The sequence below is a fragment of the Dreissena polymorpha genome, chromosome 12, assembly GCF_020536995.1.
Source record: "Dreissena polymorpha isolate Duluth1 chromosome 12, UMN_Dpol_1.0, whole genome shotgun sequence".
NCBI lineage: Eukaryota > Metazoa > Mollusca > Bivalvia > Myida > Dreissenidae > Dreissena > Dreissena polymorpha.
Genome location: NC_068366.1, coordinates 1520773 through 1664951, shown reverse-complemented (window position 1 = coordinate 1664951; position 144179 = coordinate 1520773). Strand labels below are relative to the sequence as shown.

General features: G+C 36.3%; 2 protein-coding genes, 2 long non-coding RNA genes and 1 pseudogene across 4 annotated transcripts; 2 read left to right on the top strand and 3 right to left on the bottom strand.

Annotated features, from left to right (window-relative positions):
- Positions 1 to 20775: 20775 nt before the first annotated feature.
- LOC127853767 (uncharacterized) lies at positions 20776 to 29308 on the bottom strand (annotated as a pseudogene).
- A 20073-nt stretch (positions 29309 to 49381) lies between these two features.
- LOC127854216 (uncharacterized) lies at positions 49382 to 125258 on the top strand. The gene is made up of 6 exons (XM_052389246.1): positions 49382 to 49494; positions 79151 to 79211; positions 82256 to 82882; positions 84854 to 85012; positions 115837 to 116434; positions 122125 to 125258. Exons 3-6 carry the CDS (start codon positions 82280 to 82282, stop codon positions 124572 to 124574), a joined length of 3810 nt encoding a protein of 1269 aa, XP_052245206.1. The 5' UTR covers positions 49382 to 49494; positions 79151 to 79211; positions 82256 to 82279; the 3' UTR covers positions 124575 to 125258.
- On the bottom strand, positions 64846 to 65695 carry LOC127854219 (uncharacterized). The gene is made up of 2 exons (XR_008036970.1): positions 65209 to 65695; positions 64846 to 64907 (listed from the first exon to the last, which is right to left on the bottom strand). It is a non-coding gene; the product is annotated as an uncharacterized LOC127854219 (long non-coding RNA).
- On the bottom strand, positions 71687 to 76815 carry LOC127853766 (uncharacterized). Its single transcript, XM_052388534.1, has 4 exons — positions 76731 to 76815; positions 73488 to 74729; positions 72198 to 72382; positions 71687 to 71692 (listed from the first exon to the last, which is right to left on the bottom strand). Exons 1-4 carry the CDS (start codon positions 76813 to 76815, stop codon positions 71687 to 71689), a joined length of 1518 nt encoding a protein of 505 aa, XP_052244494.1.
- LOC127854218 (uncharacterized) lies at positions 117214 to 119100 on the top strand. Its single transcript, XR_008036969.1, has 3 exons — positions 117214 to 117652; positions 118274 to 118418; positions 118581 to 119100. It is a non-coding gene; the product is annotated as an uncharacterized LOC127854218 (long non-coding RNA).
- Positions 125259 to 144179: the final 18921 nt, after the last annotated feature.

Genomic DNA, 144179 nt, shown 5'->3' with positions numbered 1-144179 from the left:
TCTCTTGTTAAAAGTTTAAATACATTCGCAAGAGAATGACTTTATTGTATATCGGTGAATTAGACGACCATTAACGTACATTTAATTCTGCTGTTGCAATAACAGTGATTTTAAAAGAAGTTAAAACCAATTCAAAAAACATTTAAAATCTTAAAGTAATATTAATAACACGTACTTTGATACGAACTAGAAGACTAATTGGAAAGGTGTTCTTTGATGTACATGCTGATATAGAACTGACCTACCTTAAATAAGTAAACTGCCTTCAATACTTCAATAGCACGTGAGCGAGAAACCTGGTGGCTTGAAAGTCCGATGTCAATTTAATCAGCTTAAAGCGAGCTAGTATAATCGATGTTCGTAATATTTGTTGAAAACAGATAAACGGTTGATGAATATCAAACTAGAAAAGAAATTCAGAAGAAGATATACTCGAAAGTCAACGAAATTTTTTTTTTGCAATTGCAAACAATGTTCTGCCGGTCAGTCTAAAACTCGTTCATGTACCAATTACATGCGCACTGTTTGGAAATCTCCACTGTTCTGTACAGCTTTGTTTATATGCGCACTGCACATAGGCACGATACTTGGTTTTGCATCAAATACCGACTGTCTGTATCAGGATGAACCTCGATCTTTTAAATTGAGCATCGCTATTGGAAAACAGGGCTTAATGCATATGCGTAAAGTGTCGCCCCACACTAGCATGTGCAGTCCATGATTTCGTTTGAAGGAAATTTCTTCATAGCGAAAATCCACTTCAGGCGGAAAGTGTTGTCTCTGTGCACAGGCTTATCTGGTCAACTCTTTAAGCTAATGCATTAAATTCCGTTTTCCCAGAGCGATGTTCAATTTAGTTCAAGTCAACAACATTCGATTAATGTTACAATTATAAGTTAGTTAATTTGTTATTTGAAATTTTTGTTCATGTTAGAAAATCAAATGCTGATATAACACCGTTTATTCTCTTCTTAAACCGATCCATTCATTACGCAAAACGTTGCATACATTTCTCTCATCATTAAAATAGAAATCCCCACATAACCGTGATAATGTTGAGATAAATATAATGGTCGTGTCAGTTTTGGAAGGAAAACTATTTGGCAAAAAATATGATAATACAACGCCTTTGCAGCAACATTTACGACAATGATTTTTTCCTTCTATTTTCATTTGATTTTAAAAGTATTAAATCAAATTTGTTACTTCTTTATATTGCATTGCACAACAGTTTGATGTGTGCTGCGTGGATGCAGTAGCGTGTATCCCCGTACATATCTTCGATGTTGTTATATTTTCAGCCTTCAGAGGCTGGTGGCGGTATTGTGTTTTTATTATTTTTTAATTGTTTTTAATGAAAATTCAATACTGCTCCAGCAGCTGGAGTTTCACTTCTTTATATTTGATAATGATAAGTAGTTATATCTCTATTTATAGTGAAAATATTGTGAATAAACATATAAAATTTGAAATACAGATTTATAGTGCTGATTGTGCACTACGTGAGCGAGGTGTTTATTTTGCGGATCGGCTAGTATGAATAAGGCGTGACATGTCCGAAAAGTGGTTGACAAAGCCTTCAAAATCACTTTAATCGTGGGGCTTCCGGGAGGGGGGGGCTTCTGTAGAGTGTGCTTTAATGCTATTAATTGCATCAAATAACTAAGTTAATTAGATTGATGTACGTGCATGAAATCTCCGCGTGTTTTATTTATTTTTTTTACCATTGTACAATTAATACCCCCACCCCCTCCAAAAAAGCATCCAGACAACGTCCACTTCGTGCTTATACGGTACAATTCGGGTGAAACCAGGGATGGATGCCTATTTATCTGCGCCCAGTTAACGTTCACATGCGAATATATGGTCTTAATTGCATTATAGTGTAATAAAACCCAATAAATCTGCATCGTATGGCCTAATAAAACCCAATCAATCAGCATCGAGTGAATAAATTGAGTTTGACTCGACGATTATGCACGTCTGCACATAACATCAACCTAACATTAGCTCTGTTGACAATGAAGGGATTATTGGTCAACAATTGGTTATTTGTTATTCACATTTACATTCTATGATTAAATCTTTAACGACTTACTTGGATAAACCATAAACAACACGTTATCTCCATATCTCCATATATTTTGATAATATGCATTTAAAGGGAATTTTATTTAAATAGGTAATAGGATAAAACTTTTGTTGAGTCGAGTGGTCGAAAGAAAAATGTACTTCGTGCTTAAAGCAGCCGGCATTTGACAGATTTCAACGGTGGGTTTAAATAAGTTGGCAGTGCAAGTTCCGAGACCTCCGAAAAGGTCTATTTTACCCCAGATATCAGTTTAAAGTGCATTTTCTGCATTGTTGTGTGCTTTTTTGCAAGCTGTTGATGAGCTGCACTGAATATTGTCTTAATCTATTTTCAGGTTGTGACTGAAGGCCTTGTTTTGAGGGTGTTTTGCAGACCAGTGGTTGTCGGCCTGGGGATTTTCAAGAAAAACTGTAGACTGCCCCCTAAAGATGAATGCTAATTGATAACACTTTCCAACTTTGTTAACAAGATATATATTATATGAAATGATATTTTAATCCCCATAAAGACATAGAATCCAGTTACTACTATTAGAGAGGGCTAATCATGTAAATGGTAATTCAAGTTTTTTGTCCAAATTTTATTGAAATAAAGGTGCTAAATACATAGTTAAAGACAGCTGCCTTCTTTTGAAATAAATTATTAGTATAAAATAACAAAACGTTTTAATATTTAACAATATTATGCTAAATTGTTTTGTTTTTTCTTCGTGGTCATTTTTGTGTAAAGGTGTCTGTCCCTGTGTATTTCCGGCATTTATGGTCCAACTCGCTTCTTTTTTCTAATTGATAAAACTCTTGGGCTGTCAATAGCTTTTAAATTGGTTGTTGCACATCACTTTCACCTTGAAATATTAATATTACAGCTGTCACAGTGCTAACCTCTCCAAGGCTGAGAGAGACCAGTTTGAGAGTAGCTCTTACTCCGTAAATAGTATGTGCAGTTTGTCAAAGTAACTCACTATCGATGTATAAACACTATTGTTATTGTCACTGTGATGTTTTCATGATACCTATGTTTGAAGACAATTAATATGTTATCTTAATATGCCATGTGTATGTTAATATGTTAATATGTTGATTGGAACCACCACACAGCATACCATTATGTTTTAAAGATGAATATGAGTTTGATGTGTATTTATAATTATTGAGTATGGTTACCACGGTAACCATCCATAATTTGTAACCTTATCACCGGTATTAAATATGCGTATTGATAATTTGTATATTTTCAGGACGGTCAGTTACAGATCAGTTTCGACGCTCATATATTTATTGTATTTCCACTCAATAAACTTGTAATTGTCAGTGCCTTTGTTGGGATTCTGCCCCCACATTCTGGAGCTGCCAGGGTAACAATTATATGTAGTAATATCATTGTATTTTTGGTGATATTGGTTGCTTGGTTGCTTCAATACAGTTAAAGGGTTATAGCTACCTTTTGATTAAGATTTGAGCTGGTGCAGTGGTAATATTTCAGTAGCCTATATTGATGTGTTTCTGAAGTTCAACATATCCAGAATACGTATAATACGGTTCTGTCTTGTTATCTTAATAAGGATCCTAGCCTAACTGTTTTTATAACTTGACCTTGTGACTGGTAATGTCTTGTAATTAATTTTGTGTATTTACTATTTAGTCCCATATTTTTGTGATTGGGCGCATTTAAGTATTTAAAAAGGGTCCAATTTCTAATGATATTCTGTAAGTTATCATACATGATTTCAATCATCGAATCAAAGGTTTGATTGTCAGATAGTTTAATGTTGATACTTCTGGTCATGGTGCGAAGCACTGGAAGAAAATACTTTTTACATTAAAATAAAATCATCGTTGCTGATTCTTTCATTTTGTTACATAGACTGTTCAAAGATAAAAATGCTACATTTCGGGATAGTCTGATAATGTGGGCCACTGATAATGTGTATCATATTCCAGACATGTCAACGCGCCTCTTTTGGGTTGTCGTGCTCCCGAATCAAGCACCGCTCCGACAGCGTGGGCCTGTCCTCAACGAACGTGGTACCAACCTCGCCGCTCTCCGGAAACCTGGTCCAGCCGCCAACCTGGTCCTTCCGTCGCACGTCTGCCCCACGTTGGGCGCCATTTGTAGTGGGTGTGGTGGTGGGCCTATATAGCCATGACGGACAAGACCAGGTTGGAATAAAACAACGACTATGGACTTGCGTCCACTAGACGGTCTTGGCAAATGCCAGCGTGGTCAGTAATTTCATAATGAAATCAACAGGTACATTTGAATGACCAATGAAAATCTTATATCGGATCAATTATAAATAACGATTGGACATGACCACAATTGCACGAGTGGGTGAACGAACACTGGCGATCGGACGAAATTCCCACAAAGAAGTAAATGAATGATATTTAAAAAGGGAGATAAGAAATTTACCTTACTACACATGGACTTTTTGACCAAAATACAGGCTTATTTTAAATAAACTAATTCTGATGTATTTCACATTTCCATCAGCAGCATACATATCTGTCGTTAATGCACTAGTTGAAAATTCTTAAGACAACTGTTTTAAAAAGTTATTTGGAAAAAAGCAGCACTTACCGGTGTGTTACATCCAATAACGTTTAATTGGGAAACAAATTCACGTGATCCTTCACCCTGGTGTTAATGCATGTGTGAAAAAATGTCGTCCGAGATTAGCAAGTTAAGTCAGCACAGGCTAATCATTATCAGGGACGACGCTTTCACTCTAGACTGGATTTGGGCTAAGACGAGACTTTCTTCAAACGACAAATATCATACAGGTGGATAGTGTCGTCCTTGATTAGCGGACGGCACAGGCTCATATGGTACGATGGAAAGTGTCGTCCTTGATTAGCGGACGGCACAGGCGAATATGGTACGATGGAAAATGTCGTCCTTGATTAGCGGACGGCACAGGCTGATATGGTACGACACTTTTAGCACATGCATAAAGCCCCTTCTTTGTGGTCGCGTGTGCTAAACCTATACTAGTACCCGTATTTTTATTCAGAATGTGCTATTGTTCTTAAAATAATAATAAACAATTAATGGTAAAGCAAATGAAAGCGCCCTTAAATATACACGTATTAATTTATACAGATAGTTATGTTACGTGTATGCATTGTTTTGAAATGAAAAGTACACATCATATTAGATTGACCTAATACATTTGTATATAACGGTTTATTAAATAACAATGGTAAGCAATGTTCGTAAAAGAAAAGTTATAACTAAATGTTGAAGCCGGGAGTTTTAAGAAATTGCAAACACTTTTTCGCTGTACAGTACATGCACTGAAGAGAGGTGAAATTCCCATTAAAATGCGGTATTGGTTTTATTAAGTATTATTTCAAATATTATCGGGCTCGTTTTTGGACCAATAGTTTTGTTAACGCTATTTTATATATTCAGTTTTTAACTGAGTTTGTTTTGTTGCTCTTATATGCATATGTGTTAAGTTGCATGATGTTAATAAATTCGTATTATTCCGGTAAATACCGAAAGGATGATCAAGGCGCGCGTATTCTACATATGAATCTAACGTTCTTTAAACACAGTCCTCGTTTACATTTTGTTTTGTTTTGTTTAGGAAGATAATTATATTGATATGCAAGAGTCTTTTCGAGTCTAGTACGCCTATAAAGTTAGTTTTTGAACTTTAAACTCTTTATTTACTGACGCGAAAAAAATAAAATAAGAAGCATAAAAAACGGCAGGTTAAGAACATATCTTTTTAAAAAAACTATTTATTTAAGCTCGATTGCATAACAAGCCTAAGACTTATATGGAACGCTCTCGAGTCCGTTTCCTTTGTGTCTGTAGGGGAGATCTAAAAAACGGGGATCGAACCCGTGACCTCCCGATCGCTAGGCGGACACCATATCCTCTACACCGCGGCAACCTCAAACATCTTGTTGACAGCGGTTATGATGAAACTGTCCCGTATGCAGCGAGGAATTAATTGTACATATTATGTTTCAAAGCAAACAATCAAAATATTAGCGTTTCCAACGCGTATATTTTATTTTGATCCGGATTACGTCTGTCATATAGTCGCCTGTGTCATCTAGGCGCGTGTGCCATCTAGTCGCGAGTGCCATATAGTCACGTGTGTCATATAGTCGCGTGTGCCATATAGTCGTGTGCCATATAGTCGCGTGTGCCATATAGTCGCGTGTGCTATATAGTCGCGTGTGTCATATAGTCGCGTGTGCCATCTAGTCGTGTGTGCCATATAGTCGCGTGAGTCATATAGTCGCGTGTGCCATATAGTCGCGAGTGTCATACAGTCGCGTGTGCCATATAGTATTGTGTGCCATATAGTCGCGTGTGCCATACAGTCGCGGTTGCCATACAATCTCGTGTGCCATATAGTCGCGTGTGCCATATAGTCGCGTTTGCCATAGTATCTCGTCAGTCATATAGTCGCGTGTGCCATATAGTCGCGAGTGCCATATAGTCGCGTGGACGATACAGTCGCGTGTGCCATATAGTCGCGTGTGCCATACAGTCGCGTCTGTCATATAGTCGCCTTAAAATAAAAACAAAGATTATGCTATGGTTTATGACCAAAGTCATATGTGAGGAAGGATGACTAGTGTCCACCGTTGGAAAAAAAAGCGTTCCAATACGATCCTTTGTGCTGTTTTACCGTGTCGTTATATCCAGGTCTATATTATGCTCGTATCCTGCAGATCGGTTTCCAAATTGCGAGTGATGACGTCCATGTTGGGTTTGACATTCTCTAACTGCACGAGGACACATTCCGCATGAACCGATGAATCAAGTTCTATTTTAGTCATAATACTGCACTGAACATAATGTTCTAAGACAGTTTCATGACGATTAGGAAAACAGAGCGACTTCTGAGTTTTTGTTTACATAATTGTCGCCTTTTGACGTTTTTCGTTACCCCGCGTGTGCCCAGTTTAAAGTCAGCGGAAATTTTATTGGTACAAATGTTCCCACGAAAATCTATAAAGATTGGGCAATACATGTTGACTCTAAAATGTTCACCATATAAATGAGCCTCGCTCTGTGAAAAAGGGGTTTAATGCATGTGCGTAAAGTGTCTAATCAGGCACTACACTGTTCGCTTTCGTCGATTTTTTTTTTTGTTTATAGGAAGTCTCTCCTAATACAAAAATCGAGTCTTAACGGAACTGCACAGTCTCATTTTGGAGGACACTTTACGCCGATGCGTTAAAGCCCCCTTTTCTCAGGGCGCGAATCAAAAGTTGACGACGGACGACGGACGACGCACACTGTGGTCGGTTGTACTAAAACCATACTCGCATTTTTGCAGCGAACTTGCTATTGTTCTTCAAACATAATAATACAAAATGAATGTTTAGTAAAATAAAAGCGCCCTAAAATACACACCTATTCATTTAGATTTGTTACGTTGGTGCATACCTATTTCAAAATGAAAAGCATACATTATCAAACAGATATGTATATAGCGGTTAAGTAAATAATAATGATTAGCAATATACGAAAACAGTCATGTCATTTGTAAACATTAAAGCCAGACAATTTGGAAGTGAAATTTTTCAATATTATAATGAGGTGGATTATATAACTACGATTGCGAAGGTTGTAAAAATGTAAATATGCAAAAGTAAAACTGTATAGACATCGACAGGTGAAACACTTTTATCTCCCTTTTTGTGAATCCATTTGTAAAAACTTTGATTTAAATGTGGTCGTAAAATGTGTCCAGTAAAGTGTTCTCTTGTTAAAAGTTTAAATACATTCGCAAGAGAATGACTTTATTGTATATCTTCTTTCATGAACGGTGAATTAGACGACCATTAACGTACATTGAATTCTGCTGTTGCAATAACAGTGATTTTAAAAGAAGTTAAAACCAATTCAAAAACCATTTAAAATCTTAAAGTATTATTAATAACACGTACTTTGATACGAACTAGAAGACTAATTGGAAAGGTGTTCTTTGATGTACATGCTGATATAGAACTGACCTACCTTAAATAAGTAAACTGCCTTTAATACTTCAATAGCACGTGAGCGAGAAACCTGGTGGCTTGAAAGTCCGATGTCAAGTAAATCAGCTTAAAGCGAGCTAGTATAATCGATGTTCGTAATATTTGTTGAAAACAGATAAACGGTTGATGAATATCAAACTAGAAAAGAAATTCAGAAGAAGATATACTCGAAAGTCAACGAAATTTTTTTTTTTTGCAATTGCAAACAATGTTCTGCCGGTCAGTCTAAAACTCGTTCATGTACCAATTACATGCGCACTGTTTGGAAATCTCCACTGTTCTGTACAGCTTTGTTTATATGCGCACTGCACATAGGCATGATACTTGGTTTTGCATCAAATACCGACTGTCTGTATCAGGATGAACCTCGATCTTTTAAATTGAGCATCGCTATTGGAAAACAGGGCTTAATGCATATGCGTAAAGTGTCGCCCCACACTAGCATGTGCAGTCCATGATTTCGTTTAAAGGAAATTTCTTCATAGCGAAAATCCACTTCAGGCGGACAGTGTTGTCTCTGTGCACAGGCTTATCTGGTCAACTCTTTAAGCTAATGCACTCAATTCCGTTTTCCCAGAGCGATGTTCAATTTAGTTCAAGTCAACAACATTCGATTAATGGTACAATTATAAGTTAGTTAATTTGTTATTTGAAATTTGTGTTCATGTTAGAAAATCAAATGCTGACATTAACATCGTTTATTCTCTTCTTAAACCGATCCATTCATTACGCGAGACTTCATGGATCAATGTTATTGTTTTAATTACTTATTTTTAGTTGTATTTTAGTTTAGTGTAGCAATCTTTTTATTCCAGATATGCAAAAACACAGATGTTGTGGCAACAGACATTGCTAGTAAATGACATACGTTTTCCAAAATCCGCATTGACTGCCATTCTTTGATATAAAGGGGAATTACTAATACGGTTATTTCTATATTTTTCCAAAGAAAGAAAATCTTAAGAAATCATTAAATGTTTGTTTGACAGAAATATAGCTTTGTTATGACTATTCAGATAAAAAAAATCAAGCATAATACAACCATTGCCACGGGCGTCCCAGTTATAACATTTGCGGGCGTTGGGAATCAAATTAATATCTCTGTGCTTTTGCAATGCAATAACAAAGGTACATAAGTGGTGTAAATTTCACATAGAAATGCGCTATTTTTTAAGTATTGTTTCGAATAGCATCGGGATCGTGTTTGGAACAATAGTTTTGCTTTCTAAATATTTCATCTTCAGACTTTAACTTACTTTATGTTTTTGTTGTTGATATAAAATGTATGTGTTATAAGTTGCATTATTTTCATAAATTTATATTGTCTCGGTAAATACCGTTGATGATAAATGCGCACGTATTCTACACAAGCAAAATGCTTATCATGGCCTACATTGGTGTCTTGTTCTAAGAAAACTGGGCTTTATTCATCTGCGTAAAGTGTCGTCCCAGATTAGCCTGTGCAGTCCGCACAGGCTAATCAGGGACGACACTTTCCACTTTTATGGTATGTTTAGTTTGAAGGAAGTCCCTTCTTACCGAAAATCAAGTTTAGGCGGAAAGTGTCGTCACTGATTAGCCTGTGCGGACTGCACAGGCTAATCTGGGACGACACTTTACGCACATACATTATGACCAGCTTTCACAGAACAAGACACATTGGATTTTCGTTTAGAATACATTTCCTTTAAACGAAAATTCGATACAAGCGGATGGTGTCGTCCCTGATAAGTCCGCACAGGCTAATCTGGAATGACACATAACGCAAATGAATCAAGCCCAGTTTTCCGAGAACGAGGATAAAATAATGGTGTAAATGGGCACTATCTCAGTGCGATGCTGCAATAATTGACACTATCTCAGTGTGGTGCTGCAATAATTGACACTATCTCAGTGTGGTGCTGCAATAATGGCACTATCTCAGTGTGGTGCTGCAATAATTTTACTTTATAGAATATTCCAAACCTGTTGAAATGTCCGCTGTTTTGTTGAGGAATATAATTATGTTAAAAGAAAAACATACAGGAGCTTTTCTAAAAATAAGCAATGTCTTTTCGAAGTATAACGCCTATAACATTATTGTCTGCGCTTTAAAGTCTTTATTAACTTATGAGTAAACAAAATTCAAGAACATCGAATACGGCAGGCTTGGAAAATATATTGTTACATCTAGACATCTTGAAACTGCCCCTTATGCAGCGAAGTTTGACATTCTCTAACTGCATGAGGACTCATTCCGCATGAAAAGATGATGAACTGCTATATGTAAAGAGTTTATTAACTATAACACTGTATCGGTGGTATAGCTTGCATGGTTGCGCCAATATCCGCATGATCCATGGCAACAAACAAACATGCAGAAAACGTCTAGATTTTTTTGTGAATAAAAATATGAAAAGGGGGTTTAATGCATGTGCATAAAGTGGCGTCCCAGACTAGCCTGTGTAGTCCAAACAGTTAAATCAGGGACGACGCTTTCCGCGTTCATGCTGTTTTTCTATTTCTAAGAATATCCGCGTTCATGCTGTTTTTCTATTTCTAAGAAGTCTCCTACGACGCTTTCCGCGTTCATGCTGTTTTTCTATTTCTAAGAAGTCTTCTCTGAACTAAAATCCAGTCTAAGCGGAAACTCTTCCCTGAAAGGCTGTACGAAGTGCATAAGCTAGTCTAAGCGGAAACCGTCTTCCCTGATAGGCTGTACAAAGTGCATAAGCTAGAGACCAGTCTAAGCGGAAACCGTCTTCCCTGATAGGCTGTACAAAGTGCATAAGCTAGAGACCAGTCTAAGCGGAAACCGTCTTCCCTGATAGGCTGTACGAAGTGCATAAGCTAGAGACCAGTCTAAGCAGAAACCATCTTCCCTGATAGGCTGTACGAAGTGCATAAGTTAGCCTGGGACGATACGGCGGAAACCGTCTTCCCTGATAGGCTGTACAGAGTGCATAAGCTAGTCTGGGACGATACGGCGGAAACTGTCTTCCCTGATAGGCTGTACGAAGTGCAAAAGCTAGTCTGGGACGATACGGCGGAAACTGTCTTCCCTGATGGGCTGTACGAAGTGCATAAGCTAGTCTGGGACGATATCCAGTCTAAGTTGAAACCGTCTTCCCTGATAGGCTGTACGAAGTGCATAAGCTAGTCTGGGACGATATCCAGTCTAAGCAGAAACCGTCTTCCCTGATAGGCTGTTCGAAGTGCATAAGCTAGTCTGGGACGATATCCAGTCTAAGCGGAAACTGTCTTCCCTGATGGGCTGTACGAAGTGCATAAGCTAGTCTGGGACGATATCCAGTCTAAGCGGAAACTGTCTTCCCTGATGGGCTGTACGAAGTGCATAAGCTAGTCTGGGACGATATCCAGTCTAAGCGGAAACTGTCTTCCCTGATGGGCTGTACGAAGTGCATAAGCAAGTCTGGGACGATATCCAGTCTAAGCGGAAACTGTCTTCACTGATAGGCTGTACGAAGCGCATAAGCTAGTCTGGGACGATACGGCGGAAACCGTCTTCCCTGACAGGCTGTACGAAGTGCATAAGCTAGTCTGGGACGATATCCAGTCTAAGCGGAAACCGCCTTCCCTGATAGGCTGTTCGAAGTGCATAAGCTAGTCTGGGACGATATCCAGTCTAAGCGGAAACCGTCTTCCCTGGAAGGCTGTACGCAGTGCATAAGCTAGACTGGGACGATATCCAGTCTAAGCGGAAACCGTCTTCCCTGATAGGCTGTACGAAGTGCATAAGCTAGTCTGGGACGATATCCAGTCTAAGCGGAAACCGTCTTCCCTGGTAGGCTGTACGAAGTGCAAAAGCTAGTCTGGGACGATATCCAGTCTAAGCGAAAACTGTCTTCCCTGATAGGCTGTACGAAGCGCATAAGCTAGTCTGGGACGATACGGCGGAAACCGTCTTCCCTGACAGGCTGTACGAAGTGCATAAGCTAGTCTGGGACGATATCCAGTCTAAGCGGAAACCGCCTTCCCTGATAGGCTGATCAAAGTGCATAAGCTAGTCTGGGACGATATCCAGTCTAAGCGGAAACCGTCTTCCCTGGTAGGCTGTACGCAGTGCATAAGCTAGACTGGGACGATATCCAGTCTAAGCGGAAACCGTCTTCCCTGATAGGCTGTACGAAGTGCATAAGCTAGTCTGGGACGATATCCAGTCTAAGCGGAAACTGTCTTCCCTGATAGGCTGTACGAAGTGCAAAAGCTAATCTGGGACGATATCCAGTCTAAGCGGAAACTGTCTTCCCTGATAGGCTGTACAAAGTGCATAAGCTAGTCTGGGACGATATCCAGCCTAAGCGGAAACCGTCATCCCTGATGGGCTGTACGAAGTGCATAAGCTAGTCTGGGACGATATCCAGTCTAAGCTGAAACCGTCTTCCCTGATGGGCTGTACGAAAAGCATTAGCTAGTCTAGGACGATATCCAGTCTAAGCGGAAACCGTCTTCCCTGATAGGCTGTTCGAAGTGCATAAGCTAGTCTGGGACGATATCCAGTCTAAGCGGAAACCGTCTTCCCTGATAGGCTGTACGAAGTGCATAAGCTAGTCTGGGACGATATCCAGTGTAAGTGGAAACCGTCTTCCCTGATTGGCTGTACGAATGCATAAGCTAGTCTGGGACGATACAGCGGAAACTGTCTTCCCTGATAGGCTGTTCGAAGTGCATAAGCTAGTCTGGGACGATATCCAGTCTAAGCGGAAACCGTCTTCCCTGGTAGGCTGTACGCAGTGCATAAGCTAGACTGGGACGATATCCAGTCTAAGCGGAGACCGTCTTCCCTGACAGGCTGTACGAAGTGCATAAGCTAGTCTGGGACGATATCCAGTCTAAGCGGAAACTGTCTTCCCTGATAGGCTGTACGAAGTGCAAAAGCTAGTCTGGGACGATATCCAGTCTAAGCGGAAACTGTCTTCCCTGATAGGCTGTACAAAGTGCATAAGCTAGTCTGGGACGATATCCAGTCTAAGCGGAAACCGCCTTCCCTGATAGGCTGATCAAAGTGCATAAGCTAGTCTGGGACGATATCCAGTCTAAGCGGAAACCGTCTTCCCTGGTAGGCTGTACGCAGTGCATAAGCTAGACTGGGACGATATCCAGTCTAAGCGGAAACCGTCTTCCCTGATAGGCTGTACGAAGTGCATAAGCTAGTCTGGGACGATATCCAGTCTAAGCGGAAACTGTCTTCCCTGATAGGCTGTGCGAAGTGCAAAAGCTAGTCTGGGACGATATCCAGTCTAAGCGGAAACTGTCTTCCCTGATAGGCTGTACAAAGTGCATAAGCTAGTCTGGGACGATATCCAGCCTAAGCGGAAACCGTCTTCCCTGATGGGCTGTACGAAGTGCATAAGCTAGTCTGGGACGATATCCAGTCTAAGCTGAAACCGTCTTCCCTGATGGGCTGTACGAAAAGCATTAGCTAGTCTAGGACGATATCCAGTCTAAGCGGAAACCGTCTTCCCTGATAGGCTGTTCGAAGTACATAAGCTAGTCTAAGACGATATCCAGTCTAAGCGGAAACCGTCTTCCCTGATAGGCTGTTCGAAGTACATAAGCTAGTCTAAGACGATATCCAGTCTAAGCGGAACACGTCTTCCCTGGTAGGCTGTACGCAGTGCATAAGCTAGACTGGGACGATATCCAGTCTAAGCGGAAACCGTCTTCCCTGATAGGCTGTACGAAGTGCATAAGCTAGTCTGGGACGATATCCAGTCTAAGCGGAAACTGTCTTCCCTGATAGGCTGTACGAAGTGCAAAAGCTAGTCTGGGACGATATCCAGTCTAAGCGGAAACTGTCTTCCCTGATAGGCTGTACAAAGTGCATAAGCTAGTCTGGGACGATATCCAGTCTAAGCGGAAACCGCCTTCCCTGATAGGCTGATCGAAGTGCATAAGCTAGTCTGGGACGATATCCAGTCTAAGCGGAAACCGTCTTCCCTGGTAGGCTGTACGCAGTGCATAAGCTAGACTGGGACGATATCCAGTCTAAGCGGAAACCGTCTTCCCTGATAGGCTGTACGAAGTGCATAAGCTAGTCTGGGACGATATCCAGTCTAAGCGGAAACTGTCTTCCCTGATAGGCTGTACGAAGTGCAAAAGCTAGTCTGGGACGATATCCAGTCTAAGCGGAAACTGTCTTCCCTGATAGGCTGTACAAAGTGCATAAGCTAGTCTGGGACGATATCCAGCCTAAGCGGAAACCGTCTTCCCTGATGGGCTGTACGAAGTGCATAAGCTAGTCTGGGACGATATCCAGTCTAAGCTTAAACCGTCTTCCCTGATGGGCTGTACGAAAAGCATTAGCTAGTCTAGGACGATATCCAGTCTAAGCGGAAACCGTCTTCCCTGATAGGCTGTTCGAAGTACATAAGCTAGTCTAAGACGATATCCAGTCTAAGCGGAAACCGTCTTCCCTGATAGGCTGTACGAAGTGCATAAGCTAGTCTGGGACGATATCCAGTCTAAGTGGAAACCGTCTTCCCTGATAGGCTGTACGAATGCATAAGCTAGTCTGGGACGATACAGCGGAAACTGTCATCCCTGATGGGCTGTTCGAAGTGCATAAGCTAGTCTGGGACGATATCCAGTCTAAGCGGAAACCGTCTTCCCTGGTAGGCTGTACGCAGTGCATAAGCTAGACTGGGACGATATCCAGTCTAAGCGGAAACCGTCTTCCCTGATAGGCTGTACGAAGTGCATAAGCTAGTCTGGGACGATATCCAGTTTAAGCGGAAACTGTCTTCCCTGATAGGCTGTACGAAGTGCAAAAGCTAGTCTGGGACGATATCCAGTCTAAGCGGAAACTGTCTTCCCTGATAGGCTGTACAAAGTGCATAAGCTAGTCTGGGACGATATCCAGTCTAAGCGGAAACTGTCTTCACTGATAGGCTGTACGAAGCGCATAAGCTAGTCTGGGACGATACGGCGGAAACCGTCTTCCCTGGCAGGCTGTACCAAGTGCATAAGCTAGTCTGGGACGATATCCAGTCTAAGCGGAAACTGTCTTCCCTGATAGGCTGTACGAAGTGCAAAAGCTAGTCTGGGACGATATCCAGTCTAAGCGGAAACTGTCTTCCCTGATAGGCTGTACAAAGTGCATAAGCTAGTCTGGGACGATATCCAGTCTAAGCGGAAACCGCCTTCCCTGATAGGCTGATCGAAGTGCATAAGCTAGACTGGGACGATATCCAGTCTAAGCGGAAACCGTCTTCCCTGATAGGCTGTACGAAGTGCATAAGCTAGTCTGGGACGATATCCAGTCTAAGCGGAAACTGTCTTCCCTGATAGGCTGTACGAAGTGCAAAAGCTAGTCTGGGACGATATCCAGTCTAAGCGGAAACTGTCTTCCCTGATAGGCTGTACAAAGTGCATAAGCTAGTCTGGGACGATATCCAGCCTAAGCGGAAACCGTCTTCCCTGATGGGCTGTACGAAGTGCATAAGCTAGTCTGGGACGATATCCAGTCTAAGCTGAAACCGTCTTCCCTGATGGGCTGTACGAAAAGCATTAGCTAGTCTAGGACGATATCCAGTCTAAGCGGAAACCGTCTTCCCTGATAGGCTGTTCGAAGTACATAAGCTAGTCTAAGACGATATCCGGTCTAAGCGGAAACCGTCTTCCCTGATAGGCTGTACGAAGTGCATAAGCTAGTCTGGGACGATATCCAGTCTAAGTGGAAACCGTCTTCCCTGATAGGCTGTACGAATGCATAAGCTAGTCTGGGACGATACAGCGGAAACTGTCATCCCTGATGGGCTTTTCGAAGTGCATAAGCTAGTCTGGGACGATATCCAGTCTAAGCGGAAACCGTCTTCCCTGGTAGGCTGTACGCAGTGCATAAGCTAGACTGGGACGATATCCAGTCTAAGCGGAAACCGTCTTCCCTGATAGGCTGTACGAAGTGCATAAGCTAGTCTGGGACGATATCCAGTTTAAGCGGAAACTGTCTTCCCTGATAGGCTGTACGAAGTGCAAAAGCTAGTCTGGGACGATATCCAGTCTAAGCGGAAACTGTCTTCCCTGATAGGCTGTACAAAGTGCATAAGCTAGTCTGGGACGATATCCAGTCTAAGCGGAAACTGTCTTCACTGATAGGCTGTACGAAGCGCATAAGCTAGTCTGGGACGATACGGCGGAAACCGTCTTCCCTGACAGGCTGTACGAAGTGCATAAGCTAGTCTGGGACGATATCCAGTCTAAGCGGAAACCGCCTTCCCTGATAGGCTGTTCGAAGTGCATAAGCTAGTCTGGGACGATATCCAGTCTAAGCGGAAACCGTCTTCCCTGGTAGGCTGTACGCAGTGCATAAGCTAGACTGGGACGATATCCAGTCTAAGCGGAAACCGTCTTCCCTGATAGGCTGTACGAAGTGCATAAGCTATTCTGGGACGATATCCAGTCTAAGCGGAAACTGTCTTCCCTGATAGGCTGTACGAAGTGCAAAAGCTAGTCTGGGACGATATCCAGTCTAAGCGGAAACTGTCTTCCCTGATAGGCTGTACAAAGTGCATAAGCTAGTCTGGGACGATATCCAGTTTAAGCGGAAACTGTCTTCACTGATAGGCTGTACGAAGCGCATAAACTAGTCTGGGACGATACGGCGGAAACCGTCTTCCCTGACAGGCTGTACGAAGTGCATAAGCTAGTCTGGGACGATATCCAGTCTAAGCGGAAACCGCCTTCCCTGATAGGCTGTTCGAAGTGCATAAGCTAGTCTGGGACGATATCCAGTCTAAGCGGAAACCATCTTCCCTGGTAGTCTGTACGCAGTGCATAAGCTAGACTGGGACGATATCCAGTCTAAGCGGAAACCGTCTTCCCTGATAGGCTGTACGAAGTGCATAAGCTAGTCTGGGACGATATCCAGTCTATGCGGAAACTGTCTTCCCTGATAGGTTGTACGAAGTGCAAAAGCCAGTCTGGGACGATATCCAGTCTAAGCGGAAACTGTCTTCCCTGATAGGCTGTACAAAGTGCATAAGCTAGTCTGGGACGATATCCAGCCTAAGCGGAAATCGTCTTCCCTGATGGGCTGTACGAAGTGCATAAGCTAGTCTGGGACGATATCCAGTCTAAGCAGAAACCGTCTTCCCTGATGGGCTGTACGAAAAGCATGAGCTAGTCTAGGACGATATCCAGTCTCAGCGGAAACCGTCTTCCCTGATAGGCTGTTCGAAGTGCATAAGCTAGTCTGGGTAGATATCCAGTCTAAGCGGAAACCGTCTTCCCTGATAGGCTGTACGAAGTGCATAAGCTAGTCTGGGACGATATCCAGTCTAAGTGGAAACCGTCTTCCCTGAAAGGCTGTACGAATGCATAAGCTAGTCTGGGACGATACAGCGGAAACTGTCTTCCCTGATAGGCTGTTCGAAGTGCATAAGCTAGTCTGGGACGATATCCAGTCTAAGCGGAAACCGTCTTCCCTGGTAGGCTGTACGCAGTGCATAAGCTAGACTGGGACGATATCCAGTCTAAGCGGAAACCGTCTTCCCTGATAGGCTGTACGAAGTGCATAAGCTAGTCTGGGACGATATCCAGTCTAAGCGGAAACTGTCTTCCCTGATAGGCTGTACGAAGTGCAAAAGCTAGTCTGGGACGATATCCAGTCTAAGCGGAAACTGTCTTCCCTGATAGGCTGTACAAAGTGCATAAGCTAGTCTGGGACGATATCCAGTCTAAGCGGAAACTGTCTTCACTGATAGGCTGTACGAAGCGCATAAGCTAGTCTGGGACGATACGGCGGAAACCGTCTTCCCTGACAGGCTGTACGAAGTGCATAAGCTAGTCTGGGACGATATCCAGTCTAAGCGGAAACCGCCTTCCCTGGTAGGCTGTACGCAGTGCATAAGCTAGACTGGGACGATATCCAGTCTAAGCGGAAACCGTCTTCCCTGATAGGCTGTACGAAGTGCATAAGCTAGTCTGGGACGATATCCAGTATAAGCGGAAACTGTCTTCCCTTATAGGCTGTACGAAGTGCAAAAGCTAGTCTGGGACGATATCCAGTCTAAGCGGAAACTGTCTTCCCTGATAGGCTGTACAAAGTGCATAAGCTAGTCTGGGACGATATCCAGCCTAAGCGGAAACCGTCTTCCCTGATGGGCTGTACAAAGTGCATAAGCTAGTCTGGGACGATTTCCAGTCTAAGCTGAAACCGTCTTCCCTGATGGGCTGTACGAAAAGCATTAGCTAGTCTAGGACGATATCCAGTCTAAGCGGAAACCGTCTTCCCTGATAGGCTGTTCGAAGTGCATAAGCTAGTCTGGGACGATATCCAGTCTAAGCGGAAACCGTCTTCCCTGATAGGCTGTACGAAGTGCATAAGCTAGTCTGGGACGATATCCAGTCTAAGTGGAAACCGTCTTCCCTGATAGGCTGTACGAATGCATAAGCTAGTCTGGGACGATACAGCGGAAACTGTCTTCCCTGATAGGCTGTACGAAGTGCATAAGCTAGTCTGGGATGATATCAAGTCTAAGCGGAAACTGTCTTCCCTGATGGGCTGTACGAAGTGCATAAGCTAGTCTGGGACGATATCCAGTCTAAGCGGAAACTGTCTTCCCTGATGAGCTGTACAAAGTGCATAAGCTAGTCTGGGACGATATCCAGTCTAAGCGGAAACCGTCTTCCCTGATAGGCTGTACGAAGTGCATAAGCTAGTCTGGGACGATACGGTGGAAACCGTCAACCCTGATAGGCTGTACGAAAAGCATTAGCTAGTCTAGGACGATATCCAGTCTAAGCGGAAACCGTCTTCCCTGATAGGCTGTTCGAAGTGCATAAGCTAGTCTGGGACGATATCCAGTCTAAGCGGAAACCGTCTTCCCTGATAGGCTGTACGAAGTGCATAAGCTAGTCTGGGACGATACGGCTTGCACAAGCATTAAATCCCCCTTTTCCAGAGCGAGGCACATTTATTAAAAATTATTTTTTGAGCTTATATATAATTATGTTTTTATTTGATAATTTATGTTTCAAGTAAGTATTCAAGTTTGTTTTCGTCTTATTACAGCACGTGCGATATAGTTAACACTACGAAATTATTGTTGAATTCCTCTGAAATTCGGTTTTGTTTTTCTAGACGAGGAATCGCTTTCCACTTTTATATGATAGATGTTTCCATTGCATGTATTTGTCATAACACATGCGACATTATAGTATTGTTTCAATATCCCTATAATTATTCGTTAACAATAAGGAATTTGCATCGACTATATTTAAGCGAAGAACCGAATATTTGCCTCTTCATGACTTGCTGGTAATGCGATCGTTCAGCGTTAAGTTATCAGCATATAATTTGTGTTTGTTTTCACTCCGAAGTAGAGTGTCCATGCGTCCTGCCTGCGCCTCCGCATGTTGAACACGAAAGGTAATAAGCAATCACTACGAACGTTAAATTTCGCAAATCAACATACAGTGCAAGTCAAACAAAGCAACTTGTTCACACAACATCGGACACTTTTAATTTATGCAACATATTAAATTGTTATTGTTCATGTCCAGCTGTATACACATTATAGTCAAGTTTAAACAGCACTGAGAGTATTTGAATCTGTCACATATATAAATGTTAAAACATGAATTCTGAACACGATACAATTTCAATATCCAAAATAGTGTTGTTGTTATATTTCAATTCAGTTCTGTAATCAGAATATACATGTGTATATCTGATTTATTGCAAGAATAAAGTTACATAAATAAACGTACCTGGTAAGCAAATTCGTTTAATTGGTGTCCCTGCCGAATTAAAACATCTTTTAGTTTCAATCAGGTACTCTTTCAAAGGGTACTCTGAATTGACCGAATCACCCTGACAAAACTTAAGCAAGAACCTACGAAGAACAAGAGGGCCATCAGGCCCTAAGGCGCTCACCTGAAAGCCAAAGGAACTAGACTATTCTGAAAAAAATGCAAGCTGATTAATGAAGATTATTTTGGACCAAAAAAGTGACTTTTAACATGTTTTTTATATTTGACCTTGTGACCTAGTTTTTAAGCTCATATGACACAGCTTCAATCTCTGGCAAAATTTCATTGGGACATTGGGACAAATGTTCTGACCAAGTTTCATGAAGATTGGCCAATAAATGTGGCTAATATAGTGTCAACAAGTTTTCACTTAAGCCATATAAGGTCCGAGATATTATCGGGACACATGTTTTGACTAAGTTTCATGAAGATTGGACTAAAAATGTGACTTCCAGAGTGTTAACAAGGTTTTACTATAGCCATATAAGGAAAACTACCACGCCCCCTGGCGCCCATGTTTTTCAACCAACCGAAACCATTTTCGAACCCGTCCAAGATATTATAGGGACACATGTTCTGACAAAGTTTCATGAAGATCGGACAATAAATGTGACTTGTAGAGTGTTAACAAGGTTTTACTATAGCAAACTGCCACGCCCCCTGGCGGCCATGTTTTTCAATCAACCGGAACCATGTTCGAACCCGTCCAAGATATTATAAGGACACATGTTCTGAGTAAGTTTCATGAAGATTGGACAATAAATGTGGCCTCTAGAGTGTTAACAGGGTAAATGTTGACGACGCACGACGGACAAAAGGTGATCACAACAGCTCACCATGAGCACGTTGTGCTCAGGTGAGCTAATAAAAAAACACATTCAATTTGAATTTCATCACATTTCATACAGCAGTGCAGACATATTTTTTTTCAAGTTCATTCAATTAAGGTGCCATTACTAACAGAACTGAACCTAACAACACTTGCATGGGTGCCCCCAAAATATAATAATACTAAACTTATATTTTAAATTTCATGACAGTTCAGTCAATAATGTTATTTAGAAACAGCTCATGGCAGAAAATATTTCAATCAATTCAGGGGACATTACTCTTGAAACCAGAAACCATTTTACTTTTTCTGGTCACCATGACCTTTGGCCTTGTGACCTGAGTTATCATCCGGAAACCATTTTACTATTTTGAGTCACTGTGACCTTGACCTTTGACCTAGTGACCTGAAAATCAATAGGGGTCATCCTAGGCATAAGTGTTTACGAGTTATCATCAGGAAACCATTTTACTATGTTGGGTCACCGTGATCTTGGCTTTTGACCTTGTGACCTGAAAATCAATAGGAGTCATCTGCGAGTAATGATCAATGTACAATGTACTATGACCTAGTGACGTCAAACCATGCTTGTAGATCTCAATGAGATTTATGCACATTTTAAGTTTAAAGAACATAGACACAAGAATTTTTATTTTATAAGCAAGGTTCAACTTTCGGACAGACACACACACACACAATAACAGACAGACAGGCCAAAACAATACACCCCTTGATCATTCAATTTGAGGGCATAAAAACCACTGCAAGAATACTACTAGTGACACATATCTTAAATGTCATCTTCACTGTCACTGTCTTCCTGCTCAACTGGTACATGCAGTTCACGTTTTAACCTTGTAATTATCTGGTTCAGTCTGTCCTTCATCATTGGGAGTTGGTCCTCATTCATAGGAAACGGTTTAATATTTTTAAAGCCAGGGCACTTTCGCCCAGGAGTATACTTGAAAGGTTTGATGTTGCGTAGAATCTTTGCAACTGACTCTTTGTCGGATTCATTAAGAGGTTTGCTATGGTGCCCACTTTTGGGTTTAATGTTAACACATTCATCCAACTTTGAGCATATTTCAGATATTGTGTCAGCTGCCCCTGTTACACGCTGAATTGACTTTTCACTCTTGTTAGCACCAAGTGATTTTATAAGAGTCTTTTGATTGCAAACTGAATGTTCTTGAGTCAAGCCACTTTCCACATTTTGCCCTTTTCCACCTTTAACATTAACATATGCACCTTCAAGTACTCTCATACGCTGCAGAGGTGACAACAAGTAGTTACATTTAAGCACAAAGGCGATATTTTCTACTAAGTATTTACTCAGCTTGGAATGTGAATAAAAGAATGTCAACGAGTACTGGCAATTCAGAACAGTCCTGTTTAAATCACCTTTTTTTGCTGTATCAAGTAGCTCGGCAAGATGTAAATACCAATGGCATAATTGAGATGCATAGTTGAAAAGCTCATCTGGTTCAGAGTTGGCAGCAGCTACTGGGTTTAGCAAAACACGCTCTCCATTTGGTTTTACTATGTATACGGATGGCTGTACTGCTGTTGTTTGTCTGTTGATTGGCTCTGGACAGTCCACTTTTCCATAGCCATAATGATTTATTAAAATCTCCAATCAGCGACTTCAAGCCTTGTTTTTGCTCATCATCGGATTGTTCTGTCAAACCGGTTAGCAGAGGATGCTGAACGTTGCTGTCAACAGAATCCATTTGCAGAAATGCCAGGAATTGCTCTGTTACCATGCATTCACCAACTAACATTAAAAGTTCAAAATGTGGTTGGAACCTACCCTTCACCTTGCCATTTACATCTGTATGGTGCAAAATGGTCTTTAAGTGATTTAAAGTCCCAGGAGTGTGCACTTGCCTGAAGAGCGCCTTGTAACACTTCTGATAATATATGTAAACACACCTTATTAGAATAATTTTCCTACATATAATGCAACTACTCAATATCACTTAATGGGTTAATTCCAAATTCTTTGCAATAAACCTATGTTTCATTTACAGTGTGTTTCCTCTATATAAACACTGTACACTAACAAGACACCTGTCCCTCATCATTTTCACATGGAAGATATACAAATCTTCAAATAGGTTTCTCATTTTCATTTTGGACAGTTTGGCTTGATGTTTTGTAACAGAACATTGCAAATCATACATGTACATTACAATCTTAAAAAAACTGTCAACATATTTGTAACAATAGGGCCATGATGGCCCTATATCGCTCATGTGACTTATGTTTCTTCTACAGACTGAAACTCTATTCCTTGCTATATCAGAAGGATATTGGATAAAGTTTTGACTATAAACGTTTAAGGATACGTTTGCTCCTGAGTTGTGCCAAATTTGGACATTAGGTATTGGTGTTTCATGGATGTTTAAAGTTTACGCCATACATGTATTATATACAACTAACTAAATATTTTTTTAATTACTAATAAGGAAAACATATTTGCCCTCAGGGTGGGGCAAAGTTTGGTCCCAATGGCATACTTTGAAAAAACATGGATCACTAGATGAAATTTCATGCCTAATATGTATGCTATAGGCTCTTTTGTTTTGGAGAACAAAATTTTTGAGGTTTTTACTATAACCATACAAGAAAAATAAATTATGCCAAGGGTGGGGCTAAGTTTGCCCCAGAGACATAATTGTTTTCCCTTTGGTTGCCATGGTAACCAGTTATGCAAGGAATGCAGAGCTTCATAAAAGGAACATTCCTGCCAAGTTACATAAAGACTAGCCCAGTGCTTAAGGAAGGAATGCATTTTAAGTTAAAATGTTGAAACTAAACAACAGACAATGACCAGTCGAAATTGCTTACCCATAGCAGTTTGTGCTGGGTGAGCTAAAATACACAACAATATTAATGTCAATTTGCAATGCAGATTTTGCAACTGAAACACACCTCAAGAAAGTCCTGCTTGATGTGCCACATCTCGCATACAATTGGTTGAAGGTCGTCAAATCTCTTTTCTGAAACAACTGACAAGCTTCTCAACGATTTTGCTTCTTGCAGTCTTACTCTGGTCAGTTGGTCACCCCCGACAGGTACTCCAAACTTCCGAAGAGCATCAGCATTTCCTAAAGTTGAATGACATATCGAATAAAGATAAAGAATTAGGTCTTAAAATAACAATGTATTAAACAAGAGCGGTCACCATAGGATGACATATGCGGCGTATGCCCCCTATAAACGCTTTGATAGAAGTTATGAGCATTGTTCGAAACCTAAACGCAGATTTCGAAACCTTACTCACATGCGGTCTGGATAGGCTAATCTGAGACGACACTTTACTCACATGCAGACTGGACAGGCTAATCTGGGACGACACTTTACTCACATGCGGACTGGACATGCTAATCTGGGACGACACTTTACTCACATGCGGTCTGGACAGGCTAATCTGGGACGACACTTTACTCACATGCGGACTGGACAGGCTAATCTGGGACGACACTTTACTCACATGCGGACTGGACAGGCTAATCTGGGACGACACTTTACTCACATGCGGTCTGGACAGGCTAATCTGGGACGACACTTTACTCACATGCGGACTGGACAGGCTGATCTAGGACGACACTTTACTCACATGCGGTCTGGACAGGCTAATCTGGGACGACACTTTACTCAATTGCATTAAGCCCAAGTTTCTTAGAACCAGGCTCAGTTAATGGTTTTGCTTCACATTTTCTGCGCTATTAAACAGGACCCATGATGACTCTTAGAGTCAGCTGTCGCTCGGGCCGGAAATAGAGGGGGTCTCGCTCAAGTTTGGGGTCTTCATCACCGCGTACTTGCTGTTGATATAAAATGTCGGCTCCCTCGCTACCGATAAACAGACGAGAAACACGCATGCGCAGAGCAGACAGAAGGAGACTATGGGGAGAGCGATGATGATGTTTTCAGCCGAGACTAAGTTTACTTTAATCTTGTGACCGATTTCTTAAGGGCACACAAGCGGAGAAGTCGCGTTCTGCGAGGTCGCAGTGAGCAGTTCCGGTACCACGCTCGTCCGGAAGGTCATGAATGGCTCCCGGAAGTGGTGTTTGGGGGTCACGTGCGCTGCGGAGATGTCTCGGTACGTCATACTCGTGGCGTCATATTCAGGACACTGAGGGTCGCCGCTGGCGTTGAGCGGATTGGGATTTCTGAAACGACACCTTTGACCTAAGGCCGCATTCATCATGGTTTCCAATAACCAATTCTTATACTTAATACTTTAAACTATTACTATTAGTGGGACATCACATTTCGTTGATGACCGATCCACGCTCTTGGAAAAAAAGCTGGGCTTATGCGCGTAAAGTGTTGTACCAAGTTAGCCTGTTTAGTCCGCACAGGCTAATCAGGGACGACGCGTAAAGTGTTGTACCAAGTTAGCCTGTTTAGTCCGCACAGGCTAATCAGGGACGACGCGTAAAGTGCTGTACCAAGTTAGCCTGTTTAGTCCGCACAGGCTAATCAGGGACGACACTTTCCGCCTCACATGGATTTTCGCTAAAAAGTAGACTTCCTTTAAACGAAAAGTACCATACAGTCGGAAAGCTGCGTCCCTGGTTAGCCTGTGCGAAGTGTACATGCTAGTCTGGGACGACACTTTACGCAGATGCTGTAAGCCCCGTTTTCCCAGATCGCCGTCATTCTAAGACACGCTTAATTATGAATTTAAAAACACGTCAAATACTAACTTAATTATTTAATTTAAGTTATGGCTTGAAACGTGTTTCATTAGATTATATTTACCTAAAGATTAATCCATTCGTAAATACTATCTCCACGTGTCTTAAAGATAAAATTGAACAGTTCGTTGCAACCAAATATAGAAACTGATTTTAATATTGACGTGAATTGTATCACAGCGTTTATCTATACGCATGTTTGTCAGAAATTTCCTTACCGAAATCTGTTTAATGCATGTCATTTAAAACCTATGTTGAACATTTGTTTCGAGTCTACTTAATATCTCGAGTATATCTGCTTCGAAAATACCGTCAATAACTCGTGAACCCGTGCTAATGTTTGAAATGTCATTAGATGCACTATTTATACCAGATTAGGACCAAATAGCTTGCCTTATACACTAGACAAATTGAATTAGTGGGACTGAATTCCACTGAATTCCACACTTAAAAATACAGTAATAGAAACCAATACATAAAATATTTCACTTTAAAATAGCTATACATGTAAATTGGCGCCATCTCCTTGGCACTGGCTCCATCTTTTTTTTAAAAGGAAGTTTATCTTTTAGATCGGCTAGAAGCCGTTGTTTTTGTGAACGCATTCACTCGTACAGGTTCAAAAAAATATTTTATATAATGAGCGATGTAATTGGCTGCGTTTCCAAATGGGTTGTGATTGAATGTTTCTGTACATCTTTGGATGAATTTATAATCGCTGAATCGCACTACATTGGACGATTTTTAAAAACAATGCGAAATATGCAGAAAAAAACATATACGATATAATCACCATGTAAAATAATCAGAAAAATTTCAAAACATCCGGGCCTTAGCGCCACCTCGGAAGTAGCATTGGCTCATTTATAAACGCATCTCAAAATAGATGTGGCGCGCGTGATGAACGGCCGTGCATAAGCCCTATTTTAGAATACATGGCGTTAGTAATTTATATTATCGATTCATACTATTTTAAAGATGATGGCGTTGCATAAAATAATAGTACACAATTAATTTTCAATTACCGGAAAACCTTGTGATACTTTACCAAATGAAATGCGTGTACTGTATATGACAATAAGGAGCATGGATTATTCTGTTAAAACTTATTTTTTTCTCAAGAAATTGTGGCCTATCTTAAAAATTCCAATCTTAAACGATAATTATACGATTCAAGAGCATCCTATTATTCGGTATATACAGGAACTCAATACTCGTGGAAATAAATGATTGAAGGTTGAAAACCAGGTTAAAACTGAATCTAATATCAGAATTATGCATACTGTGTCTGTAATCATCGTCATGCAAGAACGGGACTTGAAGCAATACATGTAATTTTGGAACATGTCAAACCGGTTTACATGTACACATGACTACTATATTACCTTATTTATTACCATAAATTCGGTTTATTGTATTACGATACAATCTGCCATCCGGTAATTGTGCTTCGCTCTGGGAAAACGGGGTTTAATCCCTGTGCGTAACGTCTCGTCCCAGATTAACCTGTGCAATCCGTATAGGCTAATCAGGGACAACACTTTCCCCTCAACTCGATGTTTGCGAAGAAGAGACTTCCTTTAAAGCCTGTGCGGGCTGCACAGGCTAATCTGGGACGACACTTTAAGCGCTAAGTCCGGTTTTCTCAGAGCGTGACTCAAATTGTTAGTCATGCTTTACTACTGTATCGACATATTAGCCTCAATGAATGGCCCAAATAGCATGGGGCGAACGTATTTTGGGTACTTATTCTCATTTATCCAAAGCAGTTGGTTGAAAAGATAAACATATATATTCATGTATTGGCATATCATGATTTTTCAAAAATAAATAAATATTGAGATTCCTTTACCTATTTGTAATACATGTATACGAATTCGTCTTTGTTTTGTCAGTAAATCAGAGTTTGATAAAGACTTAATTTATATCTTTTTTTTTGTTTTCTGTAATTGAACTATGTATATTTCATTGTATTTTACAATTTAATAAAAAAAACTCACTTTTGATTTCAACCCCCTCAGTTTTCCGAGCTAGCGGGTGTAAATGTGTACAAGTAAATGAACCTCATTCTTCATAAAAGCTATTTGTAATTACCAAAAACCATGATTTTACATCTAAGAGAACGTCCCCGCCCCCTTAAAAAATTACACAATTACCTGTTAGTCATGGCGGGGGGGGGGGGGGGGCATGCGTATACAGGAGCTTACCGCGTTTAAGTGAGGTTAGTAGGAACTTACTTCCAAGATGGCGTCACTTTGGTGTTATTTGTGAGAGAGTTACGGGTATTTTTAACCGGTTAGCCACTGTATATTTATAACGGAGGATGAAGACATTAATCCTGATAACGTATAATAAGAAATATATTTATAAAGATATTCGCCGTATATCCTGACTTTAGAGGAATACAGTAAGAAAACATACGTTTTTATTTGAAACTGTAGTAGAAACAATGATGAACCATTCTTTTTAAAGTAAAACAACTTTTATAATTACATTTGTATAATAACTTGCCAGGACAGAATTATGGGCCTTGGTTTTTGACATCTGATAAAGTGTGAAGCTAATGATGGTGCCCTAATACTTTCGATACTTGACATGAAGTAAAACTAAACAAAATAACTGCGTATGCGAGTTTGATAAGAGAAAATTTTCAAAAAATAATATATATTTTTAAGTTCATATTAAATACCACACACTATGAAAACACATAATATTGCTTGTGTAATGTACATTACGTAAGTTGCTGCTCATATGGGATCCCCACCAGGATTTGAACCTGGATTTCCTCTCCATATGGAAAGGTGTGTTTGCTTACACTATAAGGATGTTCCCATAAATAGCAATAATATTGGCTACAATTATTTCTGTCAACTATATGAACTTGTACAATAAGTTTTGACACAAACATATCTAAATACATGTTTTGAAGCTTTTCAAACACAATTAATCCTCCATCTGCTTTTTAAGGCAGATGTCACTTTACTTATGACATGTACCATAAGGGCTTGCCTTTGAAGCTGCTCTGGATCAGGATCTGGTGTAGGTCTGATAATCCTATCTCCAGCCCTTCTGTCCTTTTTGTGGTTGATGGCAGTGACTATGGCTCTAATTATCGAGTCAACTGAAGGGTCAGTCTCAGTTCAAGCAAGAACCACTCCATCTTCTTTCCACCAGCACTGAACCTGAAATCACACAAAGATACTTTAAACCACATTTTGTTATAGAAGCAATTACCTTTTAATGCCTTTATGTCTGTTTATTAACATGTGTTAGTACATGTGTTGGAACATTTACATTTAATAAGATGTACACAGAATATGTGCTTATAAAGTTCTGGAATTATTTCCCAAAATTTCACCAAGAAAGTTTAATGTACAGAAAACTTTAGCTTATTAAAAAAACTAAACAATAATGTAACAGATATGCACACTTACTTTAGTCTTTTCCAAGGTTCCATTATAACCATGAATACATCAAATTGTCTGTTGCATAAACATTGTTACTGATGACTCAACATACAACAATTCAAAAGTTTTAATGACTTAACACAACGCTGTTAAAAACTAGGAGCGCTTTCCATATTGGTAACAACAATTATAATCATAAAAGAAGTTGCTTTCCTCAATTAATGTTAATATAATTCTTTCAAAACAATGATAATATTTACATTTGCATATACTCGTCAATAAATATCTCAAATGCAGTAAAGGTGTGCTGATTTATACGCGCCAGCTGAATACATGTGTCTTGCATCACACGATGGCCCTTGACTATCATCTCTTGTATATAGTTGTACTTTGTCAGTACTGTTCTCCACCGTGCCTTGGGAACAAAACTCATCCAGCAGGGCCCTCAGATACCTGTTACAGTCAAACCAAGTGCTGGAACATGGTGCAGGGATATTGCACATTTGTAATTGTTAAAGATGATGGTTTATATTATATGAGTGTTATCGCCACAATAACAACTTAATACATGTATTAACACCACAATATTAACTGAAATCTAAAACAATTTTAATTGGCTGTAAGTATATATGGTGGCATATTAGCTATAAAATCATGATACAATTGTTGAACCAAACCTTTTTAAATGGAAAATGAAGTTGAACTAATGTCATGTGATGTTGTTCAGTTTTATTTTTTACACTCTGGCCTCCATGAATCCTCTGTACCTGAAATATTTTCTGCGCCATCATCAAACAAATGTTATTAATTACAGATAAATTTTAGCAATACATGTACCTTATAAAATTACAGTACATGAAATTACTGCAAAACAAGGCTTTTTTCCTTCTTAGAGAATGGTCGTAGCAGGCCATTTCACAATTTCAACATGGGCAGTTCACAAATCTAGCAAGGCCACAATACTTGACAAAAACAGCCATTTTTAACTGTGAAAATCTGACTGTTTGGGCTTTAAATTGGCAATTTCACCATTAAAAATTACAACTTGATTAAATATTTTACATAAGTGAGACAAGATATTGACAATGGTTAGGCTTTTCTATGGTTTAATATAGAGTACATGTCCCTGCAGTCAGAATATTGTTGATCTAAATGTAAGTGGTTATTTGTTGAAAGAAAGTGTCAAGACAATGAAAATATGACTTTAATGTATTATTTTAAGGAAATTTAATATGATGCAAGTATTAAACATGCTTTTACTATTCTTATTCTTAACAAACTGAATTTCACATTTTTAACAAGTTCGCGACTTGTTTTTTCACAATTTTGAAAAGTTCGCAACTCAGTTTTTCACAAACTCAGAGGGGGCCAGGGCTGCTTCACAAAGTCAGGAAAAAAAGCCCTGCAAGAAGAAAACGAACAATCTAAAACAGAATAAACTACTGACTACCAAAAATGTAAATACATAGTAACAAACTCAAAATTGGAGTGTTTCACACAAATTTTTCTTTGGATATAATTAGGAACGTGAACAGAGCTCCAGATAATTTTTTCAGCCGAGGGGTATTCCACTCATGAAATTTTTAATTGATGAGTACAAATCAAAATCCAATAATTTTAAGGAGTATTTATATCCAAAGGATCAGAATTAATAATAAATTGTACATGTAGTGTTAACTCGCTATAACAAGCAGTCTTGTACACAATAAAACAATCACTTTTTTTTATTTAACAGTTGTTCTGGGGTTTATTGCGCTTGGCTTATAAGCAGCCATTAATCTATTTTTCCATCTTGATTTGACACGCCACTGTTTAGCACACACTGTACAGCCATGATCAAAATCTTCTAAGCTTGGCCCATAAAACTTGTTTATTATATGTGTATTTCGGCTGCCATTTAAAAAGTGCATGAAGGAAAAAGTTTTTTTATAGTGCCACACAAGAGATAACTGATAGTAAAAATTAAATGCTTGAAGTTGGGCGATTCAGATTTTATCGAACGTGATGTCAAATGTTTCACCATAAGCGTTTATTGATTCTCAACAATGCAGCGGGGAGCCCGTTGTGTCAAAATCGGTCTTTATCGTGGGCCAAAATGAAATGATACTGTTCTGACTGAGGAGTAAATTAGGTCGGGAACCACATTCTATACATAGATCGTCATGTCACTACGTTTTTACCGGTGTGGACACAATAACGGGAACCAGTCATGTTTACATGAATTTATATGCATGTATAAACGGCTAATACGCATTGAAATTGCACACAATGAGTAATCAGAATTTAGCCAGGAGTTTTTTTACTCAACAAAATTTTAAGTCATGCGTATTTTCTTTTTTTTCATGCGTATTTTACGCAAAAACGCATCTTATCTGGCCCTCTGAACGTGAACAATATGCATTTTTTTCTAAAATATTGAACTAATTACGCTTAATATATAGGAGGTTTTTGTGTGACGTCACAAGAGGGGTTTTCCGTTACTAAAAATAGATTGGCCGTCAACTTCTTGATCGCGGCCAATTACATTGTATCAGAGTAAAGGTCGTCGGAAGACTTAATACTTACAATTTCACAAAACAAAACTATAAATACCCGTATTCTTTTTTAAAATAAGAATTTAATAAATGAAATTTCAAAAATAATAAAACATATGATAATTTGAATATTATTATAAGTGGTGTGGATGCGATAGTGTTATTTTTCATCCGCGATTGAAATTTAGTGTAAGGGGTGCATTGAATCAGTTATAAAACAAAGCCCTGCAATAGCTCAATACATTTAAATCTTGAAATGTATTTTTAATTTTCTTTTACATTGAATGAATTTTCGTTTCGTTAACATTGAATGAAAATATTAATAAATTTAAGCATTCAAATTGAAAAAACACCTGCATATTTTGCAAATTTAACAGTCTTTGCATGTACACATATATTGAAGACTCGTCTGTAGTGATAATGAGCGATACAAATCTATCATTTTATGATTCCATTAATATACACATTTAATTTATTTAACGCAAGTATTTTATATCCCTATAATGACCAAACGCGATTGCTTGTTTTCATGATGATGTTTCGAACACTGCAGTAACGCACGATCTTTACACATTATAGCAGAATTTACATTTTCAGGTTACGTTAAATACGTTAATTCTGTACAGTTAATGTGTAAAATCTTTTAAATGTATAGTTATTAAACACTTTATTATCATGTTTAAACTGGCCAATATATATACTTTATCGTTCCTAGCTGTTAATCCATTTCGGAAAAATGTCTATTTTTAAATATGTTCAAATATTTTATTAAAGCAACTGTTAAGTTTTTTACTTAATATGTCAAGAGATAACATGGAGGTACCATAAATTGTGTTTAATGACCAGACACATGTGGTTTATGCAGAGACCCCATACAGAGTCATACAAGTATAGGTCCCTGTGTTTATGACACACTGTTTTCTTAGTAATTGTCTGGACAGTATCCGATCATATCGAGATAATTGGTTTGTGATAACGAAAGGGGCAATTAAACACTGGGTTAAAATGCTGAAACAAAGAGTGTCAAAATTGGTGTGAACAATTAAATAAAAAAAATTAACATTTATCAAGAGGATTTAGTTAATATGTAACAAGGTAAGTTTTTACAGACAAATAGGTTCAAATCAGTTTCTATATGTTGATAACATAAAATCAATCAATTTGTTGTTTGTTTTCGTCCTTATTTGTGTTCGTTCATTGGATTCAATTTAATGTGAAATAAATCCAATTTCTGAGTATTTTTTGTTCTTCAAAAGGGTCGCGATTATGTTTGTAACCTTATCACGATGCGCTTCATCAATGCAAACAATAGCAGAATGGCCGCAGTTTTGACGGCCAAAATTTGAGAATGCGCAAACTTGACGTCATTATCGGAATCCCCAAAACCTCCTATTATTAAAACAAAGAATGCTTTCCTGTGTCTCCAATTAAAAGAAAACATTAAAACACATTTTCTGGTACAAACACATGTTCCAGATAGGTGGAGTACAATAGAAGAATGAAGTGACACTTCACTTTTATTAAATTACATGTAGAAGTACATTACAAACAGCTCAATTGAAAATTGGTCTCACAATAGCACATTAAGGCCTTTTTCTGTCTATTTTGGGAAAAAGTACCTAGCAAAATTGGGATTTTTTGAGTCTCGAAATCTTCCAAATTGGGAAGAATTTTCATCGACAAAAGCATTATTTGGGAAATTATGTTCATGATTTTTACCATGCAATAGTCATTGTCAGCTAACGTAAGTATGTGTATGATAAAACAAGATGTGTTTGTGAAACACAATGTCCCCCTATATGATTTTTGACCTTGAAGGATGACCTTGACCTTGTGAAGGATAACCTTGACCTTGACCTTTCACCACTCAAAATGTGCAGCTCCATGAGATACACATGCATGCCAAATATCAAGTTGCTATCTTCAATATTGCAAAAGTATTCATAAAATAAGCGATTTGGGCCACATATATTTGACCTCTGACCTTGAAGGATGACCTTGACCTTTAACCACTCAAAATGTGCAGCTCCATGAGATGCACATGCATGCCAAATATGAAGTTGCTATCTTCAATATAGCAAAAGTTATTGCAAAATGTTAAAGTTGGCGCTAACAGACCAACGTACAGACCAACAGACCAACAGACAGGGCAAAAACAATATGTCCCCCACTACTATAGTGGGGGACATAAAAACGCAGACTTTGATATGCTTGAAGTTCAAATTAAATACATAGCTCGATATGTTATTAAGGATTTTTTATGAATATTCACAGTCAAACGACCAGCATCCTATTTTTATTCAATTCAATATTCAAGTTGCTAAAAGTCTGAAGGCAACCATGCTTTGAAACACAAAAGTAAAGCTGAACATCATAAATGTACAGTATTGAAATATTAAGAAGCTACAAAGGGCAGTGACTCTGAATATGGCAATGGCAAATGTTCATCACTTGCTTGCTAATGTGGGGCCCGTCTAATGTGTGAGTCAGATTCTGGGTTAACCATAGACTGACTGGCGGTAGTATTTCCCCACAAAACATTCAGTTTGTGTGTGCCTTTCGAGTCAATTTTTCGTATTTTACTTCGATAGTACTTCGAAATTATGCGGCATTTTTTAGACTGTGTCCAATTTTCTTTTTTTTCCCCCAAATTTACTCTTTCGAACCACAGCAACGTTGAAACTGAAACTAGTCGGCACATTTATTTACATCGGACCATCGATATCGATTCTCAACCAATTTACAATAATTAATGCGTACACATGTTTATCACGTGTTGTATACATACCTGATAATTCTGAATAATCCAACACTTCAATATTTAAAAGCTAATTCTGACCGAAAATGCCTGTAAATGTGTCTTAAGAAATGCATCGACACAAGCGGCTGCCATTTTGTCTGAAGTCTCAAGTTCGCAAAATTGCATTATGGAACACTCGATACGATGATGTTCTATGCATTGGCACGTTTAAACACGGCGCCAGATTATTTAAAGCACAGTATCTACCTGGAAACGCATTTTTCTGCTTCGATTATTTTGGTCGGAAATTGGGATTTTCTTTTGATAATTGGGAAAAAACATCCATATTTGGCATTGGTAATGGGTCCAACTATCGGACCCGTGAAATAGGTCTTCAATTTCCATATTAAATGTACATTATGGGAATGATATGATGTACTCTTTAAAGGCAAACTTGTTGGTGACTTGTCACATCACCTAATCTTCACACAGCAGCTACTGCCTGATTTTCAACAATATCTGGAGTCTAACAAAGTGCTTGAAGGCTACATGGGTTGACCATAGCAAGATTACGTCAAATCATGTGTGGCTCCCTTAGCAGGTAATCCATCAAACTTTGCTTGCAGACTAATGGCTGTACGTGTAACAACATTATAGGAATAAAACAGATTGAATTTGAAACACATTTATTTTGTCAATGTAAACATAGTGACTGTTATTTGTGCAAATTAACTTATAAACTAATGGGGTTAAATGATTTAAACGATTATACGCTTAAATTATGCATATGAACACATAAACAGCAGTATTTTTATCTGGAAAATTGGTTAAATGCTGAAATCTCACGAACCCACAATAAGAACACTAAATTACTGAGTCGTCCGAAATCCGAAAAATATGTACACTACCAACACAATACGACTATAGATACAAAATGAACACGTTCTCATAAAAAAGACTTACCAAAATCTTCACAAATCTACCAAAACATTAAAAAATCTACCCACATCTAATAATAATGTTACGTCATGTTTGTATTTCATCTATTCGTGACATTTCCCCCCAAAAAATACCAATCTCTTGCACGACGGTTACATTACTTACATTACATTCACCTCTGTGTTGGGCTCAGAACGGACTTTTGTTATTAAAGCTTCTCATTCATGTCATGATCATACCAAGCGTTCATCATTGAGGAGAGTCAGGTGACAGTATACTAAACAATCTCTTGCACGACGGTTACATTGCATTCATTGCATTAAAGAAAACCATATCATACCATGATATCTTATATCAGTCTTAATTCATTATTATAAAATTGATATGGTTTTTTTATGTTAAAAAACCAACATACATACACACGTCGAAGCAATTCCTAACGTCACTCAATAAACATTATGTTCAATTGTTTACATTTGTAAAGTGCGTGGAATGATTCCATCTGCGTAAATGGGCAATAAAATAGTTCCAAAGATTTGCATTAAAACTCGCAAGTTTTTGCACGATTTATCGTACATTTAAAAGTCATATTTCTTAATTTAATACATGCGATCTTAAATATCCAATCAATTAGACATTAAATGCGTTTGTTCGGTTTTAGCTATTTGGTACACAAAATGGCACCCTGAGCCTTTCGCAGAGGTGTATGTGAGAGCAAGGAACGACAACTCTGCGTGAAGATTGAAAAAATACCTCAAATATAGGCTACGCACCACTTACTAATGATTTATTTTCGGGCTGCTCTGGTACCCAATACATTTTAGCAGGGACCTATACTTAAATGTTATCGTTGTAGTAGATGTTATTGACCTTTAGATAACACTTGTTTGACATTATTATGTTTATATATGTGTTGCCGTACTAAACAGTTTTCACAATCAACTCGAAAGGCCTGCCTATTCAACAGGTAGCTTCAATGACATTAAAGAATTTCAGGGAAAGTCCTTATTCAAATGCGCTTGACAATCCTTTCTCTAAAACAAAGCCCACGATACCAAAGGCTAACTATCTGCACTTTTTGCTAGGAATAAAGAACATAATGTAAAAGTTAAACATTGCATGTTCAAAATAAACGCAATCATACGGTTCGTTCTTTATTTTTCTTATATTGAAAAAAAAAACACACACAATAACTATATGTACGAACATGTGATACATGTACATAAAGTTATTGTGCGTTTTAACAATAATAAAATGTACCGGTAGTTTCACACTGGAAATATGTTGTTATTCTTGAATAAATATAATTTTGTTTCAAGTTGTTAATTTTAAATGTACACAACAATTTAGCAGCAAATGCAATCAGTCATTTGGGCAGTAATCCTATGTTCCAGTACAGTGCCAAATTGCCTGTGTATTAAGCTAAAGGTAAGGATAATACAGCAGATTGCAAATACACTTTGTAGAATATTGATTACAATTTTGAAATACAAATAAAGTAAAGTATACGGAAACTAGCGCAAATGCCGGTTTAATTGAATACATTACTCATTTTTTTTCTGGAAAAAAATTCACATTGAGTTGAACGGACAATTAAGATAATACGATTTAGTAAATAATTTAGCACTGAATAAGCATCACTTGGAGACACTTACTTGAGAAAACGTAAGAAATAGCGAAATAATATAAAAGGGTTTAAATTAAAAATTGAAAAGGCGCGTCACCACTGTCCCTGTTGATAACCCACGTGTCAAACCCATCACAAACATAGCGATCTTTGGGTATCGGCAATTGTGTACCACAAAAAATGTGCTTTTCACAGTTTATGTATGGAACGATTGAAGGTGCATTTATTATTTCAGACGGTTAAAAATTCAGATATCATGTACCGGTAGTTATCGACGGCATAAGAAACCATTTTCTTTGAAGCTTTAAACCGTCAGTTATTTTGAGTTTACGTATTTATTTTAGAGACGTGAATAGACACTTTATGATCAATCAAATATGCATTTTCAAGTTCTATATCGGGAAATACAAAATTACATCCAAAAGGGATAATAATTTACTTCTAAGATACTTTGAACAATACGAAATGACGTGTAATTAATTTGGCTACATGTTACGAATAGACGGATATGTTTTATATGTGTATTCCATTTAAGTCTGAAGTAACAGGCCATATATATGCATATTCCAATAATTACTTTAAAGTGCATTGCAATTATATATTTGATTGCCACTAGCAAGTATCACGCCATATTACTATTATTTAAATGAACCTAACTCTTGGAAAACTGGGCTTAATGCATCTTGGTAAAGTGTCGTCCCAGATTAGTATGTGCTGTCCGGACAGGTTAATTTGGGACGACTTTCCGCCTTTATGAAATGTGCATAATTTATTACTAGTATCATTATAGAGATGTACATTCATGATACTTCTTTTGTAAACAATTTTCTTTAAAGTGTTTTCTTTTCAGCATAAATATAAGTGATTTTTTTAATTACTTATGGTCACGAGGCAAACTATACCTTTAAATATTGTATATGCCTTACCATAGAAAGCACATCACATTAACAACAGCTGAACCTTACTGTTGTAATAATTAGTTTACCCCACATTTCCATACGCCGGTGTTTCGATCCCACATTAGCCATACGTCTGTGTTTTCCCTCCACACATTAACCATACACCAGTGTTTCCCTCCACTATATTATCCATACGCCAGTGTTTCCCTCCCCCACATTTCTTATACTCCCGTGTTTGCCATTACCCATACGCTAGTGTTCCTAATACTACCATGTTTTCCGCCCCTATGTTTGCGACGAGAAGAGAACGCCCCCATGCGGTGCATCGACTGCGAGCAGAACTTCGGTGGCTTCTGTAGACGGGCATGCCTGCGCCTCTATGTTGCTCAAACCCACGTGCTGCTCAGCCTGGAAGGGCTGGAGGGAAGGAGCTTCCTAATAACGACTGATGGACAGTCGGCTTCACAATTGAAGGTCTTTGCTCCCATGATTGCTTTAATGCTCAGGGGCCTAAAACAGTGGTTGGGTGCACATGTGCGCGGGGGTAGTACCATCTAACGTATGAATGATAATGTGTACATACCTCTCCTCTAAATAATAGCCGACGGTCTTTCAGACCTAACATAAGAACACAAATAAACGCTATGACGTTGGATATTTACTCCACCTTCAGTCATAATGAACTTCATTCGGAGAAAACTATGCGTATTCCACCAGATTGTGCTGTGCAGCTATGCGGTCCGCACAGGCTAATAAGGAACAACACTTTTCACCTTCTTTTTACCGAAAAATACCATAGAAGTCAAACGTGTCGTCCCTGGGAAGATACTTTATGCACACGCATGAATCATCGTCCCTGGGAAGATACTTTACACACACGCATGAATCGTCGTCCCTGGGAAGATACTTTACGCACACGCATGAATCGTCGTCCCTGTGAAGATACTTTATGCACACGCATGAATCGTCGTCCCTGGGAAGATACTTTATGCACACGCATGAATCGTCGTCCCTGGGAAGATACTTTACACACACGCATGAATCGTCGTCCCTGTGAAGATACTTTATGCACACGCATGAATCGTCGTCCCTGGGAAGATACTTTATGCACACGCATGAATCGTCGTCCCTGGGAAGATACTTTATGCACACGCATGCATCGCCGCTTTTCCAGGGCGTGGATCATGATAACTGGAACGTATATACAAATGTAGTTAGTATTATAGTTAGCTAAGCAAGTAAACTTTACGTATGAATTGCTGGATGGCATATCTGACAGTGATTTAAGAAAGTGTTTCAGATGTGTATGCTTATTATATTGATGGAACACGCTTAAATTCGTCATCAACTCCATCTGTACCTCGATGGATGATAAGTGCTGGGCGGCGTGCGGTTGGACGTCCGAGGTGCTCCTATTCGGCAGGTTCGGGCATTCCAACCGAACCAAGTCTCTTGGCCGTGACGTGGATTGCCTGGCGATAGACTCGGACGGAAACGCGTATGTGTCTTGTGGTTAGAAGCACTCCGTCAAGAGAAGTGATAGGAACTTATGGCGTCGAATGGCGACGTTGAACATAGAATACCTGCGCGGGATAGCAACGACTCACGAAATCAAGTTGGTGATCTGCGTCAACAAGACAACTACGTACTTCGACTATGATCTTAGCCGGTCCTGTGATTCTTGTACCCCATCTGGATGGCGGTGAACACCAACGACGAACTCTGTGTTTCGGACAATTCTCAATGGTATCGAATACAAATGGGTATGCACGAAGCGACACGCGATATTTATCACGATATATCGCCTTTGGGCTACCTACACAAGGGCGATATTTCGTGGTACATTCTCGCGCGTCGCTTCGTATATCGCGCAAAATATCGTGTGTCGCTTCGTGTATCGCGCAAAATATCGTGTGTCGATTCGTGTGTCGCGCACAATATCCTGTATCGCTTCGTGTGTCGTGTGTCGCCCTTGATGAAAGAAGGGCGAGATTATAGATGGCACTATCCGGATTCCGTATCTATGTGATAATTAAACGTTTAACTTGTTAATTTATTTGAATGGGCGAGTTCTATACAGTGTCAATTATTTTCCGTCGCACCGCGACAAAACACATATGAATTATCCATTGTCCGTAAATTCCAAATAGTACAATCTTGAAAGAAAGCCGCAACCGATATAGATCGAAAGTTAGCTCGTTATAAGAGTTTTGCCATAATTATCGCTATTATTTTAAAGTTATTTACTGCAATGTGAACAATATACGTGAATTAATGGGTGCAATACAGCTTGCTTCAATAAATTATGGCTTTGTTTGTCTACTGTATTTAAATGTATATTCCTATTTGAAATGCAATGCTTGTAAGTTCATTCTGCGCTTCTGTCATTGACCATATCAACATCTATGTTTATGTTGTTTGAAAGTTGAACATGTAATTGTGTGTATCTGTGAATCTCATTTCTCTCAACTAAATGTTGCCGGATGTACGTTTAGGGTTCTTTCGACCAGCACGTTGAAGTTTCTGAATATATTATTTTTACGATTTAATATCATAAATATATATGTTGATAGCATGAATCACATGCAAAGAATGACATTTGAAATAGACATTCATGTACACGGATGCGGTTGAGTGAATTAACTCATGCGTGACAAGCCAATTTACATATAAAAGTGCTAGTAAAAAGAGTTAAATTTCAACTCAGACGCTACATACTGGAAACTAATCAAATACTACAAAAGAACGCTACTAATCCAATTTACTGTAACAATCTACTCTGTCCAACCTTTGAACAACGAGAGCATTGTTTCCTTTAAAAATAATTTACTTTCACGCCTGTTCAATATAATTCAGAATAAATATAGTTATGAAATAAATATATTTAAAGCAACAACAATTTAAATACGTCTATAATATGTCTGTAAATCTCATTTCTCTCAATTAAATCTCAATAATATCACACATCGCGTTTTGTTAACAAATGTAGTTATTATATCATTTCCCAGTTCATTTAAGATAATTTACCTTTTATACCAGATTTGTAAATTTTTAACCATAACGCATTACGATATATACTATCAAAACATTTAAGTTAATCGACGTAAACAACATACAAACGTTTATTTTCATATAAAACATGTTGCACAACAGACATCAATATATAAATGGCATCAACAGTTGAACATCCTTTTCGAATTCCGAATTGTGCATCCGAAATTTTAGCATTATCGTCACAGAACAATTCAATATGTTTGTTTAAAATGGTTGTAAACAACTTAGCAAAACAACTAACAAGTGTTATCCCTCTATAATTACTGACATCGTCGACAGAACCTTTTTAGCTCATCTATTTTTTGATAAAAAATTATGAGCTATTGTCATCACCTTGGCGTCGGCGTCGGCGTCGGCGTCTGCGTCGGCGTCGGCGTCCGGTTAAGTTTTGCGTTTAGGTCCACTTTTCTCAGAAAGTATCAATGCTATTGCATTCAAACTTGGTACACTTACTTACTATCATGAGGGGACTGGGCAGGCAAAGTTAGAAAACTCTGGCGTGCATTTTGACTGAATTATGTGCCCTTTTTATACTTAGAAAATTGAAAATTTTGGTTAAGTTTTGCGTTTAGGTCCTTTTTTTCAGAAAGTATCAATGCTATTGCATTCAAACTTGGTACACTTACTTACTATCATGAGGGGACTGGGCAGGCAAAGTTAGATAACTCTGGCGTGCATTTTGACAGAATTATGTGCCCTTTTTATACTTAGAAAATTGAAAATTTTGGTTAAGTTTTGTGTTTAGGTCCATTTTATTCCTTAAGTATCAAAGCTATTGCTTTCATACTTGAAACACTTACTAACTATCATAAGGGGACTGCGCAGGCAGAGTAATGTAACTCTGACTGGCATTTTGACAGAATTATGTGCCCTTTTTATACTTAGAAAATTGAAAATTTGGTTATGTTTTGTGTTTAGGTCCACTTTATTCCTACAGTATCAAAGCTATTCCTTTCATACAACACTTATTAACTATCGTAAGGGGACTGTGCAGGCAAAGTTATGTAACTCTGACTGGCATTTGGACGGAAATATGGGCCCTTTATACTTATAAAATTGAAAGTTTGGTTAAGTTTTGTGTTTTGGTCCACTTTACCCATAAAGTATCATAGATATTGCTTTCATACTTGGAACACTCGCAAACTGTCATAAGGGTACAGTAAAAGGACAAGTTGCATAACTCTGGATGTCATTTTTACGGAATTATGGCCCTTTTTTGACTTAGTAACTTTGAATATATGGTTAAATTTTGTGTTTCGATGCACTTTACTTCTTAAGTATCAAGGCTATTGCTTTCAATCTTCAAATACTTTCATGCTATCATGAGGTTACTGTACCTGGCAAGTTGAATTTTACCTTGACCTTTGAATGACCTTGACTCTCAAGGTCAAATTATTAAATTTTGCTAAAATTGCCATAACTTCATTATTTATGATTAGATTTGATTGATACTTTGACAAAACTACTCTTACCTGACATACCACAATAGACTCCACCCAAACCATCGCCCGTGCCCCCCCCCCCCCGCCCGAATCCCCCCCTATTTTTTTTTTTTAAGATCATCTCACAAATGACCACCACTTTCAATTTCAACCAAATAGTGTCGTAATGGTTACGTACAATTTCAATTCCATTTTTAAAATGATCCTTTACATAAATAACAATACCACCGCTACCTCTTCGGGCGTACCTATGTTTAAATATTCTTAAAAAAAATAAAAGATTGATAGCCCTTAACAGTAATATCACTAGATACATTTGTCCATGATTCAAACAAAAAACAAATATCATATGCACTTAAAATATAAATAAACTCGGAACTAGTCTTTTTAACATCAGTCAAACGATGCACGTTCCACGATAATATGGAAACCTCACCGCCATCGTGCACCTACGCTCTGACCGCGGTTCCGTCGACGTAGAGTGTGTCATATGCCAGATAAGCCCGTTTTCCCTGCCGCCTCTCCTCTTTCATCTGGGAGACTAACTAAGGTCTCTTTTCGATGACGTCTTGTGGGAATTGTTCAAAAACCCTATACACACTCCCGTCTAATTCCTTCCATATTTTACGCACCATTTCTCTATCTTTGTAAAAAGTAAATTTGGCAACAATATTCCGTTCTTTGCCTGATATCGGTGCCCGGGTGAGCGATACACCCTCTCAAATTTAATTGAGTCAACTACGTCACCCGCGATATTAAAGGCTTCTTTTAAGTGCTGGCGGAGTTTTTCTTGGGTCACTTCCGGCGCTTCGTTTCCGGTCGAGTTGTCCTCGGTTTCCCCGACAAAAATGAGGTAATTTTGCATGGACTGCGATTAAAGGTATGACACGTTGTCACGCAGGGTATTTCTTTCCTTCTCCAATTCCTGAACCCTCTCCGAAAGCTGCGCCGCATGGATGTCAGCACCATTTACCTTGTCCTCGATGCGCGTCATGCGCTCGTCCACTTTTATCACTATATCCAATTGCCACCCAAAGCTTGTTTATATCCTTTTCTATAGCACCCATTCTCTTCTCAATATTCTCAATCACACCCATCTCTTTTTCCAAAGCCTCTAACCGACCACTGACATTCTGTAAAAGGGTCATAAGGTCCCGGATTGTCGGCTCTACACTATTTTCAGCCATTACTGGACTGTCAGATTCACTAGCGAATACACTAAAATCCTCACCGTAAAGGACTGTGTTCGTTGAATTAATACATCACTTATTGATAAATTTACACAATAGGTGTCCCCAGACGGGCCTCTTTGTTTATGTACTTGTCTGCTGTTTGATTCATTTTCACTACTATTTCTGTCTTTTCTTTTCTTATCCGACGATTTGTTCATGTTGAACCTTCACATTTTGTTATATTACACAGTTTCACATTAAATCCAAATATATAATTTCACTAAAAATGGTTAAATTTGGTAATATTTTTTTGTTTTCTTCACACTGTAAAAAATAAGAAGTATATTCATTGTTGAGCCTGCCAGCTTTACTTTTATTAGTGTGCTCGTTCAATCATGCGCCCTATTAAGATTTATATTAATTTTAAAGCATACGCTTTTGAAAACAGTGTTTCTATAATTGATAAAACGTGTTTCTTTAGAATTCAAATAATTTATTTGCAATTAAGTTATTCAGTTTTTGTATAAAATGTTATCTGTTCAATAAAAGAATATGTTGTGGGTCAAAGGGGGCAGTAGGACCATTAGATTTGGGCAGCAACCTGTGCCCTTCCATTTAGGTATGGCTGGAGAACAGAATAAAGTAAATGCTCCCACTGAGACAATTGATATCCTCAGAAACATATTTGTTATCCACAAATTTGGATAACCCATATAATCCATAGGTACAGACACCACTGACCGATATTGTCTACCGAGATCAGTTTCATAAAAATAGTAAAGGTTGATTTCCTATGTGATTTGGAAAGGATTTTATATATGACAGCTTTGTTAGTACCCATATATAAGTGTCTTTTCCCTAAAGCTCCCTATAACTCCCTAAAGCTAGCATATCCTCTAGGAAGTCTGTTAAAAGAACAGAATGTACTGAAATACTTTACAAAATTATCTATCCTGATGTTATATGGAGCATAGTGATTTTCCCATTAATATTGCGTTTCTTAATATTAGCATTCTCGGGTCGAGCTCACATAAAACCAGCTATTTATTGCGAAGATTTTTTTTTATATTCACACAATCATTAAATACCTCCGAAATTGTGAAGATTTTTGTATAATATCTGTAAATATCCAAATGAAAAGAAAAAATGAACCATATTAAAGCATTTAATGTTTACCATCCCAAGGTGATGATGAATGTTCAATGAAATGTGATAGCTTAAAGCGTTATCGGTTAAAAAGCAGACACCTGCATACTCTGTATATAATTACATACATGTATTTAAGAGTTACCGTCACAAAGTCATTAAAACATATGTCATTGGCATAGTCAACATCAAGGTTATCATTAAATTGCAAGCATATGTAATGTAAGAATGTAATCTCAATACACAGACATAAATAACTGATATCCACTGTGATATATATATATATGAGGAAAAAAATGTTCGAACTGTGTAAACAATAAGTATCTTATACCCTAGCGCTTTCAACAATACGTCTTCTTCAAATGGGGAGTAAGTTGGTTTCTTTTTCCTAGTAAAAACAGACATGTTGAAATGTACAAGATAGCACTTTTATATCACATACATATAAAATAATGTTATATGCTTTAGGTTTTGTGGATGTGAAGTTGGTATTCGGATTAGAACATATCGGTTCGGTTTAAACAAGAAATCTTATGCAGGCGCGAGGAAGAAACATGAACATGCAACGTAATACATAAAGTAAATGTATTCGAGTTGTTTTATTTTGATTAACTTAAGAATTATATGTATTATTTTTCTTTAAAAACCCTATATCAAATATGTTAAGCTTAAATAGGGAATAAAGAACAGTTTCTGATTCCTTATTCGAATAAGGAATAAGGAACTAGGAAAAAGGAACCAACTTACTCTCCATCTTCTTCAGGGGTATATAGAGACATGAGTTTAAGATTCATCAGTGCGAATGCACAGTCGCAGCATTGTGTTGTAAAATCGCGCAGCCACAGGAAACATCGTTCCGCTGATTTGAACTATGGGCTTTCGACTGGCGCCCGCGATGTTCATAATATTGTATGAAATGGTAAACATTGAAGTTAACTTTTTGCATTCAGTCTTATTTTTATAAGTATGTGTCGTTTTATATTTTTGTATTTATTTATTAACACATATTAAAATTGTGTTATAGACTAACGCCCGTGATGTTCATTATATCGATTTAATAATAACATATTTAACTTTGCAGTGAGCATTTTGCATTCAGTGTTGTGTCATATGTATGTTTTGTTTTGTGATTATTTACTTTCACTTATTAAAATTGTGTGTTATAAAATGTCGCTTCAAATGTTTATTATATCGATCTAACATTAAAATTGTTAAAATGGAAGTGAGGTTTTGCATTAAGTTGTTTTATTTGTATGTGTCGTTTTTATTTATGCCACGGGGCTGAAGAGTATTGAGTCGCCGTATCCAGTTGACCATTTTTCATAAGCTTAAATACAGCACAAAACGATATTATCAAACGTGTTATCAGGTTCGCTTAAATGTGCTGCAACGGGGATCTGTTACATAATTCATTTACGTGTTTTCCAATCAGACCTATGCAAGTTTATGCGGTTGCTCAAAGTCATTTTTGTCTCACCAACATATTGTTTGTTGCACAAATTACACGTCATGAGGTATACTGCATTTGCTGTTTTGCAGTTGTTGGTACCCTTGATGGACATAATGGCGCCTGATATACTCTTGAATGTCTGTGTTGGTTGCATAATATTGTATGTTTAGCAACGAGCAGTGTTGCGAGGGACTGACTCAGCTGGGGCATTTTCCACAGTTTCAGGTGTTACTTTTGCACGCATAAGTATATCCCATAGAGATTTTGACCTTCGGTAGGCTATAACAGGCTTTTCAGGGAATCATGTTTGTAGTTTTGTCGATGTCATGATTTTGGACCCGTGGTTTTCAATAATTGCAGTAATGTTGGCCAACTCCGGATGGCAGGTTACTGCTAATGGAAATCTTGAATGTGTGACCTTTGTTTTGTTTGTAAGCAATTTGTCCCTCTGTAGTGCGCTCGCTTTAGCTATAGCCTGGCAAACACTATCATCGTCGTATTCCCGCCTGCGAAGGTATTGAGCTAGCTCTTGTGTTCTCAATTCAAAAGGCACTTTTCTGGGTGCATATGCGTCTAATACGGATTGCTAAACTTAAAGGAATATTTCTGCATAAATGCCGTGGCTTGCAGCTGGATAGAAGAAGGTATTTATTACTATCCGTTGGTTTAGAATAAAAGTCAGTCACAAGGTGTTCCCCTTAAATACGTGAGACAGCATCAAGAAATACCTGTTTTTCATTCGATACTTCACTAGCAAATTCAATAGAGTTGTGAAAAGTTTGAGCCTGTTTAAGGAAATCATTGAGTTGTTCATGACCATAACAACATTGTAGTATACTTAAGACTATCCGGGGTACTTTTAAATAGTACCTGAGCCGTAACGACCAATCGATCGCAACTAACATAACCTTCGAGAGTTTGTATATTTGTGAAACTATTCTGGTGTTACAAGTGCACAAAGCTTGAATAAGATCAATAGATAAAACATTGCATCGCGATATAAGGAGATGATAAATGTAAACAAACAATTCAGTAAAGTGAAACTTGCATTCATATAGACAATTTTTGCATTTTCTGTTTATCATTACATCCGTCGGTCGTGATACCATTGTATAGTGGCATATGTTCGACTTATGTCAACAATGCCATTAACAATTTTTAGTATTATAACCGTATATATTTCAACAGTTCTTCCCCCAAATACCTATCTATAATGTTGGATCTAGCCATTTCATTTTTTTTTACCATAAACCGTCTGAATGACTTTTCTTACTAGATTGACCATACACAAATCAGGTGGTACAATTTATATAACAAAGCAATCACGTGTAATTAGGAAACAACTGAATACATGCTTTATGTAGGTCTAAAATGCGGACTGGAAATATAAAATGGACATTTAACATAGTCAACATAATCCTTTAGTGCTTTTATAGATTCCAAAAGAGTAACATAGACATTTAAACAAGAGTTTATCTTTGTGATATCGCTATAGTGATGACCCTTCGTCGGTCGAAATTGACATTAAAGCCACACCTTGAAATAAAAGTAAATTTAACTATAGATCAGAAACATATTGTATCAATGTCAATCAGAATATCTGGTGGTTACAATGTAGAAATCTGTCTTTTTTGAGCTTTAAAACTTAAAAATAATCGCGTTTGTTGAGATGGACGTATACGTCTAGAAATCCTACTTTCGGTTTTAAAAGCGGTACCGTTTGAAAAATAATTATTTACTTGCTAACTTGGCTATAGATCTAATGTTTTCTGTGCCAATTAGTATATATCTGGTGGTAACAAGGTAGAAATCCGTCTTTTTTGCGCTTTAAAACTTTAAAATAATCGCGTTTGTCGAAATGGACGTATACATATAGAAATTCTACTTTTCGGTTTCAAAATTTAAAAAAAAATCCTTGCTTACTAGGCTATAGATTTACTGACAATTTTGCACACTTTCAGATTACATCTATATGTTTTGATTAACATGTATTTCATTTCAAGGTGTGTGACTTTAACAAGAAATAAGTTAGTTGTGAGTATAATCAACGTCGGCCTCTAACGTTCCAAGATACTTTCTCTCAGTTTGCATGAAAATTAACACGCTTTTATTAGTACCATTTGTGGTAATTAAACAGCAAACATGAGTGGTTTTGTAATGAAATCTGTTGAAAAGAAAGATCCATAAATAAAAATTGTGAATAATACAATTTGGATGTTTATGTATAAACATCGATGCGCTTGCTTTGTTATATGATGAGACAATTAACAGGCAATATGTTATGTAAAATATATGATATAAATATGAATGGTTCAATCAATGCAATCTTGGGAACAGGTGCCGGATTAAGCACCGTGGAGACCCATAGGCAGTGAAACTGTTGGGGCTCACGCCCAAGGCCCTTAGTCGGCCTAGTGCCTACTACAATTATTGTTCTTTTTGGTAAGGCAATGAAAAGCCTGCATAAGAAACATTACATTAATATACACAATAATTGTTTTTGTCAAGTCATTAGATTAGGCTTAGTAAGTAAGTAAAACAAATATTTTGTCACTGTCTCACGGAGTCTCTCAAAGTCGCGGACCCATTGGCAGTTACCTACTCTGCCTAATGGACTGATGATGACTTCTTTAATTTAAGTTAAGACCGTTATATATACAATTTATCGAAGTACTAGTGATTTAAAAAAATTAAACCAGGTTAAGTTACGTATTACGTTGCAATAGTTAATTACGCTCGATTGGTGATTGTCGGCTAAGGTATTACTTCATAGTACCCGGGGTACTCTTAAGTATACTACAAAGTACCCGGGATACAGAAACTGTATAATGCAAAGTACCTATGAGTATTTTCGGGTGCCTTTAAGCGTATGTTCCGTACCCTGGGTACAGTAAAGTATACTTCAGCGTACCCGTCGTAACCTTAAAATAATACATGAGCCGACAACGACCAATTCAGAGTTAACTATTCTTGGTATCTCTCGATCGAGCTTATGCTTTCGCTTTAACTTAACAAGATCAGTAAAAGGGAAATATATATTATTAATTTATTAGCTGTACGTGTTTGTGTTTAATTATAATCATACTCATTCTTGTGCTATTTCTTGTTTGTTTGTTTATTCGATTTTTCAAAGTTCTTCATAATTGCGTGTGTATATGTAAGCACTATTTGCTATGTATATATTAAATAATCTAGACTTATATCCTCGAATATATATAAATTATGTGTATATATAACCCTAATCTTATTTTCGAATATGTATGACATATGTTCAATACATATTTGAATCGATGCACTTAGTAAAATAGTAAATGTTTTGTAAACCCCAATTTGTAAATTTATTTTAATTACAACTTCTTAAAAATTCCAACTTAGCCCGATATTATTCAACTTGATAATGGAAAATGCAACTTGTCCTATTGAAATGATAACACAGTCAGAAGAATGAGTCCTTATTCTAACTACACTGGTATACACTTTACAATTGCAACTGCTGGTTTCAGTGTAAATTCCTCAGAAACTAGGGTGAACACAATTAGCGCAATGTAACCTTTGCTTTTGCTTTGTTCACGATTGTTGTTCACATTGTCATTTCTCAACTTCCGCCCTGCCCAAACCTTGCTAAGTTTGTATTGTTTGGACCATTTCTTCTCAAGAGACACGCAATTTGATGTCGATAATGACAGGTATCATGTGTGTAACCATGTAGTACGTTAATTAAATTCGGGTTTATAGACATACGCCTTGCTATACTGAGATCAAATATGACGTAAATCTTTCACGAAAAAGCAAGATTTTTTTTGCTTCCGGGTTTTAGGAAGCCATTTTGATGCCTTACATGTATCACTAAACAACGCTGTTCACATGAGATTTAAAATTCCTGGGAAAGCCTGTGCGCACCTAGCAATGATAACAAAAGTGCAAAATTATATTTACTTGATTTAAATCGTAAAAATAGGTTTTGGTTGGTGGAAAAACATGTATTCTTGCCCTTTGACTTCGTTGTGGCATTGATATTGTTACGGAAATGAAGAAAGTTACCATTTTTCTATACGAAACAACTAAAGAAAAAGTTCATTTCCGCTGCGCATGTCATTGCGCGGGTATTTTTAAGGTTAAGGTCGTTGCAAAATAAACTGCACTTGATGTATAAACTGTGCGAGTATGTTGTGTCGTTTTTACTACAATAAAACACAATTTATGCAAAGAATTAAATTGTCTTAATTAGCAACAACTCTATGTAGAGTGTTTATGCATTGAAATTACATTAATCATTGTATTATTTTCATTGAGATCTTTACAATGAATGTAAGGTGACTGTATATTTGCTTGGAAAAATTATTTGATATGTCTGCGCCATAATCTGGCAGACAAAATCAATTTGCACAAATTTTTAAAGGACCATAACTCCCTTCAGTTTTGGTCTTATTTAAAACCAATGGTACCATTGTGTTTGTCTCAATGAGATCTTTCCAATGATATATAGTCAATCTTGTGCTTGCGACCACTTGAATTTGCGACTTTTGTCTTATGCGACCACTTTAAATCCCGCCCGATCGTTAAAACTATATTTTCATATTGTATGAGGCGACTACTGTCTTACTTGAACAGCGACCGCTGATTTTAATGTATTTTGATGCTCGAGTCTTGAATAAAGCGACCGCTTTAAGGTAAAAGTGGCAAATCTGTTGAACGTTCAGGGACAAATCGGTGTTGATTGTTTTTCTAAGCCGACAACGTGAACGATTACCCTTTGTTTTGATTTCACACCAGCCATTTTCCTTTGTCTTGATGAACGGTTCTGACCGGCGTTAATGCTGACTGCGTATCAATTTTTGATGTCGAATAATACAGTGAGGTATTGCCAACAGTCTTCAGGTTAAAGCGATTACTATCTGGGACGTTTTGTGACAAATTTAATCGCCGATTTTATTGAAGAAACAATGCGCCGACGCGACAAACATTTTCACAGTGTTCTCGAGAGGTGTAAAAAATAAACTAATAATCGGTAATATGTAGCGAAATCTGTTCATTAAAAAATGTAATTGTTATTATGCTAATAAGTTTGAGTTAGTGAATTTTCCAATGAGGCATGTTTATTTAGTTTTCAATCAAGGTGTTTTATTTATTTCCCTATGTACCATAATCGAGTCAGATATATATTAGCTTTCATGCAGAAGTTAAAATGTCAAAACGGAAAGTATTAACGTTAAATGAGAAAATTCGGGTATTGGAAGTGTCGAAGAGTAAAAGTGCACGTAAATTTAATCGCGAATGAGTTAGGAGTCGGAAAAACCCATTCTGCGTGCAAACCATTTACATTGTTTTAAGAATTAGAGAGTACAACTACAACTTATTTTAAGTAAAAAAAATGTTTTATTCATTTTATTTATATTTAGATTCATTTGATTACAAAAGCAGAAATCGCTGTTTCAAAAGGAGAAAATTCGATATCTGGATTTAAAATCAAAGGTCCACATTCATCACAAATGGCCTTTTTAAGCTCACCTGAGCACAACGTGCTCATGGTGAGCTATTGTGATCGCCTTTTGTCAGTCGTGCGTCGTCAACATTTACCTTGTTAACACTCTAAAGGTCGCATTTATTGTCCAATCTTCATGAAACTTGGTTAGAACATGTGTCTCAATAATATCTTGGACGAGTTCGAAAATGGTTTCGGTTGGTTGAAAAACATGGCTGCCAGGGGGCGTGGCAGTTTTCCTTATATGGCTATAGTAAAACCTTGTTAACACTCTATAAGTCACATTTTTAGTCCAATCTGCATGAAACTTGGTGGGAACATGTGTCCCCATAAAATCTTGGACAAGTTAAAAAATTGTTCCGGTTGGTTGAAAAACATGGCCGCCAGGGGGCGTGGCAGTTTTCCTTATATGGCTATAGAAGAACATTGTTAACACTCTAGAAGTCACATTTGTAGTCCAATCTTCATGAAACTTTGTCAGAACATGTGTCCGAATAATATCTTGGACGAGTTCGAAAATGGTTCCGGTTGGTTGAAAAACATGGCCGCTAGGGGGCATGGCAGTTTTCCTTATATGGCTATAGTAAAACCTTGTTAACACTCTAGAAGTCACATTTTTAGTCCAATCTTCATGAAACTTGGTCAAAACATGTGTCCCAATAATATATTGGACGAGTTTAAAAATGGTTCCAGTTGAATGAAAAACATGGCCGCCATGGGACGGGGCAGTTTTCCTTATATGGCTTTACTGTATGGTAAAACCTTGTCAACACTCTAGAAGTTACATTTGTGGTCCAATGCTCATGAAACTTGGTCAGAATATTTGAACTAATAATATCTAGGCTAAGTTCAAAAATGGTTGAGATCCGTTAAAAAACATGGCCGCAAAGGGGCGTGGCATTTTTCCTTAAATGGCTTTTTACTACGAAACCTTGTTAACACTCGATTTAGAAGTTACATTTATTATCCAATCTTTATGAAACTTGATCAGAACATTTGTTCTAACAATAGCTTGAATGAGTTTGAAAATGGTTATGGTTCGCTGAAAAACATGGCCGCAAAGGGGGGGGCAGTTGTCCTTATATGGCTTTAGTGAAAACTTATTGACACTATATAAGCCACATTTATTGGCCAATCTTCATGAAACTTGGTCAGAACATTGGTCCCAATGAAATTTTGCCAGAGATTGAAGCTGGGTCATATGAGCTTAAAAACTAGGTCACAAGGTCAAATATAAAAAAAAACATGTTAAAAGTCACTTTTTTGGTCTAAAATAATCTTCATGAATCAGCTTGCATTTTTTTCAGAATAGTCTAGTTCCTTTGGCTTTCAGGTGAGCGCCTTAGGGCCTGATGGCCCTCTTGTTTTATTAAGAGACTACTATTGGTTACTCCCTTTAGTGATCTTTAAATTATATACAAGGTTGACTGTATAACACTTGTATATTTGGTAAAAATTAAAAAATGACATTCTGATGCTACACGAGTGAAGAAGGTTTACATGGCGAGGCTTGCCGAGCCTTGTAAGCCTTTCCGAGACGAGTGGGATAAATTTAAGTACACAATCACACTAACATAGTATTCTATTTATCCTACAATATTTTTATGCCCCCGGATCGATAGATCGGGGGTATATTGTTTTTGGCATGTCTGTCATTCTGACCCAAAACTTTAACCTCACTGTAAAGTTTTGCAATAACTTTTGAAATATTGAACATAGCAACTCCATATTTGACATGCATGTGTATCTCATGGAGCTGCACATTTTGAGTGGTGAAAGGTCAAGGTCATCCTTCAAGGTCAAAGGTAAAAAAAACACCCAAACTTTAACCTTACAGTTAAGTTTTGCAATAACTTTTGTAATATTGAACATAGCAACTTCATATTTTGCATGCATGTGTATCTCATGGAGCTGCACCTTTTTAGTGGTGAAAGGTCAAGGTCATCCTTCAAGGTCAAAGGTAAAAAAACAAAAAAAGCGGCGTATTAGGGGTCATTGTCTTTCTGACAAACACATCACTTGTTTTTTTATTTAATTTATTCCTGATGCAATAAAAATAGTAGTCTTTAATTTATAAAATAAAAGCAAACACACATTAAAGGGGCCTTTTAACAGATTTTGGCATATTTTGAAGTTTGTCATTAAATGCTTTATATTGATTAATGTAAACATTGGATCTTAAAAGCTCCAGTAAAAAATCAAGAATAACATTTAAAAAAGGAAAAAGAAGTAGCCGGTACCAGGGCTCGAACCAGTGACCCCCGGAGTCCTTGAGAAAGTCTGAAGTAAAAACGCATTAGCCCTCTCGGCTATTCCGCCGGGTATACACAGTTTAAGTATTTTATACCTAATATAAGCAATCTTCGTAGTTTTGTAAATTTAAACGACAACAAAAAAACTCTCCAAATTATTCAATCGTTTCGCGTTGCAACGCTTTATAATTTTTACGTTTTCAAATCATCAAAAGATACATATAATGGCTATATTGGACTATGGTAAATGTTCAGTAATACTGTTTCCTCACAAATATCATTACTAAAACAAAAATTCGCGAATCGGAAACAACTTGTTTCAATTTTGTCAATTTACCAAACCGTGAAAAGATCCCTTTAAATTAGCTGAATCTAACATTGCGTAGTAATATTAATTGTGAAACAGCAGAGACATTTATCTTTCAGAAAGTAATAAACTTGGCAATCAACTACGATCATTCATTAAATTAAAACGATACCTTTCATGCAAAAAAGCTCAAAATCCTAACTGCGACACAAGTGTGCACAACTGAAAACTGATAATTCTAGTTGTAATTTCCATATTCGTTTAAAACTAACCCCTTTTGAACGCACATATTCATTGCTAGTTTCTGTTTATAGTTTAATATAACATAAATACAATTAATTGTGATATTTTGCTCGAAATTCGTATAAAACACTTCAATGTCACAATAACAATAGTCTACTTTCATTTTACAGATATTACACTTCATGTATTTCAAACATGCGATTTGATTGATTTATTCTCCACTGTAGGAAACAGCTAACCAATCACGTTGCGTGTTACATTACTTAACAACTTGCATGTACACATGCTTTAAGATTGTAGATAATGTAAACAATTTAAGATTTATGGTGTTTTTACACATATGCAGTTACATGCCATCATAAAGGTTTTCCACATTGACTCATAAATTATATTTGGATTATAAAACAAGGTAAAATTTGCTGAACTGCTTAGTATTATTAAATTATGGAACAAAATATGTCAAAGTGGTTGTGCACACTTTTGTCTCAGTTTGAAAATTCTAACAGTTTTTATGAAACTTCCTTTTCAAAGAACACTATTTACGCATTGACTAATGAATGATATAAAGAAAGTTATATTCTGAAAGATAAATGTCTTTGCTATTGTTATATTGTTTATTTGGTGCAACTATTGCTGTTGGAAGCAATTATTTTGCTTTTGTTCAGATCATGGTGTTGTGCTGGAAATTTTACAGTTGTATTCCTTGTTTATATATTTGTAATATGTAGAGAATTTTTATTAAATGTCCCTGTGCTGGTAAGTGTTCAATCAATGCAAATATCACACAGTCACTATAAACACATCAAAAGCGTCAATTATTGCACTAGTGTAAAACATACTGTTAGTGTCCAAAAGCGCAAAGCACGTGTTTTTAACAGATCACAAAGTGGGTAATAAAACACACAGTTGAACTTAAGGTGAAAAGTAAACGCAAATCCTTCGTTCACTCACACTGAGTTACTAGGACTATGTCGCGAAAATGAATGCCACTTTGAAGTATACACTTTACACCGTTGAAATACACCAAATCACAATAAAAAGATAGCTATTTCAAGTTCAAAAACAAAACTGAAATATATGCGCCGAAATGACTTCTTGATCTCAAAACAATGTCACAAACATATACAATACCGGATCTCAGCCACTTGAAAGCTCGTGGGCAATAAGAAGGGGAGATTATTCCAACAATGTTTTTTATTTTTTCTCCATTCGGTACCCCTTGCACGTTATTTGTTTACGATTTCTCCATAGATGGTCATACTACAATCATTCATAAAGTTTATTTATAAATGTTTGTGTTGTGACATATATGGTTATGATGACCATATAAGGCAAAGACAGCCAGGGACCAGAGTCGCTCTGCTTACGAAACTATCGATTCATAACCGCGGACTTTGTTGACAATTACGCTCCGCGACGTCTAGGTCCGGCTGACACACTGACATGGCGTGATATGTATAGCTGCGTTTTCATTAGCGGGTTGGAAAAAGCTCATGAATATTAATGGGCGTCATTGAACTATTTTTTTAACTGATGACATTTTCCATCAGAATATGAATCGTAATTCTATGTCATTCCAAAGCTGAGAAATAGTCCCTCCAAGCTGATCTCATTTATTTGAAAAAAATATCGAAGACACAACTATGCTGCAAATATCAGCTTGATCTACAAGCTCTAACCAAAAAAAAAAGATAACCAAAATCATTATTCGGAAAACATATTTACCGACCTTCGTTTTAATTTAAAACCTGTAGGTGAATGGAAAATCCCCGAAATCCACTGCTGTACACAAACGGCAGCCATTTGCAATTTCCAATGCGATTGATGGCTACAAACATATGCTAAATAACGGTGTGTATTCGATTGCAATACTCATTTAAATTCAGGACTGGGATTGTGAATCATCTGAAGTAGGATCCTAGATCGACATTATTCTTTTGTTAATAATTACAAATAATAATTACAAAGATAAGTTTATTTTATTGAAAAATAAAGTATCAGACATGGCCCAATTTCCTGCTTACAAAGTATGTTTACATGTTCAGTTGTTCGCATGTGCTATTATTACACACCTAGTATTAGGGTAAGCAGTATCGCTAATACGATAACTATGCATTGTCTCAGGTCAGAACCGAGATGCTGTTGTGGGCCCTTCAGGAAATCAAAGCGCTGAAGAGACTGAATTTGTTTGCTGTTGTATAGTCTTAGACGCAGCTCGGTTGTCAAAATAATATATGTTATAGCTTTTTATGTCGCGGGTTTGGAGTGGCCTCAAATCATTGATGCAGCTATTCTGTGTGCACAGGCTAATCTTATTTGATATGCATTAAGCCCCGTTTTCCCCGAAAGCAGCCAATATGTACGGATTTAAATGATAAGCACCGAGCTGAATTTTTGGCGGATAAATTTTCTTGCGAAAATTTCTTGAGGCGGAAAAATTCAAGTAGCTGACAGTCTCTTTTCGTAGGCACATTTTTTGAAAATTTAAATATTGTAATAATTCTGAGGGTGCTATTTTTGTGTGGCCAGTTGTCTTAGGATTGCTAAATATAGATCCATTCTTGGGTGGTTACCTTCTGATTATTACAAAAAATTAGTTTATTACAAAAAAAAAGTTTTTTTTGCGGAGATGGGTTTTGCTCGGATATAGGTAACTTCCAGCTCTTATTTGGCTTTTATCTGGATAGTTAGTCACTTTGCGGAATTGCTTTGCATTGCGGATTTGCATATTGTGGAATTGCTTTACATTGCGGAACTTTGCGGATTTGGATCACATTGTGATTACTTTGCGGATTTGGATAACATTGTGATTAATGTTGCGGATTTGCTCACTATTGCTTATAATAATTTTGCATTGACTGTCAGCTTCTTAAAATCAGGAAGGCCACTGGGTGTAATCATTCCTGATTTACATGTAGTTTCGTATATTTGATGTTGTGGCTCATTCTCTCCAACTAAAATTGTGTTCTTACTGAAGTTTTATCATTTTAACCTTGTCCATATGTTCTATTTATTTGCTATTGTGAATGAAATGTAAAATAAAGAAGTTATAACTTTATTTTGTGTTATTCAAAATTCATATACTAAAATAACTGTATTACACTGCTGATCCGGTAATGGTAACTTGACTGTACTCCTGTACCCATGTTCACATAAAATGTCAAATGATAAATTGTTCGGTGCGTAGAAATCCCGAAATCCTGTAATTACCGATATCCCCATTAATATTAATTATGCCCCCCTTCGAAGAAGAGAGGATATATTGTTTTGCACATGTCGGTCTGTCCGTATGCCGTCCACCATATGATTTCGGGATGATAACTCAAGAACGCTTTGACCTAGGATCATGAAACTTCATAGGTACATTGATCATGACTCGCAGATGAACCCTGTTGATTTTCATGTCACTAGGTCAAAGGTCAAGGTCACGATGACCCGGAATAGTAAAATGGTTTCCGGATGATAACTCAAGAACGCTTATGCCTAGGATCATGAAACTTCATAGGTACAATGATCATGATTCGCAGATGACCCCTATTGATTTTCAGGTCACTAGGTCAAAGGTCAAGATCACGGTAACCCGAAATAGTAAAATGGTTTCCGGATGATGACTCAAGAACGCTGAGGCCTAGGATCATGAAACTTCATAGGTTCATTGATCATTACTCGTAGATGACCCCTATTGATCTTCAGGTCGCTAGGTCAAAGGTCAAGGTCATGATGACCCGAAATAGTAAAATGGTTTCCGGATGAAAACTCAAGAACGCTTAGGCCTAGGATCATGATATACTTCTTGGGATTGGGAACATAGCCGAATAAAATCGGGCCAAAAAAATAAATTAAATATAACACACTAGAAACACTGAAAAAATGATACTTTTGTATTGTCATAGCCAGCTCGTCATGTAGTGTCCCAAACCTTAACATTTTATTAACCTTTTGAACATTGGCTCCCAAATCACTGCTTCCGCCTACAACTTTGAAACTTCATATGTAGATGCACCTTTATGAGTTCTACAAATTACACCCATTTTTGGGTCACTAGGTCAAAGGTCACTGTGACCTCTATTATAAAACTTTAACATAGGCTATTAAATCAAAGTGCTTCCACCTACAACTTTGAAACTTTATATGTAGATGCACCTTGATGAGTTCTACACATTACACCCATGTTTGGGTCACTAGCTCAAAGGTCAAGGTCACTGTTTCCACTTATATAAAACTTTAACATAGGCTCTTAAATCAACGTGCTTATTCCTGCAACTTTGAAACTTCATACATGTATTTAGATGCACCTTGATGAGTTCTACATGCCAAATCCATTTTTGGATCACTAGGTCAAAGGTCAAGGTCTCTGTTACCTCTAATATAAAACTTTAATATAGGCTCTAAAATCAATGTGCTTCCACCTACAACTTTGAAACTTCATATGTAGATGCACCTTGTTGAGTTCTACATGCCACACACATTTTTGGGTCACTAGGTTAAAGGTGAAGATCACTGTAACCCCAAAAAAATAATTCTGACAAACTTTCATTTATTCAAAACTGCACCTGCAGCGGAGCATTGGCACCCGTTATGCGATGCTCTTGTTATATAATTTTGTTTTCCTAATTTGTATTATTATAAAGAGTGATATTAAAAAAAATAGTTTTTCCAAAATCAATGTACTTTTAGCGCTAATTAATTTTCAGCTCACCTGATTGCTCAGGTGAGCATTTCTGACCGGTCTTTGTCCGTCCGTCCGTTAACATTTGCATGTAAACACTCTAGAGGCCACATTTCTTGTCCCATCTTCATGAAACTTGGTCAGAAGCTTTAACCCAATGAAATCTCAGTCGAGTTTGAAACTGGGTTGTGCTGGGTCAAAAACTAGGTCACTAGGTCAAAAAAAGAAAAAACTTGTAAACACCGTGGAAGTCACATGTCATGCCCAATCTTCTTGTAACTTTGTCCAAATGTTTGTCTTAATGATATCTTGGTTGAGTTCAAAAGTGATTCCGATCCGTTGAACAACATGGCGAAAGTGGGCGGGGCAGTTTCACTTATTTGGCCAGAGAGAAACCTTGTAAACACTCTAGAAGTCACGATGTTTGCCCAATCATCATGAAAGTTGATCAAAACATTGGTTCGTTTGATGTCTCGGACGAGTTAAAAAATTGTCGAGATCAGTGAAAAAACATGGCCGCCAGTAGGCGGGGCATTTTTCTCTATATGTATATAGTGGCAGTTTTCCCTATAAGGCTATAGTGAAACCTTGTAAACACTCTAGAAATCACAATGTTTGCCTAATCATCATGAACATTGGTCAAAACATTGTTTTTATTGTTATCTCGGACGAGTTTGAAAATGGTCGTGATCGGTAAAAAAACATGGCCGCCAGTGGGCGGGGCATTTTTTCTATATATGTTAATGGTGAAAAAACTTGTGAACATAGTAGAAGTCAAATTTTTGCCACAATTTTCATGAAAAAGCTCAGAACATTTGTTTCCTTAATACGAGAAATGAGATCAAAAATGGTTCCGGTCAGTTGAATAAAATGGCTGCTGGGAGGGGGGCAGTTTTCTCATTATGCCCACCCCCCTTTGAAGAAGAGGGGTATATTGTTTTGCTCATGTCGGTCCATCCGTCCACCAGATGGTTTCCAGATGATAACTCAAGAGCGCTTATGCCAAGGATCATGAAACTTCATAGGTATATTGATCATAACTTGCAGATGACTCCTATTGGTTTTCAGGTCACAAGGTCAAAGGTCAATGTCACGATGATCCGAAATAGTAAAATGGTTTCCAGATGATAACTCAAGAACACTTATGCCTAGGATCATGAAACTTCATAGATACATTGATCATGACTGGCAGATGACCCCTATTGATAATTAGGTCACTAGGTCAAAGGTCAAGGTCACGATGACCCAAAATAGTAAAATGGTTTCCGGATGATAACTCAAGAACGCTGAGGCCTAGGATCATGAAACTTCATAGGTTCATTGATCATTACTCGTAGATGACCCCTATTGATCTTCAGGTCGCTAGGTCAAAGGTCAAGGTCATGATGACCCGAAATAGTAAAATGGTTTCCGGATGAAAACTCAAGAACGCTTAGGCCTAGGATCATGAAACTTCATAGGTAAATTGATCATGACTGGCAGATGACCCCTATTGATGTTCAGGTCACTAGGTCAAAGGTCAAGGTCACGGTGACCCGAAATAGTACAATGGTTTCCAGATGATAACTCAAGAACGCTTATGCCTAGGATCATGAAACTTCATAGGTACATTGATCATGACTCGAGATTACCCCTATTGATTTTCAGATCACTAGGTCAAAGGTCAATGTCATGGTGACCTGAAATAGTAAAATTGTTTCTGGATGATAACTCAAGAACGCTTTTGCCTAGGATCATGAAACTTCATAGGTACAATGATCATGATTTGCAGATAACCCCTATTGATTTTCAGGTCACTAGGTCAAAGGTCACGGTGACCTGAAATAGTCAAATGGTTTCTGGATGATAACTCAAGATTTCTTATGCCTAGGTTCATGAAACTTCATAGGTATATTGATCATGACTCGCAGATGACCCCTATTGATTATCATGTAACTAGGTCAAAGGTCAAGGTCACAGTGCCAAAAAACGTATTCACACAATAGCTGTCAAGGTTACGGTGACTCAACTTAGAAAAATGGTTTCCGGATGATAACTCAAGAATGCTTACGCCTAGGATCATGAAACTTCATAATCATAGGTACATTGATCATGACTCGCAGATGAAATAATGATGAAACTTGACCAGGATGTTTGTCTGGACAATATCAAGGTCAAGTTTGACATTTAGTAAAGATTGAATGAACTGACTCCTCTCAGATGAGCGAACTAGGGCCATCTTGGCCCTCTTGTTTTCCAAACATGGCCAGGAAATGGCCTGATGTGTCAATATTTGTTGATAAAATAATCTCAATTTGGTCAATTGTGTCCATAAAAAAATTCCAAAATTTGTTATGCTATCGATTAAAAAAATCCCCATTTGACCAGACTCCATTTCCCAAAATAACCAGGAAAACCCCTGGCACATATCTTGGTTTTGAACTTGCAGGACAAAGTAATGTTCAAGCCTAGGGGTGGTCCATATGGTAAGTCACGTTCCAGGGAGGGTCAGGGGGTCTAAGAAAATGTGACAGTTTGTGTCCGGGGGGGGGGGTCAGGCCATGTGTGACTCACACATTTATTAACCCCCTGCCGGTTTCACCACAGGGGACTTATGGTTTTCGCTGTGTGTGTCTGTCTGTTCATACGTCGAAAATTCTGGTTGCTATGGCAACAATTTTATTTTTTGATAATCTGACAATGGTGGAATTTCTGACAATGATGGAGCCAGTAATGCTTGGCAATAGTCTCGTTTTTATTTTTTATATTTTGTCCAATTTATTTGTATTTTGTAGTGGAATTTAATACCTTTTAAAAATAATTTTCAAAAAATTTGTGAAACATTTTAATTAGTTTAATGTCCAAAAAAACATATCATTGGTTTGAGTGGTTCACGATTCCTCCTGCCAGGAGCTCCAGTATGGTGTTGCGAAGCCTTGTTTTATGTAAATCCTTGATTTGGTCATGGCGCAAGTATTATTATTTTCATGTTTTCCGCTGCATAATTATGTCACTGAGCAAGAAATTCAGAAGTTAAGTTTTACATATAATAGTTATATGTTAATAGTACAACATTTTGAGGATTCAGAGGTACAATTTATATAATATAATCGTTGCTATGAACTTATCAAGAATTATAATGTCTGTCATTTTAAATGTGCATGTTCCAGCCATGGATGAATGTTAGAAAATTGGTTGTTAAAGCTATTAAACAATGTAAAAAGTTTTCAAGTCTTTTTAATTTAAGTCAAAAGCATGCTATATTTGTTATAAACATACATATGATAAACACTCAACAAAAGTTTAACGATCACTATACTACTCTACACACCTGGGGTGTTTAGTCTCTATTTAAGCACTATATATGCAAAAGGTGCTTTTACCTATTAATATTATATTAATATTATAAAAGTATGTTGACTATTATTATAAAAAGCTTCAACAGCAGTGTAATGAGATATATAAAACACCTTAAGGTTAATGCATGTATACATAAGGTTAAATTGACTGATATTTTACATTTTGAAAAAGAAAATAAAAAATCGGTTTAGTCAGTTTTATTTTTATTTTTTTGGTAGACTGCTCGCTTTTCACGCTTTTATTTTTATTTTTATTTATCCCCCGCGACTCATTTTTTTGAAAAATTTCCCATAAAACAAATAATAAAAAAATGTTGGCCTAACAGTATCAGTACCAGGTAATACTTTGGTAAGAAACCTCAGCATATCAGGCAAATCTCACAATTCGAAATATAAAGCCAATAAAATTAGTTGTAAAAAAAATCTTTTGGAAAGAAGAAAACAATATTTTGAAAACGAAATCACATGAAAACAATTATACGTCAACGTTATTTTCGCTTCGCAACGCTGTTTACATTGAAGACAATTGACCTCAAACATATGCGAGCACCTTGCTGCATGGTCCCGGCTCTCGGAATTTGCGAATTGACATGCACATATGGGCATGAACTAGTACATTCTAAATATCCATTTGGAAATTTCCAGACGCTGTCACGGAATATATCGAGTTGCAACAATTGTATTTCAGATACATTGGAACACACTCGGCAAATTCCGTCTTTACGGTCAGAATATTTTACGAATATAGTATCGCGTGATCCGAGTTATTTCGGAAAATAACGCGTATAACCGAATATGTGCGAGCTATTCTTATTGGAGGACACAAATAGATCGAAAACATAAAAACGACACAAACGTATTTAGTTCTACATGTTTTGATGGCAAATATTGGAATCCCACGGAGCATCAGACGATGATTAAAAAGATATTTATTATATTTTTTGAAGTCGGACATTTTGGTCCGACGGAAGTGCAAAATCGATCAGACCTTGTCATAATCTGTCAGATATGTCCGTCGGTCCGACGAAGTTTGGTATTGTCTGACATTGGGAATTTTTAGCTCCCATTTGGAAAAAATTTATACTTTTTCCATTGGGAAATGGGTTACCAGACCCGATTTAGAATACAAAAAAAAACAACACTGGCGCTTATTATTCATCACAGTGCAACATTAATTGTTAGAAACTTAACATCAAATCTACTGAATATAATTACCTTATACATTCAAAAACGGGAAAAACTGAACTGATCCGTCATTAAAGTCTTCTACAAGATGGTCAATCATATAAGCTTCGTCAATGTTGTCAAACAGCACTTCATACACAGATTTAGAATGCCCACATGCACAAAAACTACCGGTGTCATATGTAAGCAATATTTTACAAATTCGTATACATTCGTATATGCATAAATACAAATTGCTGGCCAAGATGGACGACAGATGAAATTAAATCGGGAGGAGACTAAAATGTATCAAGATTCTATTGAATAAGTGCATTTCATGTAAGTGTCATTGTTATTGAGATAATCTGAAAATGATATATTTTCAGGAAATATATATTATTACATAACTCCTCTTGATCGCATGCTATGCAAGTGGAAACTTGTACTGTTTCAAAAATCTATAAATAGCGACTCATGGGATAGACATGTTCATGTGAAATACGCATAGTGTCGTTGTGGGGCTTTATTGACTCAATTCAATGGTAGAACGGTGTTCATACACACACATGGTAAAAGTGTTATAAAAGTTGTAATGGAAAATTAATATGAAATTCCAAAAAAAAATCCAAGTTATTTATTTCGTCTAAATTTGATTATATGTATAACGTAACGTAATGACACATTTCTATAAGGCAATAGATGGAAGTGGAACAGCGGTTTTAAAACTTGTAATAGCATTACTTGTAAGTTAAAATTAACATTCTTCTTATGCAATGAGTTAAATTATGTTTATAGTTTATGTTAAATAAGCCTTGCATGATTATTCTGCGCGTTTATATGAATTTGCAGCCATTGAAGCTTCCGACATGATTTCCTGTCGTAACGATGCTATTGCAAAATTACGTAAAATGAGATAAGGTCAATGTATATCAACAAGTAACATAATTCCTGAATTAATGCCAAGAATGCAACATTTAACGAATTAAAATGTATTGAATTACCATTAAATCAATGTCAAATTATTTACAGCGTGTGTGACCACTTAAATCCCATAGATCCATACATACATGTACCTGCACTAACATTCCCTGCTCGCTGATGCATTGATTTTTTAGCCGGATTTTTTTCGAAAAAATCTCGGCTTATAGATTGATGTTGTCGGGCGGGCGGGGGGGCGGGCGGGCGGGCGGCGTGCTCGAAAATGTTAAAGTTCTTATTTCATGGTATAACTTTGGTATGCTTGGACCTAGAGTCTTCAAACTTGACATGAAGGTTGGCCAGGATCAACAGATGACCACTGGTCATTTCAAGGTCATTCATTTGAAGGTCAAGGTCACTGTGACCTTCAATATAAACAATGTTAAAGTTGTTATAACTTTGGTATGCTTGGACCTAGAGTCTTGAAACTTGACATGAAGGTTGGCCATAACTAGTTAGTAACCACTGGTCATTTCAAGGTCATTCATTTGAAGGTCAAGGTCACTGTGACCTTGAATGTAAAAATGTTAAAGTTCTTATTTCATGGTATAACTTTGGTATGCTTGGACCTAGAGTCTTCAAACTTGACATGAAGGTTGGCCAGGATTAACAGATGACCACTGGTCATTTCAAGGTCATTCATTTGAAGGTCAAGGTCACTGTGACCTTCAATATAAAAAATGTTAAAGTTGTTATAACTTTGGTATGCTTGGACCTAGAGTCTTGAAACTTGACATGAAGGTTGGCCATAACTAGTTAGTAACCACTGGTCATTTCAAGGTCATTCATTTGAAGGTCAAGGTCACTGTGACCTTGAATGTAAAAATGTTAACGTTCTTATTTCATGGTATAACTTTGGTATGCTTGGACCTAGAGTCTTCAAACTTGACATGAAGGTTGGCCAGGATTAACAGATGACCACTGGTCATTTCAAGGTCATTCATTTGAAGGTGAAGGTCACTGTGACCTTCAATATAAAAATGTTAAAGTTGTTATAACTTTGGTATGCTTGGACCTAGAGTCTTGAAACTTGACATGAAGGTTGGCCAGAACTAGTAAGTAACCACTGGACATTTCAAGGTCATTCATTTGAAGGTCAAGGTCACTGTGACCTTGAATGTAAAAATGTTAAAGTTGTTATAACTTTGGTATGCTTGGACCTAGAGTCTTGAAACTTGACATGAAGGTTGGCCAGAACTAGTAAGTAACCACTGGACATTTCAAGGTCATATTTGTGACCTTAAATGTTATTGTTGTTCATGTATATGCATGCATTCAAAACATAACACAAGGTTTGCTCATGCCTTGAAAAGTACTTACATTTCATTTTGACCTTTGAACAATATTTCAGTAATTTAAGTATTGCATTGACAAAAACACGAAAGGTACTTTCCTGTCATTTAAATCAAAAATCCGGCTTCAATGCGGTCATCTCCGACCGCGGAACTCTTGTTTTATGTAAACTGAAACAGTTATTAGACTGCTTAATTATTATAACATTATAAATTATAACTTCTATTTACAATTTAAGAAGTTTGTTTCATTTTCTTTTGAGCAACATGGTCACATAAAAGTTTTCATTTTCTTTTGAGCAACATGGTCCAGGGATGTATAATAGAGGGATCCGCAACTCCATGCATAAAATCCAATAATGGCGAAAATATGCTGTCGTGGCTGATAATCCAGTCAGAAAAGCCGATAATTATTGATTTTATCGACAACGCGTAATAGCTTAACGGTGTTAATCGGGTGTTAATCGAGATGATATTTGACCATGGTAATTTAAATCCCGATTGTCACGTCATTTATCATTCAATATTTAATATGTTACCCATTTTAGAAAGCTGAGATGTTGCTCTTTCTAAATATCTAATTTATATGTCAATGCATAACATATTAAAAAAGATATGACAAGTTAAACACAAAGTAATTAATTTTTTGTTTTCCAACTGCGGCGGTGTTTCGGGTCAAAATATCGTCACCTTCACTGTAAAATATATTATTGCATTGTCATTTTTAGTCAGAAATTGACAAATAACATTCATTAGAAAGCTTATAGATTGAGGTTTTTTTCTGTGTTATTTTCGATTGTTTATTTGAACTATCCAAGTTATTGCGTCGAGTTAATATCAAAAGTTTTACTGGCAGCCGCGGTCGATTTAAGCGGCTGCGAGACGCGATATTCAATTTTAATTCACCAAATTATAACCGCTTTTAATTAAATATTTAAGAAATTACCATCGTTCGAAAAGCTTGGAGATTGATTGTTTATATTAAGTAATTTAATTAGAAAACAAATTAAAAAATAATACGGAAATCGCGATACCGATTTTTTCTGTGTTCTCAACCGCGTCAGATACTGCATTTGTAATTTCCAATCAGTTGCTAAAAACTATTCTCAAATAGACGTTTATTAAAATTAATTGTTTAGATATAAATAATATCAATTACAATGTTTAAAAGATTAATTATATTGACTTTTACAAAACATACACGTGCGGTCTACTGTAATAACAAGTCTTTAGCCTCCATCATTCAATCGGTACTAGAATATTCTCAAACGAAATTTGTCACACATCCAACACCCATAAAGCACTTTTTCACATTTCGACCTTTGATGGGTCCCTTTATTTGACAAACAAGTACAATCACAATAGATCTTTGCCACTAATTAAGAAAATGGTTTAATCATGATAATTAGCATGCGTCCTTTAAATTGTTCCTACGTTGACTGTTTTCACGCTGTTTCCATTTTCGGAATTGCAATTAAAAATCAAACAATAACAATTATCTTGTTAATGTACCCTTTATCATAATTTACATATGTTTTTATGTACAATCTCAGTGTTGTTCATTATGGCATACAGTAAAGATGATTTTGTTAATTTCTCAGATATTGAGAATCTTGAAGAGATTTTAGGTGATTTTACAGCAAGTGAATACGATTTTAGTGATAGTGACTTTGAGCTGGAACAGGAACCAAAATCTAAATCTATCAAGTCTAGTAGGAAAACAGAGAAAAATGATACAGAGACACCTAAGAAAAAATTGTATCAATGTGACGAGTGTGACAGGTCTTATGCTTCGATTTCTGGGATGCGTGGCCATCTTCGCACAAAGCATGGGAAGCAGAATATAAAAGGTAAGACCATACCAAAAACTATTGTCAAAGGCTTATTCTGCTTCATAGGGTCAACCAGTGCTGGTATCAAAATAAAAGTAAGTCTGCTTCCTTGAGTCAACCAGTACTTGAGTCACAATTAAAGAGGCATACATTGTATAATTACCAAGTCACAACTTCCATCTGAAATTGCTTATCTTGAATTTAAGTTAAAATTCAATCACTGCCATACTGTCTGGCATATGTATATGCAATTTTCTTTTTATAACACGTGCAGTTTATGCCTCTTTTCTCGAAGTCACTTTTTACTAGTACTAAAAATAACCAAGTTTTCTGGTGGTAATCAGACTAATAAGGAATAATAAAGAGCAAATACTTCACATCAATTTAATATCCATATTAGAATTTTACATCAATTCAATATCTATCTAATTTTGCGAAAACATAACAATATGAACAAGAACTATTTTGCAAAATGATGAATAATACTTCTAATTCTGTAAACTTTACACAAGTCAAGCTGAAAATACAGTTTGTCACAATACAAATCTCAAAACTTATTTCACTCCAGAATACAATATAGCTTGAAGCATTTTCAAAAATATACATATCTCATTAATATTCACTTATATAGGTTAAAGTGAGAAACATATCAGTTCCGTTTTTCATATTGCCTATTTCAGTATCTGCATATCGAAAAGGGAACACTAACACAGACAAAGCTGAACCTTTCAATCTTGACAGTACACAGTTTTCAAACATATTCTCATGTGTCTTCTCTCAATCTCTCGAGAATGTAAGAAAAAACAAGTTTCGGAAAATGAAACACTCAGTTAATGGACGAAATATAATAGATATCATCACAAAAATTCAAGAAAATGAAAATGTTCTTAGTCAACTTGCTAGTTATCTTGAACCTAGGTATCATGAGGTTTTCAACTCGGCAGCTTCAAGTGAAAGTAGTACTAGTGAATCACTCTTACAGAAATTCCATGAACTCATGTATATGGAGGATTCTATAGATCAAATATCAAAAATATGTGAAGTTGCTGTGGGATCAATTCCTACTAGACAGTTCATTGCAGTTTTACACCGTCAGTTGCTAACAGATCTAATAGAAAATAGGGCATCTATGCACAAAATACCTTATAAAAAAGGCATTACAACACCTTTGAATGATACTGAACAGTCTGTGATTCTTCATATTAGCGGGTATGTATTGTACCAGTTGAAGAAGAAGACCAATGCAAGAGACACAGAAGCCATCACCAGTCTTATAAAAAACTGTAATGACTCAGAAAAGACTTTCATAGATAAATATTCATGTTGGACAACAACCATTAGTCGTGGCGGGCTTGTAGTCCCGAGTGATGATTTCTTCTTATTCATGCGGGAATGTGAAATTTGTCTCAGAAGAAATGTGAATGAATGTGAAATCAGCAAGGACTCCTTCATTAGTGCTAAAGAAATTATCATGGAAGATCATATGGTCAAGTTCTACTCAGAAAAACTTCTAAATGATAAAATATCCCAACATGTTATTGAACAATGTATTACAATATTTTTGAATGTTCGTGGTCCTGCAGTGGCAAAACTTAAACGTAGACAACTCATAGGGGACAAAAAAGATGCTGCCAAATCATTGAGAAAAGTGCTTCATGACAAAACAAACTCTGAGAAATAGAATGACTTTGAAAAGACTTGAAAAAGCTTACTTGATGATATCCTGTATGAAAGAACAAGTTACTGCTATCACTAACATCTATACTTAACAATATAAATCCACATGTCATATATTTGTCTTACCGAAAGAAACATGTAAGACAAATATTATGGATACCAGAACAAGTTCTCAATAATATTAGTTAACCCTTTCAGTGCGGGAACCGAATTTTAAAGGCCTTTGCAAACAGTTTGGATTTAGATGAGACGCCACAGAACGTGGCGTCTCATCAGGATACAAACTGTTTGCTATTCTGATAGTATTCTTTGAAAACAAATCAAAGAAAATGCTAATTTTAGAAATTCAGCAGACGACATTTTAGCAGACGACAAATTTCCCAGCATGGAAAGGTTAAATCAAAATTAAGTTATACTGTTTTCAAAGCAAGCTGCACACCATCAGATGAGTATAGAACTCTTAAATCAGGGGTTTTTTTTACTAAGAAAGTGACGCCGATAATCGGCGTCTTCCCCTACCAGAATTTTTCCCCTAAAACTACCATTTCCCCTCCAAAAATATAATTTTTCACCAAAATATAATATTTTACCCTCAAAGAAATGTTTTTTCTTTCTTTTGGGAAGTCGACACTTATCCTATTTGTACCATGTACAACGATCTCGCTCTCTCTCTCCCGACGAACACTCAAATCTGGGAATTCCAGTGATTCTATATATAGCTCTTAAATTACGTCATGGAAACCGGGCAACTAATCATCTTAATCATGTGACTATTTTACTGGATTCTGGTCTTGCGCGAGAAGGGTGATTCGTCAATTAATTACCGGAAACCAGTCCAGTTTTCATCCGGGTTATGTGAAAGCCAAGATGGGTATAAACGTTAAAACAGAAAAAAAGTCTCACAATTGGCGTTCAAACACGAACAAAATAAAACGTTCGGACTCGGAAAATATTAATTGCGTTGACGCATTTTTTAAGAATGAATCATCAAAAACCGTTGAAACCCAGCAGGATTCGGAGGTACATGTAATCAACATCGATTCATACTGTCGGATTATTGTGAAAGTGAAAGTAGACAATCGGCAGCTGCCCCACCTTTCCCTTCCAATACTGTAGCAGATCTAGATCGTCAACCCATTCATCATGAAATTGAAATCACAATATTGAAATCGTTCCCCGGCCCTAGTTGAAAACATTTCCCATTATTAGATCTACCCCTGCAACTTTATTTAGGACTTTGACTTTAATATCATACTTGTTCATGTGTTTAAGAACAAAAAGGTCAGAGACATGTCTCTTTTTCTAAAAAAAAATCTGAAGTCTGTAGGCGAGTTATAGACATTGAAATGAACAGTTTTTATTTTTTCCCCAAATATGTCTTTTTCGCGCTCGATTTTCCCCTTTTACCCAGCGTCTTCCTCTTTTTCTAAAAAAAACCCCTGTAAATGTAATTTTTGAGATAAATACTAAATGTAGTAAAATTATATTTACTAACATACATATTTTATGTAAATTTAATTGTTTAGACATTTTGCTATACCTTGAAAGAATTTACAAATTTTATTATTATAATTTCATTTCTATCTAGTGACATATACATGTAGAGAGTAACTGCAAACAAGATCTTATGATATTTTGACTTATCGTATGGTTGCTATAAAAAGTGATGTTAACAAGTGATTTAAGATTGAAAAAACTTTATTTGCTTCAGAATGTGTTAATTATTTTGAATTTTTTTCTTTAAATGTTCATAAACTTCTGTACACTGATGAATCTGAGGGTATGCTGCTGTACATGATGTAATAATTATTAATTAGTACACATAGTACATAAAAAAATCTTTATCCGAAATTAATACAAAATGCTTTTTCTATTAATCATAACCCTATCATTATAATATTACTGTCATCAATATTAAATAAATTGATTGTAGGAAGTAATGATGTAGATTTCAAGTTGTATTTCCAAATGTAATTTTATCTATATATTGATTTCAGAACAACAATACAATAGCATTTCCTTTTACTTTACAGTCAAATAAAAGTTTTGCAAGCAGTTAATTTGGCCTTCTTTTTCATATGTTTTATTCTTTTCCGAAGTGGCAAGTCATCTAATGGAGCCAATTCTATTCTTCGCTTGGTATTTCCACGAAAAGGTTCTATTGCTTGGCTTCCTGCAGTGCGGATTTTAACCATCGAATTGTTAAAGTCATACAACCGTGGATTTGTATTGCTGCCCAAACTAGCTCGATGGATTCCGAAGTGTTGTTCGATTGTGTCTTGATTAAATTTTTCCTTCAAAACAAATTCCATTCCGTGATTTAAACAAAATTTGACACAATTGATCACGGAATTCACGGTGATGTTAAACCCGTCTAATGTTTGGAAGCTGAGCATCATTCCATTTATCTGACCCTTAGTGAATGTACCCGGTCTATTTTCAACACTTCTCTTCCAATCTTCAAAGTATTCTAGAAACTCTTGTTTCAAATATAGCAATCTACTGTCATTTACATCTCTGTATTCTCTCAAATTTTCATTGCGAGTCCGACTGGCTTCACCAAGATGCCTGGTATTTAGACAATCGAAAAATTTATCCATGTGTCTAATAAATTTGACCGTTTCTGTCACACGATCATCATAATTTAGCTCTAAAGCATGGGCAACAGTAGATGAAAGGACTTGAGTCGCTAGTTTAACTTTCATCGCACCAAACAAAGTAATATCGATGTGTTCTTGTGTCAGTTTTGGACAAAGTCTGTAAAGGCCACAACAATGGTCCTTATACAGGTTGATAATCTGCATCCATGATATATCATGACCGTCTTTCCACATTTTGCGACTATTTCGATGAGAATATGAATTCGAAAAGCAATTTCTTGTAGTTTTTATGAGGTGGGGTACATCACTGATAAAGAATATCTCTCTAGGTTCATGGGAAAATACATTGTTACTTTTGTACACAGTGCCATTTCCGCCTCCATGAAGCCTATTTGGTGATGCCCCATCGCTTGTGATAAAGAGCACTTTGAGACCAACATCCACTTCACATATCTCAACTGCTTCCCATAATATGCAGAACAACTGGTCGGAAGTTACTCCATTAGTTGCAAAATGAGCAAGTGGGAATTTCAAAGTTGACGATATACCACGTACCATTACAACTAACACATATTTGGCTAAACAATCACATTCATTTTTTAGATCGTTCAAATTGTTATTAATTGAGCCAAGATTCACAAATCCTATGAGTTCACCAGTATGTCTGTCATAAACGAGGTCACTTTTGATTTTAACTTCATCCTGAAGCAACCCAACTATCCTTTGGTGATCTGTGTAGCCTGAAAGACAATTATTGGAAAGTTAAATTTATATAATATTAATATGTATATTAAAGCTGCACTCCTCCAGATTTAGGGCAATACAAAAACGCGATCTTACAATCTTAAGGCACTTATTTTTATTAAAAACAACAACAACAGATATAAGCGATTAGTTTCCTTCTTTGTTAATGAAGTACCAGAAAACGGCATATCAAGTAAAAATGTCATAAAATATGCCTTACTCCTTTAGTAACGGGGTAGAACTATGGTAATAAAATCAGTACATTCTGTCATATTATACAAAGGGCATGTAAAACGTCTGATAAGATTGTGCATATTTACACATTTGTTAACATGCAGATATATTATGTGTTGTGTTTGGAGAAAACTGGGCATAGTGCATGTGCGTAAAGTGTCGTCCCAGATAAGCCTGTGCAGTCCGCAGACACTTTCCGCTTTTATGAAATTTTTCGTTTAAATGATGTCTCTTCTTAGCGAAAATTAAGGTTTAGGTTCAGTTCAGGCTAAAAGTGTCATCCCGGATTAGCCTGTGCGGACTGCACAGGCTAATCTGAGACGACACTTTTCGCACATGCATTTTGTCCAGTTTTCTCAAAATGCGACACTTATTTTTCTTACGTTTAGTTTCTTTTTTTTTCATTTACTTATCTGAAGGAGTGCAGCTTGAAAGTAATAAAATAAATAATTATGATTAATTAACAACGATTAACTCAAGTACATTGTTTACAAAACCATTTACGAAATTGAAGACTATTCAGTGTTTCCCTAGAGTTCCATTTATTTGATTAGCTGTATGACTCTGGGGAACTATACACTAACTAAACCAGAACTTTTTATATACAAGTAAGTGAACATGAGCACCAGAGTTTGGATGTCTGTTTTTTTTTTGTGTTTTGTTTTATTCAGACCCAAAATATTCCTGATTATACTCAAATTTATTAATAAATGGTCTCATATACTGCTATGAGACAGAAGTAGTGAAGATAGTATATGTGTAATAAATAATAAAAATAAATTATAATAGGAATGTTGGTCTGTGAATTGGGGGAAAAATCCACTGGGAATAATATTTTAAATACTTAGAAATTAAAACTATATTTACCTTCCGTTTCATCTATAAGCATGTCAATGTTGCCCTCAAGGAACCCTACTCCTTTAGCATTCGCATTTGTGTAGTCAAACAGAGTTCGCTCGGAGGGTAGTTTAACAAAACCAGAATTCCTCAAAGTGTCGTATGTTGTAGCACTTTTACTTTTTAAATAAATGCACCATTTTATAATTGATGGGTGCCAGCGCATGCCCCGATTGTCGTTTAGTTGCGAATACTTGAATTGTTCTTCCCAGAACAAACGCTGATATGAAGATTCATCCGGGTGACTCTTTTTAACGTCCCATTCACAACTTTGCATCAGTTCAGATAAGTCTTTACTTTCTTTTTCCGACAAGCAGACACCTTCACTTCTAATTTTGTAAGCAATTTCACGTCTCAAACGGGCATTTTCCAATTGCAACTGGGAGGTAATGTCTTTCAGTTGTTTAATTTTATGCAATTTTTGATGTTCTGTTAAGTTCTTGTTGGAAGTTTTACATTTAGTCCAATCCTTCTTGGGTGTAGAAACTTTAGGAGAACTTTTTCTTCGATTCAAAACTTTGCGAAGTGTTCGACGGTAAGTTTGACAACCAATACAGCGACTACCTTTCCTTTGTACAAACAAGTCACATCTCTTTGATCTTATCGTTGACTGGCTGTACAAAGAGTCACGGTAACCTTGATACTTGTATCCATTGGATATATCCATAAAAGATCCAACTGGAATGAGATCCTGAAGCTCTGCATCATTGTTTCCTTCACAAATGTGATAGTCACTGATAATGTCAAACACTTTTTGAATAGTCTTCATAGAATAGCATGAGCTTCCAATTCTTCTATAAATTGTGGCACTGTCAGGTAAAGACTTGCCATGCACCATGATTTTTATTGCCAGGTCTTTATCTACACTTATGCATGTCTTAACTCTTGGCGTTTCCCAGTGCTCATCACTGTCATACAGTTCTACACATTTCAAATTTGAAGAGTTAGTCATATACATAAATTTCTTATCACTTTTTAAAGCCTGCTCACAGCTTTCTCTCAGTTTGCTCAATATAAAGTCCTCCAAAACAACATCCGGTGAGTATTTGTATGGTTTATCCAAACAAACTATGAATTCATTTGCAGAAAACCCATCACTATCAATATCTTCAACAGGAATGACATCAGTTAAGCTATTAATATCCTCCGCATCGGACAAAAAGAAGCCCAGTGGCTTTGCAAAGAATGCATCAGATTCTGCTGCGACAATGTCTGCAAGAAAACAAAACATACACAATAAAGTTATACTTAAAACAGTATCAGAATCAATCAATGTGAAAATTGGTGACCATATTGTTTCTAATTATTGCCCAAGATGTTGCATTATCTAAAAGGGACGTTTATAAGTGGGCAGTCACTTAAACCAGACACAAAAAGTCTCTTTTAAATGAAACAATTACAAAAAAATATAAATATTTATCAATAAAAACATCCTGAAGTATTAAGTAGTGGGGGTGGTGGATGTTAAAGGGGAGAGGGGGGTGGGTCCCACGCCGAAACCCTGTAGATCGAACATGTTGTTATCCCCACGCTTTTTGAAAAAAGGTGGGGATATTGTGGTTATCTCCGCCGTCCGTCCGTCTGTCTGTCCGTCCGTCCTGGCCACTATCTCCTCCTACACTAAAAGCACTAGAACCTTGAAACTTACACACATGGTAGCTATGAGCATATGTGCGACCCTGCACTATTTGGAATTTTGATCTGACCCCTGGGTCAAAAGTTATAGCGGTTGGGGTGGGGCCGCGTCAGAAATTATCACTCATTTTTTTAGGTTATTTTACATTTACTTCTTTATTTCTACACCGATTCACTTCAAACTGATACTGGACCTCTCTTATGACAATACGGTCAATCTCAACCATGCATGGCCCCATTCCCAACCCTGGGGCGCCCCGCCCACATAGGCCACACCCACCAAAAATTTCCATTTACTATAATTTTTTCATTTCTACACGGATTCACTTCAAATTGATACTGAACTTTTGTTATGACATTAGGGTCAATCTCAACTATGCATGGCCCCAATCTCAACCCTGGGGCGCCCGCCCACATAGGCCACACCCACCAAAAAATTCCATTTACTATAATTTTTTCATTTCTACACGGATTCACTTCAAATTGATACTGAACTTCTCTTATGACATTAGGGTCAATCTCAACTATGCATGGCCCCATAACCAACCCTGGGGCCCCGCCCACATAGACCACACCCACCCAAAATTGCCTTTACTATAATTTCTTCATTTCTACACCGATTCACTTCAAATTGATATTGAACTTCTCTTTTGACAATACAGTCAATCTCAACTATGCATGGCCCCATTACCAACCCTGGGGAGCCCCGCCCACATAGACCACACCCACCCAAAATTGCCTTTTACTATAATTTCTTCATTTCTACACCGATTCACTTCAAATTGATACTGAACCTCTCTTATGACAATACGGTCAATCTCAACTATGCATGGCCCCATTACCAACCCTGGGGCCCCGCCCACATAGACCACACCCGCCCAAAATTGCCTTTTACTATAATTTCTTCATTTCTACACCAATTCTGAACTTTTGTTATGACATTAGGGTCAATCTCAACTATGCATGGCCCCAATCTCAACCCTGGGGCGCCCGCCCACATAGGCCACACCCACCAAAAAATTCCATTTACTATAATTTTTTCATTTCTACACGGATTCACTTCAAATTGATACTGAACTTCTCTTATGACAATACGGTCAATCTCAACTACGCATGGCACAATTACCAACCCTGGGGCGCCCTGCCCACATATGTCACACCCACCCAAAATTGCCTTTTACTATAACTTCTTCATTTCTACACCAATTCACTTCTAATTGATGATGAACTTCTCTTATGACAATACGGTCAATCTCAGCTATGCATGGCCCCATTACCAACCCTGGGGCACACCTAGGTCAAACATTCGGCGTGGGGATACGCGTCGGCCTCTGCCGCGCCATTTCTAGTTCAATTTTATTTTAATGTGCGTTTTTATAGCGATTTACTTGAATGCCATAACTATATTGCTGGTGTATGGAATGATATTATTGTTGTTGGGTTTATGCAGTAATGTTAAGTGCTGACATAAGAAGTTGATATGATATATCAACTTCCAAAAAGAGAAAGATTTACTAAAGTCTTGCACTAAACCCTTGATATATAATAAATACAGAAATAAGAAAATGTTAGACATACCTTCAATCTTAAACACTTTGGACTTCTTCTGAACAGATGCGTATTTCTTTCTTTGGCCGACTCTGATCTTCCTTCGTGCTGGCATTTTGAATATTCTTCCAGTAGTCAACAATGAAGATGTCTTTGCAAAGTTATACTTGCATGGTTAGGTGAACATCAACCTGAAATGTATGGTAACATAAATTTTATCAGAGCAGAAATTACAACGTAAATAAAATTGGCAAGTATGCAACGGCTATTTATCAGTAAGCACATTAAAATGTGACATTCCTGGCATGTGAGCAATATCCGTACAGGAACAACTAACATAAATTTTTTTTTATATATTAAACACTTTATTTTTACATTGATCACATGATCATTGGTATACATTGATACGCATCAACTGTCAAGATATAAAATAAATTGATTGCCAATAAGTCTCATAAATTTCGATACTAAAGGGTTCACATATACCTATTGCAGACGGTACGGTTCGGGTTTAAAATATTCCAAAACATCATCTACCTTATGAAAGCGTTTACAAACTAGCCATAAATGTAACTCGAAAAGAATAAACCAGTAGTAAATGGAGTTTAAATAGATGTAAACATGTTTTTATTTTATTGTAAAATGTGCAATTGGAAAAAAATCTGCCATTCCAACTTAAATAGCATTAAAATTGAACGTAGAAACACACATTTTAAAAAAAAAACAATTCAGTAACATGAGTTTAGTAAATTTGCAGCTTCCATTTATATTTTTAAGATGTTTAAATACATTTGATGCTTCAAGAAAATATGCCATTAACTCCTTGTTTCACCTACAATTCTGCCATTTTCCCCCAAATTCCAATAAAAAAAAATAACAGAATAAATATCGTATATGCTTTTCAAATATGTCCACGACTCAATTCGATACATTGTCTATCGGTTTATATAAGGTTTAATAATCAGTATAATCTGATATAAAACTGATGATTCAAATAAATTGGTACATGTCGGCTTGTTTAACATGCATTTCCGCCATTTTCCCCCCAAATTCAAATCCAGAAAACTATCATAATTAATATCGCATATGCCTTTAAAATATGTCCACGACTCAATTCGATACATTGTCTATCGGTTTATATAAGGTTTAATAATCAGTATAATTTGATATAAACCTGATGATTCAAATAAATTGGTACATGTCGGCTTGTTTAACATGCATTTCCGCCATTTTCCCCCAAATTCAAATCCAGAAAACTAACATAATTAATATCGTATATGCCTTTAAAATATGTCCACGACTCAATTCGATACATTGTCTATCGGTTTATATAAAGTTTAATAATCAGTATAATCTAATATAAACCTGATGATTCAAATAAATTGGTACATGTCGGCTTGTTTAACATACATTTCCGCCATTTTGAAATCTATCCTCTACCGAAGGCTATTATTTGCAACCTGATTTTATGACTTTATCATCATAATCTAACATAAATATACATGCGTAACTGATTTTGAAAAACATACCTGTCATTGTTCCATGTGTATTTAGTCTCGATGATGGTTTAATAATGATGATTATGATGATTTTTTTAACCTAACAAAAGTCGTCTGATCCACCATTTCGTTTTCAGCTTTAGACGAGTGCGCATGCGCGAAAACTGCACGACAGCATATTCGGCATAAAATCGAGTTTCGGATCCCTCTATTATACATCCCTGCATGGTCACATAAAAGTGCTCAAAAATTTCATATTCAAAAACATTCGAAATTGGTTAAAATACATTTCAACATATAATATTACTAATAAAAGATTTTCTGAAACACTTGTAGAATCGAGACGGTGTATTCCCACTGAAGATGTGTATATCACCTGACGCAATGTGTGCGCACAGTTCTTATGCTAGAATTGTTCATGTCTGAGAATCAGGAGTCTCAGAATGTGAAAGTATTTTTTGGAAATAAATCAAATAAATGAAAGTGTTGTGTTTGGACTAGCACAGTAGTCTGCTTCACTTTGCAATTTATGTACAAATTAATGAAGAGGACCAATAAAATATATTGAATATGGTTAAATTTGGATTTTGAAATGCAAGCGTTCCTGTTTTTCCTCATTTTTGCTGTGTTTGTATTATTTTTCAAGTGTAGTAATGTAAGTTAAACAAAATATTCACAGCGCATGCATGTGACGTCATCACGAGGGCCTAGTTCTTAATGTAAACAAAATGATTGATAGGAGGGCACCGTACGATATATTAAATGATTGATAGGAGGGCACCGTACGATATATTATTCAAATGATTGACAGTGACAGGAGGGCACCGTACGATATATTATTCATAGATTTTTTGAACAGTTGCAAATTGTATGGTTCACCTTTTCCACAATACATTGTATTATTCACATAGTTTATAACAATAATAAATGTTTTCATGATTGAACTTGCAGCACCCAAGAGGGGCAGTGTGGGGGGGGGATGAGCTGAACAACATTTCAATGCCATAAATTGGTAAGATCCATTGTGTTGTATACATGTGTATATGTCAACTATATGTGTTTTGTGTTATGAATATTTAACACTTTGAATGACATATCTAAATGCTGCTGTATGTCTCAATTATTCAGTATTTCTGAATGTTACTTGGTTATTTTTGATGATTTAAGAAAAAATGGCCACTAGAATTCCAGTTGTATCTATTTAGCCATTGTATTATGAATTATGATATAATTAATTAATGTCATGCTATTATTATGCCCCCTTTGAAGAAGAGGGGGTATATTGTTTTGCACATGTCGGTCGGTCCATCCGTCAATCGGTCCGTCCACCAGATGGTTTCCGGATGATAACTCAAGAACGCTTAGGCTTAGGATCATGAAACTTCCTAGGTACATTCATCATGACTGCCAGATGACCTCTAGCGATTTTCAGGTCACTAGGTCAAAGGTCAAGGTCACAGTGACTCGAAATAGTTAAATGGTTTCCGGATGATAACTCAAGAAAGCTTACGCCTAGGATGATCATAATTACATTGATCATGACTGGCAGATGACCCCTATTGATTTTTAGGTCACTAGGTCAAAAGTCAAGGTCACAGTGACTCGAAATAGTAAAATGGTTTCCGGATGATAACTCAAGAATGCTTACGCCTAGGATCCTGAAACTTCATAGGTACATTGATCTTGACTGGCAGATGACCCCTATTGATTTTCAGGTCACTAAGTCAAGGTCACGGTGACTCGAAACAGTAAAATGGTTTCCGGATGATAACTCAAGAATGCTTAGGCCTAGCATCATGAAACTTCAAAGGTACATTGATCATGACTGGCAGATGACTCCTTTTGATTTTCAGGTCACTAGGTCAAAGGTCAAGGTCACAGTGACTCGAAACAGTAAAATGGTTCCGGATGATGACTCAATGGTTTCCGGATGATAACTCAAGAACACTAGGACCTAGGATCATAAAACTTCATAGGTACATTGATCATGACTGGCAAATGACTCATATCGATTTTCAGGTCACTATTTCAAAGGTCAAGGTCACAATGACTTGAAATAGTAAAATGGTTTCCGGATGATAACTCAAGAATGCTTAGGCCTACATGTAGGATCATGAAACTTCATAGGTACATTGATCATGACTGACAGATGACCCCTATTGATTTTCAGGTCACTAGGTCAAAGGTCAAGGTCACAGTGACTCGAAATAGTAAAATAGTTTCCGGATGATAACTGAAGAATGCTTACGCGTAGGATCATGAAACTTCATAGGTACATTGATCCTGACTGGCAAATGAGCCCTATTAATTTTCAGGTCACTAGGTCAAAGGTCAAGATCACAGTGACTCGAAACAGTAAAATGGTTTACGGATGATAACTCAAGAATGCTTAGGCCTAGGATCATGAAACTTCAAAGGTTCATGACTGGCAGATGACCCCATTTGATTTTCAGGTCACTAGGTCAAAGGTCAAGGTCACAGTGACTCGAAATAGTAAAATAGTTTCCGGATGATAACTCAAGAATGCTTACGCCTAGGATCATGAAACTTCATAGGTACATTGATCATGACTGGCAAATGTGCCCCATTAATTTTCAGGTCACTAGGTCAAAGGTCAAGATCACAGTGACTCGAAACAGTAAAATAGTTTCCGTATTATAACTCAAGAATGCTTAGGCCATAGGATCATGAAACTTTATAGAATCATTGATCATGACTGGCGGATGACTCCATTTGATTTTCAGGTCACTAGGTCAAAGGTCAAGGTCACAGTGACTCGAAATAGTAAAATAGTTTCCGGATGATAATTCAAGAATGCTTACGCCTAGGATCCTGAAACTTCATAGGTACATTGATCATGACTGGCAAATAAGCCCCCTTAATTTTCAGGTCACTAGGTCAAAGGTCAAGATCACAGTGACTCGAAACAGTTAAATGGTATCCGGATGATAACTCAAGAATGCTTAGGCATAGGATCATGAAACTTCATAGGTTCATTGATCATGACTGGCAGATGACTCCATTTGATTTTCAGGTCACTAGGTCAAAGGTCAAGGTCACAGTGACTCGAAATAGTAAAATAGTTTCCGGATGATAACTCAAGAATGCTTACGCCTAGGATCTTGAAACTCCATAGGTACATTGATCATGACTGGCAAATGAGCCCTATTAATTTTCAGGTCACTAGGTCAAAGGTCAAGATCACAGTGACTCTAAACAGTAAAATGGTTTCCAGATGATGACTCAAGAATGCTTAGGCCTAGGATCATGAAACTTCATAGGTTCATTGATCATGACTGGCAGATGACCCCATTTGATTTTCAGGTCACTAGGTCAAAGGTCAAGGTCACAGTGCCTCAAAACAGTAAAAAAGTTTCGGAGTAAAACTCAAGAATGCTTACGCCTAGGATCATTAAACTTCAAAGGAACATTGATAATGACTGGCAGATGACCCCTATTGATTTTCAGGTAACTAGGTTAAAGATCAAGGTCACAATGACTCGAAATAGTAAAATGGTTTCCGGATGATACCTCAAGAATGCTTACACCTAGGATCATGAAACTTCATAGGTACATTGATCATGACTGGTAGATGACCCCAATTAATTTTCAGGTCACTAGGTCAAAGGTCAAGGTAACAGTGACTCTAAACAGTAAAATGGTTTCCTGATGATAACTCAAGAAAAATTAGGCCTAGAATCATGAAACTTCATAGGTACATTGATCATGACTGGCGGATGACCCCTATTGATTTTCAGGTAACTAGGTCAAAGGTCAAGGTCACAGTGACAAAAAAAGTATTCACACAATGACTGCCACTACAACTGACAGTCCATATGGGGGGCATGCATATTTTACAAACAGCCCTTGTTAGATTTTAGATTTGCTTACAAGTACACCTTAAACTCTATAACATGTCACATACATGTACAATTAATCACATGAAATCTTCATGAACTTGGGTAGAATTTGTATAATGTGTGATCAGACCAGAACCCATATCATTATTGGTATGTTTCATTTATATTTAGTTATAATAGCTATTTCTTTTTACAGACAAGTAAATTATTGTGAAGGAAAATGTCAGATTACAAGGACATCATTTGTAAGCCGGAAACCCTCAACTGGTTTAAGGCGGCTTTGGGTATGAAAATCACACGTGACTGCCTGCTTGATATTGTCAAGGGGGTAATTAAGGAATGTTATGACAACATCCGTATAGAGATCGAGAAACAGCGAAAAGGTGTTTTAAGGAGCATTGTCTGTAAAACTTGTTCAACTGCAAATGTCCTGCCCTGTAACCCCGAAAATAAATGCTGCAATCACGGAAAATGTGTTTTTCACAAAACTGACAAGACACAAAAGTGCCCTAATAAATTATGCCATAAAATTTGCGAACAAATTGTAAAACAACACAGATTTCGCAATCATTACCGGTTGGAAAGCTGGAAAGGTCCAACGTGGATAAACACGGATGCCACTTTATGGTGCTATGATCCTTGGCAGATTGCGAAGTGTTATCTGTCAAAAGATGGGTACAAGGACATAAACAACGCTGAAGAGACCGACTTCGCTGGAATCATAAATGTCATTATCAACTGTGAATACTTTCAAAAGTATTTCAAAGACGATCTGACGCCTTTCAATAAAGATCGGACGCCTAAGAAAAATGTGGCCACTAAGGTACTGGTGTTTATAGTAACTGTTACACCACAACGTTTAATGTTACAATTCATACATTATAAGTTCAAAATTTTGTCCAAAATAAAAAAGCAAATACCTTTGAGAAACTATTCAAAACTAAATTTTACAAAAACAATACTGTTCAAAATCTGATCGCCATAAATATAAAGATCAAGATAACATTGTAAACACACACATTTCTTACATAAATGTAAATATAACATGGTGTGATAACATAAACGTTATAAATATATATAATTAAATATAGTTGTACTTGCAATATGTTAAACTACATTACTATAACCAATGTGAACATTGGAAATATTGTTTTAATGAGTTTAAGTCATATATACTAGTAAGCAGGGCTCAACATTAACTGTTGTCCTATTGCCACTGGCAAGTAAACGTTGGGTCCAGGCAAGTTATTTTATAATCTAGTTGTCCACCCATGCAAGTGCAAAAAAGAACAAAGAGCATTACATTTAGACTTTAATTAGACTATAATTGCTGTAATCATTTTGTAAATGTGCAAAAATAAAAAAAAGGTTTTGTGGTGTATCATTTTGATGTTCATTAAAAACTATGAGGTTTACAGTTAATGTGATATTTCATGTTTGGGCAAGTGACTTTATGTTCAGGGCAAGTAGATTTTCTAAGTACTTGCCCGGCAGGGCAAGTTGGTTTTCTAGGTTAATGTTGAGCCCTGGTAAGTGTTGTTTTTTCACCTATAGGGGAATTGTGGAGGGGCCCATCCAAAGGGGAAAAATGAAAGTGTATTTTAGCTCACCTGAGCACAATGTGCTCATATATTGTGCTCATGGTGAGCTTTTGTGATTGCCTTTTGTCCATCGTGCGGAGATTTGTGCCAATCAAATCTTGGAAGAGTTCGAAATTGGTTCTAGTTGGTTTAAAATATGGCGGCCAGTGGGCGGGCATTTGTCCTCATATGGCTATAGTAAAACCTTGTAAACACTTTAAAGGCCACATTTATCGTCCGATTGTCATGACATTTGGTAAGAAGATTTGTACCAATGATATCTAGGACGAGTTCAAAAAATGGTTCCGGTTGTATGAAAAACATGGCCACAAGGGAGAGGGGCATTTTTCCTTATATGGCTATCGACTATTAAAAACTTGTTAACACTCTAAATGTCACATTTATGTTCCAATCTTCATAACAGTTGGTCAGACCATTTGTTTAAATGATATCTTGAATCAGTTCAAAAATTGTTCCGCTATGTTAAAGAACATGGCTTCCAGGGGTCGGGGAATTTATCATATTATGGCTATGTAAAATCTTGTAAGCACTCTAAAAGTTACATTTATAGTTCACTCTTCATGAACCTTGGTCAGAACATTTGTTCTTATGATATCTTGGGGCTGCACTGAGCAGGTCAGTTTTTCTGTAACTCAGGTGATCTACTTTGGACCTTTTAGGCCCTCTTGTTTTAGGAAAAGGGGAAAATTAAAAGTTCACACCTTTTATATGTTATAATATTTATTTTATGAATACAAATGTACGTATGCAGTCGTTTTCCTGCTATTTAAAATGGACCAGATCCCAAACCTAATTTTTTTTCTGCAAATTAAAGGAATTCATTTTAATAAAGTTACTTTTGGAGGGGTTTTTTTTCACAGGGGGCAAAAATATATACTCTTCTTGTGGAGAATAGGGCTGAATATCGGCCCCAAAACTGCCATAAAAGCAATATATATCGATAATAACATGTCTAAATGATAAAGATACCTTTATATCATGCAAAAATTAAAATTCCCAAGCTCTGAAGAATAGGGTTTATATGATTATGCAATTTGATTTCTAGATACATATCTTCTAGTGTAGAAATTCATGTACACACCATTTTATGTATATCAACATTTGTGTAATGCATAAAATAACAAAAACAAAAAAAACATGATTAAAAAAATGCATGTTATATACAAATGATTATCATCTGACTTAAATTCCAGGCGAGAGATGTAAGGAATGAAGTATGCCATTCTCCCGAAATCTCCATGACAGGCAACGCCAGTGACAGAGCCATCGACACTCTAGTAGCGTTGTTGCAGAGTCTGAAACATGTCGATCACCAGGCCACATTGAAGACGACAGTTGACAAGTTAACACAGGTAGGACACAGGGTACTGTTGATGGTGCTCGCAACTAAGCTGACAAAAGCAATTCATTTTTGAATTACAATTTCACGAAATTGTTTCATAAGACTTATGATGCATATTAGTTGGGCATTCTACACTTCTTAGCTCATCTGCACACGTGTTCATGGTGAGCTTTTGTGATCGCATTTTGTAATATGTGCTTTATCAGTCAAAATTTATCTTAGCCCTCTGGAGGCCACATTTATTATCCAATCTTCACAAATCTTGGTCGGAACATTTATCATAATGATAGCTCAACATAATTTGGAATTGTTGTGGATAGTCGTTAAACATATCCGCCTACCCACTAGCTCAACATAATTTGGAATTGTTGTGGATAGTCGTTAAACATATCCGCCAGTGGGTAGGGCAGTTTTTCTTATATGGCTATAATGAAATCGTGTTTACAACCTAGAAGACACAATTCAAGCTCACCAGAGCACAACGTGCTCATGGTGAGCTTTTATGATTGCCTTTTGTCCATTGTGCGTCGTCAGTCATCACTATTTGCCTTCTTTACACTCTAGAGGCCACATGTATTGTCTTATCTTCATGAAATGTTGGTGGATATGTTGTAAGAAGATTTGTCCCAATGATATCTTGGCCGAGTTCGAAACTAGGTCATGTTAGGTTTACAACTAGGTCTCCTGGTCAATTAACGAAAAGCTTGAGAACACTCAAGAAGTCACATATATAGTCTAATCTTCATGAAACTTGGTGAGAATATGCGTTCATATGATATATCAGCTGAGTTTGAACATGGGTTCGGGTTTGTTTAAAAACATTGTTGCAATTAGTGGGGCAATTCTCCTTATATGGCTGTGGTAAAACTTCGTTAAAAGTTGCGAAGAAGTCAAATTTATGATCCAATCTTCATGAAACATGGTCAGAACATTTGTTCTAATTATATCTCAGCTGAGTTTGAATTTTGTTCCAGTCTGTTGAACAAACATGGGGCAGTTTGCTTTATATGGCTGCATAAATATTTTGTTGACCCATTGATTGTCAAATCTTCATGAACGTTTGTTCTAATGATATATGGGCTGATTTAAAAAATGGTTTCAGTTCATTGAAAAACATGGCCTTTGGGGAGAGGATGTGGCAGTTGTCCATAAATATCTATTGTAAAACCTTGTTACAACTCAAGAAGTCATATTTTTGTCTCCTACCGGTTTCAACCAGAATTTTGACGTAGGAACAAAATGAAATGGCGTGCATAATCTCCATATTGCCATCTATCCATGTTTCAAGTTTCATGAAAACAATATGAAGAACTTTTCAAGTTATCGCAAGATCCAGAAAAGTGTAATAGACAGACTGACTGACAGACAGAGCGCAAACCATTAGTCCCCTCCGGTTTCACCGGTAGGGGACAATAATGTAAGTAATGAAAATACACGTGCATACATCTGCATATATGGTTTTACAATAATTATCATAACCAATCAGTGTTGTTATGATTTGTTGTCATGTATGAGCACATTAATATCTATTCATAATTTGCATAACAGTGTACATAATAATTCACAGTACAGAAAATAATAGAAAAGAAATTAAACAAAATAATTATTTTTTAGTTTTCAAATCTAGGAGATACATTTTATTTTTCACAATAAATAGCAGTATTTTATGAATAGGTTTACTCAGTTATGCCATAAATAAATACGGGATAAATATGAAAGATGTGGAAAAATAAATTTAAAGATGAATTTTTATTAAAGCAATAACTAGAACATTAAGCATCAACATGTCATGATTGTTATCTCGTTTGTCAACCTCGAAATTGCAAAAAAATAAACAGTGAAGAAACGAGCATTTCAATCATAGTTACGTAGGTTGCAGTGCATCAGAGAGCTATTTGATCACTGTCAGTATCAGTTGTACAGGGCCGTTACCCAGAGTTATAAACCTTAACACAATTCAAACGTGGCGGATAAATAGGCCACGAACAAAGTCTGTGTTCATTTTGTTTTGCTTTTCATGTCTGTTTATAAGCTTGGCTTTTTTCGGATAAAACCCGAGCTATTGTCATATCCAACTCGTCGTGTCGTCTGACGTCCGCGTCATGCTAAAAACTTGACATTTTACTCTAAAATAGAAGTGCTTCCACCCACAGCTTTGAAACTTTATTTGTAGATGCACCTTGATGAGTTCTACGCAACACCCATTTTTAGGTCAAAGGTCAAGGTCATTTGGACCTCTAAAAAAATCACTAATTCAAAACTGTACCTGCAGCCGAGCGTTGGTATCATTGATGCGGTGCTCTTTTTTTAGTATAGTCGCATAACAATTCAATAATGACCCGTATATTATGTTCTATCAGCGATTTTTTCCTTTGTAGCGTAATGACGTATTGTTCATGGAGAACACACAGTAACAACCAAAGTTCATATATGTTTTCATCGAGATTCATTCTGTTGAATATTTTCTAACACAACGCTTGCTAATGTTCATGAAATACAATTTTACAGCGCGTCGTTCAACATGGCCACCACGTCAAGAAGACGTGACAAATCTCAAAGTTCTTTTCAGATCTAACTTCAAGATTCCCAATTTTGCCCAAACCTCTACATTTTGTCTACAGGTTAATTTGCATATATTTCCTTTATAACTTTGATTGGCCATTAGTTACATGCTTATTGTTGATTGGTTGAATTGCTTAATGTACTAGAGAGACTAATTTATTATGTATTTACATGCTTGTCGAATACTCCAAAATTTAATGACTTGGTGATGATATAAAGTTTTACCGTTATGTTTGCCGGTGCAATACTTTGTGTAACCTATGCAAATAAGGCTTTTTGGCAGGGTTGGCACCAATCGATCGCCTCCGGTTTTAATCGGCGGTTTTTACCCGTAAAAACCGCCCCGGTCAATACTCCCGAAGTGGTCATTACTGGTCATTACTGGTCGATTGAACTTTACCCCCAAATTTAATTTATATTTAATGCCTAATTAAACAATATTGATAATATAAATTAAACAGACATGTTGCCAATAATGTCTGTAGCTATTAATACCCACTATTTTATACTTGTTCATGTAATTTGTAGGCCAATCTCTCAAAATTTTGCAAATAAGTCAAAGTTGGTCAATTGGATTTTTCTGGTTGATTGAACTTTTTTCAATTCTAATGAATTATGATGCTCAGATAATTCTGTGCTCGATTCAACATGAACCTTTAAATCACTGTGTATGAGTTGTTCCTCATACCCCACTGTCCCCACAGTCTTCTAATAGTCTTCTTACCTATACAGGTTGGGGCACCCAAAACTGATAATAGGGCCTTAAATTGCACCTTTTTGACACAATCCTTACTTGTGATGTATTCTTGCATTGATTTCTTTAAATACTTTATAAACAAAATAATGAAAAACCTTTAAAATTTATTGATATAAGAATATAAAAACATAATAAGAAATAATTATTAAAAGAAAAAAATAATTAAAAAAGAAGAGTACACCCACAATTGGAAAACATTATTTGTTGGCAAAGTCAAGAACTTTGATTGTTTTTTCATTTGGATACCAATTGAACTTTTTAATATGAGAGGGAAAAAAAAACACTCTCAATACAGAAAGGAAACAAGTTAGAAGTAACTATTAAATTAATAGCAAGCACAATGTAATCTTCTTTTGTGTGAGTGATATGAAATAGCCTAAGGGCAGATTTGCTTAATTGTCAATATCAGAGACATAACACTGCATGCATTTTATTACGAACTAAGAGGCCAGATTTATAACCCTAGAATACACAATAGTTCTGTTTGTCCATCTGCTTATCAAATAGATATATCAATAAATAAGTGAAATGCTATGGTACCTACAATAGTAATAATACTTTAGTAACAGATGTGATACACTGAGATAAAGATATTGCCTTAGTCCTTATGTATTTGAGGCTGTTTCCATAAATAAGCTTTAAAGATTTTTAAATAACTCAGAAAAAAGTTTATCAATAACAGAATAATTATTGATTAAATATAAAATGGCTCCTTTGTAATGTTTAAATGCTACAATTTTCAATCGACCAGTAAAGACCAGTAATGACCAGTATTGATCAGTTTTATCCGGGTATTGACCGCCGGCCCGGTCAATACTCAATTTACCGGTCAATATGCCAACCCTGCTTTTTGGTGTCCCGTCCATCTGGGCTATTTCAATGACTATATGGGGTAATACTAATCTTATGTCTATATGTTGATCCTTTCGTTAATTGAACGCTTTGTTAAGTATATGGTCTCTTGATTCTCTTATCTAAACAGTCTTGGAATTAATTGTTTTAGGCACTAGCCCAACCGGGCTACCAGCTTGGAAATCTCACTAGCCCGACTCAATTTCAAATAGCCCGAAATAAAAGTAATAATTCTTTACATTGTTAACTATGTTTGTATTGAATAAACATAGAACAATTAAGATTAAACAAGTAAACACTTGATTCTGTTTTATTCACAGTTAATGTATGACAAAAAAATTAACACAAGGTCTCCAGACATCTCCATTCCATCATGATCATTGTCTGAGTCAAAGTGACATCCAGGTCTGACATGTCAGGTATGCTCTTAAAGGCGGCCTGAAAACAAAAACAAAGTTATAACATGATATGAATTTTCCACTCAAATATCTGAAAAAAGTAAATGAAATGTCAAATACCTGTGCGGCTCTGCGTAAGAAGTAGAATAAGAAGGTATTATTTCTGCCCTAACTTTTGAGTCTTCTTAATCTGAAACGACATTTGTAGCAGTAGTTCCATTATCAAGCCATATCTGTTTTGTCGCCGATTGTACCAGCATCTAAAATGCTGTATGATAGCACATTGGAATTTTAATTTTTGATGTCTGAATTCGTTCCTTGACAGATTAATTTTATCTGTTAAAAATATACTTGTAATTTAGAGCATGATATTAAATTGCATGTTGCTTTTGTACATTACTTATGAAATGCACTTACCAGCCAGTCAGCTGGCTCAGAATCAAAGTCCTCAATACAAAACGAAGCCATGACCCATTATTTTTCCGTAATGGTTGGAATTTTCATTTCATTGACTGTTCATAATTTATGTTGCAACCTTCATTGTCATTTTCCAGTCGATGTTTGTATGTTGCGCCCTCAAAATATCGCAGAAAGACATTAAAACAAATTTATCGCTGCGAGTTCTCCACCCAGTAATGATACTAGTTATAGTGTCTCGCGAGGTTGACTTACACCACTGTTTAATAAGCGTCTAATCAATGATTGCTCAAGAGAAATAACAAATGCAGTTTTGAATAAGCGTCTTTATGAATCTATTTCGGACATGTTACTAAGTTCGGACACGAAAAATTGCACTCGACCGATCGGGCTACCGGCTTAGAATTTTCACTCGACCGACGAAAAAATCACTCAACTTGGTCGACGGTCGAGTGGGTTACGTCCAAGACTGTCTAAATGTATTTTCAATTTGTTGACATATGTTTACTGCTATTGATAAACCTTCCGATATGTTTAACGATGTCCTACATGCACGGAATGAACCCTCAAATATTTTGAACACTTATTATTTTGATATAAGATCTGAATATTGATGTAAATAAACTTTTAACATTTTCGTAGGTATCATTAATTATAACAGTTATTTTATTTATAAATTGCTCAAACATATTATTAAAATATCTCCTTCTTAATTTCTATCATTTGTTATACTATATAAATATAACTAATTAATTTATTTATCTCTGCGGGGTTAATACGTCACACCTTCTTCATTAAGAACCGGAAAACAGCACTTTCCCAATAAAGAAAAAACTACAAATTTCCCAATTGCTGTAAAAAAAAATCCCAATTGAAGGTAAAACAAAATAAAAAAAATCAGTAAAATGCTACATTAAGTAAGTTTCCCTATGCAGCTTAATGCCTTTTACCCAAGTAAATATAATATTGACAACTTAACAACACTTAGATAGCAATTTTTATGAATTTGGGAGAAAAAAAACAAATTGCAAATTTTAAGACTTCACGACACAAATGTTCCCAATTTCATATTTTAAGCTCACTTGTCAGGTTATGACATGGTGAGCTTATGTGACAGTGCGATGTTCGGAGTCCATTGTGCGTGCGTGTGTGTGTGCGTCAACAATTTGTTTGTGTAGACAGTAGAGGCCACAGTTTTCATCCAATCTTTATTGTCACGTAATTACGTATCGTTCGTGGAAAACACACAGTAACAAACAAAGTTCATTTCCTTTTTCATCGTGATTTATTTCTGTTGAATATATCCTAACACAACGCTTACTATTGCTCGTGAAATACAATTTTACAGCGCGGCGGCCAATTGGCCGCCACGTCAAGACAGCGTGACTGCTCTGCTCGATTGTCAAACTAGGACTCTCGAATTCTTTCTAACAACAAAACACAGCATTTTATTCCAAGGTACATGAACATAAAATTTAGATATTTCCTATCTCATTCTTGGTTGGTTAACTGTTCTCTTACCCCGATTTTCTAAACCCACCCCTTCGAATAACCCTTGTTCATTGGATGGATCGCTTATACACCTACCACATGTCACAGCAGAAGAGTGAATTATACAATTATCACTTTGGGAACAGGAGACCTCATTTCATTTGCATACTTGATCATACAAACAGATGCTCTCTATGGACAAACCACGTTAGTAGTGTGAAACCTAACACTCCTATAATCGATTACGTAAACCCCGATACCCATAAGATACACACTCAATCCGAACTTACATTTGTTATGTACATTGGGAAATTGGATATTTCAATTATTTAAATTTCATTATATTCCATATCTGAATTGGGGCTTGTTATGTACGAGCCGAATGTTCCCGATAATTGAACTACATTGGAGAAATAAAACCATACTTCCATAATCAATTTTTCAAACTTCATTACATGTCCCTTCCGGACTGACATCTGTTATGTTAATTCCTAAATACCCGCAACATACAGCAACGTTAAATACTCAAACATATTATTAAAATATTTCCCTATTATTAAATCTTTCTGTACTTAAATTTATATACCGTTATGTTACATTATAAAATTTGGTCAGAATGTTTATCTTGATGAAATCTGGGGTGGGAATGTATTTGGGTCATCTGGGGTCAAAAACTAGGTCACTAGGTCAAATAATAAAAAAACTTGTGTAGACAATGGAGGTCACAGTTTTCATCCAATATTTATATAATTAGGTCAGAATGTTTATCTTGATGAAATCTGGGTTGGGATTGTATTTATGTAATCTGGGGTCAAACCTAGGTCACTAGGTCAAATAATAGGAAAAACTTTTTGTAGACAATAGAGGTCACATTTTTCATCCAATCTTTATGAAATTCGGTCAGAATGTTTATCTTGATGAATCTGGGTTGGGATTTTATTTTGGTTATCTGGGGTCAAAAACTAGGTCACTAGGTCAAATAATAAAAAGACCTTGTGTAGACAATAGAGGTCACAGTTTTCATCCAATCTTTATGAAATTTGGTCAGAATGTTTATCTTGATCAAATCGGGATTGGAATTGTATTTGGGTCTTCTGGGGTCAAAAACGTGGTCACTAGATCAAATAATAGAAAAACCTTGTGTAGACAATAGAGGTTATAGTTTTAATCTGATCCGTCTGTCATTCGATGTGTGTCCCAAAACTTTAACCTTGGTTAACGTTTTGTAATAACTTTTGCATTATTGAAGATAGCAACTTGATGTTTGGCATACATGTGTAACTCTAGCAAGCCCAGCAGATATTATCTTATCAGTGGAAGATCTAGAAAAATCAGCTAATCTGCATAGTGGTTCTATTACAACTTATTTTAATAAAACATCTTTATTAAAATCAAATTAATATCAATGCAGATTGAAATAAAAAAAAATTTATCTTTTATATGATATAAATTTTAATAATCTTTAATTTATATTCGCTGCTGAACAATCTTCATTGGATTCGAATACAACGTATGTGTCCAATTTCCCTTGTTTACTGCATTTTCGAGTATCTGCGCTGACCCCCGGTTGTTTACAATACATTTGCGACCTGACAAGGTTATTTGAATATTAATGATGTCGATATATTTAGGTTCACCAATCAAAAACGTTTCCGAAGATATTCGCGAAATTGTGCTATGTTAAGTCTACGCGACGAAAAGTAGTTCAAAAGTTGTGAAAGTTTCTTGTGTGTTATTTTTTTGATTTCGTATAGAAAATCACAAAATATAAGCTCTAATCTTTCTTTTGGTACCAGAATTATAAATTGGAAACAATATTAAGTACGTCGCATTTATCATTACAAACCACGTGTTGGGGGAGTTTTCAACGAGGCCAGAGGTCGAAATAGCGGCGCCATATTGGAAAATTTGTTTAAGCTGATAGCATGATCAATAACCGTGATTTCTTCAAAAACTACTTTATATAAACCTAGAAAAACGATAGCAATCAAATGGTAAGTTATATTTTATTTTAATTATATCATTTTTATGTTGATTTCCCTTTATTCATTACAAAACAGACGATCAAATTTCATTCAGATTGGTCGTGTGGATATTCGTACCTAGTTTCAACAGTCTGCTGTCAAAATGCCTCTATTTATTGCATTTATGTTGCAAAATATGTAAAACTTAATGCAAATAAACACAACCAAAGTATTTAAATGTGTTTCTAAGTATATATTTAATGTCAAATGACCTATATTTGTAATGTTTAATGTGTATGAAATACTTGATTTAATTTGTTTATTTTAAACTCAGTACGTTCGTACCATTGACTGGCATTGTGTTTTTGTTCTCATTAATTTTTTTATAGTTTAATTTGTGGACTCGAACGTTTTTTCTTTATTTTAGAAAATATGAAAAAAACAGCAACGTTCATCGTTATTTTAAATAATGAATAATGCCTTGTTACAGTTTAATTTAATTGTTGTTGTTTTTAATACATTCAAAATCGGTACTGACTACAGTGTTTTGTATGTTCAAAGTATTTGTAACTGATAATTGGTGGTTAAGGAATTTAGACAAATAATGGTTTACATTGAAGGAGTTATTTTTAACAAATCCTAGAATTTTATATTTATATTACATTAAACCACATGAGTTTGAAAATGTATCCATAAAGCCAATCTAATTGCTAAATAATAAAAAATATAACCCTATATAGTATAGTCAATTTTTTATATAGGGGAATATATTTTGTTTATTTAGCCATAAGATAAGCTTTATGGATAGAATTTTAAACTCCTGTGATTAAACATTGAAAACTAAAACAATTTTTATTTTAGCACAATTTCATTGTTTAATTCAGGATCAGCTGGGGATATAACACAATGGCCGAGTTATCCTGACCATTCTGTGAACAGCAGAACATAACCAATTGTGATCTGCAGAATGAGAAAATTAGCAAATTTAAACATGATTTTGCACTACCAAATGGACTTGGACTACATTGAATGTTAAGTTTTTTATATTATTGACATATTGTGTGATTTTGTTGTATTTTGTGATGTCTATTTGAGAAAAAAAGTCGAAAATAAAAATATATTTTGTGTGATATTAATGTTTCATTCTCTTCATTATTGTTCATACTATGCAAAAACTAAGTAAAGAAATAAAAAGAGCATGAACAAATACATAAAACTGCCAAATTTGAACTCTGTATCTTCTTTAGAACAAAAGTTATGTCAATTTCTCTGTAATAACATAAGGCAAAGGTGCTGCGATTTATCGCATTTACTATGTAGTAATAAGTACCAATATTTTCCAATAAATCGACAAAATTTACATGACAAAAAAATTGTCATAACTTCTTTTTTGGTGGGGATATTTTAACAATTCAAACTGTTTTGGAAAGCTTTTTGAAATATCTATCTAGCTAAATTAATAAAACTAATGTATGTGATTTTTTTCAATTTAACAGGGGTTGCTAGTAACTCATGGAGCTGCCGATTTTGAGTGGTGAAAGGTCAAGGTCAAATTTATGGCTTCAAAGCGGCGCAATAGGGGGCATTGTGTTTTTGACAAACACATATCTTGTTAATCTTGAAAAACAAATCTAGAGGTCACAGTTTTCATCATGTCTTAATGTATTAAATAATGAAATCAGGCTTGGGATTGTATATGGGTCTGATAGAATTTAAGTTGATGCAGCAAGGTTAGTCAGGTGAGCGATTCAGGGCAATCTTGGCCCTCTTGTTTATTATGTCCCCCAGTCTACAGTACAGCTCATGCGGAACAAACATATTTCGCGATCCGCGCAGTCAAGGTGCAACGAGTCGGTGCCTAGTTGGCCGTTGAAGCCGCGTCAGTACGCGACAGCATGTCGCATTTCGGCGCGATGCTTCTCATCTGTCCGCTGAGACATGCTGAGGCAAGCCATGATCCGCGATTTGATGCCGAGTCAATGCGCATCATAAAATAAAAATCTTTTAAAAATGAGTAGTTAGTCAAATTGTTTAAAATAACAGTTATAATAATAGTTAAAAACATAATTTTTTAATGTATCTATTACTGCATACTTACTATTTTTCTCGTCGCTACTCATTACCCGATAATCCCGTATATTCCAGTGTTAAATCAAATTCGGGTAAATATTTACGATAAGAGTGCTCAAGAATTTCAAGAAACACAAAGATTGGCCATTTTTCCTGAGTATCAAATAAATTTCGGCATTTGTTACTATTTAAAAATGTGATGAAATAACATCCAATCAGGGCGTTTTTTCCCACTGAACACGCGTAAATCCCCTGACGTGATGTTCATGTTTTTATGCAACACAAAATACAAATTGCCAATTTCCATGCGACGTTCTAAATGTCTGCATAATTTTTATTGAGACAAAGGATAAGGCACTTTTTTATTTACGCTATAATCTAATTGTTAATGTTGCGTTGGCACTAAAATTGAGAAGCGTGTTTCGGATTACAAAATGAATAGTGCTCATTTGGGAATTGAACACAACATTTACAGTTGTGCGTAATTAATTCAACGATTATTTGTTAAAGCGCATTATGTGTCAAATGTATTTGAGGACGTGATATGATATAATTAGTCTATAAAGCATCATATAAAAATCATATCCGCTTATTAAAACGAGAAAATAATAACTATGAAAGTAGCGTAAATTTAGTTTTCTACGCAACACAAATGTACATGTAGGTGTATATCTTTTCACTCAATCCGCCGCGTGCGCATGCGGCGTATTTATTCCGCGCAAGAAAGCGAGGTTAATACAAACTCGGAACCGTTGCGCAGAGCAATGCCGAGTGCCTCGGTGAGACGCAGCAAGAACACATGACGCAGCCATCAAGTACTAACGATTCTGGCCGTGGCGTGACCGAGGGTTATTTTGGTTCCACGTGGGCTGTACTATATACTGCACGACATATTGTTTTTGCCCTGTCTGTTTGTTTGTTTGTGGGTTTGTTTGTTTGTTTGTGTCAAACTTTAACATTCCCCATATTTTTTGCAATATTGAAGATTTATATTTGGCATGCATGTGTATCTCAAGAAGCTGCACATTTTGAGTGGTGAACGGTCAAGGTCAACCTTTTAATGTTAAATACATGTGAGGGACATGCATGCAGTGTTTCAAAAACAAATGCACTATTTTTAGCTCACCTGAGCACAACGTGCTCATGGTGAGCTATTGTGATCGCCTTTTGTCCGTCGTGCGTTGTGCGTCGTACGTCGTCAACATTTACCTTGTTAACACTCAAAAGGTCACATTTATTGTCCAATCTTCATGGAACTTGGTTAGAACATGTGTCTCAATAATATCTTGGACGAGTTTGAAAATGGTTCCGGTTGGTTGAAAAACATGGCCGCCAGGGGGCGTGGCAGTTTTCCTTATATGGCTAAAGTAAAACCTTGTTAACACTCTACAAGTCACATTTTTAGCCAATCGTCATGAAACTTGGTCAAAACATGTGTCCCAATAATGTCTTGGCCGAGTAAGAAAATGGTTTCAGTTGCATAAAAAATGTGGCCGCCATCGGACAGGGCAGTTTTCCTTATATGGCTTTACTGTATTGTAAAACCTTGTTAACACTCTAGAAGTCACATTTGTGGTCCAATGCTCATGAAACTTGGTCAGAATATTTGAACTAATAATATCTGGGAAAAGATCAAAAATGGTTGAGATCAGTTAAAAAACATGGCCGCAAGGGGGCGTGGAATTTTTCCTAAAATGGCTATTTACTACAAAACCTTGTTAACACTCTAGAAGTCACATTTATTATCCGATCTTTATGAAACTTGATCAGAACATTAGTTCTAACAATAGCTCAAGTAAGTTTGAAAATGGTTATGGTTTGTTGAAAAACATGGCCGCCAGGGGGGGAGCAGTTGTCCTTATATGGCTTTAGTGAAAACTTGTTGACACTATATTAGCCACATTTATTGGCCAATCTTCATTAAACTTGGTCAGAACATTTGTCCCAATGAAATTTTGCCAGAGATTGAAGCTGGGTCATATGAGCTCAAAGACAAGGTCACAAGGTCAAATATAAAAAAAACATGTTAAAAGTCACTTTTTTGGTCCAAAATAATCTTCATGAATCAGCTTGCATTTTTTTCAGAATAGTCTAGTTCCTTTGGCTTTTAGGTAAGCGTCTTAGGGCCTGATGGCCCTCTTGTTACTGTTCCCAATTGGGCAAAAAAAATCGCTGTCTTTATATTATTATGTTCATTAACAGTCACTTTTTTTATCGCTGGCATTCATTGAAATGAACCTGAACAACAAACAGAATCATATAACGCAACAGAACAGTTTTTAGTTTTTCATATCTTTACAGAATGAAGGTCATTAAAGGTAAACTGCACATATTAAATAAACATCTGTGACTAATTCCAACTATTTCAAATTGTAATTTTGATTTACCATATTGAACATTCTATATATATATGAACTGTCTATATATTTATGATGTGGTCAGTGGCTTGTAATTTATTCCTGGCAGAAGTCAAAAACAGCGACGGACAAAAATAAAGACAATGCAGATAAATACCGAACAAAGGGCAAAGTAAGCAAATAATTTCATAAAATGACATGTCTTTGTTTTAGATCTTTAATTTATGACAAAGGACTTTTAATCCATTGGAATACTAGTGAAGAAAATCACTGGTTTTCATCGTCAGTGTTTTGTTTTTCGTTCACATACGGTATCGTTATACAGCCCACTTCCCAATTAAAACAGTATATATCATTCCCAAATGGAACCCAACTAGTTGCAAATGAAGGGTTTGCCAAAAATAAAAAAAATATATAATACAAATAAATAAAAACACATCTCAATAAATAATTCATCTCCCATCCAACTATTTAAGTCTATCAGTTGAAACTTAGTTAATGCATATCTAATCTTGAAAACATTTATTTTCCCAATTTAAGTCAAAACAGCGCGATTTTTCCAAATGCCAATGAATTTTTACCCATTCCCAAAATTGTGACAAAACACTGATCGCTAGTAGCATGTTACTGTTATTTGGGATGATATCATAGTTATTTGTACTTTAGTTATTTGAATTTAGTTTTTATTGAGTTCAACGACATACGTTTATAAATCTACATGTTTAAATTAATTTAATATCAATATGTTGACATAGGAAGTTTCTTGTACAATGCTGTAGGGTCGTATTTTATATAAAACAAATTGTCATTCATTGACAGACAAATACTTTAAATGAGTATTAAGACATTATAATTGCATAATTGTCCATAATAGTCTTTCAGCACAAATTAAGATCATTTATGTATAAATAATTCTTGATGAGTGTTGAATTTAGGTACATGCATATTTATTTAACGAGGATTGGTTATACCTAGTATTTGATTTCTTCCATCATCCTCCCTGACATTATGGCTTTTATTTTGAAAATGGAACAAAACTAAATTGATTTTTTTCCCCAGGAAATAACTACACGAAAAAAATAAAATGGAGTAAATAAAAATAAGAATTTGATGTCAAAGTACTTGGCCCTATTCAACAATCAATTCTTAGACTTAAGAATAAAGACAACCCATGCCAAACACGTCGGATGTCAGATATTTCCGTTCCTAATTAGTGAGAACCGATATAATTTTCGAAAATGCCGGTTATTATGTCCATTAAAATTCTATGTTTAAAGATTTATGTTTGTTACGACATGTAAACGAAACTACGTATCGGTCAAAAAAACTTATTTCATTTTAGTGTGCATGAATATTGCAAATTACGATAAAATATTATTAGTTGTAACCTACCAGTCAAGCGCGCTGGCTGTCTAAAGTAAGAATTGGGTTTTTTATGCCCCAGGTGAAATGAACTGGGGTATATTGTTTTTGTCCTGTCCGTCTGTCATTCTGTCTGTCTGTCATTCTGTCCCAAGTTTTGCAATAACAAGGTTAATGTTCGGCAATAACTTTTGCATTATTGAAGATACATGTAGCAACTTGATATTTGGCATGCATATGTATCTCATGGAGCTGCAAATTTTGAGTAGTGAAAGGTCAAGGTCATCCTTCAAAATGAAGGTCAAAAATATGGCTTCAAAGCGGCGCAGTAGGTGGCATAGTGTTTCTGACAAACACATCTCTTGTGTATTGTTCGATATAATCACAATACGGGAACTGTTTCCAACCTTTCAGCAAACTAACAAAGAAAGTTGGGAACCATGCAACCTTCGCTCTTTCCCTTATCTTGTCAAAATTTAAAGTTCAAGTTTCGATTCAAAAAGCATATGTCGTATACTATTCTATTTTTTGTGTTGTTTAGAAAATACATTTGTCAAAGTACTGTTGTCAAATTACTTACACATACTAATTAGATATTAAAAGATAAATCTTCATTGTTTTAATAATTAGTATTGCTTAATTGTTTGCATTATAAAAATGAGGTTTATATACTTGAAAAAGTTATTTCCTTTCTTTTTTTATTTAAGGCAATGGTCCAATCAAATCTGATGAGAGCCTGTAAAATTCAAAAGCTACAGGACCTCCTGCCCTTGGATCCATGTTGTCTCTCACATGGATTAAATAACAAATAGGTTAAAATAAAGGCTAAAATAAATGCGCATGTCATTTACAAACAGTTCTAGATAAAGAATGTTTTGACACTATCATTATTCAATGCCATACAAGACTGCACTGCATGGTGAGAAACTCTAAACATTACACTTTTAAGAATATTCTTTATTTTTAGAAATTAAAATTATAAATTATCAGGTCAATATGAATACAAGCTTTTACATACTCCGGGCTCACCGCGAGGGCGATGTGGGCGATTTCTTTGTCAAGGACATTACAACTTCACTAATTAATTGTATAAAGAAGAAGTGACTTCTCCTTCTCATGCTGGACCTTTTGCCAGAAATTGACCGATTTAAATCAATAAGATGTGAAGAAGGGTTGGGGAAAGCAGGAGTCTCTGCCATTTGTTCCCCCAATAACAGGTCACGCACATTTAAACATTGAAATGTACATTCAGGAGCCATTAGACTTCTTGCAATTGTTCATAGTCGTTACTGATAGATGATGCCTTGATTAATTGCCTTGTGCTATATAACTATGCTTCTGCAAAGTTAAATGGCTCATTATAACAACACTCCAGAATTAGATAAATGGAAGAGAAAACATCTGCTAAAGTAAAGGTTTACTTGTCACTGGCAATAATTATGGGTCTGGTTTCGTTTACCGGTCAGATTTGGAATCTCTACTGTTAAATGAGATGTGATTTGTAACAAGATATTCATTTGATTCCATGTTCAATTCTTGAAATGTACAAGGAAGTCAAAAGATACTGAGCATTACTGTGTTTTACAAGTTTTATTAGCTTATACACCTTAACAGGTAAAAAAATGAAAAAATCAATGACAAATATGAAAATATACGTTTTTACACTTATGTATAATAATGTATGAAATGCAGCCTTTTAAAACCGACCACCCATTTCAGCCTCTATTATAGAAATAAGTACAGCAGTTAAGATGCCTATTTCTATTACATACATACATGTAGCAGGTTAATGGTTAAATATATTAGTTTAACTCAGTAAAATATATCAATAACACAATATTAACACTTAAGTGATTTTAAGCCCCCGCATCGAATGATCAGGGGTATATTGTTTTTGGCCTGTCTGTCATTCTGTCTGTCTGTCATTCTGTCCCATAACTTTAACCTTGGTTAAAGTTTTGCAATAACAAGGTGACAGTTTTGCAATAACTTTTGCATTATTGCAGATAGCAACTTCATACTTGGCATGCATATGTATCTCATTGAGCTGCTCATTTTGAATGGTGTAAGGTTATGGTCAAGGTCATCCTTCAAGGTCAAATGTAAAATATATGGCTTCAAAGCGGCGTAGTAGAGGGCATTGTGTTTCTGAAAAAAACATCTCTTGTTTTTGTATTTGTTAATGCTTTAGATTATAACACACTGAACGGAAACCCCTTATCCTTAAGGCACTTCTCCCTCAAATTTGAACAAAAGCTTAGCCCTAGTACTTATCTGGGATATTCTGTAATAAAGTGAAATCAACTCATCGGTGGTTTATTTCGAAATTACACGTCTGATGATAAAATAAAACCATATTCCAGAATATGTCTGCTTATAAACAGCCGAATACCGTAAAAACGCAGTCATAGGTTGAGATTTTTTTCCTCCAAAATTTGATTAAAATTACGGGATTGACTTATAAGGTCGTCCATGAAAAAAAAATGAAATTCGACGATAATTGAACCCTGCGGCAATTGTTGTTGTATAGAAAACTTGTTGAAATACTACACACGAAATGCCGTCTTTTAACTGATACTTACCAATTAATATAACCACAGTTTGACGCAATATTTCTCTTGTTTTTATTTTCATAATTTAATCCAAAGTTTTCATGTTAGCAGGTGTTTTTTTACAACTGAACGTGTAAACAAAAGATCAAGTCATGTTTAAAATCGAGCCAGAATTGGCAACCTGTGTGAATTGACAGTTTGACGTCATCAAAGGAAAGCTGCTTCCTGTCAAGAAGCCATAAAGCATCACCCTTCTTTCCGATAAAATAGGATTCCTTTAATTTGTGAAGCGACATGGTTAACCAATCGCGAGTTTGTTATTCATTGGTAATCGCCAAATTATGTTTGAGCACGTGCATAGCTCCGCCTTTGAAACTATTATGTAGAACGAAAGTGAGTTAGCGGTATGTTGGTTATGTCAATCATTGTTATAAGAACGTGTTTTACCGAGGCACTAATCAATTGTTTTGATAGTCGGATTAAAAGATACAAAGATTTGATTACAGTGATCACAGTGTGTCATCGGATTAAAAGCTTGTGGATTATTACTAGCGTGGACAATTTAGTGCAAACTTTATAATAATAATTTATCAATTTGACTTACAAATTTGATATGATAAAATGCGTGGAAACGCAAACGTCATGTGTATGACAATGCGTTGAAAATATTCGTGATAGAATTTGCAGAGCAATCAAATAATAATAGTGCTACTTAACGCGAGTTTGGTGTTTCGTTATGTCGACTCGTTGTTGTGTAAATTACGATGTACATGTATATACGTTCTGGTTTCCTATGTTGTTGTTTTTGTTTTATGTGGTTCATAATGATGTGCTTGTCTATATTTTTATATATTATTTTCGAATTCCTAAATTTAAATTGTATTGATTATATTAAACAAAGTACATAATACACGTGTCCGCTATGTCTTCGTCGCACAGGGCTATAATGACGTCATGATCTATGTATGGAATAAAAAATTCCCGTACATTTAAAATGGCGTCTGTTTATGAAATTCGTGGACAGAGAATAATTTCTTACTCGACTTATGACTTGGACATATTAAAAATCTCAAATTTTCGTATCATTTTTTACCCCCCGACTTATGAGCGGTTAGACTTATGACTGCATTTTTACGGTAGTAATTGAACAACTCTTAATCTTAGTGCATCGTAAGACATTTTTACAAATATTAATAATGTTTGACCGTGTTACTGAGTAGCCCAAGTAACAACAAAAAGGTTGATCATTGTATTTACATATTCGTTGACACAAATACTCATGCCATTAATATTGACATATATAAAAACAAAAACATCTATATCTGAACTGATGAAAGCAGTCATACTAAAAACCAATACCGTATTTCCTGCCGACATGTTTGAACTTTGTTAGTGTTTATGATGCAAAATGAATTTTAAATGCATGTGATGGCAACCAAATGCTACGTTTATAAATTGTTTTGTTGTAATCAATTTTTTTACGTACAAAAATTGGGTCTTCTAAGGGGACACATTCCCACTGGAAAAAGTATATTTTTCCAGAATGAAAGAAAAAAATAACCAATTGGAAGACTTTTAAAAACAAAGTTTATTTCAATAAGTCACAACATTTAATTCATCTCAAATCCAGCCATAATTTTGTGAAAATGACGCCAATTTCGCCAATGCAAAGGGATTGGGCCCAATTACCATGCGGAAAAAAACACTGGGTGCCAATAGCTGGATTGTCAATATTTGTTCACAGACATTATCATGAGACAACCTTGTTTTTAGATCACCTCTCCCATGCACAGGCTGTGCTTTTTTGATCGGCTCATGACCCCATTGCATTTTTCTTCGAAAATATTATTTACCACGTTACAGATTGGTCTGCTGCATTTGTTGGTCACCAGAGCTAGTTTTTAAAAATAAAAGTTTTTTGCAAATGTTCTTCTCTGTAGCGCGAATTTCAAAGGTTTTATTTTGGTGCGTGACATCGCAATGTAATCATCTTCTTTGTTCAAATCTTGCCCTTTGTGTCAAGACTGCCCAACCCCATGTGTCATACGTTTTATATTTAGACGTACTATAATACGTAGTAATATTGTAATGATGTAATATAGTTAATGTTTGTTAAAATCTTCTCTGAAACCGCAAGGTTCAGAGGTTTCACATTTGGTGTGTACCGTTGTATAGTAGTCATTATCTACTAAGTTTGTTTAATCATGCCCCTGGGGTTAAAACTTGCCGATCCCCAGGTATCACATAATGTATTTAGACTACCACACATTAGTTTAAAAAAATGAAACCATAAGGCTAAAATGAATTAAAATTAAGTTTGTAACATCCTTAAGTACTCCACAACTAATTGTGTACATGCCATGACCCTAAGGTTAAAATCGACCAGGCCCGACGCTTCACATGATCAATATGGACGTATAGGGTAAATAACTTTTTAAAATATCTTCATCCAAACTGGAAAGATGAGGGATTTAATATTTGCTGTGAAACCACAAGTCCCATATCTTTCTCATATGTTGTATTTAACATTAGTATTTGTCCTGTTTAAATTGTGCATAAATATTGCCCCTTGAATAAAAACTGGCCTATTCACTGGGGTCACATTATCTAAATAGACTTGTATATTCAAATATGTTTTACAATCTCTAAACAATAAGGCAAAGAGTTGAGAAGTTTGGCGTGTAACTAACAACATAAACTAGTAGTTGTTGTCTACTACATCCATGGGTTCAAAATGGACCCTGCCTGGAGGTTTTGTAATGAAATGTATGACAGTCAGTGAGTCACATAGCATACTCAATTAAAAATATACTCTGAAATAAAAGAGCACGGATGTGTCATATGTGGTATCAGACGGGATGATCACGTAAAGATCAAGATGGCAACGTCCATTCACAAACAGGTACTCTGGGCTGTTATGGTACAAGTCACCATCTAGATTGTCCCGTGATTATCCCATAGGGTTATGTGACATCACATTATCCTTTACAAATGGTGTTCAAATTATGCCTCTCGGTTTGAAACTGATCATGCCCATTTGTACAGTTGACCGATCATGACCATTTGCTCTCCTGTTTTAGAATTTATAGCAGTTTATGTTGAACTTTCCGTCAGTCAGTATGTAAGTATGTCCGTCCGTCCGTCCGAACGTTGGCCATAACTTTTGCAATATTTAAAATAGCCTCTTGATATTTGGCATGCATGTGTATCTCATGAAGCTGCATATTTTGAGTGGTGGAAGTTCAAGGTTAAGGTCATCCTTCAAGGTCAAAGGTCAAAATAAAATAAACATTATTTCAAAGCGGTGCAGTAGGGGGCATTGTGTATCTGACGAACACATCTCTTGTTAAATATTTAACATAGCAACCTGATATTTGGCATGCATGTGCATCTCATGGAGCTGCATATTTTGAGTGGTGAAAGGTGAAGGTCATCCTTCAAGGTCAAATGTCTAATATATGGCGTCTGACCGTCAGTCCAAAAACTTTAACATTGGCCATAACTTTTTCCTTATTGAAGATAGCAACTTGATATTTGGCATGCATGTGTATCTCCTGGAGCTGAACATTTTGAGTGGTGGAATGTGAATGTCAAGGTCATCCGTGAAGGTCAAATGTCATAGTCCGTCTGTTCGAAAACTAACATTGGCCATAACTTTTTAAATATTCAACTTGGTATTTGGAACTCAATTGTATCTCCTGGAGCTGAACATTTTGAGTGGTGAAAGGTGAAGGTCATTCTTCAAGGTCAAATGTCAAATATTCCGTCTATCGAAAAACTTTAACATTGGCCATAACTTTTTAAATATTGAAGATAGCAACTTGATATTTGAAATGCATGTGTATCTCATGGAACTGCACATTTTGCGTGGTGAAAGGTGAACGTAAAGGTCATCCTTCAAGGTCATATGTCAAATTTATGGCGTCTTTCCGTTCGTCCAAAAACTTTAACATTGGCCGTCTGTCCGTCCAAAAGCTATACCATTGGCCATAACTTTTTAAATATTTAAGATAGCAACTTGATATTTGGCATGCATGTGTATCTCATGGAGCTGCGAATTTTGAAAGGTGAAAGGTGAAGGTCAAGGTAATCCTTCAAGGTCACATTTCAAATATATGGCGTCTTTCCGTCCGTCCAAAAACTTTAACATTGGCCTTCACTTTTTATGCTCACGGATCGAATGATCGGTGCATATTGTTTTTGGCCTGTCTGTCTGTCATTCTGTCCCAAAACTTTAACCTTGGTTTAAGTTTTGTGATAACTTTTAATATATTTAACATAGCAACTTATATTTGGTATGCATGTGTATCTCATGGAGCTGCACATTTGAGTGGTGAAAGGTCAAGGTCATCCTTCAAGGTCAAAGGTCAAAAAATAAATAATTTAAAGTGGCGCAAATTGGGCATTGTGTTTCTGACAAACACATCTCTTGTTAAAATCAATTTCTGAAACAGCAAAACATGTTTAAACATGATGCAGCATTTTTTTTAGCTTACCTGAGCACAACGAGCTCATTTTGAGCTTTTTTGATCGTTTTTTTGTCTGTCGTCCGTCGTGCATTGTGTGGCGTCAACATTTGCCTTGTTAACACTCTAGAGGCCACATTGATTGTTCAATCTTCATGAAATTTGGTCAGAAGATTGGTGTCAATGATTTCTTGGATGACTTTGAAAATGGTAACGTTTGCCTGAAAAACATGGCTGCCAAGGGGCGGGGCATTTTTCCTTGTATGGCTATATATGGCTATAGTAAAATTTCGTAAACACTCTAAAGGTCACATTTATTTTCCGATCTTCATCAATCTTGGTCAGATGATTCATCCCGATTATATCTTGAACAAGTATGAAAATGGTTAAGGTTGCTTGAAAAACATGGCCACCAGGGGGCGGGGCATTTTTAGATCACCTGATTGCTCAGGTGAGCTTTTGTGACCGGTCTTTGTCAGTTGTCCGTCCGTCCGTCGTCCACATTTGGTTTGTAAACACTCTAGAGGCCATATTTCTTGTCCGATCTTCATGAAACTTGGTCAGAAGCTTTGTCCCAATGAAATCTCGGTCAAGCTCGAAACTGGGTTGTGTCGGGTCAAAAACTAGGTCAATAGGTAAAAAAAAGAAAAAACTTGTTAACACTGTAGAAGTCACAGTGTATGCCCAATCTTCATGTAACTTTCTCAAAATTTCTGTCTTAATGATATGTTGGTCGAGTTTAACAGTGGTTCCGGTCCGTTGAAAAACATGGCCGCCAGTAGGCGGGGCAGATTGACCTATTTTGCTATAGAGAAACCTTTTGAACACTCTTGAAGTCACAATTTTTGCCCAATCATCATGAAAGTCAAAAAATTGGTTTTATTGATATCTCGGACGAGTTCGTCCAGATCGGTGAAAAAACATGGCCCCCAGAGGGCGGGGCATTTATCTTTATATGTATAAAGTGGCAGTTTTCTCTATTTGGCTATATAAAAACCTTGTAAACACTCAAGAAGTCACAATTTTTGCCAAATCATCATGAAAGTTGGTCAAACATTGGTTTTATTGATATGTCGGACGATTTCGAAAATGGTCCAGATTGGTAAAAAAACATGGCCGCCAGTGGGCGGGTCATTTTTCTCTATATGTATATAGTGAAAACATGTGAACACTCTAGAAGTCAAATTTTTGGCTCAGTTTTCATGAAATTTGATCAAAATATTTTCCTTAATGATATGTTGGTTGAGTTAATAAGTGGTTCCAGTCCGTTGAAAAACATGGCCGCCAGTGGGCGGGACAGATTTCCTTATTTGGCAATAGAGAAACCTTGTAAACACTCTAGAAGTCACAATTTTTGCCCAATAGTTATGAAAGTTCGTCAAAACATTGGTTTTATTGATATCTCAGACGAGTTCGAAAATGGTCCAGACCGGTGAAAAAACATGACCGCCAGTGGGCGGGGCATTTATCTCTATATGTTTATAGTGACAGTTTTCCCTATTTGGATATAGAGAAACCTTGTAAACACTCTTGAAGTCTAAATGTTTTCCCAATCAACATAAAGTTGGTCAAAACATTTGTTTAATTGATATCTCGGACGAATTCGAAAATGGTCCAGATTGGTGAAAAAACATGGCCGCCAGTGGGCGGGGCATTTTTCTATATGTATATAGTAAAACCATTTAAACACTGTAGAAGTCACATTTTTGGTCCAATTTTCATGAAATTTTGGTCACAATGTTTGTCTTATTGATATGTTGGTTGAGTTCAAAAGTGGTTCCGGTCCGTTGAAAAAAATGGCAGTTTTAAAGATTTTTCCCAATCATATCTTGGATTTGTTCGAAAATGGTTTCAGTTGCTTTGAAAAACATGGCCACCAGCGGGGCAATTTTCCTTATATGGCTATATATGGCTTTAGTTAAACCTTGTTGGTCTCAATGATATCTTCTCTGCGTGTCTTTTTTCTAGGTTTGCGAAAAAAGCACTGTTTTTTTCATTACTTTCTACGTATATAGCTTTTGATCGCAGTAATATACCGTTGATTTTTTTGTCTCTTAAATTATCCAATAATATTTTTTTATTTGATAATTCTTTTATGTCTATATTATCCTTACGTATCAAGTTTTGTTCAAGAGCTTCTATTTCTTGAATTAGTTCTTTTTCTTGTTGATTGTCTTCTTTTTTCTTTTGACAAGCAAATTTTATAGTTACGTTTCTAATATTTCCTTTTACCAATTCCCATTGAGTGTTTGTGTTTGAGTGTTTATTGTTGTTTAAAACTTCTTGCGATGTGTTTTTAATTAGTGATTTATATTCGGTATTTAACAGAAGGCTGTTGTTTATTTTAAAATAACCAGTTCCCCGTTTTTGTGATGTGAAATTCATTTTTAATATAACACATGAATGATCTGTTTTATATCCTGTTTGAATAATACAATTTTTTGTTATATTGCATAATGTATCTGTGCTAAGAAAAAAGTCAAGTCTGCTGAAAATTGGCGGTTTACCGTTAGAGTGCCATGTAAATTGACATTTATTAGGATTACGCATTCTCCAAACATTGATTAAATTATTTTCGTCTATAATTTTGTTTAAATTATCTCGACAATGTTTATATGTATCGGCTCGGCCGTTTTTCTTGTCTAAATTAGTGTCTAAAACAGTATTAAAGTCACCCCCGATTAAAATATTTTCGTTGGTATCTTGTAAGAATTTAGCTAGAGTTTTGAAAAGAAGGGTGTCGTCTTTGTTAGGCCCATACATATTAATAATCGTCAGACTTTGTTCATTGATTTCTAGTGTTAAGGCTTGAAGATGACCCGGTATAATTTCTTTGTAATTTAATATTTTTACTGGCAGTGTATCGTTAATGAGGATTGCTACTCCTTCGCTGTTTGATTTCGTGCCACTAAAATAGGCTTGTCCCTTCCACTCCCGTTCCCATGATTCTACTATGCTTTTGGTCGAATGTGTTTCTTGCAATAGGTACAACGCAATTTTTTTATTTCTTAACCATTCGAAAACTTGATTTCTCTTTTGTTTATTACCTAAACCTTTAACATTCATTGAAAATATTACTGTTTCCATTTTACTTTATAGTAGTTTGATTTGAACCAGTCAGAGAGCTTCCAGTCATTCAATTGTGTCAAAAGATTCATTTTTAGTGCTACCAAATTATTATTTGTTGACGTGTTTTATTATAAAAAGAATCGTTCCAAACAAGGGTGTTAGCGACCCTTTACTATTCATTATTTCTATACATGTAAGTATTTACTGTACAAGCAGTTGTGGCTTTTTACTTATTAATACAAGAGTATTTTTCCAGCTATTCACTTCAATCAATTTGTGTATAATCATGTGTAGTTAATGTGAATATAAAAAAATTAATTGTAATGCCAATGTAGTTAGACTATTTGTTTTTTGAATATGTGTTCAGTGCTCGTTTCAATTTTGTTAATAGCGTGTTGTTTTTTTTCTGTTAAAAGAAGGTATTTCATCACGATATTGTAACATCGTATGTACAAGTACAAGTACTTAATTGATGGTAAAAGTTACATTGTGCAAATATACATCACAATAACAATTATTCATAAAAATGCAATACATGTAGATATAGTATCATGCAGAGTTTCTAAAGCAGAGTGTTCAACGCAGTTTTAGTATTATTTTTATATCTAGTTTAGTACACTTAAAAAGTAACATATGTGTAACCATTCTGGTGTCATTTTTTAAACTTGTATATCTCAAGATTACATATACTTATTACTGAATAATTTACCAATAAAATGTCTACCAAAGTTATTCATCATGCTTACAATTATTCTAACGCAAATGATCTATATACATCTTCTTTTTTAATTTCAAATTAAAGCCAAAAAAATGACTCTTTAAGGTGTTATACTATATTACCTTAGAACTAGTGTACTACACAATAAAGGTATTTTTTTGAGTAAAGTCGAAAAATCAAGATAAAAAATAGCTTACTTGTATAAAAAAAAACACAATTTCATCATAAACAATTAGAAAAAGACTATATAACATCTTCCCAATTACAGATATTTTATTAAGATTCACAAAAAATAAAAAAGTTACCACAGCTTAAGCAATGGTGTACAACACAGTATGAAAATATGCTTGTTCGATATGTTCCAATCATGAGAAATGCCTGTTTAAATACAATTTACATTTATTTGCAGTAGTTTGTCTATGATTAAACTTTGTGCTTTAATGAAAATCCGTACACTTATCATCAAATTGCATCACATGATGTATATGCTTGACCCTATTAGGATCTAGATTTTTCTCTTTTTTTTAAATTCAAATTAAAGCATAAAAAAGACTCTTTAAGGTGTTATACTATATAAACTTAGCAACATTATACTATATGGTATAGGTATCTTTAAGAGTATGGTTTAAACTAAAGGCTAAACATAGCACAAATGTATCAAAAGAAAGATCATATACAGTTAAAGGTACGTACTATTCATTATATTCACAATTATACAAATTTGATATACTTTTGATAAATAGATACACATTTGATGGAAATGTTACAATTTACATTTCCTTTCAATAGTTTGTCATTGATTTAACTTTGCGTTTTTATAAAAAATCCACACAATTATCAAGTTGTATAACAAAATACATATGCTAACCCTATTTGTCACTCTCACATCGAAAAAAACAACAACAAATGCATAAAAAAATTGTGAGATTGACTAAGGGTTCATTAAGGACATATGTTAAATTAATGTAAGATGCAATTAATGTACTTTACAGGCATATTTTTATTTTTAAGATTAAATGAATAACAACCCCCCCGCCCTATAAAAAATGAACGAACAAAAGTTACTCTCACATTGAAAACGAAATTGTGAGAATATCCTTGGGGTGTATGGTAAAAAAATCACTTTACCAGTTACAACGGCTTTTCTTGTTTAAGCATAGTATTGTATTTCATGCACTTTCTGAATAAAAACACACACACACAACACAATCATATTCATCCGCACACAACCAATCTTACTTGCTTTTAGTTGTGCACCATTTTACTTTGCATAACAAATTATACGCTTTTATTTTGTGTTATTATTTAAAAAAAAAAAACATACACTTCTGATTTATATATTTAAAAAAAAGGAGCTGTGTATTTCGCCTCGAGATGCAAGTAGAGTATGCTAATTTTAACTTAGTGTATACTTTTACAGTGTATGTACCTTCAAATTAAAACATCTACAGACTCTTATCGTCATAAAGGGATTGTAATTTTCAAAGCTTACATATAATTCCAATATTTGACATTATTTGTTGTCTTAATAACAATACTTTATTTAAACGTGTTGAGTGTTTCTCATTGTATAAACAACTTGATGTAATACGCTTTTAACTCACATTAGTGTATACTGGAGAAAAAAAAACAGGCATTCTATTTCTTTACTAGAGAAACATATATAATTGTACATAGTATTAAACTACTCTGTGGACTTCTATGGCCATGGTAACTCCAACCAGTATTTGAAGTTACTGAAGTGTAGTGTGTGCACGTGGTCTATATTTTATGCTGCCTTCATTGGTCCATGTCGATTGTATGAGGTCTTTCCTCTTCAGTCGTACACTTCGAAACACCTCTTGGTTAAGTCTTGTCAGGTCTTCATTTATATACAGTTTCTCACCTTTAAGGTTCTTTTTTTCGCGCATTATTTGGGTCTTCTTCATCCGGGATTGCAGTTTTACAATAATTTCTCGGTGTTTATTTTGTTCAAACTTTACCACTCTGTGTGCTATGTCAATGTCTTCCTTGACTAGTTTGATTGTCGGCATTTTTGCATTAAGTGTTTTCAATACTATGTTTACAGATTCTTCAGCTGTTTCTCTTTCTTTATCTACACAGCCAGATAGCCGTATGTTGTTACGTCTGCTGTATTGCTCGAGTTCGTTTAATTTTTCATCATGTATTAATTGTTGTTGTGTCATTTCCATTTTTAATTGCTGTTTCTCTTCTTTTTCGTTATTTAATTTTTCTTCTAGTCTTTTAACGTCATTTGCGAGCTTGTCGTTTACTTGCTGTTTTTCAAAAATGGTGCCCTCAAGTGTTTCGATTTTGTGCATCACTGATTTTAACAGTTCATCCTTCATCTCTTTAATTAGTTCTCTCATCATGATTTTTAGCCCACTATCATTCTTGGTCAGCATATTACTGAGTTTTTTATTGATTTCCGCCAATTCTTTTCTCATCCAATTACTTTCATCTTGTACCTCTGTATCACTCTGTTCACTGGTATCTTTAACCTCCTTAACCGGATTTATTTTTGATTTCTTTCTAGGCTGCTTCGAATTCTTTTGTTTTGTTTCGCCTACTATTACACTCGTGTCAGCTTCACTCACGCTGCTTACACTCGCTGCTTTTCGTTTCTTATTCGCATCTTCGATTTCTGCGATTTCTGTTGAGTCGAGTTGATTATTAATCACTGGTTGTTCGACGTTTGCCATATCTATTTTGCGCAGTATAGTTACCGTAATTGGCGATAGTTTGTGTACATACACTTAATCTCCTTATGTATACATATATCCTCGTGCTTCTACTGATCACGTATACGACTTTACATGAATAGAAATGGCGTCGCCCACCCCTGCAACAGTTTACACTATGAACGACATATTAAAAGCCATATTTCTGATTATTGTCTTTGTATATAAGTAGATTTAAATGTTCAAAAAGGTTACCAAGTGTTTTCCAAATCGACGTATCCTTCCAAAATCACCGAATTATCACTATTCACTCACATAAATATATTTTAAAGACGAGCAAGTTTTTCCATGTTCGTGTCACAGGGGAGTTAACCATCTAAAAATCTCAATGATATCTTGGCTGAGTCTGAAAACGTTACGTTTGCTTGAAAAACATGGCTGCCAAGGGGTCATTTTTCCTTTAATGTATATATATGGCTATAGTAAAATATTGTTAACACTCTAGAGGCCACATTTATTGTCCGATCTTCATGAAACTTTGTAAGAAGATTCATCACAGTAATATGTTGGATAAGTAAAAAAATAATGCTGGTTGGTTGAAAAATATGGCCGCTTGGTAGCGGGGCATTTTCCATTATATGTCTATAGTAAAACCTTGTTAACACTCAAGAGCCCACATTAATTTTCCAATCTTCATGAAACTTGGTCAGAAGATTTGTCCAAATGATATCTTTGATGATTTCAAAAATGGTTTCGGTTGCTTTGAAAACATGGCCACTAGGGGGCGGGGCATTTTATCTTATATGGCTATATATTGCTTTAGCAAAACCTTATTGACACACATACTTGAAAATGAAACCATAAAAGACATTGACAAACTTGAAAAACTGTTGCATGAAACAAACACAAATGATACCACCGCCATTGAAAATAAAATTGCTTAAAAAAAACAAAAATTAGAAGGAATGTTTCATACACACCTCGATGGCATAATACTTTGAGCACAACATGTTGAACATAATAAAAAAAATTCAAAATACTTTGCAAACATTGAAAAACGTAGAAGTGAACAAACAGCTATACACAAACTAGTTGTCAATGGCAAAGACATAACAAACATAAACCAAATACTAGAAAAACAACGCGTAATTTTCGAAAACTTATACAAACGAAAGAATGTCGAAAATAACATACTTTTTTAAATACACAGCATGCTTTAAATGAAGAGGAAAAACAATTATGTAACGGATTACTGACTGGATATGAATGTGGATTTGCTCTTAAAGAAATGCAAAATAACAAAAGCCCGGGATCTGATGGCATCACAATCGAGTTTTATAAAATATTTTGGAACGATATTAAAACACATCTACTAATTCACTAAATTATTCATTTAACAACGGAAGTTTAACTGCGCTTCAAAAACAAAGTATAATATCACTAATTCCATAACCCGGAAAAAACTTAGAATCCTTGTCAAACTGGCGCCCGATAAGCTTTCTGAACAATAATTATAAAATAACAACTTAAAGTATGGCAATCAGAATAAAAAAATATTACCATCAATAAATTCAAAATATCAATCTGGTTTCATAAAAGGACGTTACATTGGTGAAAACATTCGTCTTATACAAGAATGCATAAACTATTTCAACAATTCAAATAATTCTGGTCTAATATTCTTTGCAGACTTTGAAACTGATATTCGATTCACTTGATCATTCATTTATGTTCTCTTGCTAAATATGAACTGTGGTGAAAGTCGCATTCAATGGGCCAAACTATGCTATACCGATATTAGCAGTATAATCATTAACAATGGCTTCTTTTCAAACAGTTTTAACATCGAACGAGGGTTTGACAAGGGTGTCCACTCTCATTTTCTATTAATTATATGCATCGAGTATTTATCACATCACATCCAATCAAATAATCATACAAAAGGCATATCGTTAGATCCTGACGACGAAATTAAACAGTCCCTTTTTGCTGACAATGCAACTTATATCTTTAATGCTAAAAGTGACTCATTCCATTATCTTATACAGTAGCTAACCCTTTTCGGAAAGACATCGGTTCTTAAACTTAACAAAAATAAATGTACTGTGCTACGAGTAGGTAAATTAAAACAAAGTAATGTCCATCATAAAAAAGAAATGAAATTCATTTTGACAACAGATGAAGCCACAACGTGAGGAATTACATTTACAAATAATGAAAATAAAACAGTTCTAAAAAACATACTTCCTAAATTACAGAAATTTAAAAACTGCTTAATATCATGGCAACACCGTAAACTTACATTAATCGGAAAAAAACTCGGTGTTAAAAGGTTTGCACTTCCAAAATTAGTTAATGTACTAACAGTTCTCCCGAATCCACCAAATGATATTATTAACGATATAAAATCAGCAGATATGCAATAAACGGACATCGACTAATTCCTGAATGCAATCAAATGCAGCTGGGTTAAAAGATACATAGATAATACAAATACGAGTAAATGGTAATTATTCTACCAGAAAATCCTAAAAAAATATGGTAACTCCTTACTTGTTTAATGTAACATCAGCAATACCATTTTGCATGAAATTGCAAACGAAAACATATTTATATCTAGTGTTTTATCGGCATGGACTAATGTTACTCATAATCTAGAAACCCAAATCAACAGTAAAACGATTTTATGGAACAAGAAAGACATATCTTCAAACAATAAGACTTTTTTCTATAAATATTGGTTTGAACAAAACATTCAATATGTCGACCAATAGGACGATTACAGAATAAACGACTTCTATTCTTTTGAGAATATATGCGGGGCATTTTTCCTTATATGGCTTTATGAATCTTCATGGAACATTGTCAGAATATTTGTTTAAATGATATCTTGGATGTGAATGAAAATGGTTCTGGTCTGTTCATAAACATGGTTGCCAGGGTATTCACTAGTCATGAAAGTGGGTAAGTACATTTTGTTCAAATGATATCTTGGGCTGCACAGAACAGGTCAGTATCTTTGAATCTCAGGTGAGCGACTTTGAGGCTTTCATGCCCTCTTTTTTAAATATATTACGCAAGGTAATCATATAAGTATTGCACACTTACTATTTCACAGCTGAAGGATGGAATGCTAGCAATTACTACTGAAGATGTCACAGCCACCTTTGAGCACTTGAAAGAAAATTTGATTGCAAAAATAAAAGAAGCTCTTGAAAATGATAAGGATAAACTTGTAAAAGAAATGGTCGATGCTTTAAATGAACACAAAAGTAAAGCTCTTGAAACAATACAAACGAAAGGAAATGACGTCCTTGAAACGGTACAAAGGAAAGGAGATGATGTACTTAAAACGGTACAAAGTAAAGGAGATGACATAATTGAAGCGGTACAAAGTAAAGGAGGTTACATACTTCAAACGGTACAAAGTAAAGGAAATAATGTACTAGACACAGTGCAAATGAAAGGAGATAATGTACTTAAAACGGTACAAGGTAAAGTAGATGATGTACTTGAAATGGTACAAAGTAAAGGAGATGACGTAGTCGAAAAGGTACAAAGAAAAGAAGTTCAAATACTTGAAATGGTTCAAAGGAAAGGAGATGATGTACTTGAAACGGTTAAGTGTAAAGGAGATGATATACTTGAAACGGTACGAAGGAAAGGAAGTGATGTACTCGAAACAATTCGAAGGCAGAAAGAAAGTACATTAACCGGTAGGTCCCATGTCTGTTCATAATCATGAACAATGGCATTGGAGTAATTCAAATGTAATAACGTATTCTTAGCATGTAGAACAAACATGTGTATAATAAATTCAGATAGTAACATGATCAAGCAAAAAGCCAAACACTCTTCGAAAATCATGTTTCTGCACTTGTATCCCGTTTCTTTGTGCAAAATGAATTTAAAATGCCTGACCCAATGTATGTTTTTATCTCTAGTCAACAGAATGTGGCAAGGTTTATCTCCTAAATACTGTATTCCTCGCAACGGATAACAAAATGACACAGCATTAAAAACAAAACACCTCTACAACAATACAAATCCGTCGCCACTAAATGCTGATGTTTAGTAGATATGCTTTCTCCTTTCTAAAAACTTAATCGAAATAGGCTTTTTAGCCGGATTTTTTTCGAAAAAATCTCGGCTTATAGATTGATGTTGTCGGGCGGGCGGGGGGGCGGGCGGGCGGGCGGGGTGGCGGCGTGCTCGAAAATGTTAAAGTTCTTATTTCATGGTATAACTTTGGTATGCTTGGACCTAGAGTCTTCAAACTTGACATGAAGGTTGGCCAGGATTAACAGATGACCACTGGTCATTTCAAGGTCATTCATTTGAAGGTCAAGGTCATTGTGACCTTCAATATAAAAAATGTTAAAGTTGTTATAACTTTGGTATGCTTGGACCTAGAGTCTTGAAACTTGACATGAAGGTTGGCCATAACTAGTTAGTAACCACTGGTCATTTCAAGGTCATTCATTTGAAGGTCAAGGTCACTGTGACCTTGAATGTAAAAATGTTAAAGTTCTTATTTCATGGTATAACATTGGTATGCTTGGACCTAGAGTCTTCAAACTTGACATGAAGGTTGGCCAGGATTAACAGATGACCACTGGTCATTTCAAGGTCATTCATTTGAAGGTGAAGGTCACTGTGACCTTCAATATAAAAATGTTAAAGTTGTTATAACTTTGGTATGCTTGGACCTAGAGTCTTGAAACTTGACATGAAGGTTGGCCAGAACTAGTAAGTAACCACTGGATATTTCAAGGTCATTCATTTGAAGGTCAAGGTCACTGTGACCTTGAATGTAAAAATGTTAAAGTTGTTATAACTTTGGTATGCTTGGACCTAGAGTCTTGAAACTTGACATGAAGGTTGGCCAGAACTAGTAAGTAACCACTGGACATTTCAAGGTCATTCATTTGAAGGTCAAATGTTGGTATGCTTGGACATAGAGTCTTCAAACTTGACATGAAGGTTTGCAAGCACACTTAGATGACCACTAGTCATTTCAAGGTCATTCATTCTAAGGTCAAGGTCACTGTGACCTTGAATGTAAAAATGTTAAAGTTCTTATAACTTTGGTAGGTAAAAATGTTAAAGTTCTTATTCCATGTTATAACTTTGGTATGCTTGTACCTAGAGTCTTCAAACTTGACATAAAGGTTGGCCAGTACTAGAAGATCACCACTGCTCATTTCAATGTCATTCATTTGAAGGTCAAGGTCACTGTGACCTTCAATGTTAAAATGTTAAAATTGTTATAACTTTGGCATGCCTTGAAAAATACTTACATTTCATTTTGACCTTTGAACAATATTTCAGTAATTAGCCGGATTTTTTTCGAAAAATCTCGGCTTATAGATTGATGTTGTCGGGCGGGCGGGGGGCGGGCGGGCGGGCGGGGTGGCGGCGTGCTCGAAAATGTTAAAGTTCTTATTTCATGGTATAACTTTGGTATGCTTGGACCTAGAGTCTTCAAACTTGACATGAAGGTTGGCCAGGATTAACAGATGACCACTGGTCATTTCAAGGTCATTCATTTGAAGGTCAAGGTCACTGTGACCTTCAATATAAAAATGTTAAAGTTGTTATAACTTTGGTATGCTTGGACCTAGAGTCTTGAAACTTGACATGAAGGTTGGCCATAACTAGTTAGTAACCACTGGTCATTTCAAGGTCATTCATTTGAAGGTCAAGGTCACTGTGACCTTGAATGTTAAAATGTTAAAGTTCTTATTGCATGGTATAACTTTGGTATGCTTGGACCTAGAGTCTTCAAACTTGACATGAAGGTTGGCCAGGATTAACAGAAAGTAAGTAACCACTGGTCATTTCAAGGTCATTCATTTGAAGGTGAAGGTCACTGTGACCTTCAATATAAAAATGTTAAAGTTGTTATAACTTTGGTATGCTTGGACCTAGAGTCTTGAAACTTGACATGAAGGTTGGCCAGAACTAGTAAGTAACCACTGGACATTTCAAGGTCATTCATTTGAAGGTCAAGGTCACTGTGACCTTGAATGTAAAAATGTTAAAGTTGTTATAACTTTGGTATGCTTGGACCTAGAGTCTTGAAACTTGACATGAAGGTTGGCCAGAACTAGTAAGTAACCACTGGACATTTCAAGGTCATTCATTTGAAGGTCAAGGTCACTGTGACCTTGAATGTTAAAATGTTAAAGTTCTTATTTCATGGTATAACTTTGGTATGCTTGGACCTAGAGTCTTCAAACTTGAAATAAAGATTGGCCAGTACTAGAAGATGACCACTGGTCATTTCAATGTCATTCATTTGAAGGTCAAGGTCACTGTGACCTTAAATGTTAAAATGTTAAAATTGTTATAACTTTGGTATGCTTGGACATAGAGTCTTCAAACACGAAAGGTACTTTCCTGTCATTTAAATCAAAAATCCGGCTTCAATGCGGTCATCTCCGACCGCGGAACTCTTGTTTAAGTATTGCATTGACAAAAACACGAAAGGTACTTTCCTGTCATTTAAATCAAAAATCCGGCTTCAATGCGGTCATCTCCGACCGCGGAACTCTTGTGTTTGAGAATGTATTTATTTGATCATAGAAACAGTTTATACATCTAAGAAATAACTCGATACCTTGATTTAATTATCATATCTGTATTAATGTGATCTATGAACATTCTAACCATCTTTTTGTGTTAATAAATTATGTTAACGTTGTTCTCTGCCCATTTATAAACATTGAACAGCAGTGTCAGTGTTAATTCTAAAACAAAATACAATACATGATTATTCTCACTGTTTAAATTAGAGCTATGTTATCCGTACACTTTTATGTCAAATTTTACAAACTTTATCCATCCAAAAACACATCAACATAATTATATTAATGCATATTCCATTTAAATGTACACATACTGGCACTCTTTTTAGTAAACAAGTCATCAGAATGATGTTGTGACGCCATCGAATTTCCGAGCAGGAGGTGCAGCATTATCTTAATTTAAACAAGGACTGCAATGATCTAACATGTTTTCAGCGTTGTTTTGTATCATATAAAGATAACAATTACCAGAAGTGATGTGACACTTTATGACACTTTGCTAAAATACAACATGATTAAGGTTAAAGAAACATGTTAAGCAATTATTACAAGCAAACATTAAAATGAGTTATTTCAAAATGAAATTTAGAACACGTTTAAATCAAGGTTAAAGTTTGCCTGCAACAAGTGCATATTTTTGAAACTACAAAATATATTGATCGAAACGACACGTGTCTTTGACATCATCATTCAGGATCGCAGATATGGCTTATAACTCTGCCCTTCCTAGGGTTGCATTTGGGACCAGTTTGGTCAAGGTCACTATTGCTTCAAATAGGTCAAAACGTTTCGCTGCATAACATAAGTTAGGATGGAGATAGTGTGTTGAAATTGGTCGAGTAGGTAGGTTACAGGATTGTCTAGCGAGGGATTGCTCGTTTGGTCACTGAAGGCAAGGTAATTGCTACCAAATAGAAAAAAAGTCCCGGTCAATAACTTGAGAATGTATGGGGGTATTGTTTTTTAATGTGTTTGTAGGTAGTTCCCATGCAGTTCTAGGGTAGAATTGCATTTAAGGCTAGTTTGGTCAATGTCTGTATAACTTAACATTAGCAAAATGCTTTCCACTAAATACCTTGCATTTGTATGGTTGTAATGGGCTGGACTAACAGGATTTCGTGCGTAGGTAGCCCAGAGCTTAAATTTAGAGATCGCTTTCAAAGTAAATTAAATTCAATTCAGCTTAAAGTTTACATATATTCTGTAACTACTTCATAAAATCAATATCAATTATGCCTTTATAGTCATTACAACAGGTGACTGTCAGAAAACGTACATTATTCTATCAAAGCGGAAGAATAGTTTAGCATGCTCCTTTGTGACAGCTCTTGTAAGGTAGACTTTTCGAAGAATAACAGGCAATTCATATACAATACAGAATTTGTTGCATCTTCTGTTAACTCCCTGTCTCATCCAATAATCATCATCGTGATAAAATAAAACACGATTACAGCATCAACACAAAAACAACATCAACTGTTTATGTCTGTATGTTCATTATTTGTTATTTTCTTTAGTTTTCTGTTGTTGATTAACATACGAACTTGTTCATTTACACTAATCATTAAATGGTAATTAATAAAGTGCATATTTGTAAGAACACACAAGTTTTTTGCGGGACAAATATTTATTTTCAAACTTAATCAAGTAATGCATGTAAAATGTAAACATAAAATAAGTATAGCGTAAATGTTTATACCAAATATGTTAAGTCAGTTTTAAAGCGCATTTTATTGAATTTGTTTCGATTTGAATTCTTTGTACTTCTTTGAAAAGTGTCTGTTTAACTTGATGTAGCAACTTCATATTTTGCATGCATGTGTAGCTCATGGAGCTGCACATTTTGAGAGGTGACTTGATGTAGCAACTTCATATTTGGCATGCATGTGTATCTCATGGAGCTGCACATTTTGAGAGATGACTTGATGTAGCATACAATTAGATCTAGGGATGCTATGAATTGTCTGAATAATTATGAAACTTGTACAAGATTTGAAATAGATTATTCATTCTAGACAATTTGGGATTTTATTTCGGAGAAAGTTTGTCTTCTTTTACAATTAATGTTACGATGAAACATCACCATGTTAATAATAATCAACATCATAGGTCAGATAAACAGCAAACATTTTATAAATACAAAAATTTAATATAATTTAAGAAGAATATTTTGGGCGGTTAGTAAATAATACAATAATGAAAAATCGCTAACACATTGACGAAAATTGTTTTTATTAAAATGTCATTACTATTTATTTTTTCTCTGTGCACTATGCGCTGGCAATTATTTGATAACGAATGATAACGGAAGATCCTAATTTAAAGCGTCTTTCTTTTGAGTCACTCTAAGTCAATGTTAAATTCGAGGGATATTTAGCTAATGAAAACAAATAAGACAGCTTTTTCAATTGGCGTAATAGTAACATTATTTTATTGATTATTTCTGAGGTTAACATGTCAAAGGTCAAGTTCACTGGGGCTTATGACACAAAATAAGTTTTCACAAGTTGTTAAGAGAACCCGTGACATACAATCATGAAAATATATATGCGGGTTACTAATGGAGAAAGGTCATACATATTTTAAAAATATCTAATTTTATTTCAAAATGCTTCTTGCACATAAAGCAAGTATGTGCATTAATTTACCTGATATGAGTCGAAAAGAATAATTTCTATAAAAAAGTTTTTAATTTTTGTGTTTGGGCGTTAAGTGATGTTTTGTTATTGTAATACTTGAATGCATTCTTAGGAATTTACTTGTATGTTTCATTTGACATGTTAGCGTGTTTGTTTATTTTATTCCATTTCTTGCAGAAATTCAGGCGCGGTTAATCGAACAGTACCGGGCAATATGTGTTGTGCCGGTGTCCATGCTGGATCCTGACATAGATGTATCTTTGGAACGGATCTACGTTCCCCCGTCCATCAAGGCACTTAAGAGAGGCCAGGACGACATACATGGCGGGAGTGAGATGGACGAGTCTTCAACGATGAAATCAGACGTGAATTGCTACAAAGAGTTGCTGCATCGTGACGGGAATCCGGTTAATACAATTTATATCCAAGGTGATCCAGGTTGTGGTAAAACTACGTTTTTAACAAAACTGGTTCTTGATTGGTGTAATGCCCATTCCGAAAATGGTGCCAGTACTAAGAAAAAAAGAAAAGTCACTACCAGAGGAAAGGCATCAAACCGAACAGGTTTCAGCGATCTTGACACTTTGCGAGACTACAAATTTCTGTTTTTTGTGTCATTACGTGATTACAGTGGAACCATGTGTAACGTCAGCCAGATGGTCGAGGAAGCCATACAAAGCAACAAACTACCTTGGGATGACAGTGTCTGGGAAGATAAATGTATTGTTCTGACAGACGCCGCAGACGAATGGTACCACCCTGACCCATCGAAATCTAACTCAGCGTGCAAGTGTAAAGATCGAAGTATGCCACAGTTTTTACAAAGAAATAACATTACAAACATTATAACCGCACGCCCCTGGAAACTTGCCAACCTCAAAATGAGCGATACGTCAACTCGTATATTCCAAATTTCGGGGGTTTTGGACTACAAAACCTTGGCGGAAAATGTCATTAATGTTTTAGCTGAGAAAGACGGTATTTCGCAAAAGGCTCAACAAAGCAAATTGTATGATTTCTTGAAGAAACTAGAGAATAAAAACATGGGAAATCTCATGACAATACCAGCTATTTGTGTGCAGCTCGTTCATCAGTATTACGTTGGACGTTTAATGGAAGATTCACTATGCTCTATATACATGAATATGCTAGATATGCACATAGCCAATGGGTTGCACAAACTTCAAATTGAAGATTTTGACACTGAAGAAATTTGCGTTAAAGAAATAGAACACATATTTGAAACAGGAAAAAACGAGTATATGTCGGCTAATGGGTCGCTAATTCGCTCTGCATGTGCACTAGCGTTTAAGACACTAACAGACTCTAGTAAAGAATCGTCGCTAGTCTTTGCGGAAAACACAATGACAAACCACATGACAAAAACACAAGTTGATTACTTACTTCAGACAGGGATTATCACAAAGAAAAAATCGTTGGCGCTTAGCCAGCAAAAGAATATTCCATACATGTTCGTACACAAAACTATTCAGGAGTTTCTAGCATCGATGCATATTGCAATTAATCAGACGGATATTGAAGACATCCTGAAAGACATACAGAGGGTGTATTGTGATGGTGAGTCTATTCTGGACATTGGACAGTTATTTATCTTCACGTGTGGAATGTGTGTTCCAGTGGCTGAAAGAATGTCAAAGCACATGATGGATGTCATAACAAGCGACATGAAAAGCAAGCTGCTTTCTATTTCAGACATGGAGATGAATCTATTTTCCACGCCTTATTTAGCACAAAGAATTTTATTGGGTGGCTTTATTGAAAGGTTGGCGAATAAACAGCCGTGCTTACAACTGACACTCACTCATATATCACTTGATGATTATAGAAGTCCTACCATCAAGGAAATCGATGCTTTAAATACGTTAATAGATATGAACATCTCAAACATCACAAGCATGGATGCATTTTTCTTTTACAATTATCAACAGGAATTATTAAATCGTGTACAGGAAATTATTTCGCAATCGAGAGAATCACTGTCGTATCTGCGGCTTATACACCTGGGTGAATTAGACCTACCATTAGACCTACAGGGTCTTAAGCTCAAGAGCTTATCATGTACTGGAGGTACCGTTTTAAGTAATTTAGACTGCACCTATATGCGTTCGTGTTCTATATATTATCAAACACCATTAACAGAGAGGCGCATCTTACAATCGATGTCCTTCACTGGTAAAAACATTACACATCTACATCTGAGTTGGTTTGAATCAATTGACCTTCTCTGTGCAGCTCTTCCAAACCTGACTAGTCTACACATGCTTAAATTACTCTACACACGCTTAACAAATCATGCGGTTACACTGCTGTCCTCTCTTCCTGAATCGATCAGAAAGGTAGTTTATCGAGACAGCAATGTTTCCGCTCAAGATGTAAAGTCAATGGTGGTATGGTCAAAATCACGGGACGCGTGTGTGCGTTGTGTATTGTTGGACTGTGATATACCTGCCAATGAGACGGATATTTGTAACTGGATGAAACAGCAGGACGGCATTGATATTACACAATGTGAATTCAAAGACTATGACATATCAGCACGACATTTAAGCCTACTTAAAGATCTCTATAAAATTTCTATTTCCTGGAGCACCATTTTATCAAAGTGACAATTATCAAACAAGTTGTCACAGATTCAAGACGAAAGGAGAGTGACATAACACTAAGCACGTTGACAACATTACAAATTTACATTTGCTTCATAATTCGAAATTAATAAAACTATACAGAATTACAAACGCGAAAAGTGAATAATCCAAATGTGCTCGTTTCTTTTTTTGTGTTCTTTAAATTTGGTGGCGACGCTCAATTCACTAATATCAATCTTTAAATGATTTTGACTCAAGCTTGGACAAAATGCAAAAACCGTAAACAACACCCTTTTATGTTATATAATTAGCGTTCGCTTTACTGTGTAATTATTATCAATAATTTATACAACTTCAGGATGTAGCTATACATTCCATTTGAAAAACGAGTGAAGAGTTTGTTTACGAGTTTGTGTTTTGTCTCTGGTGATTTGCATCTCACGGAACACTGATGTATTCTATTTCACTCGTCCTTCGATAGTTTTATACGCCATTTAATTATGTTAAAATAAGTATTTTTAATATAATATGTTTTCCAATTATTAAGTCACCTATTCCATGAGACAATATATTGTGATGTTTTGTACAGAATATGCAATATATATATATATATATATATATATATGCATTATAAACCTTCCTTTATATGTTAACGACTCGTATAATTTATGTTATGTGTAATCATGTGTTATTTATGAATGAAAAGAACGCACTTTACCTTCGGAGGAACTTCTAACTATACAGTGCTGAAATACATTTGTATCATAAACGGCGGATTATACCACAGTAAATGTGAGGTTAAATCTTGTAATATTCCAGAAATTGTATTTGAACGTGCGCACTCCTCAATTATCAATAAATCCCTGCACTTGTTAGGACTGTTCATCAAACGATATACACTCAAGCATTGGCTTACTAACGGGCTTTAAAGAACATAATTAATTCTATGGACACGTAATGTAATGTATTAAATAAAATGTGTGCAAACAGTGCCTAATATTGCCTTCATTTTTTATTATTTCATAAAATTATTATCAAAGCATTTTTAAGTTACATATCTACTTAATATCAACGAATATTCCGCAAAATATTTCGTAAAAAAGTTAACCCATAAATTATCACTATTCCTTATAGCAATAGCTACGGTTTCAACATTTACAAGCTTCGGCACCGTCGGAAGAAGCACGTATTCATGAGAAACACGTCGTGCTTCCGAAGCTAGTCTCGCGTTCGCCCGTATATGTTCGGATTTCGTAGTCGGAACTTCTTTGCATTGGTATGACTAACAATGGCTCACACTGCTAATACAAAATATATTTCAGAGTGGCCAACATATTAATGTAACATGTGTTGCAATAACTTTATTTTCAAAATTGTTGACATGATTTATATTAAGTGAAAGGTTTGGTTCTATTCTATACTCATTCCCTCATTTAAGCTCGTTCAATCAATATAATAAGCAAACACATATTAAACGCTTACATCATTGTCAAGTTTATCATCCAGCCATGTTTAAGTAAAGTGTAACAAAATGCTTTACAAAATTTATTTAATTCCTAATATTATTCCAGGTATATACGTTCGAATTTACTTGAGCACACCTCTAGGAAAACGGGGCTTAATGCATTTGCGTAAAGTGTCGTCCAGATTAGCCTGTGCTGTCTTTACATGCTAATCAGGGACGACACTTTCCGGTTTTATGGTATGTTGCGTTGAACGGACGATATAGAATGTACGAACATGAATTAAGCGCCGTTTTCGCAGAGCGCGGCTCATTAAAAAATACGGTAGTTGGCATGCAAGCACCTAACCGCTGTTATATACCCCTGTACATAAGCACAGTCATGGGAGTAAAGATCTTCAACTGTGAAACCGACCACCCACCAGTCGTCATGATGAAGTGCCTTGCCTCTTGACCAGGGCGTGCGTTCGAGCTACAGGCGCCGCGTATGTTCTTCTCTCAGTCGACGCAGCGCTGGGTGGCGTCCTGCTTTACTTAGCTCCTGAGGGAGGGAAAGACGGGGGTATGGGAAACACGGGCATAGGAGGAACACTTGTGTTACACTATCGTATGGGTGATATGGGAAATACGGGTATATGGGAAATGTGGTGAGGGAAACACGTGCGATTGTGTAATAGGGGTTCAAGAAACAAGGGCGTATGGGAAACACTGGCGTATTGGATACACGGGTGTATGGGAAATACTGGTGTATTGGAAACACTGGCGTATGGTAAACACGGGTGTATGTGAAACACTGGGCTATGGGAAACACGGGCGCATGCGAAATCACGAGCGTATGGGTTCTGTCGAAAATCGCTAATATAATGTGCTTGTTATCTTACGGTATGGAAAATATTTAGGTGTAAAGTTTGCCCCGTGACCGAGGATAATTTGAAAAAAAAACATCCATATTATATGATAATTAGAAACAACTTTAGTAAGATTCTATTCACAAGTAGTAACAGAAATGTAAATCTCGATTATGATACTGATAATATATGATATTAATGATCAACATTGCACTGAGCAATACATGGGGCGCGTTTATGAAAACTGGACTTAACGCATGTGCGTGAAGTGTCTTGTCAGATTAGCATGTGCATTCTGTATGTTTGTGTATTGTTTTATTCAACCACACGAATTTTGAAATCGCAAAATCTATCAGAGATAGAACTTCGAAATTCTTAAAGCTGGTAAATTTCTACACATCTGAATCGTTGTTTTGTTTGGACTATCAATAGAAAAACCAAACATCAAATGTTTTTTTTAAATAAAACACTTAGCGGCCTTGAGTTCAATCTCATCTCGTTCGGCACGTGACCATCTGCGGCCGCCAGGGCACGCTCGAGCGTCTGTTCCACCTTGATGCGCCGGTTGTCGTCTAATTTGCACACGCCCCCTTCCGGTACCATTTGTTCCAAGCCACACATCGGGTATGGGAGGTCCCTGATGCGCGCGCATGCCTTAGATCGTACACATCGAGGCACGTGAAAAACATGGTGTCCAGGCACAAAAGAAGCTTCGGCCTCTGGAAGGTTCCGAAACATAGTGGACACCGGTCCATGGTCGCGACGGAAGTAAAAAAGTTTTAGCCTGTGACATCTCTATGAACGGTGTAAACAGAGTTGAATATATAAAAAGAACTATATTTGGCGCATGTTCTTATTTAGTGTACACACTTAAACACACACGACATAACCATGTATTCCAACGTCTATTTTATGGTTACTGTTTGAGAAATATTTGTGACACCACATGCACACTTATGTCCATCAATAGCGTAGTAATATCGGATATGATTGTTTAAATCAATAATACTTTATTAGAACTACGCACTTCTATAAACTGACCTTACTTGGTAATTGTACTTACTAAAGAAAGCGGTTTACTTGTAGCATTTTGTCATTTGCAGTTAAATATCAAATTGAGTTACAGCATGTATTAAATTACTCGAAATGTATTTATCGTTCGCTTTATATTAAATAGAGTGTACGTGCAAAGTTAAATCAGTACCATTAGTCTATTGTTTATTAGATTCGATCACTGAATACCGTTTTCAACTTTAAATAATGTCAGATGCCATTACGTTGTAGGAAACGAGATATTTAAGATGATATTAGCCTCGTTCTGGGAAAACTGGGCTTAATTCAAACGCGGGAAGAGTCATCCCGTTATAGCCTGTGCAGTCCGCAGAGGGCTTTCCGTTTGTATGGACTGTTTCGTTTACATGAGGTCTCTTTAAAACGACAATCCAGTTAAGGCGGAAAGAGTCGCCCCTGATTAGCCTAAAGCTAATCACGGATAACGATTGACGCACATGCATTAAGCCCCGTTTTCCCAGAGCGCGGCTCCACACATGTTCGATTGTTATTCAGCTTTAAGTAGAACTGTAACTTCTGTAATAAATGAAGGCATACGTTTACCATAAATAATACAATCAACATGAGTTCTACACTTGATTATGTTACCTCTAATATGGGAACAACTATACGTGTTTGTTATGTGGGGGTTTAACATCGACACGTGTAGTCCTTTATTATTTATATTAAGCAAATGTGTGTCTTTCGAAGTTTATGAGGGCTTCCGCGCCTAAGACTGAATTAAATGGATTGTTACTCAGACACAATTAATATTTACATAACATAAATAAATAATACAAGTTTATGATTTGAGCCGCGTTCATGGACAATAGGGCTTAATATATGCGCATAAAGTGTAATTCCAGATAAGCCTGTGCATTCCGCTTTTATGGAAGTTTTCGTTCAAAGGAGACCTCTAGACGGAAAGTATTGCCCATAGTAAGCCTGTGCGGTCTGGACAGGCTAATCTGGGACGACACTTTACTCACATGCGGACTGGGCAGGCTAATCTGGGACGACACTTTACTCACATGCGGTCTGGACAGGCTAATCTGGGACGACACTTCACTCACATGCGGTCTGGACAGGCTAATCTGGGACGACACTTTACTCACATGCGGACTGGACAGGCTAATCTGGGACGACACTTTACTCACATGCGGACTGGACAGGCTAATCTGGGACGACACTTTACTCACATGCGGTCTGGACAGGCTAATCTGGGACGACACTTTACTCACATGCGGTCTAGACAGGCTAATCTGGGACGACACTTTACTCACATGCGGTCAACACAGGCTAATCTGGGACGACACTTTACTCACATGCGGACTGGACAGGCTAATCTGGGACGACACTTCACTCACATGCGGTCTGGACAGGCTAATCTGGGACGACACTTTACTCACATGCATTAAGCCCAAGTTTCTTAGACCGAAGCTCATTTAATGGGTTTGCTTCACATTTTCTGCGCTATAAAACAGGACCCATGATGACTCTTAGAGTCAGCTGTCGCTTGTGCCGGAAATAGAGGGGGTCGCGCTCAAGTTTGGGGTCTTCATCACCGCGTATTTGCTGTTGATATAACATGTCGGCTCCCTCGCTACCGATAAACAGACGAGTAACACGCATGCGCATAGCAGATAGGAGACTATGGAGAAAGCGATGATGATGTTTTCAGCGATTTCCTCAGGGCACACAAGCGGAGAAGTCGCGTTCTGCGAGGTCGCAGTGAGCAGTTCCGGTACCACGCTCGTCCAGAAGGTCAGGAATGGCTCCTGGAAGTGGTGTTTGGGAGTCACGTGCGCTTCGGAGATGTCTAGGTACGTCATACTCGTGACGTCATATTCAGGCCAATGAGGGTCGCCAGCGGCGTTGAGCGGATTGGGATTTCTGAATAGACACCTTTGACCTAAGGCCGCATTCATCATGGTTTCCAATAACCAATTCTTATACGTAATACTGTAAACTATTATTATTAGTGGGACATCAAATTTCGTTGATGACCGATCCACGCTCTTGGAAAAAAAGCTGGGCTTATGCGCGTGTTGTACCAAGTTAGCCTGTTTAGTCCGCACAGGCTAATCAGCGACGACGCTTAAAGTGTTGTACCAAGTTAGCCTGTTTAGTCCGCACAGGCTAATCAGGGACGACACTTTCCGCCTCACCTGGATTTTCGCTAAAAAGTAGACTTCCTTTAAACGAAATGTACCATACAAGCGGAAAGCTGCGTCCCTGGTTAGCCTGTGCGAAGTGTACATGCTAGTCTGGGACGACACTTTACGCAGATGCTGTAAGCCCCGTTTTCCCAGATCGCCGTCCTTCTGAGACACGCTTAATTATGCTTTTCAAAACAATTCAAATACTAACTTAATTATTTAATTCAAGTTATGGCTTGAAACGTGTTTCATTACATTATATTTACCTAAAGTGTAATCCATTCGTAAATACTATCTCCACGTGTCTTAAAGATACAATTGAACAGTTCGTTGCAACCAAATATACAAACTGATATAAATATTGACGTGAATTGTATCACAGCGTTTATCTATACGCATGTTAGTCAGAAATTTCCATACCGACAGTCTGTTTAATGCATGTCATTAAAAACATATGTTGAACACTTGTTTCGAGTCTACTTAATATCTCGAGTATATCTGCTTCAAAATACCGTCAATTACTCGTAAACCAGTGTTAATGTTTGAAATGTCATTAGATGCACAAACTATACGAGATTAGGACCAAATAGCTTGCCTAGACAAATTGAATGAGTGGGACTGAAGTCCACCGTCAAGGAAACACACTTAAAAATACAGTAATAGAAACCAATACATAAAATATTTCACTTTAAAATAGCTATAAATGTAAATTGGCGCCACCTCCTAATCTGGGCGCCACCTCATTGGCATTGGCTCCATCTCTTTTTGAAAAAAGGAAGTTTATCTATTAGATCGGCTAGAAGCCGTTGTTTTTGTGAACGCATTCACTCGTACAGGTTCAAAAAAATATTTTATATAATGAGCGATTTAATTTGCTGCGTTTTCAAATGGGTTGTGATTGAATGTTTCTGTATATCTTTGGATGAATTTATAATCGCTGAATCGCACTACATTGGAAGATTTTTAAAAACAATGCGAAATATGTTTTAAAAAAACCCATATAAAATCTAATCACCATGTAAAATAATCAGTTAAATTTCAAAACATCCCGGCCTTAGCGCCACCTCGGAAGTAGCATTGGCTAATTTATTAATGCATCTCAAAAATAGATGTGGCGCGTGATTAACGGCCGTGCATAAGCCCTATTTTATAATACATGGCTTTAGTAATTTATATCACCGATTCATATAACTATTTTAAAGATGATGACGTTGCATATAATAATAGTTCACAATTAATTTTCAATTACTGGAAAACCTTGTGATACTTACAAAATGAAATGCGCGTACTGTATATGACGATAAGGAGCAAGGATTATTCTGTTAAAACTTATTTTTTTCTCAAGAAATCGTGGCCTGTATTAAAAATTCCAATCTTAAACGATAATTAAACGATTCAAGCGCATCCTATTATTCGGTATATACAGGAACTCAATACTCGTGGAAATAAATGATTGAAGGTTGAAAACCAGGTTAAAACTGAATCTAATATCAGAATTATGCATACTGTGTCTGTAATCATCGTCATGCAAGAACGGGACTTGAAGCAATACATGTAATGTTGGAACATGTCAAACCGGTTTACATGTACACATGACTACTATATTACCTTATTTATTACCATAACTTCGGTTTTATATAACGATACAATCTGCCATCCGGTAATTGTGCTTCGCTCTGGGAAAACGGGGTTTAATCCCTGTGCGTAACGTCTCGTCCCAGATTAACCTGTGCAATCCGTATAGGCTTATCAGGGACGGCACTTTCGCCTCAACTCGATGTTCGCGAAGAAGAGACTTCCTTTTAAAGCCTGCGCGGGGTGCACAGGCTAATCAGGGACGGCACTTTCGCCTCAACTCGATGTTCGCGAAGAAGAGACTTCCTTTAAAGCCTGTGCGGGCTGCACAGGCTAATCTGGGACGACACTTTATGCGCTAAGTCCGGTTTTCTCAGAGCGCAACTCAAATTGTTAGTCATGCTTTACTACTGCATCGACATATTAGCCACAATGAATGGCCCAAATAGCATGGGGCGAACGTATTTTGGGTACTTATTCTCATTTATCCAAAGCAGTTGGTTGAAAAGATAAACATATATATTCATGTATTGGCATACATGTATCATGATTTTTCAAAAATAAATAAATATTGAGATTCCTTTACCTATTTGTAAATACATGTATACGAATTCGTCTTTGTTTTGTCAGTAAATCAGAGTTTGATAATGACTTTATTTTTTATCTTTTTTTGTTTTCGGTAATTGAACTATGTATATTTTATTGTATTTTACAAATTAATAAATAAACCTCACTTTTGATTTCAACCCCCTCAGTTTTCCGAGCTAGCGGGTGTAAATGTGTGCAAGTAAATGAACCTTATTCTTCATAAAAGCTATTTGTAATTACCAAAAACCATGATTTTACATCTTAGAGAACGTCCCCGCCCCCTTAAAAAATTACACAATTACCTGTCATTCATGGGCGGAGGGGGGGTGGGGCATGCGTATACAGGAGCTTACCGCGTTTAAGTGAGGTTAGTAGGAACTTACTTCCAAGATGGCGTCACTTTGGTGTTTTTCGTGAGAGAGTTGCGGATAATTTTAACCGGTTAGCCAATATATTTATATTGTTTTTAAATGAATACACCCTTTCTGCTAGACAGCGCTTCCCTAACGGAGGATGAAGACATTAATCTTGATAACATATATTAAGAAGTATATTTATAAAGATATTCGCCGTATATCCTGACGTTAGAAGAATAAAGTAAGAAAACATACGTTTTTATTTGAAACTGTAGTAGAAACTATAATGAACCATTCTTTTTAAAGTAAAAAAGTTTATACAGCTGTAATTACATTTGTATAATAACTTGCCAGGACAAAATTATGGGCTTTGGTTGTTTACATCTGATAAAGTGTGAAGCTAATGATGGTGCCCTAATACTTCCGATACATGACATGAAGTAAAACTAAACAAAATTACTGCGTATGCGAGTGTGATAAGAGAAAATTATCAAAAAATAATATATATTTTAATGTGCATATTAAATACCACACACTATGAAAACACATAATATTTCTTGTATAATGTACATTACGTAAGTTGCTGCTCATATGGGATCCCCACCAGGATTTGAACCTGGACCATATGGAAAGGTGTGTTTGCTTACACTATAAGGATGTTCCCATAAATAGCAATGATATTGGTTACAATTATTTCTGTCACCTATATGAACTTTTACAATAAGTTTTGACGCAAACATATCTAAATACATGTTTTGAAGCTTTTTAAACACAATTAATCCTCCATCTGCTTTTTAAGGCAGATGTCACTTTACTTATGACATGTACCATAAGGGCTTGCCTTTGAAGCTGCTCTGGATCAGGATCTGGTGTAGATCTGATAATCCCATCTCCAGGCCTTCTGTCCTTTTTGTGGGTGATGGCAGTGACTATGGCTCTAATTATCGAGTCAACTGAAGGGTCAACTGAAGGATCAGTCTCAGTTCAAGCAAGAACCACTCCATAATCTTTCCACCAGCACTGACCCTGAAATCAGACAAAGATACTTTAAACCACATTTTTGTAATAGAAGCAATTTCCGTTAAATGCCTTTATGTTTGTTTATTAACACGTGTTAGTTCATGTGTTGGAACATTAACATTAAATAAGATGTACACAGAATATGTTGTTGGAACGTTCTGGAATTATTTCACCAAAATTTCTTCAAGAAAGTTTAATGTACAGAAAAGTTTAGCTAATTAAAAAAACTAAACAATAATGTTACATATATGCACACTTACTTTAGTCTTTTCCAAGGTTCCATGATAACCATGAATACAACAAATTGCCTGTTGCATAAACATTGTTACTGATGACACAACATACAACAATTAAAAAGTTTCAATGACTTAACACAACGCTGTTGAAAACTAGGAGCGCTTGTCATATTGGTAACAACACATTATAATCATAAAAGAAGTTGCTTTCCTCAATTAATGTTAATATAATTCTTTCAAAACAATGATAATATTTACATTTGCATATACTCGCCAATAAATACCTCAAATGAAGTAAAGGTGTGCTGATTTATACGCGCCAGCTGAAAACATGTGTCTTGCATCACACGATGACCCTTGACTATCATCTCTTGTATATAGTTATACTTTGCCAGTACTGTTCGCCACCGTGCCTTGGGAACAAAACTAATCCAGCAGGGCCTCCAGATACCTGTTAAGTTCAAACCAAGTCCTTGACCATGGTTCATTGATATTGCACATTTGTAATTGTTTAAGATGATGGTTTATATAATATGAGTGTTAACGCCATAATAACAACTGAATACATGTATTAACGCCACAATATTAACGGAAATCAAAAACAGTTGGAATTGGTTTTAAGTATATATGGTCGCTTATTAGCTATACAATCCTGATAAAGTTGTTGAACCAAACCTTTTAAAATGGAAAATGAAGTTGAACTAATGTCATGTGATGTTGTTTAGTTGTAGCGTAATTACACATTGTTCATGGAAAACACACAGTAACAACCAAAGTTCATTTCTGTTTTCTTCGAGATTTATTTCTGTTAAATAATTTCTAACACAACGCTTCTAATGATCGTGAAGTACAATTTTACAGCGCGGCGGCCGACATGGCCGCCTCGTCAAGAAAACGTGACAACTCTCACCGCAGACTTTCAAATCTAACCTCAGAATCATTCTTACAACAACCTCACAGCATTTTATTCTGAGGAAAAGTAAACATAACGTTTAGATATGTCTTATCCCATTCTTGATTGGTTTACTGATACTCTTCCCCCGATTTACTAAACCCAACCTTTCGAATAACCCTTGTTGATTGGATGGATCGCTCATGTATCTACCACATGTCGAAGCAGAAGAGAGCAATACACAATTATCACTTTGGGAACAGGAGACCTCATTTCATTAGCATACTTGATCATACAAACAGATGTTCTCTATGGACAACCCACATTGGTAATATGAAACCTTACACTTCTATAATCGATTATGCAAACCCCGATACACTTTCGATACACATTCAATCCGAACTTGCATCGTTATGTATCTTGGGAAATTGGAATTACCCTTATATAATTATCATATCTGAATTATGTATTGGTTTGAAGTAATGTTGACCAACGAGCCAAATTGTTAATCAAGAACTAATACCATGTCAACAGATGTTCCCGATAATTGTGCTACATTAGAGAAATGAAACCATACTTCCATAATCAATTTTTCAAACTTCATTACATACCCCATCCGAAGACATCTGTTATGTTAATTCTTAATACCCGCAACATACAGCTACTTTACAAGATGAACTCTCAAATAGTTTGACCACTTTAAACTTTTAACTTCTGTTTACGTATAAGATAGAAATATTGATGTAAATAACCTTTCAATATTTTCTTACATATTAGTAATTATAACAGTTACTAATTAATTACTCAAACATATTATTAAATATTTCCCTATTATTAAATCTATCTGTACTTAAATTTCTATCATAAGAATAAACAATAAACAATAACACCTTTATGTCACACAACCCTCCCTCTTATTTTGATTTGTTTTTGTATTTTATCTTTGAAATTTAATTATCGAATTACGAAGAACTTGAAAACATAATTCATATAAACACATCTATGATGGGAACTATGCGGATAACAATAATATTTTTTCTTTACAAGCGTCTCGGCTGAAATAGATATATTAGTTATTGTTATACAATGTCAATGTCAATCGGGATGTATTGGAGCACATCATCTGTGGATCGTTGGTCTTCAGTACATCTGTTGTCGTCCATGTAGTATTGAAGTTGCGGCTCATGGCGAATGAAGTCGCTTGAAGTCGGACCGGTTACTGCCGTCGCGGAGAATAAGATCGATCCGTCTTCAAGTCGTGTAGGCGAATCGGGTCTATCCCTGTTGCTGTGATGATTAATATAAGCCGATCGTCAGGTCGTCCTTGGCGAAACGCGTGCGTTTGGGGTTCCTAATCTTATTTCTGCTGTTCATATTGCGTCATCTATTTTTGATTCCGTTGTTGTTGTATTTTCGTTGTTGGTTCCATCGTCTTCTTCTTTTCTCTCGGCACATTAAGATCTTCTATTGGCCATAATGCTCACAAGGTATTAACTATAGCAGTGTTCCCTTTGATGTCTTAAGCCTCGGAAGTACCATTCCGAATACGTTATCTACGCATGTCAAACCGTTGAACGGCTGCATCTAACTCTATAGTGTTTAACGTTACAAGTGTTTTGTCCAGTGTTGCGTCACTTTTTGTCCTTCGAAATCTTCTGGCGTTGGGTCTTCTTTTAGCGATAGAACCATGTGTTCACTTTGAGCAATTAAAATAAATAAATTAAAACACATGGTGTACTAGAGTTCAGCACTGAACCCCTTTCCGCTCAAAATCACAGTGAAAATGTCTACATGCAACCAGCATAAAACCAAAACAGCATATGAGAAACTCACAGTCTGTTCAGGTTTTACTCTGTTTGCTGCTCATCAGTACCTAACAGTTGGAAATGAAGCCTCTCAATATTGAATCTAGAAAGAAAAGTCTGAAATATAGTTTGATTTTCTAAAGCACTACAAATGCGTCAAAAAGCGTATTTGATTGAATGGTAAACTGTAGATGGGTCATCTTTCCCTTGGCGACTATGCAGTAGGCCTGTTTTCCTTTGCGGAAGTCGTGGGCGCTGTCCATAAGATACTGTAAGGACTGAATTCAGCTCTCGGTCATACAGACCCAACGTGGGCCACACCGCCCGCATAATACTGTCAGTCTGCAAAATGTACGAGCCTCACTTCATGAAAAACCATGCTTAATGAATGTGCTTAAAGTGTCATCCCAAATTGATATGTGCAGAATGTGCATCAGGAATGATAATTTCCGCTTTTATAGATTTATTACTTTAAAGGAAGTATTTTTAAAACAAAAATTTAGTCTAGACAAAAAAGAGGCACAGGCTAATCTGGGAGGAAACTTTATGAATTAAGTCCTGTTTCCCAGAATAAGGCTCATGTACTATTAGTGTTTTGGTAACATCTAATCTGTGAGGAAACTTTATGAATTAAGTCCTGTTTTCCCAGTATAAGGCTCATGTACTATTAGTGTTTTGGTACCATCTAATCTGGGAGGAAACTTTATGAACTAAGTCCTGTTTTCCCAGTATAAGGCACATGTACTAGTGTTTTGGTGCCATCTAATCTGGGGGGAAACATTATGAACTAAGTCCTGTTTTCCCAGTATAAGGCACATGTACTAGTGTTTTGGTACCATCTAATCTGGGAGGAAACTTTATGAACTAAGTCCTGTTTTCCCAGTATAAGGCTAATGTACTATTAGTGTTTTGGTAACATCTAATCTGGGAGGAAACTTTATGTATTAATTCCTGTTTTCCCAGTATAAGGCTCATGTACTATTAGTGTTTTGGTACCATCTAATCTGGGTGGAAACTTTATGAATTAAGTCATGTTTTCCCAGTATAATGCACATGTACTATTAGTGTTTTGGTACCATCTAATCTGGGAGGAAACTTTATGAATACAGTCCTGTTTTCCCAGTATAAGGCTCATGTACTAGTGTTTTGGTAACATCTAATCTGGGAGGAAACTTTATGTATTAAGTCCTGTTTTTCAAGTATAAGGCTCATGTACTATTAGTGTTTTGGTACCATCTAATCTGGGAGGAAACTTTATGAATTAAGTCCTTTTTTCCCAGTATAAGGCACATGTACTATTAGTGTTTTGGTACCATCTAATTTGGGTGGAAACTTTATGAATTAAGTCCTGTTTTCCCAGTATAAGGCTCATGTACTATTAGTGTTTTGGTACCATCTAATCTGGGAGGAAACTTTATGTATTAAGTCCTGTTTTCTCAGTATAAGGTTCATGTACTAGTGTTTTGGTACCATCTAATCTGGGTGGAAACTTTATGTATTAAGTCCTGTTTTCCCAGTATAAGGCTCATGTACTATTAGTGTTTTGGTAACATCTAATCTGGATGGAAACTTAATGTATTAAGTCCTGTTCTCCCAGTATAAGGCTCATGTACTATTAGTGTTTTGGTACCATATAATCTGGGAGGAAACTTTATGAATTAAGTCCTGTTTTCCCAGTATAAGGCTCATGTACTATTAGTGTTTTGGTAACATCTAATCTGGGTGGAAACTTTATGAATTAAGTCCTGTTTTCCCAGTATAATGCTCATGTACTAGTGTTTTGGTACCATCTAATCTGGGTGGAAACTTTATGAATTAAGTCCTGTTTTCCCAGTATAAGGCTCATGTACTATTAGTGTTTTGGTACCATCTAATCTGGGAGGAAACTTTATGAACTAAGTCCTGTTTTCCCAGTAGAAGGCTAATGTACTATTAGTGTTTTGGTAACATCTAATCTGGGTGGAAACTTTATGAATTAAGTCCTGTTTTCCCAGTATAAGGCTCATGTACTATTAGTGTTTTGGCACCATCTAATCTGGGTGGAAACTTTATGAATTAAGTCCTGTTTTCCCAGTATAAGGCTCATGTACTAGTGTTTTGGTACCATCTAATCTGGGAGGAAACTTTATGAATTAAGTCCTGTTTTCCAAGTATAAGGCTCATGTACTATTAGTGTTTTGGTACCATCTAATCTGGGAGGAAACTTTATGAATTAAGTCCTGTTTTCCCAGTATAATGCACATGTACTATTAGTGTTTTGGTACCATCTAATCTGGGTGGAAACTTTATGAATTAAGTCCTGTTTTCCCAGTATAAGGCTCATGTACTATTAGTGTTTTGGCACCATCTAATCTGGGTGGAAACTTTATGAATTAAGTCCTGTTTTCCCAGTATAAGGCTCATGTACTAGTGTTTTGGTACCATCTAATCTGGGAGGAAACTTTATGAATTAAGTCCTGTTTTCCAAGTATAAGGCTCATGTACTATTAGTGTTTTGGTACCATCTAATCTGGGAGGAAACTTTATGAATTAAGTCCTGTTTTCCCAGTATAATGCACATGTACTATTAGTGTTTTGGTACCATCTAATTTGGGTGGAAACTTTATGAATTAAGTCCTGTTTTCCCAGTATAAGGTTCATGTACTATTAGTGTTTTGGTACCATCTAATCTGGGAGGAAAATTTATGAATTAAGTCCTGTTTTCACAGTATAAGGCACATGTACTATTAGTGTTTTAGTACCATCTAATCTGGGTGGAAACTTTATGTATTAAGTCCTGTTTTCCCAGTATAAGTCTCATGTACTATTACTGTTTTGGTACCATCTAATCTGGGATGAAACTTTATGAATTAAGTCCTGTTTTCCCAGTATAAGGCTCATGTACTATTAGTGTTTTGGTACCATCTAATCTGGGTGGAAACTTTATGAATTAAGTCCTGTTTTCTCAGTATAAGGCTCATGTACTAGTGTTTTGGTACCATCTAATCTGGGGGGAAACATTATGAATTAAGTCCTGTTTTCACAGTATAAGGCACATGTACTATTAGTGTTTTAGTACCATCTAATCTGGGTGGAAACTTTATGAATTAAGTCCTGTTTCCCAGTATAAGGTTCATGTACTATTAGTGTTTTGGTACCATCTAATCTTGGAGGAAACTTTATGAATTTAGTCCTGTTTTCCCAGTATAATGCACATGTACTATTAGTGTTTTGGTACCATCTAATCTGGGTGGAAACTTTATGAATAAAGTCCTGTTTTCCCAGTATAAGGTTCATGTACTAGTGTTTTGGTACCATCTAATCTTGGAGGAAACTTTATGAATTAAGTCCTGTTTTCCCAGTATAATGCTCATGTACTAGTGTTTTGGTACCATCTAATCTGGGTGGAAACTTTATGAATTAAGTCCTGTTTTCCCAGTATAAGGCTCATGTACTATTAGTGTTTTGGTACCATCTAATCTGGGAGGAAACTTTATGAACTAAGTCCTGTTTTCCCAGTAGAAGGCTAATGTACTATTAGTGTTTTGGTAACATCTAATCTGGGTGGAATCTTTACTAATTAAGTCCTGTTTTTCCAGTATAAGGTTCATGTACTAGTGTTTTGGTACCATCTAATCTTGGAGGAAACTTTATGAACTAAGTCCTGTTTTCCCAGTATAAGGCTCATGTACTAGTGTTTTGGTACCATCTAATCTTGGAGGAAACTTTATGAATTAAGTCCTGTTTTCCCAGTATAAGGTTCATGTACTAGTGTTTTGGTACCATCTAATCTGGGTGGAAACTTTATGAATTAAGTCCTGTTTTCCCAGTATAAGGCACATGTACTATTAGTGCTTTGGTAACATCTAATCTGTGAGGAAACTTTATGTATTAAGTCCTGTTTTCCCAGTAAAAGGCTCATGTACTATTAGTGTTTTAATACCATCTAATCTGGGAGGAAACTTTATGTATTAAGTCCTGTTTTCCCAGTATAAGGCTCATGTACTAGTGTTTTGGTACCATCTAATCTTGGAGGAAACTTTATGAATTAAGTCCTGTTTTCCCAGTATTAGGCTCATGTACTAGTGTTTTGGTGCCATCTAATCTTGGAGGAAACTTTATGAATTAAGTCCTGTTTTCCCAGTATAAGGCAAATGTACTATTAGTGTTTTGGTACCATCTAATCTGGGAGGAAACTTTATGAATTAAGTCCTGTTTTCCCAGTATAATGCACATGTACTATTAGTGTTTTGGTACCATCTAATCTGGGAGGAAACTTTATGAATTAAGTCCTGTTTTCCCAGTATAAGGTTCATGTACTAGTGTTTTGGTACCATCTAATCTGGGAGGAAAATTTATGAATTAAGTCCTGTTTTCCCAGTATAAGGCACATGTACTAGTGTTTTGGTACCATCTAATCTGGGAGGAAACTTTATGAATTAAGTCCTGTTTTCCCAGTATAATGCACATGTACTATTAGTGGTTTGGTACCATCTAATCTGGGTGGAAAATTTATGAATTAAGTCCTGTTTTCCCAGTATAAGATTCATGTACTATTAGTGTTTTGGTAACGTATTCTGGAATATAAGTTAGTATATACTAAACATTTGCTCTTTATAATACATTTTTCATTTCTTTTTTAATATAGCATTATAAAGGCTCGCGATTTAAAAATAATATAACTAAACCTTGTCTTAATTTTAATATCTGAACTCTAAATTAAAATTAAATCCCCACTGAAGTTGATGAGTACTGCGCTAAAATACTTGGGCTGATAATCTACAGTAGCGTACCTTGCCAATGAGAGCCCAGATATGCTCACACAGGTGTGGACAGATGGGTGACAGCAGGAGGGTCTGTATCTTGATGTAGCCAAACACGAGGGTCACAGTGCATGCCTTCAATCTCCACCTCACGATACTTGTAACTCATGGCCTGTAAAAACACCTACTTGATCAGTCTGGCAGCCCGGTTTACAGGGTGGTTATTATTCAGTGATTTAATTTAACTTAGATAAGGATAATATTGATTGCTTCCTGTAAAGGACAACCTTGAGATTGCACCATTGTGTATTATATAATATAATTCCAGTTGAAAGCTGTTCTTTCCACATTTATTCTTGTAATAGTATTCTAAAGAACTATATATTACGACCAACAATAACAGTGAAATAATGTATATAATTGAGAATGCCTTTACAAGATTAAAGAAAACTTTGGAATGATGCGGATTGCTCAACCTTATCAACTGCTTTGTACTTGGATTGCACAATCTTATCAACTACATTACAAACAAGAGACCCATGAGGGCCTGAATCGCTATACTTGCTGGAATCAATAGGGCTCAAGCCCTTGATAGTATGAACACTCTGAGTAAGTTTAAAATAAACAGACCCAAAATGGGACATTCATCGCAATAAACAAGAAAAAAACGCAAAATTAAAACTTCAAATGGCTCCTTTTCAACAATAAGTTGGACAAATTTTCTTCACTCTCAATGGGGTTCTGGCCCTTGATGATACAAAACATATATTGAAGTTTGAAAAGGATCGAACTTTATATGTAAACAAACAAGAAATGTGTTTGTCGGAAACACTATGTCCCCTTCTGCACCGCTTGGAATTTGTTTTGTTTACCTTTGACCTTGAAGGATGACCTTGACCTTTCACCACTCAAAATGTGCAGCTCCATGAGATACACATGCATGCTAAATATCAAGTTGCTATTTTCAATATTGCAAGTTATCGCAAAATGTTTAAGATTTTCATTTTTGTCTCAAATTCAAGGGGAGATAATCCTGGACTTATAACTCCGATATTGCTCATTTTCAATAGGGGTTGACTAATCATTCAGATAAAGACATTGTGCAAGTTGGGAAATGATTGTATAAAAACTGTGGACTTTATTGCTCAAACAAGCCTTATTTTACAATATTCTCAAATTCAAGGGGATATAATTCTGGACTTTTTACTCTGATGTAACCCATTTTCAATAGGATTTGAGTCCTCATTAATATAAAGACACTGAACAATATAAAGAAGTGAAACTCCAGCTGCTGGACCAGTATCGAATTTTCATTATACACAATAAGTCGGTCCATTATTTGCAAGGCAAGTGACCAATTGCCAAAACAGAACAAAACAGCACAAAACAGCACAATACAAAACAACATACAAAACACATAAATGAATAAAGCTGGGGTCACCGCCTTGGAACGGTCAATGCAAAGCATTGGGGGTTTAAACCGGTTTTAGAGCGCTCAACCTCACACTTGGCCCATCAATATTCAAAAGTTTGAAAAGAATCGGATGAAAACTGTGGACTTTATCGCGTAAACAAGAAAAAGTCTAACACAAAATAAATTTGTTTGACCTTTGACCTTGAAGGATGACCTTGACCTTTCACCACTCAAAATGTGCAGCTCAATGAGAATGAGAAACACATGCATGCCAAATATGAAGTTGCTATGTTCAATATTGCAAAAGTTTTGGCAAAATGTTAAAGATTTTCATTTTTTTCCTCAAATTCAAGGGAATACAATTCTTTACCTAAAACTCCGATTTTGCTCATTTTCAATAGGGTTTGACTCATCATTCAGAAAAAGACACTGTGCAATTTGGGAAATGATTGGATGAAAACTGTGGACTGTATTGCGTAAACAAGCCTTATTTCACAATTTTCTCAAATTCAAGGGGAGATAATTCTGGACTTTTTACTCTGATGTAACCCATTTTCGATAGGGTTTGAGTCTTCATTAATATAAAGACACTCACCAAGTTTGAAAAGAATCGGATGAAAACTGTGGACTTTATCGCGTAAACAAGAAAAAGTCTAACGCACGCACAGACGGACGGACGACGGAAACCACGCCATGACATAAGCTCTTCAGGCCTTCTGCCAGTAGAGCTAAAAACTTATGTAGAAATTCAGATCATTCAACAATATTTCTTGGAAAACCAATAACGTGGTAGCGACAAACAATTAACGTGAAACTCAAAAAACCCTGTCCTTATGACCTCCTTATACTTCATCTCATCAAAGTTCCTCTGTGTCACTTCTATAGTCAAGTTGATCTCGCTCGAACACCCTGTCGTTGAATGTGTAGGCTCTGGGAACACTGGGCTTTATGCATGTGTAAAGTGTGTCCAAGATTAGCCTGTGCAGTCCACACAGGTTAATGATCTTCGAAGTTTGACAAAGACCTCTGAGGTAAAGACAAAGCCTGTACAGGTGACACACTTTTCATACCCTGATGCAAACACACAAGAGCTGTCAAAACCCAGAGCATTGTACCATTCATCCGCTTTGGTAGTATAATGTTTGTTTTCTGTCATCAACCCAATAAAAATGACCACAAAGACATATCTTAAGTTAAATATCTGTTGTAGTTACATAGCATATGTAAACTAAGATAAACATGATAACAATAAAACAAGATATGTGACTATACCTAATAAAGATACACTTACAATAAAATCGCAATACCTCTTTGAAGACTTAAATTATTAAACATAAACCATTTTTAGCTTGACTATTAACCAAATAGTCCAAGCTATACTACTGATATAAATGTCAGCACAATTCTCTGGTTAAGGTAAACGTGAAATGTCTACATATCAATCTTTATCCTACAGGTTTGCGACTGGAACTTAACACA

What these genes read in the sequence shown, in the direction of transcription:
- LOC127854216 (XM_052389246.1), top strand. Translation starts at nt 82,280, where the DNA reads ATGTCAGATTACAAGGACATCATTTGTAAGCCGGAAACCCTCAACTGG. An exon ending in AGAAAAATGTGGCCACTAAG is followed by an intron (nt 82,883 to 84,853) that starts GTACTGGTGTTT and finishes CTTAAATTCCAG; the next exon opens with GCGAGAGATGTAAGGAATGA. An exon ending in GAAAGAAAGTACATTAACCG is followed by an intron (nt 116,435 to 122,124) that starts GTAGGTCCCATG and finishes CATTTCTTGCAG; the next exon opens with AAATTCAGGCGCGGTTAATC.
- LOC127853766 (XM_052388534.1), bottom strand. Translation starts at nt 76,815, where the DNA reads ATGCCAGCACGAAGGAAGATCAGAGTCGGCCAAAGAAAGAAATACGCA. An exon ending in CAAAGTGTTTAAGATTGAAG is followed by an intron (nt 74,730 to 76,730) that starts GTATGTCTAACA and finishes GTTTTCTTGCAG; the next exon opens with ACATTGTCGCAGCAGAATCT. An exon ending in GCTTATAGATGAAACGGAAG is followed by an intron (nt 72,383 to 73,487) that starts GTAAATATAGTT and finishes ATTGTCTTTCAG; the next exon opens with GCTACACAGATCACCAAAGG.